General features: G+C 37.7%; 4 protein-coding genes and 1 long non-coding RNA gene across 12 annotated transcripts in view; 2 read left to right on the forward strand and 3 right to left on the reverse strand.

Moving 5' to 3' along the window:
- The window catches only part of DDX24 (DEAD-box helicase 24), a 17555-nt gene extending 17469 nt beyond the window's left edge, over positions 1–86 (reverse strand). For both annotated transcript variants that reach the window (XM_079310273.1, XM_079310272.1), the window contains exon 1: positions 29–86. In XM_079310273.1, coding sequence (XP_079166399.1) covers positions 29–56 — 28 coding nt within the window. In that variant the 5' untranslated portion in view covers positions 57–86. The remainder of the gene's footprint in view (positions 1–28) is intronic.
- A 5532-nt stretch (positions 87–5618) lies between these two features.
- On the forward strand, positions 5619–63489 carry PPP4R4 (protein phosphatase 4 regulatory subunit 4). 4 transcript variants are annotated; one of them, XM_079309193.1, is made up of 25 exons: positions 5679–5929; positions 6439–6512; positions 26407–26509; positions 31773–31920; positions 32646–32719; positions 33445–33551; positions 36020–36127; positions 38086–38207; positions 39731–39853; positions 41905–42074; positions 43089–43208; positions 44987–45064; positions 45874–45957; positions 47069–47251; positions 47973–48078; positions 48831–48978; positions 51837–51981; positions 52817–52858; positions 52951–53025; positions 54930–55005; positions 55547–55627; positions 55971–56064; positions 56491–56561; positions 57350–57482; positions 62278–63489. In XM_079309193.1, exons 1-25 carry the CDS (start codon positions 5819–5821, stop codon positions 62300–62302), a joined length of 2601 nt encoding a protein of 866 aa, XP_079165319.1. In that variant the 5' UTR covers positions 5679–5818; the 3' UTR covers positions 62303–63489. The 4 variants fall into 4 exon arrangements, with proteins under 4 accessions (XP_079165320.1, XP_079165319.1, XP_079165322.1 ...); XM_079309196.1 differs by lacking the exon at positions 52951–53025 and adding an exon at positions 30963–31060 and having other exon boundaries at positions 5711–5929; XM_079309194.1 differs by lacking the exon at positions 52951–53025 and having other exon boundaries at positions 5619–5929.
- Positions 63490–65743: 2254 nt separating this feature from the next.
- SERPINA10 (serpin family A member 10) lies at positions 65744–73922 on the reverse strand. Its single transcript, XM_079309476.1, has 5 exons — positions 73789–73922; positions 70748–71514; positions 69549–69822; positions 68758–68905; positions 65744–66023 (listed from the first exon to the last, which is right to left on the reverse strand). Exons 2-5 carry the CDS (start codon positions 71466–71468, stop codon positions 65832–65834), a joined length of 1335 nt encoding a protein of 444 aa, XP_079165602.1. The 5' UTR covers positions 71469–71514; positions 73789–73922; the 3' UTR covers positions 65744–65831.
- Positions 73923–89966: 16044 nt separating this feature from the next.
- On the reverse strand, positions 89967–99386 carry LOC306803922 (alpha-1-antitrypsin-like). 4 transcript variants are annotated; one of them, XM_079309913.1, is made up of 7 exons: positions 99286–99386; positions 98459–98557; positions 94666–94817; positions 93911–94576; positions 92690–92960; positions 90796–90943; positions 89967–90212 (listed from the first exon to the last, which is right to left on the reverse strand). In XM_079309913.1, the coding sequence occupies exons 4-7, from the start codon at positions 94557–94559 to the stop codon at positions 90018–90020; spliced, it is 1263 nt and encodes a 420-aa protein (XP_079166039.1). In that variant the 5' UTR covers positions 94560–94576; positions 94666–94817; positions 98459–98557; positions 99286–99386; the 3' UTR covers positions 89967–90017. The 4 variants fall into 4 exon arrangements, with proteins under 4 accessions (XP_079166039.1, XP_079166040.1, XP_079166041.1 ...); XM_079309914.1 differs by lacking the exon at positions 94666–94817 and having other exon boundaries at positions 98441–98557; XM_079309915.1 differs by lacking the exon at positions 94666–94817 and having other exon boundaries at positions 98420–98557.
- A 1568-nt stretch (positions 99387–100954) lies between these two features.
- On the forward strand, positions 100955–106360 carry LOC306803793. Its single transcript, XR_013774702.1, has 3 exons — positions 100955–101076; positions 105124–105173; positions 106209–106360. It is a non-coding gene; the product is annotated as an uncharacterized lncRNA (long non-coding RNA).
- The last annotated feature ends 8230 nt before the right edge of the window (positions 106361–114590 follow it).

Consider the following 114590-nt stretch of genomic DNA (forward strand, 5'->3'; position numbering starts at 1 on the left):
CTTCCAACTTCACAAATGCATTTCTTACCTCTGTGAAGCCTTTTGTCAGACATCATGCTCCTCCTTCAACAAATGTGTTCATAAAGCCAGGAGAACAAGATCATCTCTCAGCATGAGATATAAGAGTATGGTATGTTTAGTTACAGTAGCAAAGACTCTTTCAAGTACAGATTTATCAAGGTAAAGATTCTTCTGTGTGGTTGAAGAGTAGCAAAGACAGCTCCATTTAATGTGAGAGAAACATTGGAATGGTTGCAGATGCAGTCAGATGTAGTAGATACTTCAGAATGCATTTTCAAGGGAAGAATGCTGAAGGAAGTTATGAAGATAACAGGAAATTAATTTAAAGGCAAAATTGCTTAACTGAGAGGAAATGGGAAGTCAGGCCATGTTGCTTAAGAGCATAACTGGTTTTCTGGGCAGAAAAATAAAGTGCCTGTAATCTATCTGGACAGCCTCAAAACATTTTTCTTAGGGGAAAAAGGAATAAGACAGAATTTCAAGGGGAAAGAAGTTGGCTAAAGAGGAAGGGAAATGCATATTACTTTTGGGAGAGCACATTGGTGTGTATATTGATAGATCAACCTATCAGCTCTATGAAGTTTACTTGTGTTTCTTAAATTCTTGTGAACTAATCTTATTTAATGAACAGCTGTGATATAATATTAAATTTGCTGATGACACAGTTATTAATGCAGAGGGGAATTATGGTATCAAAGCTGATTGAAAGGACCTTGAGGACCAGAATAATTGGATTAATTGTATTATACAAAGCACAGCACTATTCAGCTAAAGCTCATACTGAGAACGCATACCATTAGATGGGACTTAATTAATTTTAGGTCACTGTGGATCACAGGAGCAATTGACCACAAGATTAACTCTGAGCTGCCAGTGTAGTATATTTGGGAAACTAACTCCTGTACAGATATTCATTCTTTGCCAGAGGCATTATTTCCCCAATATTTTTATTTTCAGTACTGTGTTCTGATCACCTTAATTCAAGAGAGGTGAAGTCAAACTGCAGCAGATGCCAAGGGAACTGCTAGGGTGGCCAGGAGAATGAAGAAGCAGTTTTAGGAGTGAAAACTAAATTCTGAACTTAGCTTGTTTAATCCAGGATTGGAGCAGATATGACTGAAGTGTTTAAATACCAGGAAAGAAGAATAAAGTAAAGGATGCTAGCATAAGAAGAAACTTGGTAAACTTGCCAACATTAATTTTAGGTAGGAAATCTTAAGTGTCTATGGCAACTAATGAGTAAAGAATACTTAAAGACAAAAAGTTGTTAGTTTTAATATAATATTTGACATGAGTATGACAGACAGTGTTCATGGTTGTCATAGCAAGGAACTGGACTCATCAGCTTCCTCTTATCAATATAGCAGAGCCAGTTTTTACAACAGAAAATTATTCATTTAAACTTTGTAAAGTTGTTGGGTATTTGGCCCTACTGCCAGGAAAAAAAAAAAAATACAAATAGCTTGGAGATTTGAAGAAAAACAACCCTTTCTGTTTCCCCTGTTGTTATTCTATCTTTTTGCATGGGCTTTTAACTACTTTTGAACAGAGGGCAGCAGATTAGACACTGCAGGAGAACATTATTAGTTCTTAGAGAAAAACAGGGTGAGCACAATGACTGCAATTTTTCAGATTTTATATGTTACATAAAAATAAATTCAAGGATTTTTTTCTGTGTTCTCATAAAATAATCTATTTCATTTTTTTAGCTCATACTGGAGGGAACTAAGTTACAGGAAAGAATATAGGAGACCAGGCTACAGATGAAAGCACATTGAACACAATCCAGTGCTTTTCTCTTTAAACCCATTTATTTATATAGCTGTTAAAATGAGATGTCCGAAATGGCAAAAGAACAATCAAAATTTTCCTGCAAGTGACAGTAGTGAAATGAAGCAACAGTTTCTTAGCAACAAACTGGAAAATACGCTAAATAATATCCTTTTCCTGCTCAGGTTTGTATGTGCTACATTCCAAGCATTGTTCTGAAGATTCATATTTTTGAGCATGTTTCTTTTATATTAACCTTGTTACAGGTTTGCCTTGACATGGAGATTTTCTGAGCAACCACTGTTCGTGGCTACATTTTTGCTTGGAGCACAAATGGAATAAAAACAACCTTGTTTTGTAAGGCTAAGGCATTAGATTGAACATCAAAATTACGTTTTTTAAGAGTCTGGTGGACTGTAAAAACCAATTCCAACCAGAGGTCACTCATTTGGAAATGCTGAGCGGCAGCTGCTGCAGCTTTGGCAAACAATTCTGAATTGAACTTCTGCACAGTTCAGGTGCTGAATCCTGAGCAGAACTGTAATTACACAGTGCATAACCCACAGAATTTACATTATGAAATGGTATTTATTTTTCTTTGGACTATTAAATTAGAGAGAATAGGAAATGAAGAATGATTTCATTTTTCCCCAACATAATTAAAAATACTTTGCTGAATTTTCCCTTCTTTTTTGGTTTGGCTATCACATGAAAAATTCTGGCTCTTAATCAGGAGCACATACATTTTGTCTGAAAGCATTTCTTGGCATGTCTTTCTATATCCCCCATACCAGTTCCTTCATATTTCAGTGATTCAGGCATTGCAATACATTCTGAGGCATCAGAGTTTTCAATTTCTCCGTGAATAGTTTAATTTACAGGTAGATTCTTCTGGTTTGTGTAACAGGCACAGTAAGAAACATGACTTTTCCCAAGCAGTTTCCAGAAGGCAGACATCTAACTGCTGGGTAGCAGAGGAGAACTGTGCATCTGTCCAACCCACAGATCACTTCAACCCAGAAATCTTAGGTAGAGTCAGAGTACCTGAGGAATCCTTCAGGTACAAAGTCCTTCCATGTGTGTTGTCTTTTTTATCACTTCAGAAGGCATGGATAACACTCTCTCTTTTTCCACTAGGTATGGATGCCACTTTCTCAGGTGCTCTGCAGTTGTCTTCATCAATAAAGGATTATTTGAAATCAGCCTGGTACTGTCTTCCCAAGGTTGCACAGCTCCTGTGTTAAAATGAAGGTTCCAATTCAGTCTGGATTTCACTAAAGCAGCATGAAATAGCTCTTGATTCTAATACAGTAGCTATGACAAGGTTAGGATGAAGCTGAGAGTAGAGCTTTATTTGAGAAGAGAGCAGCAGCAGAAGGGAAGTCATACATGACTTTAATCACAGATGAGAATGAGAGACCACTTGCCTGCAGGTTTACTATTAGAAAGGATTAATTTTATATATGTGGCTTTGGAGCAAAATATGGAAGCTTTATTTTTTCTGTCAAATGTACGGGTCAAAATGAGATGTTTATATTTAGTCTAATTCCTCCTGTGTTCTTTATTGTAGTCCAGTACTGTATTTCTTGAAAAAAATTTTTTTTTAAATTTTTATTTTTTTTAATTCTACTTTTCACTTTTCCAGGATATTTGTGAAGCACTTTGACATAGCTATAGATTTTAAAGTTAATGGGAATAATGTCTCCTCAGTGTTTCCTAGACTGATTTAAAAGGACAGTTTTTTAAAATGCAGTAAGGAAGAGATGTTTTTCTGAATGTTTACACATTTATAAAAAACCCTCTTCTTAGTGGCTTACAAAGTTTATGTAAAATATAATGAGAAATCAGCCTAATTGCATATTTGAACTCCATATTTTTCAGTTTTAAAACTGAATTCTGGAATTCCTTGTTTGAAAACTGCATTGAGTTCCTAATTCAAGGTATGCAAAAGAGAATACTTTTAATCTCAGAAATCTCTAAGATCCATGAGAAGTACTTGCATGGTGAAATAACCACAGATTGGCTGTGAAAGAACTTGCAAAAAGGATTTTCCTAACTGTGTTTGGGATTTCAGTACATTTTCCTAATACTTATCATTGGCAGGAGCCTGCATTCTAGGATTTGAAATTTGAGGAGGGAACATTGTCTAAAACTCTTTTTTTGTTTCCTCTCATAGACCTAGTTCCTTACCTACTCTGAGAGGACTTAGGTTCAGTTACAGATATTTATTGTATTTGCTGTCTAATGATGCTCCCTGGTTAAAAAAGTTTTGCAAAGGAGATGTTCAAAAAAGTGTTTCTCGTTTAAATTCCTCATCATGCCTTGAAAATTCCAATGGTTTTAGTTTTCTATTACATAACACTTTATTTATATGTATATTGGATTAGATTTTTCTCCTAATAATTCTGTTGTACATTGGAAATTAATGGAGATGCATTAAGTTTTTAATGTTTTACTGGTTTATCCAAGCACAAGATTTGGCCTAACTGGTAGACAGCTAGAGAAATAACACAAAGGGGACAATGTTTAGGTTTTGATAGATAAAAGCTGAGGTACTTGCCAGTGATAAAATTAATAAAATTCTGGGCAATATACTACATAGTATCATATAATCATCAGGATTTCTGGAATTACGTTTAATCTTTCATCAACAAAGCTTAACTTGGTCACGTGGGCATTTCACAAGGATAAAAAAACATCATATCCCCTCAAATTAGCCCTTGTGAAGTATTGACAGGTTTTTAAATTCCTGGTCTGACTGTGATTGTTGTGTTCATGTAACCACTGCAAAGGCCACTGAATTACTCATGTCAGTAAATGCTGAGATTAACTGTGTGTGATGGTTCTTGTCCTGCATGCATTTTGCATCACTAACCCACCCAAAAAGAAGCTCTCTTACTAAGTTCTTAAAGATTATCCATGCTTATTTGTATATGAATCAGAGGTAATTATCATACTTCTATTTTGAAGAAAATAGTCTCCCTTCAACCCCCAAGGCAATCCATATTTGTGAGCCAAAATGGTAAAGGCATCCAAGGCCTAACTGCATATATCAGGAAAACTATCCGTATGGAAATGTGTGGTATAACCTGGCTTACACACCACTCATGCTCACGGAAAAAGGTGTGAATGCAAAAGGTGAAGAATAAGAATTTATGAGGAGTGTTAGTGATGTCTTCGTCAGCGTTTCACAAGTTACTGCCAAAGAAGTTTTTTTTTTTTTTGAAAACATTGATATAAAAGTTCATTGGGGGAGGAACCTGCTTTGGACTTTTCATTGAAGACAGCACTTGTTACCAGTTTCTCCGGTGCAGTTCAGCTGTGAGCAGGGTGACCGTGCCGGGGGGTCCCGGCGGCGCAGGGGGAGGAGGCGCGGCGGCCGCGGTGCTGCAGCTCTGCCGGGGCACCCGAGGCTGCTCCGCGGTGCGGCGGCGGCCGGGCGCTGGGGGCCGCGGGAGCGCCGCCTTGCCGCGGAGACCGGAGCTGCCCCGGCCGGGGGCTGTGCCGCTCTCCCGGGGGGGAGCGGAGGGGCCGCGCCGCGGGACGGGGGCGGGGAGCGTCACTGCACCACAGCCCGTCCCTCCTCCCGGGCGGGCGGAGAGGCGGCACCGCGCACCGCGGCGGGGCTGCTCCGCTCCGCGCCTCTCCGCGCCCTGCCCCGCCCTGCTCTCCTGCCCCGCCGGTGAGCAGCGAGCCCGCGGCCGCGGCTCCGCCCTGCCCTTCTGGCGCCCGTGCCCTCGCTGCGGACGGGGGTGGCCGGCGACGAGGGCAAACTTGGCTGGGAGCTCCCGCCCGCCGAGGCAGCAACGGGCTCAGGGGGCTGCGGCCGCCGGCCCCGCCGCCTGCCCGCCCGGCGGAGCGCACAAAGTTTGCCGGCAGGAGGCCGGGCCGGGCTGTGCCGGGCTGGTGGGCGCGGGGCCGGCGGCGCTGCCGCAGTGTGCGCGCCGAGCCGGGCGCCGCTCCTGCCGCCCTCGCTGCGATGTGAGCCGCGGGGACCGCGTCCGCTGCCGAACGCTGTACTTGTTACATGCGCCCGGTAACCTCCAAAATGGATTTTGGTCATAGCACTCTTTTTGGATACATAGAAGACCTGCAGGAACTAACTATTATAGAGCGGCCAGTACGCAGGAGCCTGAAGGTATATACCTCGAAAAAGAACGATGCTTTAAAATCCATTTTAAATTGTGTCTTTTAATTATGCATAAATAAGTGAATAGCCAGGGTTTTTTGTTTTGGTTTTGGTTTTTTTTTTTTTTTTTTTTTTTTTTTTTTTATAGCACCAGAATACGAAACGTTATTGTCATTCATTTTAGAGTAAATAACCTCGAATTCTATATAGCAGAGATTTAATGTTTTCAGTATAAGAATATTAAAATGGGAAAGAAATAAACTAACTTGGGTCTTTAGATTAAATTATATGCCACTTGTTTAATAGTGATAGTATCTGACTTGAAACTGTACTTCAATCCTTCTTTTTCTGGTGAAAGATTTATTTGGTTGAATTTGAAATATTGGGTAGGGTTTTCATGAATTCGAATTACTCATGAAGCTTTCCCTCTATGTGTGAGGAGAAAGGGGTTGTTTTAAGATTAAAACCGAGAAATAGTAAGGCATTGTGTACTCATATGTCTATTTCACACTTGACAGACGCCGGAAGAAATAGAAAGATTGACAGTTGATGAAGAACTCAGTGATATTGAAAGGGCTGTTTATCTACTCAGGTATTTCCTTAAATGTTGTTGTGAAACATTGTTGCCCATCATGTTTGCATACAGCTCTTTTAGTGTTGTGCTCTTAACTCCTTTGATTTTCTGTCTATTATGCTTGAACTATGTTAAGCATATAGGGAAGATAAAAATAGGCACTGTAATTTAAAAAAAAAAAAAAAAAATCACCCTATAATGGGGTATCTGTGTACCTGTATAAGAATTTCTGAGCTTTTGATATGTTCCTCACCAGCACAGAGTTGTACTTAATCATGTTTTCCCCTGCAGTTGATTTTGCAAGATTCCCTGAGTGTTAATGTTATTAACATTAATAATTCAGGGAGTTCATACTCATTCTAAGCAAATATTCACTGATGGGCAGTTAACACAGGCTGGTAACAGAGCTGTTCTAGCATCCTGTGTGTGTTTGGACTTTGAGAAGAGAAAACTTGAGATATTAGTTCTATAGTCCTTAGAAATTACTGTAGAAGATACTATGTTAATACTTCCCTGTCTTCTGGTTTTCTTCATTTTACTTCCTTCTTCTTGTTGAAAGTATTTATTTGCAGCTACTTGAATAACTTAAATTTGGTAGTTTAAAATATGGATCTTTCAACTACTGTGTAAGTTATCTTTGAGAGTACAAATGTTCTGGGAGATTTTGAGTTGAATATGCATTTTTAAACAATACCTAGTAATTGGAGAACCAGCTGCAGCTCCCTCTTAGTTTGCTTATTCTGCTATTTTAAGTGCTTTTCTATTCCATGCCTGTGCTCAGTATTTAGAATAGATATTCTTGGTGATAGGATGCTCTCTTTTCGAGGTGCATGACAGTATTTTGAAGTTATTATTTTTGTCCACTGATACTGCTTTTGATACTTACTTCTGTTTATGGTTTAAGTATTTTTATGCTGAAATTTATTAAATAGAGGATTTTAAAACTTGTTTGCTCTTAGTTGCTGTAATCAAAGCAAGTTGACTGTAGGGAAATTCAGAGGAAACAGTTTGCATGTGGTATATATCACTGAAAGTATCCATTCTGGGTTTTACCTCACAACAACCAGAGTAGGTGATTTTTTTTTTTTCTTTTCCACTGTGGTAGCAAATTTCTTTGCTCTTTTTTTCAGTTAAACATCACGTTTCCAGCATGCATGTTCTGACTAGATCATTGCCTTTTTAAATGGCAGAAGGTTCCACTTTATGTCTTTCATCTTATCAATTGCTTTTCAACCTGGCCTTGACCTTCTCCTGACTGATTTTCTCTACTTGAGCAGCTGTATTTGAGACATAACATTCTTTTTCTTTTAATGAAGCTTTCATTTTTTCCTCTGCATTGTTCTCATTGCTGAAATGTACCTTCAAGTCTGCTTGATAGGCTTTTTGTAAGGTAGTCTCAGTGTGCAGGTATGTTAATACTGTAACCCAGTGGAAGCTTTTGCTCTTGAATAGCATATCTGTGTCTTTCTACTGAGGGGAGTAAAAGCAGAGTGGAAAAACTTCCTGTAACCAAGAAGAACCTTTTATGTAATATACAAGAGTATGTAGTTTTAGCTTGTCAGGAATTTTTAAAATCTATTTTAATACAATATCCCTGCCTGTTGCTGTTTGATAGTAATGTCAGTCCAGTCTTTCCATGACTCATTTTCTCATATGGATGCATTATTCACTGTCCTTTAGGTTGTTCCTTATGTGAGACTCTCTTTGATTTTATCCAAAAAGACACTGCCTTTTCTGAAAATCTGTCTATAGAAATAGCTTTCCTGAGATTGAAACAAATTGTTAATTACACCTCTGTTGTATCCCATTTGGAAAGGATGGTGTTATCTCTATATACATTAAAAATATACAAGAACAATAAAAAAAAAAGCAAATCTCTCACCTTAAACATCTACAGAGAGCATCTAAATACTACCTTTGTCACAATGTCTTTTGTATTTTCGTTTATTTATTGCACCCTAATCTGCAAGTTGAAGATTTTAAATTTACTGAAGTATCTTCAGAGTTGCTTGTACAACTTGTTGCAATGGAGCTGATTAATACTGAGTGAAACCTTTGTATGCTACAGCAAAGCTAATGTTTACTACTGATTTTCTGGGTAAGTTCAGAAAGAGTCTTCACGTTTTAAAGGCTTTCAATCTGAACAAAAAACTCAAACACTTTCTTCTCTTTTCACATTCTTTCCTTCTAAAACCTGTCCCCAACTTCTCCCTATCCTTGAACCTGGATTTGCTTATATGCAGAGTTATTGCATGTCTGCTAGATACTTGTTTTCAGAAGATTTCTGCTCCTGAAGTCTTTTGCTATAATAGTCTGAAAATGGTACATTGAGATCCAAGTTGGAGAGAATAGATTTTCTTTTTCTCCCTAGTGACTGATTCTTGCTTACTGTATATATGAGAAGGTATTAATTTCTCAACTCTGAGTTTCATCAGTTATTTTTCTCTTTTTGCTTCTTGTGTTTTTTGCTTCTCATTTGCCAGTAGTACTGTAGAGTTTCTGGCAAGGTATTTTACTTACCAATGCTATGAAGTTAATTGTTTGCTCATCTGTGTGTATTTGTAACCATCTAATGATTATTTTGTATTTCCTCAGTGTCTTGTCTGTGTCTAGCTATGATGTATAGCCACAGATTTTGTAAATTTCTGTTGCTTGTGTTCTCTTTAGTATTTTGTAATTATATACCTACAGATGTTTTTTTAGCTTGTGGTACATTGATACATTGATCTTGTGTGAGATTTCAGTTACATAGGGACATGATTTCATTGTAACTGTTTTTGGTTGTTCCCTGTCACAATTTTTTTTCACATTTTAAAGTGATAATTGTAAATTTGATAATCCTGAAAAGTTAATCTCTCTCTCATTATTATATCTAGTGAATGTCTTTGCTTTCAGTCTCCCCTTTTCTGCTAATACTATTTTTCAGATAACTGTGTAATGAGGTAGATTGATAAGATCTAGCTAAAGCTGATAATTTCTAGTCACATTAATTTTCAGATAAATCAACTCTTTGATTTGCTACGTCATGTGGATATAGAAACAGTTCTGCAAGCAAAAGGAGAGGATGTAGTAGCTCTCTTGGTGGCTAGGGTTACTTTATTTTGACTTGAGCATAAGTGAACTTCTGCTTTAAATTACTGATGCCCAGAATACATGGTTTTAATTAGGTAACTATCTGCAATTAGACCAATCAAGTTCTAATTTAATAAGAATTTGGTAACAAAGTGGACTGTAATTTGTTTTAATCTCATATAACCTTGATTCTGGTAGGGGAGCTAGGCTTCCTTAGACCAGACTGTCAGGGATGTTTATGAACTCACATTGAAATCAAATGGGTTTAGGGACTTAGGGAGTGAGAGGCATCTGAGTGCCTCAGATCTGTTTTAGAGCTTCAGTTTGTGTGTTTGGTGATTTCTGAAACCTCTAACAGGAATCACTGAAGAGTTATATTCTGTCTGTGCTTTGCATGATGCTGGACCAACAGAAGAACAAGGACAGCCTAACAGCTGTGAGTCTCAACCAAGTCAGTGTCAAGATTGATGGCTTATCATAAAACCATCAGCAGATTAAGAGGAGCTGCCAGAACACACTGAAGCAACTGAATAGTTTGCATTCCACCTCAGGGCATTGTGACCTCTTCCAGGACAGTGGCAATAAGCAGCTCAGGGAAAATAATTTTTGTTCCTGCTGTGAGCTTTTGCCTGTCATCTTAGTTTCCATGTTTTCTGATGCTTGATTCATGTTATTACTGACATTAATTTGTCTCACTGTAGCTCACCCCTTTATGATGTACAGCCCAAAGTAGGTATTCTTTGCCTGGTGAGAATCTGGTTCTGGATACTTACTGCCATGTGCACTGCAGGTTGGTTTGTTTTCTGAGGACTTTTCTGATAGATTTCCCTAGAGCTTTTACATTGTTGTGTGCACTGTATTGTTTTGTATTCAGCTACTTTTATTTTATTTTATTTGTGCCTGCTTAGTACTAAAGCTTCCAGACCTTGACATTTATGTCATACTCAAAATAACAGGGTAATAAGGAATTATCAAGGTGGGAGATGGAATCATTCACCCTTTTGGGAGCAAAACCTTTGTTTTTAGAGAGATCTTATCTATCAGTGTAGAAAACAACACAATCCCTTTCTAAAATATGTAGCACAGTTTTGAAGGACACAATAGATACTCTGTCTAGACTGGAAAAAATTCAATGCCTCTAAGCTCAGGATGGTTTAAAAAGACCACAGCTACAACCAGAAAAGTTGTACTTTATTGTACAGGCTGTCCTTGATTAGCTAGAGCATTCTCAAATTCTGAACATCTTTTCATACATTATATGTTGTTGCTTGTGGGTGTCAAAACCACTACTATTTAAAAGTTCGTGGGGTTTTAAATTTTTTTTGTCTGGTTTTTAATGATGGTGTTGATTTTGGAAAATTTAATTTTTCTGTAGGTGCAGGCAAATCACTTTAAAATAAGTTGATTTTAAATGAAAGCTTTCATTTACATGTAACTTTAGGAGCTGATTTTCTGCATGGTATCATTTTTTTTGTGTGTTACATAATAATGAAAACTTGCTACTCTATTCCAATGATGCAGCTTATGGTCCTGATGCATACATGGTATACTGAACTATCCAGCTGTAATGCTCAGCATATTGGAAAACAGTTCTTCTGTCTCTCCTGCCAAGCTGTAAATATCAACCTAAAAAATATTTACTCATTTTCCCCATCTTTTATTTTTCAAATTGCAACTTATTATAAAAGTTTCCTTCTGATTCACTTAGTTGGACAGATTAATTATTTGTTTGACCTTTAATGTGTTCTGCAAATAAAGTAATGAGTATAAAATTGATTCTTTCATCTTACAGTAAAAGGTGGACCTGTTGACTCCTACTAACGTGTTTCTAAGTCAGATACTTCTATTTAAATTTAGATCTGTGCAAATACTTCTGTTAATCTTATTTGCTGAGTTGAAATCGAAACTGAGGAACCAGCTGTGAATATACAGAGCAGAGTTGATATAATGCATAGAGAAGCATTAAAAACAAAAAAAAAAAAAAAACAAAAAAAAAAAAGAAGGAGAGAGAAGAATCTACATTTCAGTTTTCTTTCTCACGCTACTGTGCAGGAAGATGGCAGTGCAAGTCCTCTCCCTATTCCAGTGTTTGTGCTATGTTTGCCCTTTTGCCTGCATAGCACACTGGGGACTTTACCTGAGGCAAACCCTGAAAATGCTGGTTAATTTTAAAACTGACTGATTGTGTGGTCCTGGGCTCTGTATACTTTAAAAAGACCTATGCCAGCACAAAGGAATTGAATAGCACATGGGAACAATGCTTGGGGGAGTGAAATGTCTGAGACTTTGGCTGGTTTATGGTATTTATGAAGTTATTATGGTTTCCTGCTGTCTGGTTTCACAGTCCAGTTAAGCTGAAAGAAGGTTTCCTGATATCAGAGAGGAGCACTCCTCTCCTTTTATTATGTGACTGCATGGTACTGATAAGTTTTGTGTGCTAGTGCTGATGCTGTTGCAGCCATGCAATCTCAGTCAGATTAGGGAATTCATGCTAATTCTAACAAAATTTTCAGATGCCTGCTTCTAACAAAGTGTGGAACAAAATGCAACTGCTTGTGCTGCTATAAATGGGAGCATAAACAAGAATTCACAGCTGGTAGATGACTCTCCTGTCAATAGCAAACCAGATTTAGTTCTTGTTACTCTAGTTTTGAATGTATACTTTGAATCTGTGAAGTACTGACTGAAATGACCAGAGAATAGAAAGCATCAGCTGTTGTTTGTATAAGGAGGCCTTTGACATAAATAGGCTTAAAGAATCATTAAAGTTGGAAAAGACCTCTAAGGTCATTGAGTCCAACCTTTGAATAAACACCAGCATGTCAAATAAACTATAGCACTAAGTGCCATGCCCAGTCATTTTTTGAACACTTCCAGGGATGGAGAATCCACCGCTACTCTGGGCAGCCTTAACTATCCCTTCAGTGAAGAAATTCTTCCTCATCTTCAACCTGAACCTCCCCTGACACAGCTTGAGGCCATTTCCTCTCATCCTGTCACTTGTTGCCCAAGAGCAGAGGCTGATCCCCACCTGGCTGCAAACCCCTTTCAGGTGGCTGTGGAGAGAAATAAGGTCACCCCTGAGCCTCCTCTTCTCCAGGCTGAACACCCCCACCTCCCTCAGCTGCTCCTCACAAGACTTGTGCTTCAGACCCTTCCCCAATTCTGTTGCCCTCAGTGCTCCAGCACCTCAATGTCTTTTTTGTCATGAGGGGCCCAGAACTGAGCACAGCATTTGAGCTGCGACCTCACCAGTGCTGAGTACAGGGGGACAATCCCTGCCCTGGTGGCCACACTATTGCTGACACAGCCAGGATGCCATTGGGCTTCTTGGCCACCTGGGCACAGCTGGCTCATGTTCAGCTGCTGTCAAATGGCACCCCCAGGTCCTTTTCCAGGCAGCTTTCCAGGCACTCTGCCCCAGCCTGTTGTGCTGTGTGGAGTTGTTGTGAGTGACTCCAGTGCAGAACCTGACACTTGGACTTGGTGAACCTCATACCACTGGCCTCAGCCCATGGATCCAGCCTGTCCAGATCTCCCTGTAGAACCTTCCTACCCTCCAGCACAGTGACATTCCCACTGAACTTGGTGTCACCTGCAAACTGACCAAAGGTGCATTTGATCCCCTCATCCAGATTATTGATAGAGATATCACACAGGGCTGTCTCCAGTACTCTCAGGGACATCACTCATCACAAGTGTCCATTGAGACCCTGAGCCAATGACCACTATCCTCTAAATGTGAACATCCAACCCATTCCTTATTTACTGAACATGTTTCTCTTGCAAATTCCTTCTGCTGTTTTGAGGACTGCTTTGTTGTGGGCATAGGAAGCCTTTCACATATGTGATGCATCAGTGACCCTGCACTCTGACCCCTTATGTTGCTAGCACAAAGAAAGAGCAGTTACTGATACAGCTACTCTTTCCTTAAAAGCAGTTTAGTAGTATGTACCTGTCCCCAAAAAATCTGAGTACTCTGAAACACTTTGGAAGAGTGGCTCTTAGTGCTGATATGCTGATACACCTTGTATTATTCAGGGCTGTCTAAAAGCTTTTCTGAATCCCCACAAAGCAAGGGGGATAGAACTCCATTATCGGTTCATATTGCTAACTGTAAACTTTATGTGAAGGGAAATTGTTTTACTGAGGTGAAATTCTGATTATAATTTTAGGACTTCAGGAGCCAGGACTGCAATCTTGGGCCTGCATCTGTGCCTTAGCAGATATGCTATGACAGAAGAATTTGGAATGAGACAAGAAATAGCTTTGTTCAGATTTAAAATTAATCCTGCTCTCTGGGGTAAACTTGTGTAATAGTTCATTTAGCTATTTTTAGAGTTACCTTTAGTAATATTAATGTTTTTGTCCTTGTTCCACCAGCTGGTACTCTGAATGCCAGAACTGAGTTACCCTCGTTTTTTTTTTTTGTCAAGCCTTGGAGCCCAAAACTTTATGTCACAGGAAGCAAAACCAGGATTATTTCATCACTCAGACAACACTTTTTTCACTGTGGAAACAGAATGGGAATGTAGACAGTCCTTGAGACTAAGCAACTCAAAGAGGTCTACATTATTCATTGAGAAGTTCTCCAATGTTGGCAGGAGCATCTTATTTAATCTTTTTTAGGGGCAGTTTTTTGTATAAAAGAAGTTACTTTTAGTTCTTGAGGACAAACAGAAAAGAAAATTGAAGTGATTTCTATAGTAAGGGCTTCTATTGACATAGTCTAGCAAAACCCATATTACAGCTGAAGAACCAACTGTATTAATTATACACAATTATAGGACTCTGTACCTGAATAAGGTCACTACAGATTCAAAAACTGAGGCCAGAAGTAGCATCTCTAGCCAAAGACAGTTATGTCCTCGGGCAAAGATTTTTTAAAAAAGACAAATAATACAAAAGCACATTGATGGGAATTGTTCATAACCAAGTTGTTCTTGAAATTCACCCTTTGAGAATTAATATGTCATTGACATTCTTATATCTTGATTCTCCTCCCCTTTCCCCCAAAGTATCTTTACCTTCCTAAATCGAGTTGTGGGTGTGTCTTTGAGTCTGAACAGTAACAGTATTCTTTACAGCCTTTGGAAACCAAGGCTCTACTAACTCCTAGGCCTAAGGTCTGTGAAAACCAGTTTTACATGACCATTACTTTCACTGCAGTTTGAAGTTGTTCCTCTCTCCATGAATTGCCTGGCTGTCTCATGGACACTCTTTGACAAGATGGAATCTTTGCCTTTGAATGCTAATTCCCTATGGCCTCTCCACCCTTGTAAATTAAGAGTGATAATTAAACAGAATGAAGAAAGAGACAAAAAACCACCTCTAGATCTCCTGCATACATCTGTCTGAGGCTTTTTTGCTGCTGTCTGATATTTCTACACAAGCAGAAGGTACCAGATATTTCACATCCACATAATTATTTGAATGGACTTTTGATGATGCAGTTATTCTTATGTAAATTATTCTATTTAACTTCTTTTACATTCAGAAAAATGTTTCTTCATGTTCTCTTTGGAAAACATTAGTCTATGAGGGGTTAATGTTAAGAAATAAAAATATCTCGGGCTCTTGGTCGCAGTTGTTCCAGCAGCAGTTCTGTTTATTCCATGTTCATGACTGTGGATTCTGAGAATGTGTGCAACTCTCATGTACAGAGTAGCTGAGTCATTTCTTGTCAGTCATATCAATTCAGAGCAGGACAAGGGTAATTTTTACTGCACTCATTAACTGAAACCTCTTGCCCATCTATCCCTTAATATATACCTTTCCTAACAGACCACACATAGACAGTACTTCTTAGTCATTGCATAATTCCAAAATTGCAGTTGCTTTGTTTACAGAAACACGTTGCAGTGTGAGTTTAGCTTCAGTGTTTCCATGTAATGCCTGCTTTCATGTTCTTCTTGCTGTTCTTGAATTTACTATAAGAAAGTCAGATTTAGGCAGTGTGTAAGCAGGTATAGGTGAACTGGCATGAATGGAATTGCATTATTTTAGGTGTGTGTGAGTCCAAGATGAGTATAGTAACAGAGCTTTGTTGTAGGACTTAAGGTTTTTTGTTGGTTTTTTTTTTTGACTGACAATGTTTGTAAGATTATATAAATGAAGGTGACCCACATTGGTAAGTTAATATAATATATAGTGGTGAAGAAAGGCTACTGTCTCAAAGAGCATAGTCTTACATTTTTTCTAACAGGGAAAAAAGTAATTTATGCATTCTTCTTATCTTTACCCATTTTTCAAGGATCATCCAGTTTAAGAGAATGCTTCTAACTTTGGAAATAGACCAATAAAGCATTTTTTCCTAGGGCATTTTTCTCATAAGTTTTTAGAGTTAAATATCCTATTTGATTGTGGGGAACCAAAAAAAAAAAAAATCTTTTTTCTTTCCCCACTCTATCTTAAATCAGAATGATATAATTAGTTTTTATGTTTTTTAAATGGCAAAGCAGTGTAACTTTAAATAAAATAAGTTTCTATATAAGTTTTTATGTGATTGCCCAAAAGAAAAGGTATAAACAGAAAAATCTTGGAGAACCTGTGGTGCTTTTTGTTTATTGAAGTAGCTTTGGGTGGAAATTGTCTATTATGCTTCTTGTAAAAATTCCACATTTTTTGAAATAAAACCAGTAAATTAATTTGGCTAAGTAACAGGTAGCTTCTCCCTCTCCCCATCCCTGCTGCCTCCCCATGGCTATTGTTGAACAAAGAACAACATTAAGCCCTGGAGCCACCAGTTTATACTATGATTAAAGGTTGCTCAAAGCTGTTTAATTCCAAAGCATTTCTCTTTACCTGGAGTAAACCAGGAAAGTTGGATTCAAGGTGGATCAAAGCATTTGATAACACAATTGATATTAACAGAGTTGCACAGCAGAAGTGATGTAGCACTCAATAATACCATTGCATTTTTCTTGCAGTAGTTTATTTCTACAAAAAAGGATGATTTGCTGTTTGTCTGTGCTGCAGGAGAAGTGCAGCTGACCAGCTTGTGGTCAGATTTTCTGAAGCAGTATATACTGGTTTTTTTCCCCTCCTCCTTAGTGAAATTGCTTGGTAACTTCTGTTACCAAGAGTATATTGAGAAGCCTCAACTAGGGACAGAAAGAAAATGCTTTAAACATGCTAATTGTATTTTGTTTTGAGTAGGGGTTGATTGTATTATTTCTGTCAGAATAAACATGTAAAAGAGAAATGTGAAAGGCATCTGCTTTAATACACTTTTTTATATTATAGTGTTGCTTACATTGTTGGGCAGGCTTGGAGATAAAAATCCTGTCTTTAAAGGGAGAAGCAGAAAAGATGCCATTTTCACTGCTGAAATTGTAACTGAGCTTTTTGAGGGGGAGGATTTATGTCCATATTAAATAGCAAAACATGAGTCATTGCCTGATTGCTGCTTGCACCGAAATTCTGCTGGTATAAACAGCTAATCACTTTTATGTAATTTCATTTAAAATCTCAGGATTAGGACATCTATTTCTCTTCCATTTTGAGAACTAGAAATGAGTTAGAGTATAGTTAGTTAGATTCAGTGCAAGATTTAATTTTATTTTTGTTTTTCCCCACACCTGTAAAACCTATGAGCTGAAAAAGATTCCAACTAGAGTTTAGTACTTGATATGCCATTTGAGATGTTCATGACTCACTTAACCTGCATTTTGGTAAAGGATGTGTTTTTCCTTAAACATTTTTCCTTTGCCTTTCTTACTTTCATTTTCTTTGCTGTCACTGCTGTGACTGAGAGTTTGCCTTAAGCTCATTATTTCTTGGGGGCTGCACATTGAATACCAACTGGAATGGTTTGTGGGACATCTGTAAAGACTGTGTTGGCCCAGTGGAAGTTGTATAGAACTTTGGAGTTCTTTATGCACTAGAATAACAGTGATAATTTAAGCACTTTGTGCTGTGTTTATGGTAAATTCTGCCAGTCCAATCCATTTGCATGGATGCCTTTTCAGATAACTAATAGAAGTATTGTTCATGAAAATAATATATTGTGTTAATATTACACCATGAGCTTAGACTAAAAATTTATTGTCCCAAACCTTTCAGTGATCAGTTAATAGAGTTCTTTTTCAGTAACAAGCCATAGGGAGGAGGGCAAGGGAATGGCATGCAAATAGCTATGGTATCAGTGGTTGCTTTTTAATATATTTTTTCTCGTTCTGTGTTACTTTTTATTCCATAGAATGATATTGATATCAACGTAGTAAATAGATAAGCCAGAAATTCTGGTGGTTAACACTGAATATATGTGAAGGATCTATGCTGCTGAGCATATTTGACATGCATTCAAAGGAAAGAGATATTCATTTCTTCAGAGATGATTCTGGACTAATGTAGTAAATGTGGGTGAAATTACTGGTAAATGCTTTTGTTTATTCTTTCCTTTGCAGAATGTCAAATTCTTTCTCAGATAACTGTACCACTAGATATAAGTTAATATGACTATGTGAGGAAAAAATAGTGTAACAAAAGGCTATTTAAGATTAGTGTAGTGATTTTGAAGATAGAGAATGTTACTAGGACTACAGTTACCTAAATGTAATTGAGTAGTGTTGTAGATAAACCCCAGACAGCTGCCAAGCCCCACGCATCCACTCCGAATCAGAAGGGTAAAGCTGGAAAACCTGTGGGCTGAGATAAAAACAATTTAATAGGAAAAGCAAAAGCCACATACACACATTCAGTGCTTCCCACAGGCAGACAGGTGTCCAGCCATCTCCAGGTGAGCATGGCCCCATTGTGTGTAGTGGTGCCTTGGGAAGTGAAGCATTGTCATTCTAAATGTTCCCCCATCCTCCTTCTTCCCCATATATATACTGAGCATGATTCCATATGGTCTGTAATATCCCTTTGGTCAGTTTGGGTCACCTGTCCTGGCTGTGTCTCCCTCCAATCTCCTATGCACCTCCAGTCTCCTCCCTAGCATGGAGCAGAAAAAGCTTTGGCTCTGTGTAAGCCCTGCTCAGCAATAACAAAAAATTCTCTTTATTATTAACCCTCTCTTCAGCACAAATCCAAAACACAGCCCTATGCCAGGCCCTGGAGAGAAAATTAACTCTACCCCAGTCCAAACCAGCACAGGTGGGTTCTGATGGAGTGCTGATAATGGTTTTATGAAGAATGCAGATATGCATTAATTATCTGTGTATGTAATGCTCATTTTTGTCTACTGTTTGAAATTCTTCTGTCAGGGAGCTGGAAATTTGAAAGATTTGTGTCACCACTTCAGTTTATTTACTATGTTAATTGTATTCCTTGTTTTGATCGTCCACTCCAACATGGAACAAATCTTATGTTTGTATGAGAGACATGACTCTACCTCTTCTATTTAATTAAGGAGCTGAATTTTATCCTACTTCCCAAAGTTCACATAAAACAAGTAAGACACTTTTCTGTTTGACAGAACATGAATCAGGAACAGCTTGAAATTGAAGCAGTTTTTAGTTATTTGTGTATTTACCTTGGAAAGCTGCCTTTGGTCTATGGTTACTTTTGATATATGAGAAAGCAGCACTAGAATCAGCTGTTTGACGTTGTGTTGCTGATGATGGAACTGCATCAGTCTGAAGCAGCTGTCCAATATACCTGAAAATATGAGTATTACTGCTATGTGTACTCCTTGAATAATGAATAGAATGTGAATCAGCAAAGCTTTTCCCTTCTAGCTTTCTAAAACCTGTCTCTTATAAGGAGTAAGTTCACTGTTTTGTGTTCATTTTCTAATTATTTTTTTCTTTTGAGTCATCAGGCCCTTTGAGTACAACAGCAGTAATTTCATAGAAATTTAACAAGAGCTGTTGAAAGTCATTCTGGGTCCACAGTTAGATTTCCTTGGCTGAGAATAAAGCTGCTTCTGCAGCTAAAACTTCAAATTGTTTCTAGGATTTCAGATATATTTTTCAGTGCTCACAATTTTGCTCCTATATTTTTCAATTTAGAGCATAAACTTAGCTTGTATTATTAGATATGACGCCTATCTACTTACAATATCTAGATATCCATATAAAATATGTCTAAGATATCTAGTTATGGTTTTCTGGCATATGGGGAAAATGCTGTGATCAAAAGCTTCAAACCCTGTCATGATCCTTTTTTTAAATTTTCTTGTGGCTTTTCATTCAGTCACTGTACTAATACCCTGTACTTTCATTCTGTACTCAGCATTATTTATAGTGTCTCTATGGGTCTTTTCCATTTGCATTTTCTTTTGATCCAATCTCTGTGATTTTGAAAAGGGCTGGTTAACTCATTTACAAAGTATATTTTGTTTAGCATTTGTCTGTGTTTTACTATTAGTAAGATTTTGTTACAGGGATTATAAGCCTATTCTTAAAGGTTTGAATTTTTTGAAAGATTAGTAAGAAGTTCTACTTGTACTTTAATTCTTAAAAGTCTAGGGTTATTCAGGCTTTTACTGTGATCTTCAACTTGTGCATATGCAGAAAGGTTTTTTTTATGAAGCCAAGCAGTTATAGGCAGAAAGAGCAGTTAACAGTTGGTTTCCTAACCTTTTATGTGCTTTTCTTAATAGCATGCAGAGGAATTTAAAGTGGATTTAGCATAGCATAATTAGTTTTTAAATGATTGAAGAGATTCAGAGCAAGGGTTGTGGTAAAGTGACAGCTCCTGTTAGAGCTGTCAATAAATCTTGAAAAAATAAACAATTTTTTAGACCTATGAGTCAGTTTAGAAAGGAGAGGTTGAAATGTACAGCTACAGCTTTCTTCTTTTTAGAAATTCTCATCAGCTTCTATGACTATTAGATTAGAGTTGCTATGAAAAACAAAAGTAGGAAATTTATACAAGATGGAATATGCTATAGTCAGAAAGGCTGAGAAGGCATGATAGAAATACACACAGTAATAAAGTGGGAGCTTTGGGATCTGTTGTTTATAATGCTCCACACAGGTAAGACCCACAAGCTGAAGAAGACTCTGAGTAGATTTTGTACTTACTAGGTCATTCAAATTTTCCTCTTTGTGTGCATGAAGTACACTGATAGAAGAAAAAGAAAGATAGGAAAATGAAAAGATACCCTGTGTCTAAATTCAACTATAAGAGAAATTTAGGTCAACAGAAGTAATTTACCCTTCTAGAATTTAGTTAGCATCTGTGATTTTTTTTTTTTCACTTTCAGTGTAGAAAAATTACAGGCCTTGTACTTTTTCAGAAGATTTCTTATAGCACATAATGCATGCTGTGAACATGACAAATCTTGTTGAATGTGAAAATTATAAATTCTGGGTCAGTGAATGAAGACTGGCAGAATGAAAGATAATACCAGCTCCTAGCTTATTTTTGCTGTATCACCTAGGAATGGGAAATGGCATTATCTCGATCCTTGACTGGCTTTATTTTCCCCATTCAGACTCAAAATAAAAAATACCAAAATGAATTCTACCCAGAAGCCATGCAAAATGCAGTATGTGTTATAAGCCCTCTAAGGAAGAAGAAACATTTATCTTCTGGGAGATTGTAATGTTGATATTGAGGTAATAGGAGAGGAAAAACATGTTCCTTTGAGGCACTTCTTACATTCTTGAATTTTTTCTTAAAATTCAAGTGAGAAAACCTCAATGTTTACTCATAAAAATTGATGTATAAACTCATAGGAACTGATGATATTAGGAAGAAAGAAATTGTTATGTCATTATAATGTATTTGTTTTGGTTCAGAAACAGAAAGGGGAATCTGTATGAGTTAGACATTCTCCTTTCTCTCTTTGACAGATATTCAGCAAGGAAACAGAAATAAGAGACTTCATTTGACCAAACCTATCCTAGTAAACAAGGTTGCTATGAATACAGAACTACTATGCAGTTAAATCTTGGATTTTGGTTCTTTAATTACAGTAGAAGTTTCACATATAAAAGTACAAGTCCAGTTATGTACTAAAATCAGATTAGTTTCTTCTTATTTAATATATAGACCATGTAGATTTTATTCAGATGTGCTCTAAAATGATCATGGGCATATATATCTTAAGTAGAACATCAAAATGAGAAAGTGATTTTGAAAATTAGATTTTAGTAGGAAAAGACTGCAATGTCAATTGCAAGGAGATATTCAGCCTATGATATTATTAGGACTTCTGATGCCTTGAAATTTGATATTATTATGAAGTTAAATTTTCACATTAATTTTATTCTGTCTTATTTTCAGTAAAGTTATAGAAACCTAAAAATAGAGTTTCTTCTCTTAAAGAAAAATCTTTAAGTCTCTTCTCCTAATTTACTCTGGATTTACTACAGATTTACTCCCTTATAATATATAGATTCAAAACTCTGTTAATAATGATATTGTTCACAATTCTCTGTTCAACTGAAGATCTTAAAGGAATTTACTTCAGCAAAATGGCAGATCTTTCCATGGGACTGAGTCTGTTTATAATATACTTGCTACAAGAAATGTCAAATAGGTGTTCAGACACTCCTGGTACGTAATTTATGTTTAAAGAAGTATAATTGAAATGTAAGCCTACCTCACATGAAATAAAAGGAAAGTTACTGCTTTACACTGGTGTAAAGGAAGGATTGTAGTTTACAGAAAATACTAGATTGTATTTTATCAAAGGAATATTCACTTCACAATCAAATGAAAACTAGTCATGAAATGACACATCAGTATTTGTGATTTCAAGGCATAGTCGTAATTTCCATATTTTTCCCCCTTTTTAATAATAACCTAAAATTATTCAAAGAAAAATTTTAAATGCAAAAAATCCCTCAAAACTCCCAAAATTCTATTAAAAATGTTAATTTTTATTAGCAAAAGCCTTGCCTAGAGAGCAGTATAATAGTTTTAAGTCTATGTTTACCCATCTGCATAGGAAAGATTTCTGTGTAAAGTCTTCACAATAAACTAAAGGTGAGTCTTAAAGGAAGTTTTATGAGCTGCACACTTTCATGATATTGGCAGAAATATTCATCTGGATTTCTAGTTTGCCTTGGCAACAGAAGATTTTACAGGAAAACAGAAATCCTGGAGGGAGAATTGAAATTTAATAATTCTGAAAAGTCTAAATCCTGTCAGATACTGAGCTTTTATACAAATAGGAAATGAAGTCTAGGATTTATGAATCCCAGTCACAGAATAGTTTAGGTGGTTTGGGACCTCTGGAAGTCATTTGATCCAATGCCCTGCTTAAAGCATAGCCAACTTCCAAGTCTGATGCCATTTGATGTCAGAGCACATTGCTCAAGACATTGTCCAGATGAGTTATGAATGTGTCCAAAGATTCTCACAACCATGGAAACCCTTTATGTTTGTGAATTTTATTTTCCTAATACCCAGTTAGTTACTGAATACTTTAATAATTTTTTTAAAATGTGCTATTTTAGTACCTCACTCATTGAACTTGCTAAATTTTTACATTTGTCTTCAACAGTTCAGATTTGAATCAACATAGAACATTATAGAATCTTGCACTGAAAATAATGTCACGTAAATGATGTTGAGTTAACACTGTAATTCCCTGTAGCCATTCGTGAGAACTTCTGTTTACAAAAAGCACAGACTTGAGTGGTTGATTCAACAGTGGCTATTTAAAAATAATTTTTGCTTAACTGCTGCAGTTAGCCATGGTGTGACTAAAAAGAAAGCCTCTGTACAAATAGAGCTTGCTTCAGTTAGAGTTTGGGTAAACATAGTCCCTCAATCTTCTTTGTAATACTGTATTCTGTTCCTGCTGTTGTGTTTTGTAGGCTTGTGTGAATGAAAGAGAGAGAAATGTAAATCTATCTTAGCTTTTTCAAAATCCTTTGTGGCAGTATTGTCTTGCAGTACATTCAGTGACTAATCTTCATTCTTCATGCTGCAGATGGAGTTGTAGTCCTTCCATCCATTTCCAGATAGAAATGTTTCTAATTGAGTACCCAGGGACTTTTAAAATTTTCTTTGTTCTTATCTTGTAGAATCTGTTTTAAAAAATGCTTTAAAAATTAATGTAAGAAATCCTATTGTCTTCCTTGAGCTTCCTTTAAACTTCAGAAAGTTTGCAAAATTGGCAACACATACCCTGAACATAATCATAGTAGAGTTGTGGGAAGGGACCTTTGGAGATCATCTGGTCCACCTCCCTCCTCAAAGTAGTGTCAATGTATTCAGGGTCTTGTCCTGAGCTCAGGATTTTGAATCCTGTGGATGGAGACTGCACCACCTATGTGGGCAATTCATTCCAATATTTGAATACTCTGACACAGAAGAATTTGTAGTTTTTTTAAAGGTTTAAGTGGAATTTCCTGTGTATTGAATTTGCTCCTATTGTTTTGCATCCTATCACTGGGCACTACTGGGAAGAATCTGCCTCTGTCTTCTTTCCTGTCTCACATCAGAGTTTATACATGTCAAGTAAAACCCCCAAGCTTTCTCCTCTCAAGATTAAAAGTCCCTGTTGTCTAAGCTTCTGCACAAATACTGCAATGAACTCGCTGCCCGTCTGTGAGATTCTTGTGTTGAATAAAGAAGAATAATCATGTTCCTTGAGCTGCTGGTGGTGCTGGAGTGCAGCCCAGGATGCCATCAGCTACCTTTCCTGCTGGAATGCATTGTTGGCTCTGGGTCAGTTTTGTGTGCACTGGGACCTCCAGGTCCTTTCCTGCCAAGCTATTTCCCAGTTGACTGGCCCCCAGCCTCTATTGGTGCATGGGAATGTTCTGCCACAGCTACAGAACCAGCATTTCCTGTTGCTGGTCTTCATAAGGTCCCTGTTGGTTTGTTTCCCCAGCTTGTTGAGTCACCAGTGTCTTCTGGTGTGTCAACACCTCATCCTGGTTTTGTGCCATCTGCATGCTGAGGGTTCACTCTATCCCATCACCCACCCCATTAGTGAAAACTTTATTGCCCTCAGTAAGGTAAACCATGAGGTCAGTCACCTGTGACTGGCTTCCTTGTCACTAATCACAACCCTTTAGGCTCAATAGTTCACTCAATTTTCAGTCCACATCACTTTCCATTTGTCCAGCTTGTACTTCATCAGTTTATCTACGGGGATATGATGGGAGACAATGTCAACAGCCTTGCTAAAATAAGTCAAACAACTTCCACCATCTCTGCCAGTCATCATGTTGTCAAGTTGGCTTGTCAGGATTGATTTCCCCTTCACAAATCCAGGCTGACTACTCACAGGCACATTTTTGTCCTTCATATGTTTGTACATGGTTTCTAGGAGGATTTGCTTCAGTCTCAAGACATCACAAATATTATGTAAACTTCATTTAATGATGGTAAAAGAAACAAGTAAAAGCAAATGCAGGGGTTAGAGGGAGAAGGCTTAGTGCTGTGCTTGTGCTTGAGAAGTGTTTGAAAAGTGCTTTGCAGTGGGTCTTGCAGTTAGACCAGGTCTGGTACCTCTGGCCAGCAGCAAGCAGCTGCTGTCACAGAGGAAGGAGGTATTAGGACAGGAGTGTTGGGGCCTGAGAGCCTCCCTCCCTGCATGAGGATTCCCAGCATTGCTGTCACTGGGATCTCCTGTAGGATGAACTCAGAAGATGAGTCCTGAAGTTTGATATTTAAATGGTATGTGGATTTTGTTAGCACAAAAGAGGCTGAGCTAAATTACTTCTAAGTATAGGGCTCTGTTGTGTTCTTCTATAGTTAGCTCTGTTAATAAAGGAATAGTGCCTTCATAACACTGAGCTTACTGTGACTCTGAAGAAAAGATTTAGCATGTATTTTAATTTGTTTATTAGTACAAAAATGTGTACATCTCAGCGTTTAGCAATAATTCACTATAATTCTGAAGTCTTCAATATTTAAAGAAAATATATGGTGCAACTCATTTAGTAGAAATAGAATAAAAATCTGCAGTTGGAAAATTACAGATTGTGTAGGTGTTGAAATGCCTCCTGCTTCACATTCTTAGATGGCAATAAGCCAGATACTAAGAATTTCTGATTTGAAGGGAAATGCTTCCCTTCTTATTTTACATTTTCATATATAATGCATTTTGTTTGCATTTTTTAGCAGTTAGTGTTTCTTCCATCTTGATACAAAATGAATAAAATTTCAAATAAATAGCTTCTCTGGGTTGCCTTGGCTTTTTGCATTACTGCTGGATAACACAAAGATACGCGTGCCTTGCCAAAGGAAAAGGATGTGTTGATGTTTAGTTTTAGTTTTAATTTTAATTTTGGCATCCAGACCCTCTTGCTTAATGGTTCTATTTTAGGAGTTGATCTCCTTGAGTAATTTTTCTTTTCACCTCATACTTTTTTTCATTGCTGCCTACCATTTCCTTCCATCCTGCTTGATTTCTGTTTCCTTTTTCAATTGTGGGATACCATTGAGAGAGACAGAATAAGGAGAAAGGTACAAGATCTGTAATTTATCCAAGTTTGTCATGTTTGTGTGCATATGACTGTACATCTGACTGCTTTCCCTACTAAAAGGAAATAATGGTGATTTCTGTAAAAGTCTTGTACATTGCATGTTGTTTTCATGTACATTTTCGTTTGCCCCCTTCCTATGGTTTATCCCTTGTGGTGCTATAAGGTGAAAGATTCTAGAGTGAAACCCCTGCCTTGATCATCTGCTTTGAAAAGATCTTTCAATACTTTCATATTTTTTATGTGAAACTAAACTAAAAACCTTTAATGTAGGAAATTATATACAGGAACTTGATAGATTGACATTTTTAAGTGTGGTCTTCTACCATGTATTATATATTAAAAAAATCATACTTCTTTGCTTGCTTGAAAAACCTGAGTAGTGTAGGTTTATTCTTCTTGGTTTGGTTTTGTTTTGTTTTGTTTTTTTTTAATGAAAACCAGGAGCTTTTAATCATCTCAATGAGTAATGGCTTGTATGTTTATGTTTTTGTAAGTTCTGGTCAGGATATCCAAGGAACAAGTGTGGTGGCAAATCTTCCAGTCCTTATGCGACAGAATCCTGCAGAAACACTTCGTCGGGTTTTACCAAAAATCAGAGTAAGTTTTGTGTATTGAGGTTTGAATGTTACTTTTTCTGCCAGTTTAAGTACTTTTACAAAGGAAAAAAAAATCCCACTTTTAATGCCAACTCAGACTCTAGATGATGTATGCCCAGTAGGTCTTCTGCATTAATTCACTGAGTTAAGAAAGTATTACAGGTATTATAGTTTTTAAAAAACTGATACAATGGGGAAAAAAAAGAGCAGAATACTACTTCAATGTTCTAAAGATTTACCAGTGTTTTGACAGCTTTTTGAGAATTCTTTTTGAGGACTATCCAGTCATGATGGTTAATTCTGATGTCCTCAATGTCCTTTTATCCAAACACTAAGATCTTCATGGTGCTGTCCAGGAGAGTATAGTTTGCTTTTAGCTGTCAATTTCATGTTCTGCCTTCTGCATTTTTATTAAGTCACTGCTAGTTTGATAAATGCTTGCTGACCATGTAATGTTATACAGTAATTTTATATAGAGATATGTTTTTATAAAGGATATTTAGGTTGTTTAACCTGGAGATGAGAAGGCTCTGGGTAGACCTAATTTTGACTTTTCAGTTCTTAAAAGGAGGCTTATAAAAAGATGAGGCCAAACTTTTTGGCGTGCCTTTTGAGATATGAAAAGGGGCAGGGGGGGTTGAACTAAAGAAGGATAGATTCAGACTAGATATAAGAATGAATTTTTTAAAATGAGTATGGTAAAACACTGCAACAGATTGCCCAGAGAAGTTACGGATGCCCCATCCCTGGAAATGTTGAGGGTCAGATTGGATGGGACTTTGAGCAGCCTGGTCTAGTGGAAGGTGTCCCTGCTTGTTGCTGTGGGGGTGGACTAGCTAACTTTTAAAGGTCCCTTCCAACCCAAACCATTCTATGATTCTGTGATTGTGGAGAAGATACCTGTCTCTGAATTTCCACTGTGTCCCAGATACGAACCTTTCCCCAGAAGAAATGTACAAGTTCATTTTAGGTCTGGTGTAAGGAGCAGCCTTGGCCAAATAAGAGCAAACTAAATCATAAATGTAAATACAAAACTTAATAATGCTAAAGACCCCTAGGACCCTGCAGAAGAAGAGGGTTGGAGAGGTCCTTATCAATATATACAAATACCTGACAGAGCAAAGACACAGACAGGCTCTTTGCACTGGTACCCAGTGACACAAACAGAAACACAGGAGATTTCTTCTGAACATCAGCAATCACTTTTTCACTATGAGGGTGGCTGAGCAGTGGCACAGGTTGCTTACAGATGTTACTGTCTTCTCCTTGGAGGTATTCAAGAGCAGCCTGGCATATCTTAGCTGTAACTGGCCCTACTTGAGCAGGGGGATTGGACAAAACACCTTCCAGGAGACCCTTCCAGCCTCCAGCATTCTGGGAATATCAGACATCACCTCTCAAATATATGTTATCTCCTGAAACATCTATGATCTCAGGAGACTTCTGTTTCTTAAGGGGAACTGTTCCAACTTTTGTCTGATTATGTAGATTCAGCAAATGGTCAAGAAATAGCTCCCCTCAGGACTAAGGGCTGGTATAGACTGGCAGATTGTTTAGAAAACATTAAAGTGCTTCTGGTTGCATTCTGTGCAATAAGATGCAGGTCAATAGGCATTTTGCTTAAATGTGTACAAGTTTAAAAGTGTGTTGAGAAGAATGACTTAAAGTTGCAAATTGGTAACCCTTCAACTTGCACCGAATATCTGCAGTTATAGCCACATTATTCTGACATTTGTAATGCAGTCTTTCTAAACCAACCTACTGGCTTCAAGAAAAGTTGGTTTGTTTTTTTTATGCTTACCATACTGAATCCATTTTTGCCTCTGGTTTTCTACTTTGAGAGCAGAATTCTTCCTAAAATTAAGGAGCAGTAAGAAACACTGGGGATTTTCTACCCCTATTTTTTAGGCTGTAGGGAAGTGCTGGTCTTGGCCTGTTTTCAATAAAAAGTCTAGTATGGGAATAGTTTTTGATTCTAGTTTTAAGGTTTTTTATATAGGGATGAAGAAAATATTTGAAAGTATGATCATTTGCATGAATAGGGCCTAGAGCCTGGAAAGTATTTGTACAGAGGGAGTTGGATCTCAGTGTGATCTTTGATCAGGCTGTACTTAGTTACTTTGTAAAAGTATCTTCCTGTATAATATTAAAGACATTCAACTGAAAACAGTATATGAAAAAAGAAGCATGAGGAATTGAAGATAGAAAGATTTGAAATGAGGCAGACAACTTTAATAATAAATACAATCGATCTTTGAGCAAATTACTGAGAAAAGTAGTGTGGTTTTCATCTTACAGTGTCATTTAAACCCCAACTGGATGCCTTCCTAGATGATAAATTAAATGAAACCTAAGTTAATGGGCTCCAGACAGAGGTAAAAAAGTAAAATATAATGAGGTCAGTCTGAATCCAAGAGTTCCTTTCAAGTTTAAGCTTTATAAACTGAAACTTTGTGAAATGTATATGAATTAAGTTCCTTTCTGTGGCAATGCTGTTATAAATCCAGTTCTTCAATGGTGTTCTGTTATCTAATATTATTTATCTGTAATAGAAGTAAAGTGCATGCATCACTTTACTACAACTTGATGTTGTAGCCATATGCACTGGACTTTTAACTGCAAAACAGTATTTGACATAATTAACTTGATCTATTTTTTTCCTTAACCTTGTTTTTATTTGCGGAATCATCCTGACCATTAAATGGAAACTTTTGTAGTCTGTAAAGGCAGAATTGAACTCAACTGCGATTAGAGTCTTGCAAGTGTGATCTGCCATTGCAGGGAAATAAACTGATTTAAATTACTGCACTTGGTTCTACTTCTTTAGGCTGGGGGTAATGATTTGTGAAATCAAATTGGCACATGAAAAATGAATTGTGTGGTAGTTTCAGAGGGCTGTTTATTTGAAACTATTGTCACCATATAATTGCATAAGGAAACCAGTGTACTCATTTAGCATACTTGCAGACACCCAAAGCAAAATTAATGTTTTTATTACAGCTGAGGGTAAAGCAGATGAAGAAAGAAATAAATGCATGGAATGTTCAGTCTGAATGTATTGCAACTTTGTATTTAATTTGTGAAAAATTGATAAACCTGTTTACTTCTAGAAATATAGAAATGGGTGTATGCAAATTGCTTATAATTCTGTGAAATCTGTTTAAATTAAAATTAAAATTTTATCAGAGACACTATATATTTAACATAAGTGTTTTAGGTCTGGATAAAATGAAAACATCAATAAATGTGACATGCATAAGTAATTATTGAATTAAGTGTCAGTATTTTGGTTATGCTATTTATAAACAAACATACAGTATATAATTTAGATGCTGATGTAGGAATGAGATTAGGAAATTTTTTTTATAAAATATACTGCTAAAATGAAGTTACATCCTTGTAATGTGTTCTTCTGCATAGAGAGCCCCACTCTGGATTTCTGCATGCACCTCCTCATGAACCTTGGAAGTCATTGAAATGCAGATTTAGGGAAAGCTTAGGCATTCTTACAAGCATTTCTCTTTGTGCACAAAATGGCTCTTTTCAAATGATGTTAATAGTATTTTTCCTGCTTTCCATCTTTGGGCTCTGCAACCAAAAGTGATGGAGGGAGATTGCAGGTGTCTATCAGAATGACTAATAAAACATTTTTCCAAATGCTGTGATTGCAGCAAACCATGCTTATTCTTGTTGCTGTGTATACATCAAGCTTTATTCAGTGTTGTCTGATTAGTTCCAAACTGATTTTCACAGTTACTTATTTTCCTAATATATCAGCCTCTTCTTGAAAGCTTTTCTTTTCCTTGGCTGATTTTATAATTTAAAAAAGGTGGGGTGATTTTCATCCTTCCTTATGCCTAATATTAATTTTAAGGTTCATTCTTGTTGTATCCTTGGGCTTCTGTAATCTCCATTATTTCTGTGCCTTTTAGTCTGATATGAAAATTTCTATCATACCAATGCAATTACTAAAATTATTTGATTATGTCTCTGCTTGCAGCATTCTTTCAAGAGAATTCTGTTGTTGCAGGACTGATTGTGCATTTAAACTAGAGGTGAATTTTCTTTTTTCCAACTAATGGAATAAACCAGACTCACTAAATTTTAAGTTTTGATGCCTGAGTTTAACTTAGAATAGTAGACATTGGAATAGTTAAGAACATGCTAATGCCCTAAAATTCCATTAAATATGATTGTCTGAGTAAGATAGACAGGGAGAGCTATTTTAGTCTGGAGTGAAAATTTGTGGAGTATCCAAGTATAGAAAAATACATTACTTTCTAAATAAACAAATTTATACTAAGTAAATGTGAGTTACTCAGTTTGGGTTGTATGAAAATGGAAAGAGGAAGCCCATACATTTCCAAATGCAGAACTGTACAGTTCTGAGTGTAAACATCAGTGCAGACAAGTGTGTAAGCAGTCTAGAAATTTATATTTCAATGTCTCCCGAGGTCCATGAGGAGGCACATCCAGAGAATGTGTTCTCACACATGACTATCCAGAGTTGTGTGGATCAGTGGAGGAGACTATTTGGAAACTTTGTTTGTTGGTAAGTAACCCTGTTTGTATTGCGTACAAAGTAAATATGTACGGAATTCATAGAATCATAGAAATATTTAGGTTGGAAAAGACCTTTAAGTTCATCAAGTCCAACTGTTAAACTGGCACTGCTCCATAATTTTCTGTTCTGCACTGCTGTATTAGCATCTACAGTGTGTAGTTAGTGCTCTTGGTTCTTTTGGTGATGGTTTTTTGAACAAGTGTAAGCCAGATTCCCAGGAAAGTGTGGACAGGTATTCTGATCCCAGAAATATTCAAAATACAAAGTTGGTGGGTGTCCTTATTCTTTCTTGGCTGTGACTGTAAGAACAAGGGCAGAACAAGGACAGAGTCTGGGGTAATAAGAAAGCCATTTCCATGGGTGTTGAATGCAAATATTTTGTTGGAAAGCAGCACAGTGCTGTTTCTTTTCTGATTTGTGGGAGCAAGGACACAGAGAATCCTTTTAGAAAGAAACATGATTATAAACTGAGACAGGTCTTGAAAGATAAGTTATGGTACTCCTTGAAATAAGATAAGCTAATAATTCTACATTTGCATGTACAAATGGTTTGACATTTGTAGAATTAAAACTTTTTTTTTTTGCAGCAAATTTTGTAGGTTGTTGCATATTAATTCTAAAAGTGAATGTAAAAATTTGGATGTTCTTTCAGTACATTTCTGCCTCACACTCTAAACTGTTATAATTTGTAATTATACAGGAGGTTCTGCATGTTGCAGGAGTGGAAATGCAGTTAACAGCTGCTGTTTCTTTTTTGACTGTTCTGCAAGAGGAGTCGGTGTCCATTCATACGTACTCCCACTCCTTCCTCCACATCATTCTCCAGAACCTGGAACACAGAGATGCAGGTCAGGGCTGTACAGCTACTCTGATGGCTGATGACCTCTACTTTTGTTTCCTTAGTGACCCTGTGTCAGTAGTGAGTGCAGTCACTGTGACTTGGTATCTAGACTTGCATGAATGAAAAGATTTTTGCATGATGACCATTTTCATACTGAGATTTAAATTATTGCAGCAAAAGAAAACCTCCTCTCATTTCATCTGAAGAATTAAATCCCAAAATTGTTTCTGAGTCTGAGCTTCTCCTGAAGTACTAGCATTTTATGGCTGTGAAAGTGGAGGGAGGATGGTTGACATTTATTCAGTGCTGATTATTTTTTCTTAATGTCTTTGACACTAATTTTAGAATACAAAAGAAAAAAAGGCCTGTTGTGCAATTAGGAAGTTTCAGTGGGCGTAAGAAAAGAATATGCTTCTAAATGAGGGCAATTAGCTTTATAAAGCAGTAAGAGTAGTTATTAATTTTATATTGGAATTAGAAAGGGTAAAGAAATGAGGGCAGACTTAGCTTCTTACCTATCCTAATTCTTACTATGAAGTCTTGAATGTTGAAGTCTTGAATGTTAATATTTCAGATTACAGATTCAGATACACAGCTGCTTGAAGATGTGTGTGTAAGATGCTAGAGCAAATTTTGTAAAACTGGTGTATGTTTTGGTTTAGTTGTTGTATGTACAATATAAGACTTGATATATACTCATTATACCCAATATAACTAATTTCTTTTAAACAGGTGTCAGCAATGCATGGTTAGAAACTCTTCTTGCTGTAATAGAAGCTTTACCAAAAGAAACTGTCAGACATGAGGTAATACTAATCTCTCATGCTAACAAAAATATTAAGATTGTAAGATTTTTAAGATTGTCTTTCCCTGCAATTTTTATTTACCTCAGTATTGGACTAAAATCCCAATATCTGCTAAATGGGACTGAGTGCTAGAGATCCATTCCTTAGTGTGTTTCAGTAGTTTTTGGTGTACTAAAACTCTAATGCACTACAAACACTTTTAATTTTTGCTGTATAGCTCAACTAAGAAGAAAAAAATCTGCCACGAAGTTATAATGCCAGTCCCCTTTAGTCAGCTAATTTATTCACTCTTAAGTATTCATATTTTGTTAAGTTTAAAAGCTTTGCAACAGACATATTGACTGTGTTCATAATTTAAAACAATATGGAGATTTAAATATATGATTGTTTGTGTAGTATAAATGTTCTCATTAAAATAAGAATAAAATCCAGAACTGTTTAAAACATCAACTTCTGAAGTGTAAAAAATTAGGTTGGAAGAAACACAGAGAAATTATTCTAGTCACCTCCAAAATATAATTGCAATGTAATTTTAAAGATGTCATTTAAAGAAAAATGACTATTAATGTGCATAGATGCCATTATTGTTAGTACTGATTAATTCAGTGAAAACGTTAATGACATTTGGGATATATTTTTCTAGATTTTTTTTAAGAAGAGGGATACTTTATTTAATACTCAGGATTTTTCTGCTCATATTTCTTTTCTTTTTTTTTCCCATCTAGATCCTGAATCCACTTGTTTCTAAAGCACAGCTTTCTCAAACACTTCAGTCCCGCTTAGTTAGTTGTAAAATCATGGGAAAAGTAGCTAACAAATTTGAAGCTCATATGTAAGTAGACTGTCAATATATTTTTCATTCCACAGTGTAAACCAGTATTTCTTTGTTAATGGACAAAAACTACTGCAAGAAAAGTAGACTTTATTGCAAAAATGCTTTTTTTTTCACAGATCCCTTTCATTATTTAACTAACATGTTCAGACTTGCTGATGTTCATAATTTTGTAAATTGATTTTGTGTGTTCTTTCAGAGATTTGAATGAATACCATTTTCATGCCTATCTTCCATATTGTTTTTCCTACTAGAAAATAAGCCACAAAGTGAATTTGTCTGCGGACATACAGGCACAAAACACAACTCCATCTCCTTAGAGTTTCTTGTCATAAAAAGAGGAATTCCATTCCTAACTTTATTATGTAAACAAATGTAGCATACAGATCTGGTTTTTTCTATCCCTAATCAAAATGTGGATATATCTACTGCTGTTCCCTGATATTTTCCAGCCCTTAGATTCAGTGTCTGTGAGTCTGGACAGAAGAGGGTGCAGTGATAAAAGTGAATCTGAGTCACTCATTGCCCAAAGTATTTGGTGTGGTTCATTCCTTGGTCAGTTTACCCAGGCTTATGATGGTAGGACCACTTCACCAAATGTGTTTGCTATCCAGGCAACCCAGCACAGCATGACTTTGAATTGCAACACAAATCCACTGTGGGCCACTAAATCCCCAGAAACTGTCTAGCTGAGGAAGTCCACTCTAATAGTGATTTTCATCTGCCCCAAAATGCAGAGTTCAGTACAACAGAAAAGAACAACAGGGCAATCTGACAAGACATTTAGGAATAAATTTCTTTAGATCATGTTTTTTTCTAGAGTGAGAAAAGAACTAGAAACACCCAAAAGAAAACTGTCTAAATCTACATTTGCTGTTTAGACTATACATGTTGGATATTCAGAAGTTAATGAAAATGGTAGAGCAGGATTTTTTGAGAATATTACCAAATCTTTATATTCCAAATCTCTTGGACTCTGTCAGAATAGTAGTTGCATTTATGTATTTGGTGTTACATTCTCATGGAAATAAGTGACTTTACATGTTCCTTGGAATCTTGTGTGAAAATACAGTAGTGTTAATTAGTAATCATAATAATCACATCTTTTCATGGTGTTTCTTCAACATGATTCCTTGCTGTTCAGAAGTAGGAATCCCCTCATTTCAGTAAACAGGTCTTAGCACCTTTTCTTCACAGCCACTACATTTTAAGGAGATAACTCAGAATTTTCTGGGACATCTTTTTCCTCTGGTAGAGAGCTCTGAGTGCAGTTCAGAGGCCTGAAAAGAGAGCTGGGTCCACAGGTTTAGAATGTGGCAGGCTGAAATTCAGGACACACTCTCATTCCTCTATCAGAAGGGCTCTTGGTACAGGTCCAGAAGACATAATTTGTCCCCATGAGTAGGCAATATATAAGAATATCTTCACTTTCTTCTACAGAATGGCACAGTTTTTCCTCATAAAATTTATACTATAATTAAAAACTTTGTGTTTGATGTTACTCCAAGGTTATTTTATATTCTGTCCTTGTCATGGAACATTAGTTGTTCTACCCTCTGTTCCAGTGTTCCAAGTTAAAATTATTTTTTTTTTAATAATGTAGCCCCTAATTTTCTGTATTCTAAAATGCTGAACTTCCAAGACTGTAACTTTTTGACACTTGAAATTTTTGAAACTTGAGGGTAATTTTTTTGTAAGAAGTAAATTAATTTTCACTGGGATGCATAAAGGCTGCACAAGCTGGCTTGAAAATTTGCTTATCATTGTCTACATATTATTTATCTTGAGTTTTGCAATAACATAAGGATTTTTATAGTATTTTATGAATAGTAATAACAGAACTTTGGGCAGTGAAAGGAAAAACAATGGCTGATTCTGCCAAGGTATGTATGTTTTTATTGAAATAGAAATCAAAATTTTTTTTTTGTATCTGCCATTGATTTACATGAATACTTGGTATATTTGCCTGAAGGCATTGCAATATTCAAGCTTTTAATCTTAAATTCTTTTTCTCCTTTCTTCCTAATTATGTCTTGGGTGATACCTGCATATCAAAGATGAGGTATTACAGACATTTAATTGGGATTTGCATTTCCTTTTAGATTTCCTTTTTATTCTTTCAGTGGCTGTTCAGAAATTGTACTGAAGATGGTTATTAAATGAGAACAGAATTCTTCTACAGTGGCCTACCTACTATTTTTGTAGTTTATAAGAAATAATAGATGAAGTATGAGCAAATGATAATGACAGTAAATATTCCTTTTCCTGTTTTTTTTTGTAGCACATATTTGCATTCAATGTATAATATTCTTTTCTAATTGGTGATTATCAGAAAAAGTAATTTATTGTGTGTGATAAATTAGTAATGTATGGGATAAACAAGTAATATGTGAGTAAAGTTCAGTATTACTCATTAGATTTTACATATTCTTGTTCTATATATTAATAAAAAGTGTTCACATTTTTAGTATCAAAAGAGAGGTTCTTCCATTGGTAAAATCACTGTGCCAGGATGTGGAGTATGAAGTTAGAACTTGCATGTGTCGGCAACTGGAACATGTGGCTCGAGGAATAGGGTGAGTGCAATTTGCCTGATTGATCTTATATCCAAAGTATTTCTCTAAAATTTTAACCTAAAAACTCCTTATAAAATTGCTGAATTCATGCATGCTCATTAATGAATTTGGAAAGTACAGATGTGTTCTTAATAATTGGCTTTTGGCAGTTGTCTCCTTTCCAATTTTAGATTTTTCTTTCTCTTTTATAGTAAAATTGCTGAACCATGAACCCAGCAGTTTTTTGTAAATAATGACTTCATCTGTAGCTTCTTGAAATGATCTCAATTATCCATTGGTGGTATTTGGCTTATTTAAAAATTCTGACAAGTATTAGCAGTTTTCATAATTACTGTGCAGTTTTGAGAAATGGTGCTACATGGCTTTTGTAAGCAAATTTCAGCTCAGTGTAGACTTTTACTCAAAGCTTGAAGGTGTTCAATATTCACACAGGATTGAAAAACTCTGGAACTTTAATAAATGAAGATGTGAATTTACACACAGAATTGGTCTGTGAGTGAACAAGTATTTTAAAATTCAAAGTCTCTCTACCTGTTATTTTGTCAGGGAGGAAAAAAAAGTTGTGACTTCTTTTACAGAATTGAAAATTTATCAAGTAACATTCCTTACCCAGTGCTAGAAGCAGGGATAGATTAGATCCTATACTAATAAGTAGCCATACTAGAAGGGAAATTTTCTTAATTTTGTTTAGTGTCTTTAAAATTAACTGAATGTTGCTTATTCTACCTGGGAGTTGACAGTTTAAAAAAAACATAGCTATTATGCAGTGGCAAATGACAGCTTTACTGATAATTTACCTCACCTTAGAACAGTGGGTTTGATAGGGCTAAATACTTTGTTATCAACTAGTGGTCTGTCCTATATATTTTTCTTTGATTCTTTCCTCACCAAATTTTATTTTTAGCATTAATGTAGTTTTTACTTAATCCCTTTCCAATGCTTCAGATGATTTAATCTCATGAGAAATGGTGAACATTGAGCACTTTCAGTATGGAAGCTATTTCAATGTGTCATGTTGAGGATGAATAGGGAGTAGGTAAATAAAAAAATAACTAAACAGATAGGAGCAAATTTTCAGGTAAATGTAGAAGGTACAATGTGACAGCAGTCCAATGCTTATTTTTACTGGTTGATGTTACTGCCACTATATGATGTATAATTTTCTCCTAATTTTATTTGAATTTTTAATCATTTGCTGTTAACACCTCTTGATTTGCTGGTAGGTATAATAAACTCTGTAGGGTGCAGATCACTTTGATGCTAATTATAAACATTTGAAAGGATTATTATTTATATTGACTTGCTAAAGGTGCAGCTGTTACTGCTTTAGTCTGATTGGAAGGGACATTTTGAGCATTTTTATTTCAGCATCCTGGAGTTATGTATTAGCAGTATGCTAGTAGGTCAGTATGTGCCAAGGCAAAACAGGACATGCAGATCCCTTTCTTTACTACTTTAAATCAAAAGCCAGTGTTTAGTCTAGTTGGGAAATCACATTTTCTCTGAGCAGTAGATATTCTTTGTAAAAAAGGCTCATCTTTGATGTATAAAATTTTCAGACACTTTAATCCAACCTGACTAATTAAATTTTGGCTTTGGACTATCATATTGAACATATTTGATCATAAGAATTTTCTTAGTGATACAGTGAAATAGCTGGAGTTCTTTGATTTTTTTCAGACTATGTTTTCTCTAATTTATTTTGAGCTAATTTGAATGCTTTTTTAATGGTGAAGTTTTGTGTTTAAAATTTGCATGTTTCTTTGGTTGACAAAGAAAAAAGTCCTGAGATTGACTGGAGATTTTTATTTACCTTCAATTTCCTTAGAACTTTGTCAGTTTTTCTTTTTGACTACCCAAAAAATATCTAAATGAATATTTCAAGGACAAATTCTGTTTTGTAGTGGCAGTATTGTTTTACTGTAAGTTTTCTTTTGACTGCCTGCTTCCCCTTGCAGGACAGAGCTCACAAAATCTGTGGTGCTTCCTGAGTTAGTGGAACTGGCGAGAGATGAGGGCAGCAGTGTACGCCTGGCAGCTTTTGAGACCTTAGTCAATCTGCTTGATATGTTTGATGCAGGTAAGAATTTAATTTAGGCTTGCCAGACCAATTCTTAGTGCTCTAGTGCATCTTCTAATTGTGTTTAAATGCTTTTTGCTCCGACTGCATTATTCAGATATTTCTTACTTTATTTTGTTCATTGCTTTGTCCTTTGTATTTCCTTATATTTCGTGTCTTTCGGTGCTTTATATGCAGAAAGTTTTAATGGAGGTGAGCTAGTTGACCATGAAATCAATTATCATATTCCAAGTTTCTAATTCTAAAGGGAATGAGTAAAAAATGAGTATAAATTATGGGAATATTGTGTTGCCAGTATTTAATTAATTAATGTAGAGCTGTCTACACAGAAAAGTGTTAGCTCAACAAAAATGTACTGTACAGCAACTTGGTAATGAATTACTACAATATATGGTTGTATTTAAGCCAAACAGAGGAGTGGATAAGGAAAAAAGTAATATAGTTTTGGAGAGAATGCTGTAAATAGACTTTTAGCAGTTAGTGTTTATATCAGTATGATAGTAGGTTAATTTTCCAATTCTTGAGCCTCTGTATTGATGCTATCAAGTTTGTGCCTCTCTTTGCACCTGTCAGTCTTCACTCCTCCTCCCCACCCCCTGCTGTAACTACAGCTGGGTGAGTTGCTGTAAGAAGCTTAGAGAAAGCAATCAGGGGTTATTTACAGGTTTTTAAGGAATGTTTCTAAAAATTAGGTTTGTGTGGGTTTTGTTTTTGTGGCTGAACTTGAAAATGAACACTTTTGAAGGTAGATCACCCAAAATTACATCCTAGAATTTCTCTCCCACAATGTCAAAATATTTATTCAGGCCAACCTTACTTTGTTCAGCAACAATTATTTGCTGAATTTTGCTGTTGATCTACCATTGAAAAATAATGATCCCTTTAAAACTCAAACATTTTAATACACTGAGCTTACTTAGAATAGGTCCAAAGATATAAAGATATGAATTTCAAAGATTGACTCTTTTATTTTATAAAGACACAGAGTGTTTGGATTTGGTTTTAGTTTCTAATTTATCTAATTTTTTTCCCATGTCCTTAATTATTTTGTTTCTCTGTGAATTTATTGTGTACCAAAAAATTTTGAAACACTTCTCAGTAGGTTTAAAAAATTAACTTGCAGCATATCCTGATTTTTCTATTTACTGTAATAGTCATGCTTAGTCTTGATCTCCCTGTATTCCTACTGTTGTAGGAAATTTTGTTGTAGGAATACTGCAGTATTCTTTCTCTCTCTATATTCTTGGTGAATGGAGAAGGTAGTGACTGTTTATTTATTCTCTGCCTCATCCTTTACTGAGGGATGCCTTTTCACTAACAACAAACAAACAAATGAACATAACAGGAAAGGTATACTTAATTTAGGATCATTACCTCTTGTACCTTCAGTGACTGTTTGCCAGAAGTAATCCTGAGAATGTTAAATGAAATTTTTCTCAATTTATTACACAAGTTCAGTCTCTGTGCTGTTTTAAAAATGTTGACAAATGTCTGATTCTAAAAATTTCTTTTTTTTTTTTCAGATGATCGGAGTCAAACTGTTCTCCCATTAGTGAAATCATTCTGTGAAAAATCATTCAAAGCAGATGAATCTATCCTAGTTTCCTTATCTTTCCATTTAGGGAAACTGTGTAATGGATTATATGGTATGATTAATTTCTTTTTAAAAATCTTAAAAATAAGGGAAAATTGGGGAATTTGAACCCATATGAGTGTATCAAATAAAATGGTACTTAGTGAGATTTTGGAAAATTCCTCTTAGGGTGACCATCTGCCTATAGCTTATTATTGTTTTTGTTTTGTTTAGACAGGGTCAAAGATTGAAACATGTTTTATCTTTATTGGTCTGACTGATTTGTTTGCGTATTCTGGAGCTTGGGATTTGGATAATTGAATTTTTGAAGCTAGAAACCTTTGGAAACATTATGATAACTTTGTTTCTGTACTTCATCTCCTTCTAAGGCACAGTGCAGAGTGTGGCCCATAAGGAACTTCAGGGGAGAAAGGATTCTCCATCTGCTGCTGAGGCCAAATCAATACTCATAATTTTTATACCCATAATTTGTGCTTGAATTTTCCCTTGAGCACAGCACAAACTTTCCTTGATAATTCTGCTCTCCATGTATTACCTATGGAGGAACAGCACAGAATCATGGCTTTACATTATCATTTCCCCCTAGACTCTTAAAACCTCTGATCTTTCCTACAATTCTTTGAAATGAACCTTCATGATTATATTAGAGACTATCAAAGGGACTGTTGCTTCACTGCAGATTACTTGAAATGGCTGTTCCACAGTGTCAAAATGTTATTTTGAAAAACAGAGAGCTAGGAGAATATGACTAATTCCTGATCTTTCTTCACCTCTGAACTCCATCTGACAAGTTCACATTTTTCTTGAACTGTTAGGCCTTAGGACAGTTGAATGAAATTATGGAAGGGTTACTTCACGTGTCTCGCCAGATATATTTCTGTTCACATTTTTCAGTATGAAAAATTGCCTTTTTTAAAAAATCCAGCAGCTAGTCTTTCTCTTTCCTGGCCTTGTGCAGGTGATGCAGATCAGGCTAAGCATGGTACTTTACTGCTGATCTAAAGGAATAATAGTCTAAAGTCTTAAGACCATATGTCCAGTTACTGAAAACCACTTTAAACTCTGTCTTTTGTAGAATAAGCAGTCTCTGTCTTTGGTTGATGCTTTCAGAATACTGAATAAGCAGATTCGTGTCTAGCATGCAGAAAAATCAATGAAAATACTGAATAGTATCATAACTAGGATAGAACTTAGTTTATATCCTTGCCTGTCTTGTCAGTAGTACATGGCTAGTTTTCTCTTAGTTGTTTTTCCAAGCAGTTTTGGAGCACCTTTATAGTTTTTAATCTATTATTCCTGTTTGCTTGTTGGGAAAGTCATGACCTTTACTGCCTCTCTTGTTTCACAGGTTCTGTTATCCCATTTTCAGTTTGACCAGTTTTTCTTTTGTCATGTTGGCTGCTGCTATTTTTTTTTTGGGGTGTATGTGTATGTGTGTGTGTTGGCATTTAGTAGTAGATTTTTTAATTTCTTTTTTTGTTACAATTTTTTTTCAAACATGTGAAAGTAACCCAACTTATCTAATTATATGGCTTTCCCTCTCCAGCTATTAAATATCAGTGCCACTTCAGCCCTTTTCTGTTCTGTTATTTGACTTAAGATTTTAACATCTAATAAAGTATTTTGAATACTGGAATGAAGCACATTTTGAAAACATCTTGTTTAAGATCTACTGACCTGTTGCTTCTCTACTTAAAGCTTGAATCTTTGTCAGAGTTATAAATTGTACTCAGCCTGGTGATACTTGTGGACTTTGAAAAAGAAAATAAAATTGTTAAGCATTTCAGCCTTCTTGATACCAATCACTGATAGCTTTCACCCCTCTCTGGAATAGAAAATTGAGCCTTTTCTTGATTATTCTCTTACTACTAAATGTACTTATGGTTTTTCAGTTCTTCTTGCTAGTTGCTTCAGTTTGTTCTGAGTACTTGTGTGTATTGATTATACTTTTCTAGATTCAAGGGGAGAGGGAGAGAAGGAGGGATAAAATCAAAATATTTGATAGATTTTTAAAGAAGATTTGCTTGGGTACATTATTAATAACATTTGTAATGAGGAAAGTTTGTTGTTTTGTTTGGTTTTTTTTTTTCTTCTTTTTTTGAGGCATTTTTACTCCTGAACAGCACTTGCGGTTTTTGGAATTTTATAAGAAGCTTTCCACACTGGGTTTACAGCAGGAAAATGGGCATAATGATAATCAACTACATCTGCAAACTCTGGAACAGGAAAAGAAGTACATTTCAGTGAGGAAGAATTGTGCTTACAATTTTCCAGTAAGTAATATTAATTTGAGGTTTGATATTGTGTTGTGCGTATAGTTCACTAAATAGCACTATACAGGTGATAGAGGAGTTATTCCCAAATTGTTCATTGTTAGCTAGATTTTAGCTCATCCCTTCAAAGTTTCAGTTAGTGAGGTTGTCCAAAAGAGCAGGAAATACTATTCTTTCAGAGTCTCAGAAAATTATTGTCAAATTTTGACTGAGGAAATGGTGTTCTGAGGGTTTACTGGTCTTATTCTTTCCTACACATTTTCGTCAAATGCTTAGCACAAAGGATTTGGGAAAATGTGTGTGGAACAGAGTCCCCAGAATCAAACCACTTGAATCTACACTTTCACATTCACTGCATGTCACATCATTCTAGGGAGTTGGGGATTGAAACTGAACACTCAGGGTGGTGTTTTAGTCATGTTCCTGCCTGAGTACAGAAAGTCTTTTCAATTTTATGTGAGGTCTTTAAATACACAGTCATATTTCTGTAAATCTACTTTGTATTTTGGCATGCTGCATTTGTATTCAGTGAAAACATGTTTGCACCAAGAGCCAGTATACAGCTATTATTTTTTTTGCCTTTTAAAGGCAAGCACACTGTATTTAGGTAGACATCTGTTGGTTTATTTGAGCAGTACAAAGGTATGTACAAGCACAATCATATTGAAATTCAGATTCTTGCTTTGCTGCTGGCTAAAATGTTCTTTGTTTTTGAAGTATGCATTTTGCTAGAGTATAGAAACATTAACAATATTTATCTATCTGAAGTTTTATATCTCATGGTTTTAGTCCTTATCTTCAGAAAAACAACCTGCAGCCTGTGTGGAAGATAAATAAATTCAGTTTAATTCTCAACTCTGGGTTTTGTCTTGTGCCTGTGTTTTGACAAGGCCAGCAAAACCTCCACACTTCATCCTTAAAATACCAACCTGTTATCTCTCAAGTTCATTTGATGATCTTTGCTAGTGTCATCCTTTAGCAGTGTTGTTAATAAAGGACTTTATCCTTCCACAGGCCATGATTGTTTTTGTGGATCCAAAGAACTTCCATTTAGAACTTTATTCTATATTCTTCTGCCTTTGCCATGACCCTGAAGTTCCTGTCAGGTATACCATGGCCATAAGCTTCTTAGAAGTAAGTCTACAATGGTACTTTGTTAATGCTCACATGGTTTTATTTTATTTTGTTTTTATCTTTAAGCTTGCATTTGTGATTGTTCTACCAAAATAAAAAGACTTGAGAAAATCTATTGAAATTATTTCATTTGTCAAGCGTGTTTAGTTCCTTCCACAGTCTGTATATAGCCCATATACACACATTATTTTATTAAAAGTTTTATAACATGTGGCTACGAGAGATTACTGCTAGGTCAGATTGTAAGGAGCAAAAGCTAGAAGAAACTTTTGATGATCTAGTACCACAAACATAAACAAGTGTAGGAACTATAATATTTGAAGTTTTTCAATTGTATTGGAAAACAGAAAATGTGCCTGAAAACCTTTAGAACTGTGTTTTGCTGGTGTATGTGAGGAATATTTATGTGAAACAGATCTAATTAAATGCTTGATTTAATATGGAACTATTTGGAAATTTTTGCAGATGTGACAGTGTATGTGGTTTTATATTTCCATTCAAGTTATATAAATTCTACTGTTATTTTCATGAAATTTTAAAAATGTACAAATGCATAGGTAATATTATCTATATAGAGTTAGTTCCAGAAATTAAAATACACTCTTCTGAATATAGAAACCAATATAGGGAAATCTTCAATGTCTTCATATTCTTTCACTGAGAATCCTTGTGTTTCAGTCTTTAAGCTCAGTTTTGATCCCATTTTGTTGCCAGGGAAATTGGTAAATTAAGCAGTTTGTTGAAAACATTTAAATGAGTAGTAGAGGAAAAAATGACTTTATTTACACCATTGTAATGAAGATATATGGATTTCCCATTCCCCATTGATGCCTTGTTTTAATGAATGATAGTCAAACACAATTGTTGAAATTGTAAAATTAGCATCTAATTCTACATAATATTTTGTTTCAGCTGTATAGCACTATTCAGGTACTGCCTGAATATAAGGAAAGTATTTTAGTTAATTTAAAAAACCTTTAAAATTATGCCTTGGTCTAAATATAGATTTAGTTCTTGTTGATTTAACAGCTTAACTAGGAAGCCATGTGACAGACAAACTGAGTAATTTATGGCATTCCCTACTAGCTGGGTTACTGTCCAAAAACTGAAAGTCCTTGTAGCTATTTCCTTAATGCTTATCTTGATTGGAAGTAAGCTCATATTTTCACTTCACTTAAAAAAAACATTAAAAAACATCATCTAAATATTTCTTGTGGCAAAAAAATCTCATTCCACAAGTTTGTGTTACGCTTGCTATAAAACCTTTTTAATAGTGTGGAGATGGGCTGCTGGTGTTTTTTAAAATTTACATGAGACTTATGAATCACAGAAATCATAGTCAAAATCCAAAAGAAGTAAGGAGTGAAAAATTCAGGTGGGATGTTGGAGAAACAAAATCCAGCACAGGCTAAGAAAATTTTGTGTTTTATCTTCTGTAAATTATACAGCAGGCTGACTCTTATCTCTCCTAATTTACAACATTTGAATATTCCACAAGGAAATTTCTAGCCTTGCAGCCTAAAACATTTTTGGTAAATGGGAAATGGAGTTAATTCTAAAAGCATGTTTCATAGTTAGGTAATTGACCTGTTTCTTGACTCAATGTTCTTTATATAAGCATATTTTTAATGTGATGACTGGGAAAGTACACAACTTTAGGAAGCTGATATTAAACACTTTTTTCTGTGTTTCTTCATGCTTGCTGTAAAGTAAGTAAGCACTGTTGTACCACAGAACTAAAGAATGTCTCACCTTGCTATCTTCCTGTCATTTTTTAGGTTGCTAAGCTTTTAAATTCTGATGTGTATACAATACACAAAGAACTGGTTACGCTATTACAGGATGAGTCACTGGAGGTAATACACTTTTATTGGAACTTTTTGCTTGTTACATTGAGGCAGATTATCTTCATGTTTAATAACTCTTCACTAACACAGTAGAGTAACAATTTAAAATTATTAACAGCTTTTACTTCTACTGCACAGATTCTGCATAAAGATGCCAGCCTTCTGTGAATAAGAAGGAGGAAAATAGGAAGGTGTTTGAATTTAGTAAATCCACACTAAATTTTTTAGCTTCTAAAATTGCTAATTCTAAATAGTTGTAATTCCTGCATTATTTATTCCCTGACAAACTATAAAAAGTTTTGGGTTTGGTATGATATTAAAATAACAGTTGATATGATTCAAGTTCTTTTGCTATGTTTTATTTTTATTGTCCAATTGAAGGGGAGATAAAGAAGTTGTGTATGGTTCGAAGATCAAGATTTACAGAAAGGGTTTTGATCCAAGATAACTTTCATAGAACATTAATTAGTTATGTTGCAGTTAACATAGTGAGACTTTTTTGGATGGAAAAAAGAGACATATTTATTTTTGAGAAAAAAAGTCACCATTTCCTATGATACCAGGTGCTCCAGTAATAAGTTGGACTGCTCCAGTTAGTGAACTTGTCTGATGACATAAATAAAAACTGAGACCTGTAGTGTTTATATTACTTACTGCATTAAAATATCAGTCATTAATGTAACTAATCTCTTTTTTATTTTTTTTTCAACATGTGAGAGCTGTAACTTGAAAGGTGGCAGCAGGGATATGTTGGTGAGAGTTAAAAATGGAGTTGAGTTCATTTACAGACCTCTTTCATGCAGCCTTTCTTTAAATAGGTGTTAGATGCCCTAGTAGGTCACCTTCCTGAAATCCTTGAACTAATGGCTAATGGAGGAGAAAACAATGGATCAGAAAGCAAGGTGGGTATTCTCATGGGGTTTTTAAAATTTTCTTTCTAAATGAAGGTAGTAAGACATTTCAGACAAATTTTGTAGGAAAAGGCTTTCATGATTAGTTTCTGCTTTGGAGAGATATGAAGTTTCTGTTTGTTTGTTTTTCCTGATTGTTGACTTTATTAGCATTAACATTTAAAAAATTTGGAAAGATTAGAATATGAAAATAAACAGTTTATATATGTTTTTTTTTCCTAATTAACCACAGTTAAGTGTAAACAAAGCTTGGTTTCATGTTAAGGGAATTATAGCTAATACCTAATTTAAATCTTTTTCATATTGATGTCTCAATTGCTCATGGGTACCATTTTCAGGCTTCTGCTAGAAGGAAATCTGTTTCCTGAAGTAAAGAAATTGAATTTAGAGATCTGAACTCAGCTCCCACCTTTTCTTATTTAGTCATATGTGGCTCTGGATGATGGTTTATTCTATGACTCCTCACCTCTAAGATGGAACAGAAAGGATGCTGTTTTTGAGCATACTTCCTAAATGTATGGATAAATTGAGATATTGCAGCAGTATAGGAACTGAAGAAATTTATTTTCCTTTACAGACAGAAGTTGACAGTGTAATTTAAAATTTTGAATTTGTTCAGATGCTTACAGCTGTAACGTAAAGCAAATGCAATGTCAGGTGTGGCAGTCTGTTTCATTTTTATTAATGCTAAAGGGGATTTATCTTGGCTAGTATAAATTCTACTGAAAAAAGATGTATAATTCTTACTAAAATTAATTCATACTAAAATTAATTCCTACTGAAACTAATTAGGGGACTGAGAACAATAACTGCAAAGATTAAGAGGATAAAAGAGAAATGGGATTAATTTGGTTTGAGAAAGAATGCTTAGGAGAGTTGGCGTAATGGTCTTAACATCTGTAAAAGGGTGTTACAAAGAGAACTGTGTTTAGTTTTCCTTTGTCAGGAGAAGGGATTGGAGATGAAAGTGTATTTAGTTAGGTACTGAAATAGCTTTTGGATTAGTCTTCCCTTCTTATACTGTTGTGATTTGCTTTTTAAGCGTAGTGACAAGACACACAGCTTGAAAATGTAAAATCATTGTTTATCTTTCTGGTTCTAGTTACTCTCTATTCCTGACTTGATTCCTGCATTAACGACAGCAGAACAGAGAGCAGCGACTTCTCTAAAGTGGAGAACGCATGAGAAGTTACTACAAAAATATGCATGTCTCCCTCATATCATATCAAGTGATCAGATCTATTACCGTTTTCTTCACAGGATGTTGACAATCATTTTGACAAATGTGAGCCCACCTGATGCTTTCTCATTTGTTTTTATTTGTTAATGGAAATTACACCATGGGATATTTGCTGTATGTAGTACTTCCTGTGTTGTATTAAAGTACTCTCCGTTTCTTATGGTATATCAAGCTGTGGCATTTTTTAAAATGAGAATTTTTGCTGAAAACTTGCCCCCATTTGTGGAGCAAAATTTAGATTGATAGTTTTCCTCCTACCCAAGACTTCTTCCTTTCCTTGTGCTCATCATCAGTTTGTTGCTATTTAAATCAAAGTTTTTTCCTCTGAAATATACCTTCTTTTTCCTGAATCTGTACATTACATTGTGTTTGTTCTTTATGAAAGAGCTTTGCATTTCTAAAATGAACTATCATTTAGAGCTACTAGTCTGAAATGTTACTGAGTTAATTCAAGAATAAGACTGTTGCAAGAGAAGATTTTATAAGTTTTATTTCTAACACCTGCAATGCAGAAGGTGCCTTGCAAACATGGAATATTTTAAGATGCTTATAAAATAGTTGAATGTACAAGTTGGGCAGAAGGAATAAAGAAGCAGGTGTCTCATGAATTGGCCAAAATTCTAATTTTCCCTTACATTATGACGTTTATTTATAAACTTATGAAGTTAGGATGCTTTTTAGCTATACTTTTTTAAATTATATATATATATATATTAGTCATATTCTTTCAGATGTGTCTAACTGTGTTCCTTTTATTTCTTTCAAGAATGTCCTGCCAGTCCAAAAAGCGGCGGCTCGGACTCTGTGCGTTTATTTGCGCTACAATCGCAAACAAGAGCAGAGACATGAGGTTATTCAGAAACTGATCGAACGTAAGATGATCCTTCCTCCTTTACTGAGAAATGAGAGTTGGTTTTCACTGGAGATCTATTTACAGTTACATTTATTCAGTGTAATTTCCTTCTGTCATTGGAGGGACTGTGCTTGGAAGACACTCAGTTGCTCATATTATCACCAGCAAAATGTGCTGTGCATGTGTGAGGAATGTATCTGGAGCTTATCTGAAGGGATTGGGAAAGCATGCACAATGCAGAAACTGGTAATATGCCAAGACCCCTCCAACCCTACTTCTTTTAGCCGAATTAATAAGCTGTGGGTACAACAATATAAAAACCAGAGTCCCTCTATAGCAGTAAAATTCTCTAGAGGCTTCAGCATAAGAAGTGCTGAATAAATCTCAGAAATTAATTTATTAATTAGTCACCTAAAGTTGATGTTTTGCTGTATGCTGTGTTTTAAAGATAGCTTAGAAATTTTAGCAGTTCCCATTGACATTCCTTAATGTAATTTTTATACTCCTGTGACAAGGTTAGAAAGGCATACAGGATTTCATTTAACACAGTAGCTAGTTCACTTGCTCTTTTGCCTTTTCAAGTACTCACTGACAGAATTAATTGAATTTGAAATGTAAGTTTTTAACTAAAAGACAGAATTGAGGTAGGCTGAGAAATGGTCTTTTGATGCCTGTGATTACCATCTTTTAAGTCAAAGGTCAACCTGTGAAATGTTTTCTATCTGACATTGAAAACTTGGCAGATAATATCTGCAAATTTCTATTTTTCAGAACTGGGCCAAGGAAAAAGTTACTGGAACAGACTTCGTTTTTTAGATACTTGTGAATTCATTATGGAACTGTTTTCAAAATCATTCTTCTGTAAATACTTCTTTTTACCTGTGCTTGAACTTACACATGACCCAGTGGCAAATGTCAGGTATGAAGAATATATAACAGTGTACTAGAAAAAAGCTTTAAATAATATATTAAGAAATACTGTTAGAAGTTTTATGTTTTGCTTAAATAATGGAACTTAAGTAAAAACATAGAGTCATCAGAACAACCAGTATTAAAGATGCAGGGGAGTGTGGAAATGCTGCTAGAAAACCCAAGAGGTCAGTTCTGAGTGTGTGAGAGACTGAGCAGAAGCACTGAGGTCTGGGAGTTAAGGGAACATGAGGCAGAGGAGAGCCAGCAATAGATGGGAAGAAAGTAATAATACACTGTTTCATGGGCATTGAGAGAGAACACAACTTCAATCTCCAATAATTCCCATCCATTTTATTGTCACTATATGTAAAGTAAAACACTTCAGCAATTCTTCCAGTGATCTGAATTAAACAACTCAGAACAGGTTTTATGTTATGGAAAAGGGTATCTACTTCATTGTTAAGGAAAATTGAAAAACAATAAAAGAATATTAAGGAATTTGGTCTGTTATACATTTTTATAGAGTTTTTTCCTGTTATTTTTGTAGTAAATGTTTTTTCTTTTTGTTTTTTTTCTAAACAGATAGGGACCAAGCAGTTACTACCATTAGGAAAGCCTTTTTTTTGGTCACATATTTTGTGTGATTTTACACTTTTAATCTTGTTTCTGGTGTGTGTCACTCATGTTGCCATCATTAACATATCTGAACATCTAATGTTAATGATGCACAGAGATTTATGTAAGCATAGTTTACACATACATGTGTGCACTCAGTAAGCTTCACCACATACTGTTTATGACTAAAGGAACTGTTTAAATAGATACTGTGTTTATTATAACTACCATATCTCAACTCAGCAAGATCCTAAAAAATTAAATCATTTTGTACATATAGACTAACATTCATGTCTCATGTCATTAAATTAAGAGGATTATATTAAAACAATAAACTAAATTTGTATATAATCTGAAATAGTTTATTCCTCTTAACAAATATTTTAATTAAAAGCTCTCTTGATACAATGTTAAAATTTAATGGAAACTTGAATGAAGTTGCAATCCCTTAGCTGACATTGGAATTTATTTTGTCTTAATTTTCTAGATTGTTTTTGTATGAAAGAAATGCACTGTCTCCAGTAAAGTTTACAGTTTAGACATTGTTAGCTGATGGTCTTAAAACAGATTTAGGGAGATACTATCCTGGATTTCTGCAGTGTGGTGTAACTCTTGGTAATGGGAATTTGTGGTTAATTTGTGATTAAAATATTTTGAAGGTATAAAAATGGTAAGATGAATTAATATGAGAATTTTTTTTTCATTTTTTATAGTCAGAGTTACTGTGTCTGGCAGAGGATTGTCTCTGATCCAAAGCCAGTTGACTCTGAGGGAATATCAGCATGTATTGTTCTTGGTGTTTCTTTTAATCTATTTCTGTGGATTAAAATTAGTCACTACTGCATGCTATTAGAGTCTGGTAAAATTAAGGAATTTTAATTTCCTCAGTTGCATGAAATATTTTTAATTTAATATGCAGAGTGTTTTGGTATTAATAAAATAAAAAACAATTGACACATTTTTTATATAAGCAGTTTAGAAACAGTAACTCAGAATCAAGGGAATGAACCACAAAATTGCTGAGGTTTGAAAAGACATTTAAGATCATCAAGTCCAACCATTAGCTAGGACTGCTAAGTCAACCACTAAACCACATCCCTGAGCACCACATCTACACATCTATTAAATACTTCCAGGGATGGTGACTCCACCATTGCCTTGGGCTGCCTGTTCCAGTGCTTGACAAACATTTTGGTAAAGAACTTGTTCCTAATATCCAATCTAAGCCCTCCTGGAGGAGCTTGAGACTATTTCCTCTTGTCCTATTGGTTGTTATTTGGAGGAAGAGACCAACCCCAACAATGCATCTTTCAGGTGCTTGTAGAGAGCAATAAGGTCTCCCCCAGGCTTCCCAGCTCCCTCAGCCACTCCTTTTCAGACTTGTGCTCCAGACCCTTCTCCAGCTCCATTGCCCTTCTCTGGACATGCTCCAGCCCCTCAGTGTCTTTCTTGTCATAAATGAACTGGACACAGTATTTGAGGTGTGGCCTCACCAGTGCTGAGTACAGGGGGACAATCCCTGCCCTGGTCCTGCTGGCCACACTATTGCTGACACAGCCAGGATGCCATTGGCCTTCTTGGCCACCTGGGCACAGCTGGCTCATGTTCAGCTGATGTCAAATGGCACCCCCAGGTCCTTTCCAGGCAGCTTTCCAGACACTCTGCCCCAGCCTGTTGTGCTGTGTGGAGTTGTTGTGGTGACCCCAATGCAGAACCTGACACTTGGACTTGGTGACCAGCACAAGGATGGGCAGCCTTCAGACAAACAGGAAGATAAGGAAGGGGAAAGAAGGGCTTTCTTTTCTTCTTTTTAGTCTATCTGATAAATTTTCATCCTTGCAGTTGTATGGAATTGCAGTAATGTGATTTTTGTTGAGACTTGGGTTCCTTTGTGCTGATGGACCAGATATCCAGGATGTTTGGATAACTGATAAAGTTGAGTGTGCAGATCACTTGGATAATCTGGAGGTCTCCCTATTTTTCTAGATTAAAAAAAAAAAAAACCAAAAAAAACCAACCCAGACAAACCAAAGATGTTTATGGACTGTATTCACAATCTGCAGAGACTTTTTGAAAACAGTATGTCTGGAAACAACACACAAGCAACAATCACTTCTGAAAAATAAGACCACCTAACTAATTGTTTTGTGCCAAATACTAGCATGCAATCCATTTAGAATTAATAACATATATTAAACATCTACATCAAAAGGTGAATATTTGGGTTGTTTGTTTGGGCTTTTTTTGTAGAATGAAGCTATGCTGTTTGTTGCCAAAAGTCAAATCTACTCTGAAGATTCCCAGTGATAAACATTTACTTCAGCAGTTGGAATTATGTATAAGGAAGCTTCTGTGTCAAGAGAAAGACAAAGATGTCCTGAGTATTGTGAAAAGAGTAAGCATTTTTCTTTTTAAGCAGCATTTAATCATGGGTTTATCAATAAAAGTTAAGGTTATGCTTTCTGTTGATTTTCTCAATGTAAGAACAGGAGATTAAAAAATTCCGTTGTCTGTTATGAATTTTGAACAATTGAAAGATGATGCAGTATAGCACATTCTGTGAAATTTAGGAGTGATGATGTTTCCTTGGTTACTTATATTGCAGTATTTTGTAGTGATTCAAATTCAGGATTTTGGCTCAATGATCATTTATGAAAAAATAGCAAATGATTAGAGAAGGATTGAATGTTGATTCTAGTTAAACTCTTTAGGCCTGTGAGACAGAGATATATTGTTAGTCTATATATTTTACAATACACAGACAAAGCATTTGCAAGATTTTAAAATGTTGCAAATGTGTTTTTAATGTGAATATTCAAAAAAATACATCTTTAAGGAATACCCATGCATAGTCTCAAATTTAGAAACCATGGAGGGAAATAGCTCAAGTAGGTGGCTTCCTTACAGGGCCAGTCTGCAGGAGAGAGGCTGGGTGAATCCCTGTTTGGAACCTTCTGAGTTACACAGAGTTGCTTTTTTCAGTCCTAGTTCCTAAGCCTGTGCTATAGCAATTCTTGCTCTGGAGCTTCCTTGAGTGTATTTTGATTTGCATGTAGATATTCTGTGAATCTATTAGTTGTGAATCTTACCAGGGCTCTGAGAATACACTCTGACACTTCCAAGCTGCATTCAAGCCACAAAAAATAAAAGCTTCAAATACTTAGGAAGAAAAGACAATTTTTTTTGCTTCAAAGTGTGGCATAAAAAATAAGTTTTAATTTTCTTTATAGACGGTGTTAGAATTGGACAGAATGGAGATCTCTGTAGATGCTGTAAGTACTTACTAACTTTAATACTTATCAACTATTCTTAGTTTCCATTTTCATGTAGTGATTTTCTTGTTTTTATTGATTTTATTTTGAAGTTTCAGAAAAGGTTTTATAAAAATGATTTATTGGATCAAGAAAAAGAGAGACAAGAACATCTCCTTTTGGAAATGGTATATTTTATCAGTATGCTCTCATTATTTTTAAATAGTTTGTAGTTACATGTTAATGAGACAATAATTTTAAGGTAGGGGAAATGCATATTTTACAGAGACCTGATAGGTTCACAATCCGTGTGTGGTTTTTTGCACTTTATAATAAGGTAAAGTTCTTCAAAGTAACATGTAACATTTTTTTCTTCACTACCTAAATTTTTCTATAGCAATTAGAAAGGTAGACTTGAGTTTCTTGATAAATACTATGTGTAACATGATGAACTGATCAATGAAACACCCCAGAATTCACATACAACTTCCCTAGGCAAAGAAATTAATCTCATAACTTCTCTTGTCCCAATGAAGCTGAAGAATGATCTATGTTACAGGGTTTCCTTTTAGCCAGGAAAAAGAGAAAAGCAGAAGGAGCAATAGGCAATTCAGCACACAGCTTATATCTTCACTACATTTCCACAAGGCCTAGATTAGACCACTGCAGTCCTCCCTTCTGCTGCCTCCCTTCCAGCCTGAGCTGAGCAGCTGATAGGATTCAGAAGATCTAAAATTGTTAACATGGTTCCTCTGACTTGTAGTAAATGAACTTCTTTGTAGTGAACCAGAAGACATTCAAGAGTGTCCCAAAAATGTCATTGTTTCCTACATTTGTGGTGCACTTTGCTGTCCATGGTATTGCAGGTCAGTAAGAGAAAATACACCTGTCCACAAACTCCCTGCCACTTCCCATTGTCTGGAGCTCAGCTTTGTTCTCAGACCTGCATCACACACTCAAAATCTTGAGCTTAGCTCTAGCAGTCTTCAGGTAGATACAATTAATGCTTTTCTACTGAAAGTAATTGCCTGGTGCAAAATAGCCTCCAGTGTGCTCTGTGTTCCTGTGTACTGTGTGATGGCATCAATTTTTACCTGTTTCTACAGCTATACTTTAGAAAAGCACCTGAATTTTTATGATATAGGCCACTGATATGTGCAACCCTTCTGAATCCCAACTGCCTCATTTGTCTGTGAGAGGCATGATTTTGGGGAACCTGGGATGGACACAGTGGAGTGTGACATGTTTCTGTCCCAAACCATGAAGAGCCATTCAGCCCACTTAAATGTGTCTGGCTGCTAAAGATTTTAATACTGAATGTGTTAGTAGGTTTTCTTAATTTGAGTAGCAGACTTGGTAGAAACTATTTTCCAGCAACCCTGACCTGAATTAACTACTTCTTTCTTTTCCTGATTGGGTACTAATTAGAATTACATGAAAAAAATAGATTAGAGCAATTATGGTTCACTTAACAACTTTTATTATGAAAATGGTATAGAAAAAGCTAATATTATATGGTTTTTTGAAGCTGGAGTGAGATCTATTCATGAAATGGAAAATACTTTTAGGCTGGGTAATATTACAGAAGGGCAAATAAATTCTATCAACTTTAACAATTTTACATAGTTGATTTTGATTTTCCATAAGGATTTATCAACGGTAGATGTTAAATTTAGGACTCTTAAAAGTTTGAATATATATGCACACCTTGAAATTTAAGAAAAGCATTTTCATTGAATTGTATGAAAGAAAAGTGTTGCCTGTTCTATTTTCAGTGTCTATGTTACAGAAAATTTTTACATTGCCAGCTGCCAACGTCTGTATCTTTTTCAATATTAAAAAAATACAAAAAAGCCATGCATAATTTTAGTTATAAGTTATAGATGTGATCTTCAACTTGGAACTTTCTTCAGACTGTGGTTTTTAAATGAGATATTTACCCTGATTTCTTTCTGTGCTACTTAACTGGTTCTCTGGATATTTATCAGGGATTGTACTACGGGCAGGAGAGAGCAGAGTGAACTGTTATTTGCAAGCACAATTTATTTACTTTTACTTGAGTAATATCTTAGAAAATTATTCATTCTTTCAGGAACAGTTAGAGAAAGAGAAGCAGAAAAATGAAGGAAGATCCACAAATATGAATGAAAAAATGTTTGAAAAGAAGCGTAAGTTTGTTTATTTGTGTACATGTTTATGCATGCTTTACTCTTCTGCAAAGGTAGAGGAGAAAGGAGCAAAGACACTTTGTACAATAAATAGAGATTCAGAAGTTGGAAATAAAAGTTTTTTCCATATATTTCTGAAGTTATTTATAAGAAATGGAAATGTCTTATTTAATATATATTATATAATATATAATATATAATATATAATATATAATATATAATATATAATATATAATATATAATATATAATATATAATATATAATATATAATATATAATATATAACATATAATATATAATATGTAATAATATATGGGTTTTTTTTTCTTGCTTTATTAATAACATGCATTACAGTTTTAGTTCTCTGGGTTTTTTTTCATTTTGGGTTACAGTGTAAGTACTGTGGTATTTCTGAAGTGCTAGTAGCACTGGATTAGATATTATTACTTGTTGCTCTAGGACTGTGTTATGTCCTCTCCTTACTATAAATTTAAGTTTTAAGAGAGAAGGGATAACACTGGACTTTTTTTTTTTTTTTTTAGGTAGAGACAGTAAAACATCATCAGTGTTGGCAAAAAGTATCAATCTCTCTTTTTCTGGAAGCTCTTCTGGTGCATCAGCAGGTAAGAACAGTTCAAAAACTCAGCAGGACTATTTGATCTTACATCATCAAGTTAAAGCCCAGCAAAGCTGCTGTTGACATTTGTGAACTCAAATTTCAGCTACTGCATAGAGGAAAAGATTCTTCTCCTAGAACTAAATGTATATTCTGTGGTTTTTTCATCTTGTTTTTTTGTTTTGTAGTATATAAATAATGGCCTAAGTTTTTTTTTTTTTTTAATTGAAGTATTTAAATCACCTTATTCCTTCATTTACCATAGGATGACAAAAAAATGTATTTAAAAGTGTTCTTAATTACTGAAGAAATGCAATTTTCATATTTAAAAATGTTCTTTATAATTTTAGGCAAAGAAGAAAAAAAATCCAAGCTGGTTCGAAGCCAATCTTTCAGTACTCAAGTGCTGCATCCAAAATACAGCAACATAGACAAGTGTCCTAAGTATCTTTATAATCTTTGCTTACCTCATGGGCAAATGTTGCTGATAAACAGCTCTTATGAAATTAATGCTTGTGGATCTCTGAAAGTAGTGATATACTCACTGAATTGTGACTTATATTTTCAGTTTTCTGTTTAATTGATTAACTGAGGGAAGAAATACCATCTAAGGCATGCTGAAGCCTCTAGGTTATGAATTCCTTTTAAGTTAATATATGCACCTTTTATCATATATTAAAAATACTTTTCAATATGAATTGCTAAATCTAATTTCATACATTTCTTAAAGACATTTCAGCATAAATTTCTCATTTAATTTTTTCATATAAACTCAGAAATAATCTCCAATACTATTAAATGTCAGGATACAATTGAGAGGAACACTCCAAAATAACCAACTTGGTTTTGTTTTGTTTTGTTTTTTTGAAGTAAAAGTTCTGCTACAGGATATACATCCTCAGTATCAGGAATGGGAAAGAGTTGTATGTTATCCTTTTGTGGTAAGTAGATCATTGTAATGTATTTATTTAATTCTTTTTTTTTTTTGTGTAGGTGTTGACTATATGGGCCCAATTAGACAGGCATACTCTAAGATGTTATTCTTCTAAAGAAGGCAGAATAATAGATACCCAATATGTTTGGGCATTTAAGTACTAGTCTAGTAAGTGTATTTTTCAGATTCTTTTTTTTCCCTACACATTTGTTTTAATTTCTCTTTAAAAACAGCAAAAACAAACTGAGTTTGTCATGTCCTGGTTGGAATTTCAGATATCATTAAAAGAATGGGTTTTGCAGTTTTCCCCCACCTATTTTACATGAGGAGAATGAATATCATGTAAAACTTCAACTGAATTAAGAGAGAAAAACTAATATTTGCACTTCTGTCTACTAAATTTTAAAGCATTCAGATGATTAAGGATAAGATTGAGAAGAATGGCTTCTTAGAGAAATCTGTCTTACCATTCACTACCAATAGGCACTAGGCAATTAAATTACATTAAACAGCTAAATTTTAAGCAGCTAAAGATTGGCCCAAAAAATCACTCTTTACACACATTAAATGTATTATTATTTTCTTTGAAAATTTGTATTTCAGTTATTTAGTGACATTTTTTTTTCATAAAAATACTTGAAAAAATGTTAGGTAGAAACCATTCTATTAAAATTCTGGATTATTGCCATTGGAAATATGCCACCATTGCCATAGGAAAAACAGCTCATTCTGTTTACTTTCTGTGTAGTGTTTTCAACCAAAATTCTTTGTCTCAGCTGCACCTCTGTGTTTCAGATGATTCATTCCGGGCTCATTCTGGCAGGAGTGGGAATTCTGCTTTCCCTTCTAGCTCATCTCACAGCCTCTTTAACTCAGCTGAGAAGAAGAACAGTGGGAATAAGGAGAGTCAGTCCCGGAGGATGAGCATGTGAGTTGGTGACAAGATGTTAAATGGAGCTTAGGGGGAACATTTTCAAAAGAGCCATGTAAAATTAGGCCTGTATTTGTTATACTTCTGCACACAGATTTTGAAACACTAAAATAGCAGGGTAGAAATGTGATGTATGCAATTATAAGTGTTTCTAGGATGGCATTACCTTCTAATTAGTCTTTTTGCATTGTTTCTCCTGTGCATATTTGCATTCAGCTGGTACATAATTGAGAGGGTGGAATGGGACAAGTGAAGGTTAGTGCCTTTGATATGTAATAACTACAGTCACAGTGATTTAGCTGCCTGTAGTTGGAGAAATAGAATAAAAGTATTTTTAGACAACTTAGTTTTTAATTTTCTTTCTTTTTGTGGATTTATATATGTTTTGTATCATTATGTAAAAATTCCATGAGACTTACGATGAACAGGTACTGCTATTTGTTATTAATGCTGCCTTCTTTGCCTTACCATAGCTATTTAAAAAACCCAAAAATTCAATTCTAGACATCTCCCTCAGGCTGCTTTCCTTTAAACATCAGCCTATGCTGCTCAGCATTTTACAGGAAAAAATCAAAGATGTATTTTTTGCTCCTGTGCTAAAACTGTAAGTCATAGAAAATCACTGTGACATATACTCACCCAAATCTCTGTAGACTCTAGCTGCAAATTCCCTGCAGGTTCCTTTTACACTGTAACTAAATTACTGTCATTGGACTAGCTGTAATTTTGTGGGCTCAAACTGAGACTTTGCTAGCAAAGATTTGCATTTTTAGCCAAGTCAGAATGGACAAAGGGATGGAGCCAGCTACAGCAATAAGGGGAGTCTGGAAAAGTAGATTTCAGTGTAACAGAAACTACAACTGGAAGCTAAGATAGGAAAGAGGAGACAATAGTGATGGTCTGTTTTGGTGAATTAGATATCTGTATGAACATATTTTTCCACTTCCGTATTTTCATTTTCCTTTAAAAAGCAAATCAAAACATCTCCCCAGCTTTACTTAGGATTTTAAATTAATAAAATTACTAAATTTTAAAATAAAGCACTCAAAAGTTTAACAAACAAAAAAATAAATTTTCAAGACAGTATTAATTTAGCTCCTTTTGTACTTGATTTTTTTTTTTCTGCTGGAATTCTACCATCTTCACTGTACAAGATAAATTGCTTTCTAGAATGAATTCAAGCTTGCATAGTGACCTATAGTTTTAAAGCTGCTTTTATTTTGTAGAGAAGGTTGGAAGGAAAGTTGTTTATGCAGAGGGACTATTTGTGTTGAGTGGTTTCACAGGGATTGTACTTTAAGGTGCCAAATCACTTTGCCCTCTCTCCCTGTCTTTGCCAGTGTCTAATGGTTTCTCTCAATACTACCCAAAGTACTTCAGACTTTTTATAGGTGATCATTAGGGGGTCACTTATTTCAAAGTGCACCATTTCAAAGTCAGCAGTTATATTAGTAGACATGCTGACATTTTCAGCTATCTATAAAGTAAATGGGACATTTATCTTGAGAACATAAAATGTCATGGAGTGCTACGTGGTTTCAAAAATTAGGTGTGCTCAAAACCTCATTTTCTTTCACCCTAATCACTGTATGCCTCTTTTCCTTGCTTTAAAACCAGAAAATTAGTTCAAATGTTGTAAATATTTTAGCAATCTGTAGAAATTCCAATTATTTCCTGTCCCACAGGGATTTGGGGAAAATGAATGGATTAATATTCATGAAGCAGTGAAGTGCAAAGGTTAGTTAGACATATTTTTATGTCACATAAAACGTTTCTAAATTTCAAAGATTTTTCTATCTTTTATTTAAAATAAAACTGATATCTTTTGTTTAAATACAGAGGGACAGGAAAAGGCTCACACAGAGCAGTTTGCACTTTTGTCTTCAGGCAGGAGAGTGGAATGTAAGAAACTCAGTTTCAAGTCTCAATGTACCATTCCCAAAGGAATACCTTAGGAGAAGAGTGTTTGAAAGTAGGCATCTGATCAAACACAGTGATCTGGGTGCTTTGTCTGGTTCAAAAAATCCCTGAACTAGGGCCAGAAGCTAAAGAGGATGTACCAGGGGAAGAAAAACATTTTTGGGGAAAGAAGAGGAAGCTCAGGATGTTCTACATTCAGTTCTGAGTAAGAATTTTAGTGTTCTGCATTCTTATGGGAAAAGACATCTCTCAAGTTGGTCTAATGTCAGCAGTGCTATGGATTCAAGTTCTCTTTTGTAAACTGACTCAATACTTAACTGTTTTCATAAAAAAATGAAGTAGCTTTATAAGGAAATACTCACAGATACAGGAATGTTTGGTGGTAAATGCATTCAATCACAGAAATGTTCAGCTGTACTTTTTATCTTTCTTTTACTCAGGAAGTCAGGTCTGGTGCTAAATATATGCACACTCAAATTTAAAAAAAAACCAAAACAACAAATTTTCTGAGTTGAATAATGGAAAAAATTGATATCCAAATATATAAGTAGCTGACAGAGATCACTCAGAGAATAATTTGACAATTGTAACATGAGAGGTACAATTGAATAGATTCTCATCAATGAGCATCACCTTTGGTGGACTGAACTAAGGCAGAAAACTCACGAAGGTGATAAAATAATAGTTGGGTATTTTTTAGACTGTAAGATTTACATGCAGATTTACATATGTGCTCGCTGAAATTTGCAATTCTGGCAAAAACTAGCTTTTAGTTTGCTGGCTTTGCAACTTAAGTGAGGTAACCTCTGTTTCTTTTTCTAAGTAAATATGTGGGCAGTAACACAATAATTAAAATATAAGCAGCTAAAATTTTTGATTCTTGATTTGAAGGGATATACTGTTTGGAAAAAATATTGTTTAATTGCTTAAGCCTAATATTTTCCATAAAATTGCTCTACAGAATTTTGGGAAATGTTCACTTTGGACAATGCAGTGCAGTTTGCAGGGATGAAGAATTTCTGATATCATATATGATAGTGCTCCAGGAATTATTCAAAACTCAGAGTTACTTGGATGGAGAACTGAAGTCTTTTCTTACCACACTTACTCATTCATACATTCAGTTTGGACTGATTCATAAGTGTGTGCCAATTAAAGTTTTATCTCTTTTTGAAAACAGCATAGATGCAAGAAAAAAATAAAGTTAGTAAATCATGGTCCAGTGCTCATGAGCAGGTGACAGGGCAATATTATTTTAGTGTAGGGGTCAGTTGCTAGGTCTTAGGTAATTCTTAGGCCATAGAAAATGCCAGAATTAAGCTGGCTAAGCAGCTAAAGCTGCACCATGTAACTTCATGAGGAAATCACAAAGTAGATGACTACCTGCTTTAAGGACCTGATGGAATAGGAAAGAATCAGAAAGAGCACTTTGTCCCACAAGAGATCTTACTTAATAAGCAGAGCAGTTTTTGTGACTTCCTTTTGAAGAGTTGCCAGTTAGATCATGAATCATCCTAGTGCAGACATTGATATAAATCATGAACACTGTGTTCTATCAGTCAGTCTGATCTTGTATCATTATGCTATGTAGCTTTATTATATTCTTTTGAATGTTTTCAGTTTTATGAGATTGTTAGATATAAGATGTTTCTGCTTGAGTTTATATTGCTGTAATATGGCTACAAATGTTTATGCAATTGTTTAAAACTGTTTTTGAAACTTTATAGATTCATCAATGAGTATATGCACTTTATAACTAGCATTTAAGTATTTTGCATCTTGCCTATAGACATAGAGATACTGGCTGATTTTATTTCACTTTGAATCAAAACTTTCTTCAAGGATTTGTGGTACAGGTTTTCCATCTTTTAAAAAGAGGGATTAGATTTATTGTTGCATAAAATTAATTAACTAATTTATTATTAAAAATTTCTGATTTATTATTAGAAAAAATAATTTTTATGCAACAATAAATCTAAAGAAATACCAGTATTGTATAAGATGTCCACAACTGACCTATAAGACATCCAGTTTGGTGTATGACCATGATGTGCCAGTTATATGTTTAAGATAAGTATATTAAAGTAATGTCTTTCATCCAGTCATTGCTTAGAAATTTAAGCACAAGATGAAATAGTTCTGCCACTGATCTTCAATTTTGAGTTGGTTACTTACAGCTTTTAATCACGTTTTCAACATGACATTTAAGATGCTGGAAGTTCCAAGTTCCAGTGGGACTGGCATGTTTTTTGTATCCCATTTTTATGATGAAGCTAGTAGGTATCCTGACACTGATATATTATCATATAATATATGCAGTTTTAAAACAGTGAAACAGAAAATATATTGTGTTATTTGTAAATGATGCTGTAAAATATTGATGCAAATTAATATTTCCAAGAGTTCTAAAAGTTACACCCCATTCTTTGAAATATTTCTGACTCACACAAATAGTTATGAAAAATGTGAAACTGAAAAACTGTATCTCTGAAGATTAAAAAACTAAGTTATGAAAAAATCCAGAAATTACTCAAATCACCTTGTGGTAAACAGAACACCTAGAAATCACAGTGTAATGTGCCAGACTTTTGGCACTTTTTGTAGCCTGGACCACCTTAAGCATCTCATTCAAATGGATCTCTACAAGACCTTCTGTAGACAAATTATGGAGACCTTCACCCTTCTTGAGAAGAATGCCTTCAGAATTTGTCCTTTTGGCTTTTTCAGTGGGTGCAATAGAGCAGCTCATAATTTTTAAAGTACAGCAGCTAAGAGTTATGTTAAAGTATTGTGCACAATAGCAGTTTAATATGCTTTGTAATTTAATAATATAGTAACAACCTATTATGTGTGTTTCTTCTTTTGTATGAAGAAAAAACAGAAAATCAAACTCCTAGATCATCTGACAGAAAAAATGAGGGAACCAGAGACTGGAGGAAACAACATTCTGGTGGGATAAAGTGGGAGCAGCAGATGGGACTCTCTAATGCCTGGACCGAATAAAATGCATCCTGCAATGTTAAAAATTTAAAATAAATATTTTAAATGCAATTTCAAGATGTAAAATATGTTCTGATACACAATGTAATGGTTGCAGAATTCTAACATTGTAGTGAAATGATATGAAATATATCTTCAGCTATGTGCTCTTAACTGCTGCAGCTAAGGAGAAGATTTTGTTTTCTTTAGTTATGCCTTTGTAGCTTGAAGTCTTGGATTTAGAATGCATATACCCATTATTTAATTGGCTTATTTACAATCTTAGCAGCTCTTAGTTCCCATATTTTAAGCAAGAAATAGAAGGAATTGTTATGAATATTAAAAAGTAATCCCACATTTTAAAGAATCTGCAAACCTAATTTAATACCAAAGTCCAGAACCATTGATCAGTCTATATAAAAATATAGACTTTTGAAGCATTGTGCTGTGAATTTGGAATTAATGTTTTTACAAGTACTAAGTTAATAAAAATTCTGTGTAAGTTTCAAAGCAATCTAAAAGAAAATGTCTCCAAATGATATAAAAGTTTTATTCTGTAAGCTTTGTTGTATAAATACTTGTTTTAATTTTAGTATTTCAAATTGTATTTTCACTTTAATAATTTATAATAATGAATGTAGTTTTTAATCAGCTGCTATGGCAAGCTGTCATGGTTCAGTGATGTCATCTGCATTTGTTTGTATTAATGCTAATGTTTCTATCAAAATTTATGTGGAAAAACATGCCATCATATTTTGAAAAGTTCTATTTATGCCAATACTTGGAGAGAGATATTATGAAGCTATTGTCAGCTTCTCTTTCAAAATGGGGGCAGCATAAATATATTGATATCAGAAATATATGGTTTTTAAAATTTATTGATGTATGATAAAGATGATCTGGTCTGTGTATGCATACGTGTGTGTGGTTACTTTTTATAATGTTAAAACATGAATGATGATTTACTCAAAATAAAACCTAGGACAATGCTGTACATGCATGTTCTTGAAAAAAAAATCTCAGGGCATCTTTATAATTAAAATAATTAAAAGGACTTACCTATGGAGGGTATTTATTTAAAAGAATAATAATGCTGGATGTATGCTGTCTTGTGTCAAGTACATAAAGTTTCTTTGGATTAAGCACTGTCTGAATTCTTAAGCTTCCTGCACCACAGTTGGATTTAGCTGTATTCTCCATCTTAAGTCACAGGCATTGTTTGGGTTCTGTGGAAATACTTAATTTTTCAGTTTTTTCTGCAGCCTGGCATAGGATCTTGTAAACAATGAATTTCTTTAAAAGCTTCTTTGAGTTTTATGATGTTTAACATTCAGTATTGATATAGGGGTACAGATGACCTGGGCTGGCTCCTCCTGGGTTCTGTTTTTTGTTGATTAATGCAGTCAGATACTCCAGTTCCCCAGGCACAGCTGACTCCAGTGCCAGCTGCTCACCCATGGGCCACAGGACAGGAGGCTGCTCAGTCTGCTCTTAGTCTGAGCTTGGCAGGGACCAAACTCAGATCATCAGTGGACAGCTCTACAACAGGATTCAAAATTGTGTTTGGCCTTTTGATGCCTTTACTAGAGCAATGCAGGACAGCCAGCAAGTTCAGAAATGTGAAGCTCTTTCTCCCCTTAATTATCATGTAATGGGTCCTGTAAACAGTCTGTCTTTTGATCCTTCTTTGCTGTCACTGTCTGTCATGTTAAACTGATTAATTTATTCAATGCTGATCACACGTGCTCTACTCAACAACCCAAAATTCCTTCCATGTAATCTTTGAATGCTCTGTTTAGATATTTAGAATTTTTGGACTGGACATTTAGATACCTCTGGTAACTTGTGCATACTTTCATCAGTCCTTTGCACTACAGACCTCCATCCAAGCAGTCTTTTTAGGGGCCACTTTCTTCTGGGTTAGTTCTGTTAAGCAGCACCAACTGAAGGGGTTCACCATTTGAACCCTTCAGAGAACTGTTTGTACCTGCTGCTCAGCTGTAGCTCTGGAATAACAGCTGTAGGTCAACTGTGAAGTGGAATTTGTTGTTTTCATATACACCAGTGGCAGGAGGGAGTGATTCTGGGTACATTCATAATGCAGTCGAGTGAGGCTAGATGCACCTTCATAGTCTGTTGAGGTAGCAGAGCCTGTGTCCCAAGTCCTTTTGTGAGTGGTTTACATCAGTGTCTGGGCTGTTGTGTGCAGACACCAAATGGTAGCTGAGGTGATTTTTAGAGATTTACTAGCTTTACCCTATAATGAATGTATCTTTTGTGTCTTCTCTAGCAGATGTATCTGTGTGTGTTTACCTGTGAAGTACCTTGCCAAATGATTTTGAAAAGTCTCCTGCTCCTTTTTGGGCAATAACTTTGTGAAGGTTGTATGAGCCAGCAGAATAATGCTGAGATCTGTTAGTTTCATAAACCTGGAAGTAGCTTTTTGCATTGTTTCATACTTCATACATAGGACTCTGCTAATTAAAACCTACTGAATGTTAAGATCTTGTCATTCTGTTGGAAGGACTGCTCTACTTGAATAAAGGATTGTGTTTAGGTAATGGAAATATTTTTCTGAAACATCTTGGCAACACCTTTTGGATTTTAGGATCAACTCTATGAATAGATTTATTCCACTTTAATGGAGGTGTGTTTTTTTCTACCAGAGTCTGCCTTAGTTCAATTATAGAGTCCTGTTTACATAGTTCACCCTGGTGTCTAGATGATATTTTAGGTAGAAATTCTGGGAGAGGGCTAGCTATGTGCTATGAAATAGTACAGGCCAGATTTTCCAAAATCAGAATACTTAAGTTATTTTTCAGAATTATTTTGTTTTTAATTCAAAGAATATTTTTAAGGCACATCATGTACTCTGAAGAAATTATAGTCTGCATAAACACTTTGAAAGAGGTCACACTCACAATGTAGACTTATTGATAGACTTATTTTCTACAGTAATACAATAAAGATCTCTAGACAAAGATTATAAATTCTCTTTTAGGGCTTGATACTGCTTCTGTTTTTATAACTGGCAAAATTCTGCTAACACTGAGGTCACTGGGCTCTTCAGTCTCTCTGCAACAGAAGATAACATGGAGGAATCTGCAGTGTTTGGGAATGAGCTTCCTGAATATTTTGGCATGTGAATGTCTGGGGTTTTTTATTCAGATTTATCACTAAAATACTGATTTTTAAAATTTCACTTCTTTGGTTGGTGGGTTTTCTTTTACCAAAGATAGATTTTACACGTCACATTTTTGTTGCTTTGAGCCTTAATGAAGTTAGCTTGCTATGTAGCATTAATAAAATATTGCAGGAACGACCTAGTGCTAGCTGGAGAGACAAAACAGGTTTTCAAATTTCATATTTCAGTGTCTTTTTATTCTAAAATAAATTAACAAAAATAAAGCCTCTTACATACCAAAGAATAGAAACTATTACCTTTATTCACATTTCAGTTGGATCAACCACCCTGCCAATGAACAGTAATGTTTTAAAAGTTTCTTCAAAAATCATGAACAGGAATGGTCGATTCACTTTGATGACAGGAGGCACTGTAAATGCAGTTATTTGTGACCCACTTGCTGCTGCAGCCTCAGTTCCTTCTTCATCCACTTCAATAACTGCCTTTTGGACAACCTGAAGTGCAAGGCAGAAATAAATATGTGGCAGAAGTAAATACTAACATGAAGAGTATTTTTCCAGGTGAAGGCATTCAGTTGAAGTAGGTTTCTGGTAAGGATTAAAATGAGCAGTTCAGTGCAATCTACCTCTGTGGGCTGGTGAACCCCTGTGCTGTCTGCTTCAGCAGCAGAGTCAGCACAGCCACTCTGCCCACAGTGCTCACTGCACTTTTCCATGTTTCTGAGCACTGGCCTCACTTAGAGATTGGGGGTTTTGCATGAAGTAACCATTGAATTTTATAAAGTGCTGCTCTTTGACACCTAACTGCTAAGGAGTTTCTCAGTTGTAGCAAATCTGTTTTCACCAGTCACAAACAATGGCTGGATATGTCATTCATAGCTGATTTTGTGAGAGCTTTTTCCCCTGTATATTTTTAATTTGTACATGTGGTAGCACAGACTAAATATGTAGAGCAATGAGGTACATTTCTGGATTGGTTTGAAGATTTTCCTTTCTCACGGAAATTGCAGCCTTGCAGAATCTGATTTTTCATTTTTTCATCTTTTCCATTTTGTTCTTTCAGCCTGCTCATACCAGAAGCAGAGTGCTTCTGCTGTGTTAGTGCAGTATGAACTGCCTGGTCATCTGTGGATTTTCAGTTCCTTAACTCCTAATTCTAGGAATTGCTTATGTGAAAATAGTTGTAGAACTTCAACAGTGTTGAGCTTTCTGCTACATAAATAATATATTTGTCTCTCACGATTCACAGTGACAGGGTGCTCATCTGGCACTGTGTAGCTGATGCACATATTGCTTCTAATATCAGTTAGCAGCTCCTGTTTAAAGTGTGATTTTTTTCATAACACAGTAGAGTTAAGTGCTGAGAATCAGCATGAAAATTACGTGATCAAGAGGAAGGGAGAAAAGTGCTGCAGATTGCCATAGTATTTCCCAACAGTGAAATAGTTCATACCAAACTGAAAATCACTGCAATTTTATCCATTAAATGTTTATTCTTAGGATGTAACATCTTCTCAGAAAGGCTGTTTTGTTAAGCCACTGCAATTTTGAAAACCTGTAGGTCAAGCATGAGAGTTTTTGAAACTTGTGTAGAAGTGTTTATTATACCACTGTTAACTGGCTAATCACAAAGGCTTCTGTAAGGATTTCGTGTAGGGAGGCTTGTAAGAGCAGCACCACAAGGATTCTTTCCCACAGGGTACAAATACCCAAAGGGAGGGAGGCTGCAAAGAAGGTGGAGCCAGGCTTGTCAGTGGTGCCCAGAGACAGGACCAGAGGCAGTGGGCACCCACTGAAACACAGAAGGTTCCCTCAACATTGGGAAATGCTTTTTCACGTGAGGGTGACTGAGCACTGGCACATGTTGCCCAGAGATACTGTGGATTCTTCCTCTTTGGAGATACTCAAAAGCTGTCTGGACATGGCCTCCTCAACTTGCTCTAGGTGACCCTGCTTGAGCAGAGGAGTTGGACCAGGTGATCTCCAGAGGTCCCTTCCAACCTTAACCCTCCTGTGATTCTGGGAATCCTCTCCTGGAGTTACAGTCCTGGATTATCAGAGCCATACAACCCTCCACCAACCACAAGCAGTTACATGCTGCAATTTCCTTACCTGAGTTTATTAAAGCTATGTTTCCAAATCCTCTGCCAGATGAATTTCATGTAGATCTTATTTATAAATTCATCTTGTTTCAGAAATTTTTTAACTTTTACTGTAATGTATGAATTTGTATTTAGAATTTACTTGCTTTTCATCTTGTGTTCCACACACTCCATTCTTGTGGGTACAAGTATCCCTCTCTGTTACATCTTTCATCTCCTTTCTTTGACTATGCCTTTTAATATTCTATTATCAGCAAATTGTCTTTTCTATAGACTAGCTGTTTGTTTTTCACATAGGTCACATAGACCTATTCCTTCCTGATATTGATGTGATTGAAAGTCCTTTGTCTTCCATTCTCTTCTGCTTCTTATTCTGCCTCTGTTTTCTATCAGTCTTCTGAAATTCATCTATGCTCTCTCTTAAACAGTGGTACAAAATATCTCTTCCTGCTCCCCTTTTTCTGTGGGGCTGTGTTCCTGTCTTACTGGTCTTTCAATGCCCTTGCCTTTCCCTGCTTAGAGGTTTTTTAAAAGTTTCAGCATACAAAGTGGAACATCTGTGTAGGTTGGAGTACAACTATATTGTGCCTATCTTTTGCTCTGAGATTCTGTTCCATAGTATGCAGAAGGAAAAGGAGGAGTGCTTTGACTTCTCTTCCTCACTGTTACCTTTTTGAGATTTTGTTATTTAAACTTTCTAAGGTTCTTTATTTTTGAGAATAAATTTTTGAGAACCTGTCTCTAGACTGTGTATGAGGAGTCCTTACCTTGAGTTTCCTTCCTTGTCCTGGCTTTCACAATTTGACTGTCATTTGGACATCTTTTGTGTTCACAGTTTTGTGAAATTGTGCTCATCCCCTGCCATCCATATTCCTCTAGGGGCAGAGCTTTTCTCCTTGATGGGTTAGCTTTGGGAGGAGTTGAGCACCTATGAGATGTCACTACTCCTGACCTCTACACACCTCATACTTGAAGTGGGATCCATCCTGATTAAGATGTGTAGATTGCATATACCTGGGAGATGAGGTACTTTGCTATTAGTGTCCCTATAAATTGATATCACTGTCTTGGCTGGGCTATTTATATACTATTATAATCCAAATAGCAAATAATTTTAGTAGGCTTACCTGTGAAACTGCTACATATTCATGATCTGTCAGATGACTAAGATCTGCTGAACGTGTAAAGAGCTTTTTAATTCCAAGACCTTGAAGCAGTTTCTTCATTTTGTATTTTTGCTCTAGTTTAAACTTTGGAAACGAAATATCCACTTTTCTGTTAAAAAAATAAAATTCAATGCATACAGTATGTCACTTGACTGCTGATATACACACTACTCAGGAATTAAGCTTTACACAGAAAAAAATGGGAAAAAAAACCTGAAGAGTCTCTGCTGGCATTTAGGTTGGCAGAAAATAATTTCTAACCTGTTGACTGCCAGTGGTGCTAGAAATAATTTTCTTCTCTGTGAAAAGAGTTCCACCAGCAGTTACTGTGTCCTGATACCAGGGCAATACACTATTGACTGGTGAAAAGAACTGTCACTTCAGGAGCTGCATTTCACAGGAATCATTTGGGTTTACATTTTTATATTCAATTTTATCAGTTCCTCTGGGTTTCCCTTGGTAATAAATGTTTAATAAATGTCTAGATTTATTATGGATTTTGCTCAATAGTACTAAATTTAAGGAGAGAGAAAATCTAAGGAAGAATATGGAAAGACTCATGGCCTCATAGAGAGAGACATTTTTAACTGTGGATAGGCCATTAAAGGACCTCTACTCTGTACATTCCTCTTGCCACAGACATGCTACCATGGGAGAAGGTTTAGGAAGGCCAGCGAATCTTTGCTGGGCTTTGTTGCTTTGCTGCAGTAGATGTCAAAGACATTAGGGCCCCGTGGGTGTCAAAGAAATACCTGGTTTTCATGTTTCCAAGCCAGGATTCCACAAGCTCTGTAGTCAAATGGTCTTCAATTGAAATGTAGTCTCCTTCTTTTTCTGGGATAACAATCAGCATGTGGGCATTCCCTTTGTAAGGTATCTTTAGCACAGTGCATCTTAAGTTGTCATCAAAAGTTGAATTAATTTTATCTGTCTTGAACATCATGGGTACCTGTACACTTCTGTATTTGTTTATGTGGAAAGTCTCCATTTCTGTGAATTTGGAATTAAATGGATAGACCCACTTGCCTGAGGAAAGAAAGAAATAAAATAATTATGTGTGTTTAAATTTGTTCAGAAGAATGTTCTAAAAAGTTAAAAAAAATATTTTCTGTATCTAGATAAAGTGGCTGTCAGTTGTGTCAGGGATAAGTGGATGACAATGTCAGTATATTTTATGTTTATTGTATGCAAATTTTTTTACAGAAAAGTTCCAAAGTAATCATGCTGTGCTTTATTTGCACAGAAAGAAGGGAAATATTTTTTAAGGTTGGTTAGTTGCCACTCAAGTTCATAATTTATGTTCTCTTTGTTTTATAAATGCCTGGTGAGCATCTGACCTTTCCTAACATGTAACCTTCTCTGAAATTCTCTTCCAGCTGTTCAGTATCCTGTATTTAATTTAATTTTCCAGTATTTTGAATGGGGATTCACTGACCTCTCCACTGAATGGTTTCTGCCCAACACTGGTATTTCTTTCCCTCCCCCTGTCAATTAATATATTGGGGTGCTTGGGTTCCTCTGGGGCAGATAATTCTTGATAGAAATAGAGAAATTATTTTTATTTCAATGATTTTGTGTACTGTGTTAAATCAGTCCATGATTTTACGCCCAGTATCCAGCATTTAAGACTATTGTGATCAAGACTTTTAAATTTTAATTTTAAAACATTGTTTCCTGTCATAAAGAGGGATGATTTGGAGATGGACTGAGATAGTCTGATACAGGGCCTTTTGTTCTTTTGAGATTCTATTGTATGGAAGCATAGAAGAATTTTGGTTCCCTATCATGAAAAATAATTTCCTATTGAATAAGCTTAATAGAAAAAATTAAACTTAGAGACATAGAGAAAACAGGACATCTAAATTCATTTAAACTCCCCTTAATGTAGCTTAAGTTAGAGTCTTGATTCTCCTAATAAATAATTATTCTGCAAAATAAAAGCAGCAATTACCTTTGAAGATAATGTAGTCCACAAGCACCAGTTTATTATGACGGTCCAGCTCTTCAAAAAGCCCTGAGATTTTTCCTTTGGTTGTTCTGTTAATGTTTTGATTGATGAAATGTTTTGTCTGTGTTAAGTTTTCAAAGTCCACTTTCAGGAATTCCATATCAAAGTACTGCCTAGATAAATTCAGGAAAGACTCCTTGAGTCTGAAGTCCTTTTGAATAAAAGAAAGCATGCCTTGCTCGAGGAGAAATTCTTCATTCATTGTGATGTTGCTTATCAGCTGTTTAAACAAAGCTGGCAGATGTTGGTGATCCACCCTGTCCTTCACAGCATGGAGGTTTAGACCTTTTACAATTTGTCTGTATGTTTCTCCTTTGGCTGCCATCATATAGACACTCATGAGAGCTGACACAGAGAGGGGAGACATGATTACATTGTTATCATGAGTCATTGCAATTTTTCTGTAGAGGTTAAATCCAAAATTTGCAGTCTTTTCAGTGAAGTTGTGAAGAGTGAAGTCTTCAAGACCTTGGTCTTCAAAACCTTGGTCTTCAAAAGGCTTAGAGACATTTTTGTGATGATACCACTCTTTGGAAGCACTGATGTTATTTCTTTCCAAGAAATTATTCTCTTTTTCCTCCTTTGGAAATTTAAGTTTGATATCAGCCTTGATGAATTCAAAACATATTTCACTTAAGAGAAGTATGTAAATTCCTGTTTTCATGTTGACATCCAATAATGAGCTCTTTGGAGGTTTTTTTTTTTTTTCCCTAAGAAAAAAGAAGAAACAAAATGGCTTTTTAATTTGTTCTTCCATTCACAATGCAGAAAGTCATAGATGTAGTGAAATGGTCTTTCTGCATCTTCAGGGTATATATGCTGAACTTGGCCAAAAAAATGTTCAGAGAAGAATAGGCAGATCTTAACAGGACACCTCTAGCAACTTTAGCATCAGACATTGTGTAAATTTGCAAATGAAATGTACTTTGCAAGCATAAAGTGCAAATATGATTATCATCCATCTTTCCATTAAAGCAATATATGAATTCTCTCCCATACAGTACGATTGAATTGCACCTTATGGAAAAAATTTGGAATGGCCACAATCTTTGGAGATGCATTTTCCCATTGTAAATTAAACAGGATGTTCAAGACCACCAAACCTCACAGGTTCCTTTTGTATAGCATTGGGCAAAGGATAAATGAGATTAAAAGATGGATTATATGGCCTGTCATTAAAGTAGTAAGTGATTCAACAGTCTAGAATCACGTGGCAATCCTTTTAAGTTAAGAATTTGTAACAGCAAATTACGGTCATTGTATAATTTGTGATCTGGCATATGGGAAAGCTGGTTTTATCCCATTTATTCAGAGTTCAGCTGAATTTCACAGTTGGCTGATTCAGGCTGTGGGAGTTAGTCCTGAAAAGGTATGTTGATGTGAGTAGTGAGACATTTGGGTGCCAAGTCACGAGGTGCTTTTGGCAGTCAGGTGGTGTGCTATTTTCTTTTGAGATAATAGGTCACGTTCTGTACTTGCTGCAACACAGATGGGCTGTCATGACTTAATTGGGAGGCAGTGAATTCAGTGAATGCTGTGCCTGCTCTCGAGTGCATGGCAGACAGAGAACAGAGCAAAATATGCAGCAAATACGTTGTGAATATTTTTTTTCTTTATTTTTCTTTCCTGTTAACCCTTGATTTATTTTTAATGACATTCCCAGTGTCTGGATTTTCAGGTCTGGAGTGGGGAAAGGGATGACTTGACTTCAGCTCCTTCCTTGCTGGTCAAGAGGTGCATGTGAATTCTGGGGTGCTGGGATACTCACTGTCCCCTGGCAGGCTGAAGCAGTGCAGCTCAGAGCTCCTGCAGGAGCTGCTGAGCATTCCTTCTGCTTATCTAGTGACCCACTTCTGTGGGAAGTAACAGGCACAGAGCTCCTGTTCCTGCTGCAGTGCTGCACCTGCCCTGGCAGCAAAGAGGGAAGTTCTTTCCTCTGGGAGTCATCCCTACTTTGAAGAAGCATCCTTGCAGAGTCAGCTCAAGTGAAGAGCCAGGGATTGGAAAATTTTGCTTTTGATCATATTCAGTCACAGGGAAAAGATTTTTGCAGCAGCATCATCTCTAAAAGAGCATCAGGCCTAACTGCTCACCAGGCATTGCAGAGTGCAAGCTCTTCCCCATCTTTTCTAGGCAGGGTGAATTCCTGCACAACCTCTGGCAGTGTTGCATTTGGCAGATGTCACCATTGTGTCTCTCTGGGATGCTGGGACAGTGCTTGGCCGGAGTGGCACCAGCTTCCCCAGGAGATGGAAGGGACTGACTGGGCAAAGTGCTGAGCTGCCTTCCAGAGGGCTCTGCCTTCCCAACAGATAGGTTTTGGACAGAAAGGGCAAATGCAGAAGCTCTTGTTCAGAGATTTATCCCAAACTATTCAACAGTCAAGAAAAGATTCCTGAATCCTCAGGCAAACACAAATGCTACTGATTTGGGTGTAATGAATAGAGGAATAAGAACCTTGCAGTTGCACTAAGTAATCACTGCAAATCTGAGACTGCAAACATGTAAAGTTAACATTACAGCAGCTGTATCATTCACTGTCAGGCAGAAATAAAGCATGTCCTCTAGAACTAGGAAAAACCATTCTGGGAACAGTAAAGTAAAATTTATGTACATTATAGACTTATATTTTTAGACCTGAGTGAAGCTTATTGCTAATTTTAGACAACTCACTTTATAGAGCAGACAGTTCATTAATAAATGTATATGAGAGCAAAGTGAACATTATTTCCATTTTAAGAAATATTTATTTCTAGTAATACCAATATCAAAGAAAGAAGTTTCTTGTGCAAATGCCTTTTTCTTCTGAAGGCATTAGAGCAAGAGAGAAATCTATTAGAAGTTGATTAAGGTCTATAACCATTTAAAACATCACATCTAGAGAATCATTGATAATTATACAAAATTGCATTATATATACATATATATATAATATAACAATCTTTCCTTTACAATTTAAGTCCTTCATATAAATCTTATCTTACCTATTTATTAGGTAGCTCTTCTGTTACTTTTCTCAATCAGTTGTGTTTAAAAATGAGATGAAAATGTCTATCCCATTTAGAAGTTTTGGAACAAATATTTGCTCTTCCAAAGACTGATAATCTGGTTTTGTCTGTTATAAATTAACTGCTTTATAAACACTGGATATGTGTTTCCTATAAATGGCATAATAGGGGAGGGTTATATTCCAGTAAATACATTCTGTCTTTCATGAGAAACAAGAAAACAACAAATTCTTTGCATTTAGCCCTTCAGCACCCTATGAGGATGTGGCCCCTCACATCCAATAGCCCAGGAGAATTATTTTTCAGTCAGGCTCTGAGCTACTTAGTGGTAGAAAATGTATTCAATTCTGCTTAAATTATCCCCTTACATACAAGAGTATGTCAATATTCACCAAGGCAGGGGGAGCACGAGGGAGGGAGGGAGAAAAGAACAGGACATTTATAGGGGTGTTACCAGCTCCCTTGCCCTGCAATTTGGCCACACTTTGAGAGGAGAGGCCAGGGCTCCACTCCCTCTTTGAAGAGTGTGCCAGGTATTCAGTGACATCAATCTGCTGATATCAACTGCCTGATAACCACTGAGGGATGTTTCTCCCATAGAATACAAAAGCTGATATTCCTGCAAAAGTTATCAGAGCTATTGGAGGCATTAATCATTTTTTTGAATTTTCAACTGGTCTTGCTTGAACAGATTTGAAGCCTGGCTTTGGGTCTTGAGACTTATTAGTTGGCTCAACTTTAAGACAGTTCATTCAACAATTTCTGCAGCATGGGATGGTCTAAACTCTTAATTATTTTGATCATTGGCCTAATTCCAGATAAAATGTGATCATGGAATTCCCTATCTTCCCCTCATGCTCCTAAATTATATTCAAAAACACTCCCAAATGAAATAGAACACTTAATTTTGATTTGGATTGTAAAAGAAAAATAATTTGGCTTTAAAATATGAGATATGGGTACTAATCTCTTATTTTCTACTGAACTGGAAAAAAAAAATTATATGCAGTCTAAGTGGATGTATTGGACATTTTAGAAAGCCTAAAACGACTTAGGGCTTCCAGGACTCAATTAAAAATAATTGTTAGTTGCTTATGAGTATTGCTTCTATAAGAGTGTTTACTTACAAATTGCAATATTGGATTAGGAAGGGCTTAAGAACTGAATGTAGCATCTCCATTGTCTAACCATTGTCTAAGATTTGTATCCTTGTTGCAAGGACACCATACTGGAGGGCAGTTGTGGGGTTTATGCTCTTAAGAAGTTCTACAGAGGGGTCACAGACTCTAGCTTCTTAAATTCTTGTTGGTTTAAATTAATTTAAAATATTCTTTCTTTTAGAAGCAATCCCAGTCATAATAGACCCCCAGTGTAGGCACTGTATTAAAGAATATGGGAAAATAAGACTGGGATACAAACTGAAGGCCTGCTCTAACATCAGGCAGTCTAGTCCCTAAACATGAAAAGCTCCACTGTGGATGCCCCAATGACTTCAGAACTTCTGTTCTCTTTCCATGTGACTGAACTTCTTTTTTTCTTCTACTTCCTAGTCTATTTGTGTGTTTGTGGTTAATTCAGTTGGATTTGAAATTCAAATGTCTTCTCATCACATGGAAGAAATGTGCATCTGATAGGGTTGAACAAAGCTGCTCTACTGTGGTCTGCCTCTGAATCTGTGTGGCTTCTGGAGACTGTGGTACTGTGGTTGTGGCCCAAAAGAAAGTGCAAGGAAACCCTGATGGACACAGAGCCCAGCTTTTGTGCTCAGCAAAATCAGCAGTTATTTGCAATGACAGTAGCAAACAAGCCTCTTCCTCCTCATACCAGGACACTGACACATGAGATCATTGCTGGAAGCTGAGCTAAGACACTCAATATTGATGTTTAATATTAAAAAGATTAATATTGTTTATAGATGGTATGAAAAGAGGGGTTTGAAGAAAAAGTCTTTGAATCTCTAGGCTAAACCTTTGCTGGACCACAAAGTCCTTATCAATCCTGTTTTACCCAGAGGAAAAAGGCTGTTATGAGACGAATTGGCTGTGTACAGAGATCTGGGAGAATTGTCTCCCTCTCTAGTTACTCACAAAGCCCGTGGTAGTTTTTCATGGCAGGTAACACCTTGCTGAGCGTACCCACCATACACTACCAGAGTAACGTGTTCCTCCCACCAGCTCCTATTTATATTGTCAGCTGCCCTTTGGATTGCACAGAGCTTTCTGAGCAGTTCAACTCCACACAACATATGGGTAACACTCTGTCAAACTGTACGTGTTCACAGAGTGATTGCTGGCAGAGGAGTGACAGTGTGTGACTCTGGCAGAATTGCACTTTTCCATGGTCTAGGACAAAAGCACCTCTGAAACCAGAACAAGCAAGGCCAATACAAGTGCACTGCTGCCCAGTGGTGTCTCTGCTGGGAGCCTGTGCCAGGGCCAAGGCTGGGCAGCAGTTGAGCCACAGACCATCTGTTCTCTAATAGGCAACTGTTTCTGGATGCATATGCAGCTCTGAAAAACTTGGCAGTGATGATGCAGTCCAGGTTCTCATCAATCTGTTTGACAAAACTCTGTGACTCTTGAGTACCTGGGGTAGATACTGCAGAGGCAGATTCAGCTGCTTATTCCAAATAGTCAGAGCGTTTCTGTTGTCAGACAGAATTATTCCTTTTGCAGTTCTTGTGGGGCTGGCAGCACCTCTATTTCAGTGGCTGCTTTTCCTATTACTTAATTTCCTCAGTCAGTTTTAGGAAACCTATGACCATGAGGAAGCCAGTCATCCTATATTCGGGGTTTGGGGGCTTAGGTTCCCTGTGCTGAGTATGGCTGCTCCCAGTTGTGATCTCCTGGGAACAGCAATAGTGCTTGGCTAAGTAAAGCCTCTGTTCCACGTGCCATGACCCATTTTAGCAGTTTGTAACTCAACCACAGCTGAGATGCAAAGTGAGCTATGAGATATGGTGGGCATGATTGCACTACCGAGAGCAGGTTCCAGGAAGGACACCTGTGGTTTAATTAATTGTATCTGTACCAGCTTCCCAGTGAGAGATTTTTTTAGAACTGAGTTTTTTGCCTTGCTAAAACAAGGTAGTAACTAAAGAGATGCATTTCACTCCAGGCCCTAAAAATTTCTGTCCCCAGCTAGTGACTATCCATTTGGTTTCTCGAAGGCAGACACAGGGTATTTACAGATATATTACAGATCTAGGTGAAATCAGATAGAAAAAATATCATACTGGACAGTGATGAGAAAAATCAATATTCGTGTCGATTCAGGAAAATATTCAGGGTGAATGTGATCTGACCTCTTCCATGTTTCTTAGACTAAACAAAATATCAGGATTACTGCAGGGGATGATTTGCAGGGATCTGTAGTTCTTCTCACTGTGAAATTACTCATAACACACAAACTAGCATGCTCCAACAGTTATCAAACAGCTCTTTGAACAGTCTCCTGAACACAGTTTGTCAACGAGCTGATTCATCAAGGTGACTGCTGCTTCTCCCACTCCAATATAATTGAAATCATCAGGATAAAACTGCAGCTCCAGGCTTACACTGTTTGTAAGCTTGTCCCCTTTTGCACAGCCATGGCACTGTTCATGTGACAGGATTCCTGCAGTGAAAGCCTCTTTGGAAGGTACCCATTCCTGCATGTCATCTGGGTTGGGATGGGTGCACTGCTGTACAAGGGGGACAAAGCAGTAAAGCTGCAGCAGCTCATCAAAACAGGGCTGAAATATCTCCATTGTGCTTTCAACTCCACAGTCAAGTGCTAGCTGTCCTTGAACACACAAATGAAAGTGTAATTGCCTGTTAATAACACATCTTACTGTGGAATCTTTTATGGGAAATGTAAAAATGATGAAACACTGTACCACTGTGTGCAGAGAAGTACTATCAATTTTCCGTAAGAGGTAAAACAAACATCCATCATGTATGATGGAAGTAGCAAAAACCCTGTTTTTTTTCTAGGGGATGGAATAAATGACCTTTTAAAGTTGAAGCCTTTTCCCTGTGATTTTCTGACTTGCAGCAATAATAATTTTAATTTGCTATCATTCATTTATCCTCCATTTGTACCTGCAAGTACTGAAGAGCTCTAGAAGGGGCTGGCTGGTGTTTGCTGAGTCCCCATGGAGCCAGCAGGTGTCATCACAACCTTTAGTTCTCAGATGGGAAGAAGGATAATTTTGTGTGTTTGGACAGCTGCCCTTCTCTGTGCTTTACTAAGTTTGTATCATGAGACAGGACTTGAGCAGACAGAAGACATAAATTTTAAAAAATGACACTGGTAGATATTTCTGTTCTCCAGGGAGGGCATCTCAAAGTTTCTCCAGTATATGTGAAATGCAAATGCATTTCTATTTTAAATTCCTGGAAAAAGTTCAACTCAAAAGGCAAGAATTACAAAGTGTGTAAGAGATTGGTTTGTACAAGGGGAAAAAACCTTTTTGTTGCTCCTTCAGAATGGCAGAAAATTTTACAATCAATAACTTCTGATGACCTGAACTTGAAATATGACCTATTTGTCCACTACTTCTTAGACAAATTCCATATTTACATGCACTGCACATGCATCTCCTTACTGCTGTGATAATCAGTCTAAGTTCCTGGGACTTGCAGTGTTTGACTGTCTGGCCTGAAGCAATTACCTAATGTAATGAAGAAATCTCTGCACTTTGGCCTCTGTAGCAGACATGCAAAAGGTGCCCTCTGGCACTTGTGAAATGTGCTGAGGGTTGCTAAGTACCAAATGAGTGCAGGTTAGTGCTACCTACATTGTCCAGAGTGGCTGGCTAAGAGCTCTGCATTGTGGGGTTGGGTACTTGTGTTTCTTAGGGGTTTTTTGCTTTGGAACAGGAATATCCGTGCAGTAACCTGCTGCAGGCACTGAGCCTGCTCCTCCCGTTGGAGGATGCATGGATTGGATATTCAAAAGCAATATTTCTTCCTCAAGAAAGTTTGCATCTAGCTGGCTGTGCCCTCATGGAGTACTTGAGCAGGAATTAGTTTTCATACAGGACTTGGTGTCTTTGTTTAAGCTGCTCCAGCCCTTTGCACTACCTGTTTTTCCATGAGATATGTCCGTGTCTGTCTGGTTCTACACATTTCTCCATGCTGGTCTGTCACCAGACCCTTTCTGAGATTTTTAAAGACAGTATCTGTGTTGTGATCTATGTATCTATGTTTTGAAGACAGTATCTACAATACCTACATTTTAATTTGTTTCTTTCTCATAAGGAAAATTATTTAGACAGTGAAATAATTCAGAGGACAGCAACCTCTGTCTATGAGCTGTATAGGTCCTCAAATTTCTTTATGTTTCATAAGAATATTGCATTTAATATGTGGGCAGTGCCAGATGTGAGATGTTAATTTTTCACTTCCTTGATTTAGGTGCTAATGTCACTTAGCAACCTTACTCATCTTTGAAGTGGAGCTTCTTAAGGATGCACATACATTGCTAGTGAGAGCATAATTTGTATTGGAAAAAAAACTCAGCAAATGAAGCAAATGCATGAATTGCTTTCAGTCCTTGGAAATCAGGTGCCAAGTTTAAAGCTCTTTCGAGAGATTTCTTTTAGGCCACTACAAAGCTGCTGTTCCCAGTTCCTGATATTTTCTGGTTAAAATGCCATCCAACTCTCAACTTTGAGTCAGTAAATTTTCAGCTTGGGTTTTCTGAGATTTAGATTATATTTCCCTTTTCTCATTCTCTCTCTCCTTCTTTCAATTGCACTTTATATATTTTGAAAGTATTCTTTTTTTGCATCCACTGTGACAAAATGATAAAGGTCTGAAACACACCAAATTCATGATGACCTGATCTAGGGCAGACATTTTTACAGCCTGTACTGTGGGAGGAAGTGGTGAGCTCATCTTTGCCAGACATCAGATTATCCACACCAGAGAAGTTATGGAAACCAGGTTTCACTGAATCTGCAGCCCAGATAACTCTTTGTATGTACCCAAAAAGTGCAAATATGTTTGCTTTCTGATACTTATTTTTATGCTGGCAAAGAAATCCTATCAATGTGTCAGAGGTAGATAAAATCTGAATACTCATTCCCAGGATTACAAAGAGTAGTGAGATATGTTCATTATTAACAGTTTTTATATGAGTATCCACTCCTATAGGATGATAGGACAGCTGGAAGGAGAGAGAAGAAAAGGATGATGGTCAGAGTTGCAGAAAGCTGAGACTTTATCAAAGTGAATTCAGAAAAAGTAACCTTGTAGGCACTCAAAGCCTGGCCCAAGATTCCATCAATCCATGAAACATAGCTGGGCATTCGAGGTCTGTTCCTTGGCTAGAAGCAGCACGTTCCCACGTGCTTGGCATGGACAATGCAGTCTCTCAGTGAACTCTCTGGGTCACTTGGAGTAGGAAGCTGTGTTCCCACAGGATGTGGACCACGGGTCAGCTCAAAGCACCTTCCCTGTCACACCCTGGGGCGATTCAGCTGCAGGCCAGTCTTGCTTTTCTGTGCTAGTCATAGCTACAGTATCAGCACTGTTCTCTGTGCCTTCTCTTGGAAAGATTCCTAGCCTCCTACAGCTGGGATTTTGTGCCAAACTGAAGCATCTAAAAGCCTATAATACACTGTATATTATATATTCCTTTAAAGAGAGGGGTATCTCTAGTGTGGGAGCAGCCTTACTTCAGACACTTCCTGGGGCTGTGGCCAGATCAGAATAAATGACTGAATACATCCAAGACATCCTTCTTACCTCCCAGAAGGCCTCATCTAACATCTTCACTTGTTCCTTCTTAGGCATTTTTGATTGAAAGCACCTATTTTGCTCCCTATATAATGAAACAATTTTTGGATCCCACTGAAGTCGCTCTATAGTCAGCATGTGATTATAGAATGAATGCAAGATTTCTGCATCATATAATTTGCTTTTGATGGAGGTATTCATTTTTCTTTTTGGCATTGTAATGAGCATGGAAGCATTTGCATCGACAGGAGGTTTAAATTACAAGCCACCACCCATTCTTCTTCAGTGAGCAGTGGTGTCTTCAAGTTCCAGTCACTGTGTTTCTAAAGGACAGCCAGTCCTGTGGTCAGACTTCTTGTCAGCCAACATTTCTGCTCAGAAGATAAGCGTAGGGTGAATATGATATTTCAGCTGCATTTTATTGAGCAAGTGGCTATATTTAACAAGACTTTGCTCTCTCTGACCAAAAAGCAAACAAGTGCTCTTGTGAACACACAGTGCAGTAATAGCAAAGAATTGAGGACTCTATCAAGAGACTGTAAGAGAAAAGACTTTTTAACATCATGGTTCATGCACTTGCCACCCAAACCTGTGTCTTCCCCTCAGCTGTAGCTGTCTTACAGCTTAGGCACAACATAGTCATAATAGGCTTGAAAGATCTAAGCTTGGACACAAAGATGTTCCCATTCTAAAGGAAGAGCACAGTCATTGCACCTACTCTGATGCTTGTGGGAGGTCAGACCCAATGACAATTCAGCCTGCCTGTACTCCTGTAGGTTGGTCTGGCAAACATCTTTACTTTTAACCCACTGCAGACATCCTGTCTCAACTCCTCCTTGGGCTTGTGTACGAGTAACATGGATCAGGTGTGGGAATCTGCTCAGATGCTCAGCCTCCTGCTAGTGTGTACCACAACAAATTGCTCCTCCCAGGTCATGTAACATGATGGGTTGCAGCAGATCAGGAGCACGAAACAAAAGATCAAAAATAGAGAACTGATGTTCTTCATATGAAAAGGAAACATATAAGATACAGACTGTTCCAATAGTAAGCAGAGAAAAACTATCAGTGATTTCTGTGTGGATGTTTTGTTGTTATATCAGTAAATTTTAACTGAGATAGGGTTGTTTACCTGAGCAAATAGTGTACTGGAACTCTGATGGGAAAGTGTTACTGTCCTAAATCCTTGTGTGAACTTTTGTTCTAGCAAGAGTGACTTCTTGGGTGAGCTTAAATTCTTAAACTCTTCAGTGGATGACAAATAAAAGATCTCTCATAGAAATCTTACAGAACAAAAGTTTCTGTACAGAAAATTTTTGATCTAGAACTATATTATTTTAAACCAATCCTTTAGATCATAACAGAACCTTGGTTTTGTATGCATCTAGTGTAATGGAAGATGGAATGATTTAGCACATCACTGAAAACAGTTTTGGGAAACTGATTTAACTCTTTCTGCCTTTTTGACCAAAATTCAACATTTGAAGCCTTGCAAAACCCACATCTTGCACTGCTAGCCAGCACCACAGGATTAGTCAGTTGTCCCTCCATGGATGTGTGACTCTCATGCTCAGCTGGTTTACACAGCAGCTCTTACTCAGCCCAGACCTGCCATGGTGTTTTGAGATCTCACTGAGAGCTGGGCCAGGGGCAGACTCCCTGTGTTACACCCATACAGCTGTGCCTGCAGCAGTGCAGCTCCTGCTGCTCAGGGGAAGGGGCATAAACAGTCCCTGTATGAGAGAGGGGTATAATGATTCCATCATTCCACTGAGCAGGCTGTGGGTTTAACTGCCCTTGCTCAGGCAAGGACCATTTCAGTAATTAATTGTGGATGTGCTGCAGTTTTGTTGGTAACAGCATGTCTAGCTCAAGTAGATGGGATAGATTCAGCTGCTGAGGCCAGTCCACAGCATGAGCCTGAAAGCTGAAAGCTAACAAGCTCTAACAGATGAGACTGCAAAAGCAAAAGTTGAAGCCAGGCTAGAAATTTTGTCCTAAGCACATATGAAATGCAAATGCATCATCTTTTTTCAGTTCTGCTGAAAAGAAAAATGAGCTGTGCAATGGAGTCTTTGCCCAGAGTTTTATCTCTTGATTTAAAATCAAGCAATAGGGAGTTTGGATGGAAGAACAATGCAAAGTCAGCATGCTCACTGCAAAGCAAACATGAGCGTTATCTTAAATTTGCCCTGAGAGAGCAGAAAACAAAGGTATAAGCTAGCAAAGCATTTTCTCATAGAACCCCCTCTGTGGCTGAGAGTGCCTTAGCCACCATCTCCTTTAGAGTAATTTGCTTTAATTATGCTAACAGTGGTTAACACTTTGATGTCCCCAAACCATAAAGATCAATGTGTGCCAGTGTATCTGTGTATGGGTACATATGTCAGAAAAAAGCAGGACACTGAGCCCCAGTGCCAAGACTTAAGCAAACAAATGCAGAGCTGGGAGGGCTTGGGCTGTGTCTCTTTGTCCATTAGCCAGGGTTTGCTTAGGAATGGTGGCAAACTGAGAGCAGATCTTGGGAAGGAATCTGAGAAGGCAGCATGCCTTGCTGGAGCACAGCCCACCCTGCTGGCATGTCAAGCAGCCCCAGCACTGCTCAATGGTGTGGGGAAACAGCCAGGAGGGAGCAGAGCCCTAAACCCCACTGTTGCTTTTGTCATCTCAACAGTAATGTGCTTGAGCTGGGGAGAAATATGTATTCTAAAGAGCTTTCATCACAGCCTCCCAGTAATCTCAAAAATATCCAGATTTTGTGCCATCTTGATGTGTGGTTTTGTTCACTTCCCCAGCTGCATAAGGTGTGAGACTCTTCTTGATGCACTCTGGTCACATTCTTGTGGCCAGGGGCAGAGCAGAGTGAGATTACCTCCTGTGCTAACCAGAGGCTGAGCTTTTCTGCAGCTATCAGCTCAAACACACCCTTGAACTTCGCATTTATATTTTACTAAAGTCTGGAATCATTAGGAAGTTTTTATTCTGTGACCAAAGGACACAAACTTGAAGAAACATGGACACAAAACCTGCCTGTTTGGGAAGGCTTCTGAGTCAGGCAGGTTTTCTTGGCTGATGCTGCTGGGCTCTGTGGGATGGCATCACCCTCACTGGCCAGCATGACAGGCTGAGCTCATTTCCACTGCAGAGTCAATCCAGCAGTGTGTCTTTCCCCATGACTGTATACAGAACTCAGGATATATTTTGAGAATACTGAAAATTAAATTCCCCAAGAATAAAATAAAATAAAATAAAATAAAATAAAATAAAATAAAATAAAATAAAATAAAATAAAATAAAATAAAATAAAATAAAATAAAATAAAATAAAATAATAAATATCCCAAAGCTTTTGTTAAAATTTTAAATGTTATATAATTATTAAGTCCTACTAGACTTTTACCTGAAGCCAAACATGTTAAATTGATTAAACGGTTATTTCTCGTGCTTTGAAGCCAGCTATTTCAACACAGCATGTAGTCTGATAATCTCTCAGCTGCACCACTTACCAGGCAAATTCTCTGTGTAAATTAACATAGCCAACCCAGGGATATAAAATAATGAATAGAACTAGATCAAGCTGTAATACATGTGCTTCAAATTATACCCAGATAGCCTAGGGAGTGATGACAAAGAAAACCAGATTCTCATGCTTGTTTCCTACCTGCACAACCACATTCACAGGTGGTTTGCAACAAGGTGTCCTTAAAAATGCTGGCTGTTTTCAGTGCCCCAACACCAACAACACTGGGTGTTCCAGCATCAGTTCTGCTCAGAGGCTGGGAACTCTGGCATGTGAATGAGCACACAGGGGTTTTGCCACAGCAGCTTCTGTGTTGCTGTCACAGGACTGACAGTCATTTGCAGCTGGGAAGATTTGTTTTAAAATAGCTTTTCTACGTAACCATCAAGAAAGCAACCTACTGGAATTTTTAGCTGTGATTTAATTTCTTCTCAGTGAGGTGCTCTCCTTCATCAGTGAGTAGAGGCACGCTGATGCCTTCCACTAATCTGCAGCTGACTGGCTCAGCTCCTGGAGATAAAACAGAATAAAAAATGATGACATCTTATTTCTTGTAGCTATCCAGGGGGAAAAAAAACACCAAAAAAAGGGTGCTTTTGGTCAAGTTGCCAAATATCTAGTGACTGAATAACAGAGTATCACTATAACAGATAAGAAAAAGAGGCACAGAAAAAGGAGTGCTACTGAAGCCTGTTGTACTGCTTTCTTTGGTTTCTGGATTAATAGAGAAAGCAGTGTGAAATTCTGTGTGTGGGACAGGTCTCCTCAACAGAGCTGTGTGCCTGTTAGCCCCAGAGCATCACCCAGGAGCTCCTTGGCTGCAGATCACAGCTCCTGCCCAGGGTGTCCCCTTGCCCCTGTGTGATGTGCCAGCCTTCCTCATGGTCCTGCTGCCCAGCTGTGAGGAAGAGCTCAATGTCCTGTGGCCCAGCACAGCAGCAGGTTTGGTGGGAAGGTCTCTGGGGGAGGATCAGGACTGCCACACAGGGCTGGCTCCTTGCCTCTGATCCCTCTTCCCCCTGTTGCACCAACTTTTGCCTTTTGTCCAACATTGATCCACAAGGTTTGAAGCACTTGGCAGAGCTCACTGACTGACTACAAAGGGGTGTTTAAGGGGGGATGTTTTCTTTCCAAGTCAGTTCTTCATCTACCATCAACCTAAGGAAAGGGATGATGCCACATCCTTGCCAGGAGGAGTACAAGGGGCAGCTCTTGTACTCTGTGCTCTGGGGTCTGCTTGGGATCACTGTTACACATTTGCTCATGTGTTCTTCCCCTTGATTTTTTTCAGTGTTTCACAGGTTCACAGTACACTTGGACACAGCCCCTGTGCTCTCTTACACATGCAGTGTGTACTCAATCTCTGTTCTCATTACAAGTTATGCCCCAAACTGTTTTTGCCCAGCTCCCAAGTGTATAAAGCTTTAGTGAACAGTGACTGAGCACTGGTGAGGTGATTTTAGCTCTGAGGTGTCCAGTACCATCCTCTGCTTGCACTCTCCAGTTCCCTGCCATCATCCCACCGTGTCTAGGGCCACAGACATTCCATTCTATGCAGAACTCCTTTATTCTTAATATCTCCGGATTACATGAGTATCTGTACACAATCATACAGAACTAAGGAAAAATTCAAACAAATTTGGTTTCAGAACCCAATTGCTGGATAGTTACTGTTACAAATGAAGTAGTTAAACAAAACCCCAGGCAGACCTGGGCAGGTCCAAGCAGAGCCTGGCAGGGCAGAGAACCAAGGCCTGTGCTGTTTGTTTAACAAAAACAGGCCACTGCTTTACAAGCAACAACAACAATGCTGTGTTTGCAAAATTAGAGGTTTTACTGACCCGTGTCTTTCCTCCTGCTGAACAAGAGCTATCAGATCACACCTGCCTGAAGAGTAAATAGGGAGTTTTCCCCTTGATTTCTCTCTGTAGGGAGGCTGAAGGGTGTGGGGTGGGTATAGCCAGGTACAGCCTTAGTGATGGTGAGAAAAGAGCAAAGCCCTGAACACCTCTTCAACACAGTGTGTGAGCCCAGGAGGCTGCTGCAGCTTGGGATGGGTATTTGGAGCCCTTGGGGCTGGTGCTGAGGTGCAGACAGTAAAACAGGAGACAAGAGACAAGCACCCAAACCTGGGATCACTGCAAGCACAACTGTGATTCCATCCTCACATCCACAGCTGTCTCAGCTGTTTCAGTGGCTAATCAGCCGGGTCATTAATTGTCCCTGAGATGTGTCTCTGGCTCATGTAAATTCCCGCATTGCCCATCCCAGCATTGACCTGAAGCCCTGCCTTTGTGCCAGCCCTCCTCACCGTGCTGTAAGCGGCCCTGAGATGTATTTTGGAAGGCAGGGAGCCCTGTTGATGCCTGCCCTCCGTTTTAGGGAAGGAGAGGAGCCAGCAGCATTCCCCTCCTGCAGGAGCGAGCGGAGCCAGCGAGCGGGAGGGACAGAATGCTGTGAGCAGGAGAGACAGGGAGAGATGTGAAAAGAGCTGGTCCAGAGAGGAAATATGAGTGAGTGAAGCCAGGAAAACCTGCTCTGTTGCTTGCAGCGACGAGGGCAGGATTCAGAGAGTAAAGGATTGGTGGATGTGGGGAGAGATGAGAAGGGCACGAACCAAGAGCGCAGCCAGCATGGGTGTGGGCAGGGAGCAGGCTGCCTGCTGCTCCTTTGTGCTCCTGTGGTGCCTGCCTCTTCCTAGCACCGTCTCTGGCAAATTCTGCCGTGGAAAATCACAACGTGGTGTTGATACGGCAGGAGCTATTGCCTGGTGAAGCAAGGCTAGCAAAATGTTAGTCAGTGAGTTGCAAGATTCTCTGAATTTTTCAGGGAGGAATCAGAGTGCAGGGATTGAATTAAAGCTTTTGAATGGATTGAAGTATATTAAGCCACTCACACATAAAGTAGAAGTTTAAGTTTCAGTATAAGTTTAACTTTTAAGATTAGTAAGTCAGTAAGTTTTAGTGTAAGCTCTAATGCTTTTAGTAAGTAAAAGATTTAGATGCTAAAGTAGAAGTGTGAGTTTTAGTAAAAGTCGAAAAATATGCTGATGTTTTCAGTAGAAACTCCAGGACCATGGTCATAAACAGTACTTAGACATAATAGACCTATAGTAAGAACAGTGCTTATATTTTCCAGATAGAACGAGATAGGTTGTGTGTGCAGTCTATGCATAACCTAGCATGACAAGAAACTAGAATTTTAATAGGTGGTCTGAGTTTGTGTCAACTTGTTGGGAAAATTCTATATAAGAGTATGCATTAGAAAAAGTTGCTGCTTTTTGCCATTGATTTTTGCTTTTTGCCATAGCTTTTCTGCTTGCCTTTTGAGACTGATGTGCTTCTGCAATAAATAACTTTTTAGCAACTATTAGCTGCTTTGGTCATTTAAAATAACCTGACGAAGTCAGTGCCTAGAGCACTGGGGGTTGTAACCTCACATTTGGTGCCCCATGACTGGTACTTTGCTCCTAACCTCACAGCAAAAGGCTCCTGGACACCAGTGTGGAGTGGCAGAATTCCCTGGGAAGGGCAGACAGCATCACTCTGTGCTGCCATGGCTGCACCCTCGGTGTCCCTGCACCTCCCCAGTGTGGCACAGACACGGACAGAGGGTCACACATGCACTGAGGGCTGTGCTCTCAAAGGGTGTGAGTTCCCAGCAGAGCTGCTCCATGTTGTTGGATACTGCTGGGAAAAGCAGCCTTGTAGCCTTGGGTTTCTCAGACTGCTCAAGGACAAGAAATATAACAATGATTAAACACCTATGAGAGATGTGATGTTTTGCAGAAAGCATGTTTTCAAAGAGGTGTTGCCTTTTTGGACCAATAAGTCTTTTCTATTCTGTTTTGCATGAGTTACCCTATATATACCTGTAGTGTCTCTTTAAATAAAGGTCTCTTTTGCTTCTCCATTACACAAGGAGCTATGTTTCATTATCCTTTCTGCCACTCCTATAGCCAAAATGCAACACTCCCGTGCCTCCCTCCACTGCCTGTGCACTCTTCTCCCTTGAATGTGTGAGGAAAACATCATCCTTGAGAACGGGGCACATCTGTGAGGGCACCAAGGCACTAAGGGTAGGAAAGGAAGGAATCTCCTTCCAAGAACAAGGATTAACAGCCTGCAAAACTGATTTAGCTTATGTAAGAAATTATCTTAATTTTCAAATTTCTTCCAGAACTGCATGGGGACAACTTTCCCCCTACTATGCTGTATTTCTGTTTGTCTTCATCCACTGCAAAGTGGCTTACAAGGGAGCAAACAATATTTAATTAATCTCTGGCCTCTGTTTCTTCCTCAGTTCTTGATGTAAACTGAGAATCACTCTACTAAGATAAATGATTTTCATTTTTCAACTGCAACTCTAGGGAATTCAATATACAACTAAGGATCTGGCCTCTCTGAGCTCTCTATCCCATAAAAGTTTTACTGTTGTTTCTCTGGATGCCCACTGCTTAATAGCAGTTTATAGCTGAGACTGACCCCACTGGGACTGCACTCTGCAAGTGTATTTAAGGGAGATGAAAGACCTGCAATCAGGTAGGGGCCTTGTTAATTATTCCTGTGTGGGTCTAGGGCCACAAAGCCACCCAAACAGATGGAGGAGTATGCAGGAATGCACCAGAAAAGTACATGCATTTCTGTCACTGTGAGTCCTGCCTTGGTGCTATGAGTTGTTGATATATTCATCTATACTGAGACTGTATTTAGTCAAAAAACACCATCAAACATCATGTTAACAGAGGGTATTTACTAAGAACACAGAGAAGCAAGGGAGCTTTCCTTTAGACTGCAATAGGTGAGACAATGCTTTACACTACACTGATATAATCACACTAGCTCTTAATTTCACAGAAGACACACAAGACCTTGCTGAGGTTGTTTTTGTTTCCCAAGCCATTTGACTGCTCCCAGCATCATTGCCAATGACATGACACCATTTCATCTCTTCCCAAGCCCCACAGCTTTAGGGAAAACAGGGCCAGTTGTACTCCTTCTGATATCAGCTGCCAAGGCAAGTCCATTGCAGGTGGTTCCCAGCCAGCCTTCAAGCTGCCCTGTGTTCTACCTGGGTACCTGTCACCCCTACCTGGATCAGATCATTCACTTACTGCATGCTCCTTACCTACATTTTTGGCTGTAATAGGAGAAAAGCATTTGAAAGATCTCTGATTTTCCAGAGTCTCCTTATAGATTTTCCACAAATCTCAGGTGGCAGTATCCTTGTGTAATTACCATCCAAATACCTCACCTTCCCATTCAGCTACATCCTCCTTCTCACCACTGATGGATACACGTGTGAGAAGTCAGTAACTCCATCTAAATCTGTCAAATTGGTGGTGAACACGCGGTGAACATCTTCAGATTCAAGGCAGATTTGATCCTCCTGCTCTCTTTTAAGCTGCAAGAAACTCAGGAAGATTTGCTGCTCGATTGATACAAAGAATGATGAAAGGTTTCTGGTACAGAAAGCTGTTGAAGGCTGCTTTTCCCATTCCCATTGCTGTCTCCATTAGAAGCTTCAGGCTTCTGTGACCCTGCAATGCTGATCCAACTGTTCCCATCTCAGATTAATTTAGGGTAAATTACAACTATTTCTGCTTTGTTTGCAAAAATGTTCATAATTTTAAAAAAAAATCCGTAATTTTTTGCTGACTACCTCATATTAAGCAAGGGTCTTCCATTATAATATAAACATTTCTTTCCAAATCCTTGGCAAAGCTTAAGTCTTTCCTTGTCCTTCAGTCAGGTAAAAAAGGCATCATTTTCTAACTAAATTTAAAACAATTTCTTCCTTCCTCTTCAGCAAGTGTTATGGTCAATACCAATAGTTTTTGATGATGACATAAAAACAGTTACTAACAAAGAACCACATATGAGCTGGTACAAATGGAAGTAATGAATGTAATGCATTTCCACATCTTTAATTAGTAGTAGCAAACAAAATTCATATGTCACTTCAGCTAGTGATAGTTGGGTTAACAATTTTTCCTATGAAGAGTGTACTGTTTGTATCTCTATCAAAAATCAGCATGAGGAAGGGATGGCTGAATTCAATGGTTGGAGGAAGAGACATTGGCATTATTTCAACAGCAGTTGCTGCTGCTGCCTCTGTACCTTTCTCATCAACATCCAGACAAGCCTTGTGGACAACCTAGGAAAAAAGAAAATAGAGTCACTCTGGGCAGTCTTTGAGAAATGAATCTGAGTTCTTTTAAAGCAGCTGTGCTTTGAGGGATCCACTGAGAAGTGAGTAAAGGCAGAAGAGCTCTACTGCTGTAATCATGGCTGCTTAAATGAGGGTTAGGATGGAGCTATGAAAATCTCCTAAAAAGAGTCCAAATTATTGGATGAAGGATAGAGGCTCCACCTGTAATTGTTTGTCTGCACCTCCAAGACTGAGTCTCCAGGGTGAGGAGGACAGGTTGTGCTGTGCCTGGGAGCATTAGTGGTTTTCCTTGAGGACTCAGGGGTTGATGATTCTCTCATGTTTCAGATACTGCAGAAGAAATCTTGGCCAATACTAGTCTTGGAGAAAACAGACATGCAGCAATCTAATCTGATCTCCAGTGTCACCCAGGGCCAGCTTGATTTTGTAAGCTTGCAGGCTGAGCCCTGGCTGACCCAGCTGCAGGGAAGCTGGGATTCTATTTTCCTGGTGTTTCTGGATGCTACCACTGATGGGTTTTCCTGCATGTTTGTGAAAGAAAGAAAAGGAATAACAGCCACAGACTTACTTTGGAAACCTTCAGCTCTGGGGTGCCAGTGATGCCAGAGAGATCTGCCTGGTTGGTGAACACATCCACAATTCCCATCTTTCTAAGGGTGTTACTTATTTCATAGCTCCCAGAAATAGAAAATCTGGGGAAGTAGAGGTCCATAGAGCTGTTAGGTAGAAGAGAAACAAGAGGGTGGTGAGAAGGATTTTTTGACTGATATAAATGATGGTGAGAAATTTGTTTAACTCTCATGAGTGTCAAATCCAAGAGGTTTGGACCATAAATGTACAATGAGCACTAATTCAATTGCTGGTGCTTCTCATGGTGATACAAATATCATTCCTAGTCATAATAATAGCAATCATACTAGTATTTATCTGGTGTTTTGTTTCAGGAAATCTGAGAGCACTCTGCTAAGAACAGTAACCAGAGCCCCTCTTTACAGGCAGAGATGAGGGATAACCCATATTGCTCAGGAAGGTGGAGAGCTGAAGAGAAGTCCTGACAAAGTCTGCTTGAGGAGAAGTGTGGCAAATCCCAGCATTTCAAATCAAAGATTTTTTGGCATAACTGGGGCATTGGCATGGCCCCAGGAAAGGTCTGTTCCCTGCTGCCTGCACATTCCATGTCCTCTAATTGTCTTCTTCCTCTGGGCTGGCCATGTTCAAGTTTGCCTTTGGCTGTGATCTGCCTGTAGGCAGCTCCTGCTCAGTGTGCTTACTGTAGGATTTCTTTTCATGGCCTGTCCAGGGATCCTCAGGGATCCTGTCCAAGTCACCCACAGCAGTCATTACCCTTTAGGTAGCTCAAGTCTTTTGCTGCCTTGCCCAGAGACAGCTTGGGTGGAATATTGAACAGCAAAACAGATGGCACCCAAACTGCAGTGCTGTAGCCCTCATTTGGTACTGCCCAATCACCAGAAGAGGATGGGACCAAGTCTGTCAGCACTGGCAGCAGCTAAACAGTAGAACAGAAATTGACATTTTGTTCTCACAGTTTCTCAGAGCTTATTCCTATATTGATCCTCAATGACCTTGCAGCACAAATTCATTTAGGTTTTCCTGATACTGCAGCTGAGAATGATGCATTTTAATTTTGATGTTTGAGGTATCACATTATTAGCTCATATTCAGTTTGCTATTCATTATGTTTTTACTAACTGTGCTGGTATTTCTGTGATGATGCACTGAGATATATGGGTGTGAACTGCACAGTCTTATTAGTTGTGAATTAGGGCAGGGCTTGGTAAATTAAGCATGTATTAACTTGATATTACTCATCTACTGTTGCTAAGATCTCCTCACTCCCAGACAAACAAGGTTGTAAAATGCTGATGTTGGTGTCAATGGTTGAAGCTAACAGGAACTCATTAGATATTTATAGTTTCAAAACAAAATGCCAGAAAATCAGGACATCCACAATTAATCACTTGCCTGTTCTAATAACAACTGAATGCTGCAAGATAATTGTGTAGGACATATAATGTCTGTAAGCACTGCTACAAACTATAAGTTATGATTTATTTAAGGTTCAGAGTTATGCCTGAGTCACAGTGTATCAGTGACATAAGAGAGGAAAAACACAGCTGAAATCTCAGTATAGAAGATTTGGCTTAAAATTACAACCATTCCTCTCAGTCCATGGAACATTTTAGAAACACAAATCTAGGCTTGCTGTTCTTACAGAGGAAGAGGATGGCCTCTGCTCTGGTTGGGAGAGCAGCATGTCACTCAGCCATCAACAAAACAGTCGTTAAAAACCAACCAGCTGCAAGATTTTTGCAACTAGGGCACACAAGCCAAAAATACCCTGCTCAGTTCCCAGAATCGCCACGTTCACAGTGTTCGCATTCCCCAAAAAGAAAAAAATACTATAAATTAGGTGCTGCTGCAGCTGACTGGCAGAAGATTACCTCTGGAAGAGATGGTCTGACCATTTCTGGATGGTTTCCTTGTCCAGAGTTTGCTCTAAATGCTTCATTTTCCCTTTTGCTGGCAGAACCAGAAATGCAGTAGCACTGCCATTATAATGCAGCCGTACCACAGTGCATGACAGATCCTCATCAAAATAGAAGTCAAATCTGCCCATCTGGTGCATCATAGGGACTTTCACACTTGTTTCAGCATCCACAAAGAACTCCCTTTCTTCAGTATGCTCTGGTTTGAAAGGCTTTTCCCAGCTGCCTGATACAGAGAAGGAGAATTTAACTGAATATCCCATATTCCATCCCATCATAGACTATATTTTTATAGCTAGTAATAATATTCACCTATTTCTCCTTGTGTTAAATACAGAATTTTCCAACATAGCACTTTAGAATGTGTATCACAGAAATACAGGTTTCTTTTACCTGTTCAAGAGAGTGCATTGTATTCTACCTTCAATTTATGCTTCAGATGCCAGTAATGGAATAATCAGGTGGTTTTTTGTACCTACCATTGCTTTTCCATTCAGATCTCAGTGACTTTTCTGTAACCATCATCTGTATACTAATATACTGCATGCAATTAATTTCTATTGACTTTAATCATAAGCCTCAGTTTGTAGATAAAATAATGTAAGATCTCATATCTGAGGTATGTTATGTCAGGCTTATCACAGAAATGCACATCAGAAATGCACAGTGTTTCTGCTTTGCTCCTTAAAATGTTCTCCCCTGTTTGTCACTAGCTTTCCCCATAGATAAATGCTTGTGTGCATTTATAGAGGACTCTGATAGGGGAAAAAAGCAGTATGTAGTAAATCAGGCTATTGAATCATGCATAATTTAAAAAGAGGCATTAGGTCTTATCTAAGTCTCAGTGCCTTCACTGAAAGTCAGAAGAATATGGGACAGTTGGAGTTATGGTTCCACCCAGGAGCACCAGCTCTGGCTGTGTGGAAGGCTGTGCCTTGGAACAAAGCTCTTGGAGCTGTCACAGAGGAAAACAAGACTGTGTGGCCCCCAGCTGCCTCCCTATGCCAACAGGGGTCCTGTTAGCTCCCCACCACCTCCACTGTGCCATTAGGGGATCTTTTGGCCCAGCAAAGAGCGTTTGAAATTTTCCCCAGACCAGTTTTTAGCTGAGGTAGGCAACATTAGATTTGTTCATAAGAATGAATAGTGAGAATGTGAACTCTAGAGGAGGCTTACCTTTAAAGAAGACAAAGCTAGCCAGAAGCATTACAGTTTGTGGGTCCATGTCCTTGACCAAATTAGTAATTTTCCCATGTGTTTTCCTCTCTATATAATCATTGATCTGCTTTTCAGCTTCTGTGGGTTTGTTAAAGTCAGTTGTAAAGGCCTCCACCTGATACAGAGCTTTGGCATCATCCGAAAACTTTTTCAGGAGTTTCAGCTTCTCTGTTACAAAGATGGCATTCCCCATGTTGAGCTGGACTCCACCCTCAGGGTGGTTCAGCATATGGATTAGGTTCTGGAAGCCTTCATGTATCTCTTTCTCCTGAATCTCTGTAATGTTGAAGGCGAGTCCTTCCAGGATCTGAGACTGTGTGGCTGATCTGGCCCCAAGTGCCAGCATGGCAAAGGCAGAGGAGATGCTCACAGGAGAGAAGAAAATGTTCTTATTAGGTGCCTCCTGTGTAACCTCCCTAAAAAGCTGGAATGCAAAGTCAGCATTGTTGGGCACAAGTTTGAGGCAAGCAGTGGCTTCACCCCCATGGTGTACGTGGTGTTTAGGGTCATTTGGATCATGTCCACTGTGGTCACTGGATGGGAGCTGACTGTGGGCAACAGTGTGAAACCCAGCCAGCAGCAAACTTAGGTAGAATGTGCTCTTCATGTTCTTGTATTAAAATCCTATAGAGAAAAAAAAAAAAAAAAAAAAAGGAGATTTTATTACTGAGGTGAGTAAATTAATTAAGTAGAAAGAGCTATTCTGTCATTACCACTGAATTTTTAAGTCTTATCTCTTTCTTTTGTCCTCAGTTTCCATGTTCTCCAATTCTTGCCAGAATTTTTTTTTTTTTTTTTTTTTTTATTTTCCCAGGCCTCCTGGCAAGTCTCCGCCAACTCCTTCTGCCACCCCCACCCAAAATACCTGCAAAGACAAAATTCAGTATGGATTAGTTGAATACACAGCACCCTCAGCAGGCTGGAGAATGGAGCATATCCCATCAGAAAGCACCTTCTGGCTAATTGCTGAAAGGCTGTGGTACCACTCTGCTTCTGATGCTAATGGTCTGAATAATTCCTTAAAAGTTCATCATAGAAGGAGTCTGGGTGTGTTATGAGTTAGGGGATAAGGAGAAAATTCTTACAAGTGAGCAGCAATCAATATTTACATAAAAACAGGATTTGAGTAAACAGGCAGGCAGGAGATCTTTAAATAAACTTTTGGTCAGATTGATAAGATGTCCTCTTTAAATAAAGGACAGATAATTGGGGCTGTTCTTCAGTAGCAAGCCAGATATAAACACCTATCTAAGGAATAGGTGGGGTTTTCTTCTGAATAGAAATAAGGTAATGTTTTAAAAAATAATCTGAAACAACGTGCTGTCTTTTCAACAGCACCATTGGAGTGGGTTCATTTTCAGCACAGCAGAAGCAGTGAATTCCATTAACAAAGAGCAAGGCCTTATTTTTATCAGCTGCTCCACTGGTCAAAGGGTGAAGCATTTATCAATGTGTTACATTTGGCTGACATTCTGCACTGTATAAACACTTGAAAAGGGACCTTGGAAATGGGGTATGAATGTTCCAATGGGCCTCATTGCTGAGGAGGAATCTGGGGCACAGAAATGGTGCAAGAGTTGCACAGGGTTTGAGGAGATAATGAGCCAGACTTGCTAAAACTGTGCACAGAGAGATATATTACACCAATAGCACCTTTAATCTCTGGCATGCCTCAACTTGAAAGACTCGTTAGAAAGTGCTCTGCTTATGGTCCTGCTTTCTTTATATCATCAGAGGGAGCAATTTGTATTAGCAGTTGAATATCCACTTCCAGCTAGACTCATGAGAACAACAAAACCTTTTCAAGCTATAATCAAATATTCCAACATTTACGTTTGTTATAAGTAATTTTAAAAAGAAGGCTTATTTGCAATAACAGTATTATTAACAAGTGTAAGAAATATAAGGATTGATTTCTTGGTAGCTACATTTTCAATTACTGTACACAGTAGTTTTAAATGATAGTTTGGTCTCTTCTGATTTTGACATCAAAATAATTACCAATGTGTCTAGATACTTGTAACTTAACACAAGAGCTCCAGTTCTGAGTTTTCAGAACTGCTATGAGTGAGCCAATGTATTAGTCAGATTTTGAAAAGAAATCAACTCCCAAACAAAAGCATCAGAACTAAGCCTAATGTATTTTCACATATCCAGCAGGCTGATTCAGAAGCTGACTGTAGATATATTATTTACTATGAACTATTTACTCAGCTGCAGTCATAATTTATTAAGAACAACATGAATATCAAAAAAGAGAAACATTTTATTTTAAACATAAGTTGCCACCTGTTCTCTATCTCATCACATTTAATATTTATTACAAAATATAGCAGCTGATAGATAGGCTTTTCTATGTACTCCTCAAACTGCCAATTCTATTTATTTGGAATGCAAAGCAGAAAGTGATTTTAACTGACTTGACCCCAAAATTTTGGTCAAAGGATATAGAATGGTTTTGCTGTCAGGGTTCTGTAAAATATTAGTTACAGTGTTCTGAAGGCAATTTTCCCTATCCTGATATTTTTTCTCTATGTAGTTACAACATGTTCACATTTTGTGGTTAATTTATGTACTTTCATGGAATTAATTTCATTTTATTACAGCTCTGAATCCACAGATAATTAAATACAATCTGAATCATCCATCTGTTACTCAGTACTGGCCAATCACAAACAGTCAAGATTCATGAGTCAGACCTCACAAAAATCTTGATAATGGTTAGTTTTAAAGGCATAAGATTATAAAATACTTAGCAGCTGTGATTTGTAGAGGTTTTTTTGTTGTTGTTTAAGCCTTCAAGATACAAGTGGACCTTTTCAATAGTCCCTGTTTTGAAACCTAGTGGAACTTTCATAATAAGATTTGCACTCTCTGAACCTTCAGAATATTATTGGGGATTATTATTTCATATTTGATACTTACTATTTCATTTAATGTTATAGTGGCTTCTAGGTTGGCAAGTGATCAACCACTGACAAATTGACAACAAACACCCTTTCAGCAGGAAACAGAAGAGGCAGATTCTCATATGGTCTTAAAGACTGATGGATTTTCCTATGGAGTATAGTTGCTAATGATTTATTAAAAAGCAAAGGGCTGAGAACCTGTGCTGTAAAGCCTTTTGGAAATTCCCAGACTGAAGGAGTTAAATTTTCAGAAATCTTTTTAAGATCTTTACTTTTATAATTTCCAGAAAAAAAAAAACCAACAGTTTATCCATTAACATGGCAGTAGAAATGAAAAACACTTCAATTCTAGTTCCAAATCTAGTCTGGCTAGTTGAATAGCCTGGAAGGAAACACATTAACCTCTGCCTCTTTTCTTTGTGTGTGTTACACAATGACAGTTTATTTGTGGTGTTCAAGAATAGGTTTCTTTAAAGAAGAGCTTTCAATGAAACCAGACAATGATACAAGAGCATGCCAGCACTTGGAGGACAGTGTTTTCAGCAATTTAGCATTTGCTGAATGTATTACCTCTTCCCTAGCACATAATATTCCCTACCATGCAACCAGAAATAAAATGGAGAACACTGGGATTAACTGAAGTTACCTTAGAATAATTTCACCAGAATACCTGGGAGTGGGCTGGACTGAGTTTTCTGACTGACAGAACTTTCTTCTTTGGGGATATAGCTGTTTTGTCCATTTTAGGGCTGATTTCTGTCTCTATGATTTGAAGAGATTCTTTCTGCCTTTAGAGTCCCATGTAATATTCCAGGAGATGAATATTTATCCCATACTGCTCCCATCAGCGGTCCTCACTGGTAATCTCATTTCAGACAACATAAAAATTTGCACTACTCAAAAACATTTGAAGGCCTAAATAGAAAACCTGTTTGCTCACCAGATGGTGCTGCTCCCCTCCTGATTGTTTCTGAAGAAGGAAAGCTGAGAAATCTTTTTCCTGAAAGCGGCAACTGTGGGGGCACTGGGCACATCAACCTACAGCACCACAACCACCAGTGGTGTCTGCTGAACTAAAATCTGCTACTCAGATGAAAAGAATCACCCAAGCACACAAAAAGTCACAAAAGAAGGACTAGCCATACCTCTGTGTGAGAACATAATCTCAGAAGCCAGTCCAGAACCACCTATTCAAAGGAGCAGCACAAGCTAACATGTGCTTTCCTGGCTGGTCAGAAAGCTCTGCATATTTAATCATATGCACCTGAACAAGCTCAGGGCCTGTTCCAGAATGATCATCTAGACATTCATGTCTCTTATCATTCAAAGTTTTGATACCTCTATGCCTGAGCCCCTGAGGAGATTGCAAACACAAACCAAGGGCATTGAACTGTTCAGAGAATCCACTGTGAATATTTCATTAAAAGGAATTCCTTTTGCAGTAGAAATGTGGAAGCCTAGTTTACATTATCCTTTAGAAATGTATGTGACTGTTCACAGGGCTGTTTTGTGGTTTTTTTTAATCTTCTGTGAGCCAGCTTAGCATTGGAGAACTCACCCAGAAAGTAGCATCACCCACCTCTAAGCCTCCTTTTACCTGGAAACAGGTGAACATGAGCTCTCACTCTTCTACCAGGCCACCATGAGTATTTGCTGTTGAACTGAGTTACTGCACACACTCAGGGATGAAGCATCACTGGGGCCAAGGGAATAAAAAATAAACAAAAAATAATTAGTGTAGTGGTTAGGATAGAGGGGATTTTCTTGAACAAACCAGACCAGGTTCTCAGTTTCTCTATTTCAATGTACACCTGACCACAACCCAGTTTCTGGGTTAAAAGTGTTGTCCTCACTGTGCTCTTCTGAGCACGTGAAAATCAACAATTTCTTCACTTCCCTCTCAATGGGCCTGTAATCTGATGATTACCTCAAAAATGTCTTATCTAAAAGGGAAGTAGCCATGAGATACACCATTCCCTAAGCAATAGTATTTCTTGTAGACCTTCAGTGTAAAAATCACCAGAGTTACTTAAAAAGAAGAACCAACACATTAAAAAAAATTCTAAGCACCCATCCTCAGGCTTTTAATGAATCAGGATCTATTTCTAGCAAGAGATATATCAGGAAAAGTCCCCCTTCTAGGATTTCTTGGCTCCAGAGACCACCTTGTTTTCTGGCAAGACACCCTGCTCTGCTTTTTTTTTTTTCTTACTCCGTCTTCCAGTGACCTGACAATGTGTAGGGAACTCATTGCCTCAATTATGATGCCTATGTCCTTTATATCCAGGTGACATGATAAAAACCGCATTATATAGGACAGTTTCAGTATAAGATACAACCCTAGAAAAGATTTAAAACTGGTTGCCTTCAGCAAGAGGAGGCACTTTAAAAGTTTTTATAAGAAGCAAAAAAATCACTACTTACAGCAGCTTCCAAGGATCCTGCTGTCTTCACCAGGACTATGCTGCAGCTCCCTCTGTTATTTATACAGCATTATGAAAGCAAAATGTCCTCTAGAAAACATTAACCAGGACAGACAAGTTATTACTTTAGGAATGGTGCCGAGTAAACAGTGAAGACAATTTTTCTGGGCAGGCACCTGATTTTTGCTGTATATGCATGGCCAGACTCAGCCTTTTCTTACAACAGTCCTAAGAGTCCCCTTCAATTCTACACATCCTCCTGATGGGACTCTGACTACTCACTCTGGGAGGTAATTCACATGCATCATTAACTTCTGCAAACTGCATGAGTTTATACAGTAGAAGTAACTGAAGTGAGTAAAATGAAACATACACATAATACTAGATATGAGCCTAAGGAAAAGGCAGCTGTGGATGCATGTACAGCCAGATCTCAATTTAGTATTTTCCTATGAGGTATTTTTCTTCCTCTATACCAGACTTTTAATAGTTTTTATTTGGCATATTTGTTTTTACTTATATGCTATTTCTTAATTACCTGCATTGCCATTAGTAAGGTCCAATTTCTAGGGACATCTCTTTTTAAACTGAAGCTGCAGTACAGATGTTTGCAGTGGCTGGGGTGCTGTGGGGATGGCAGAGATGTGCATCCAGACCCCATGGCACTCAGCACACCTCAGCCAGAGTGGAGGCACCCAGTGCCTCATGCAGCAATGGATGGAGGGACAAACTGCTGCTCTGTGCTCCCAGTGTGGGCTGGCACAAGGTTCAGCACTTCCAAAAGGCAGACAGGGAAGGGCAGGCCAGGAGAGCAGAGCCTGCTTTCACACAGAGCTGGAGCCACGAGGTCAGCTGTGTTTCACAGGGTCCCCTGTCAGGGTGTGCTCCTGCAGCACCCATGGAGGGACAGCCACAGTGTGCCAGTGTGGGTATGACTGAGGGATTGGAAAAGTCACAGGTCAGTGCCCCAGTGAACACCTTCCATCCAGGAGGAGGGATTCAATGAGAAAATGTGCTGTACATCATATACACCATAGGTTGGTAAATAAATCCAAGCTCATCAAGTCCAACCATTAACCCAGCACTGAGAATTCCATCACTAAACCTTGTGGTTAAGGGCCAGATCTGCACATCTGTTAAATATCTCCAAGGATGGTAATGCCACCACTTCCCTGGGCAACCTGTTCCAGTGATCATAATCCTTTTGGAGAAGAATTTTTTCCTAATATCCAATGTGAATGCCTTCTGACACAACCTGAAGCCATTGCCTCTTTTTCTATCACATGTTACTTGGGAGAAGAGACCAACCCCACCTGGATGCAACTTCCTTTCAGTAGCTGTGGAGAGTGATCAGCTGTTCCCTGAGCCACCTTTTCCCCAGCATAAACAACCCCAGCTCCTCCAGCTGCTCCTCATAAAACTTGTGCTCCAGACTCTTCACCAGCTCTGTTGCCCTTCTCTGGACATTCTGAAGTGCCTCAAAGTCCTTCTTGTAAAAAATGGCTTTTCTATTAGTGCATGTTAAAGGAGTCTTTCAGAAAAAAAAAAAAAAGCTTTACAATAACAGAATAAAGGTTTTGGAAGGATTTTCCTCTGGACCATTCCTCAGGGGTTAGCAATGAATGGAAGAATTTCTTCTCCTCTCTTTTCCAGCCTGCATGCCTGCACATGGTACAGCATGGAAAGTTCTGTGCATTTAGGGCTGATGGAGCTTCTGCAAATCCTCTCCTTCCTGGCTTCTACCTCTTTCTCTTCTGTGGAGCCTTTTACCTGTGCAAAGATAAGCAGAATGGTTCAGAAGTTTTGATCCAGACTGCTAGTAAATGTGTTTGAATTGTTTAGAGGCTGAAAAAAGCAGCTGGGCCCGTGCAGCCTGTTTGTTCTGTAAACCAACAAATGAAAATAGCTTCTGAGGTTACAAAAGTTAGCTAAAGCATATTCAGATTGCAGATGAATAACACATGCACTGGGAGAAAAATGAGAGCACAAAAGTTCACCTTTGAGCAAAGTTACTGAAAAAAGTGAAGAAAAAACCAATCAATGTAATATGACTTTATTTAAGAGCAATTTATTATTGCAATTTGAATTGTAATTAGAAGTGCCTTTCACCTGCTGACATTTGTATGGGAGTGCAAGAGGGAAAAGAAGTAAATAAAATCTAATCTATATCAATCTCCAATATTATATCCAATGTGATACCTATTTTCTTTTTTCTCATCTAAATAATGGTTTCATCCAATCATGTAAACCATCCTGAAATTTGCTCAGACTCTGTTTCAATATTTGATGTCAGAATATGTTGCATAGAAACTTGTAGCTCTCTTTTAATGCAGTCAGTAAGCTTACCAGAGCACTGCTCTGGTATTCTGAAAGAGCAATCCTTCCATTTGGTCCTGTGATCTGCAATATTAGGTGTATTATTACTTTGAACTCCAAATTAGTCTGTAGTTTTTGAATTATTATTATTATTATTACTATTATTATTATTGCTAATAACACTGTTTCATTTTTCAGTAAATTGACAACATTAATAAGAGTTGTCCATTATGAATTCCCTTGAAATCAGACTGGCTGTAATGCAAAAAGAATTAATTATTTACACTAGAAGAACTGTATGCTTGCTTCTCTAGTAGAGAAACACTTTCATCTTTTTAAAATATTTAGCTAATTTCCCTAAAAGCCATTTTAAAACACAGTGGGTTGTTGCTGTTCTGATGATGCCCTCTGGAGTACAGAGAGCAGAGTCCCTCTGATAGCACTGAGAGTGAATGTCAGCATGGAGCTGGTGAAAGCTGCATCCCACTCTCTCCTGCCAGGCTGCATTTAATTTGTGGAGCTCTGTGTTTCTAGAGCAAAGGCACTTGTGGCTACATGGACCACTTCAGTAGTGACCTGCTGGAACAAGTGCCAATGCAGACCAAGCAATTGTGTCCAATGTTTCCAATGAGAACACAGCAGACCTTCACCTTCAAGTTCCTTCTTCTTTTCTTTCATGCTGTGCATTGGTCTTGCCCCCTGCCAGCCCCACAAAGTAGGTCTGGGCTCACTCCATGGGGGAATGTCGTGCTCAGACACAAATTCCAGCTCCAGTGAGGGAATGCACAGACAGTACTGTCCCCTGAGCCCCTGCAGTGGGTCCCTTCCCTTAGTGCCAGTCTGGCAGCAGTTTCTTTCTGCAATGCAGTCAAGACCTTCTGGATCCTGAGGAGAGTTATGTTCTATCACTTTCAAAATCTGCTTCCTTCTCTCAGGCTGTGGTTGCTTTAACCTGATCAAGGTACAGAATGCTGCTGCAGGGTTGTCTCATCCCCCTGCATCTGTGCCATCTCTCTAGGATGGCTCATGGTCTCTGGGGGCTGGAGCCCAGGGCAAGTGGGAAGAGTCTGGGGGAACAGGTCTTTTTCAGCCTGGAGAAGGCCAAGGAGAGGCTGAGCTTGCTGTCCTCTCACACATAATGGGACAAGTTAGAGATCAGATGGAGCCAGAGGTGCTCCGTGGTGGTGAGCAAGGCAGGGATGCAAGCTGCAGCAAGGGAAATGCCAATGAGATCTATGGAGAGGAGTGTTCACAGGGAGGTGAAATACAAGGGCACATCTCTGTGTGAGGCTGTGAAACTGCAGTCCTTGAAATATCCAAAACCTGGCTGGACATGGCCCTGAGCAACCTGTGCTAGATTCCAGGCTGGTGCTGCTGTGAGCAGGTGGTGGGATTGGATGACATTCCAACATTGAAAGTGCCTTCCAGCACAAATTATTCTACTTTTCTAACAAAAGAGGCTATGAGAACATGCTCCCAGCAGTCCCTGTCTCCACGTGCACTGCAGGTTCACATTTCATCCAGCTGGGAAACTCCCCTCTGCTTCTCTCCCCATGAGTCCAGAGGCTTTTCCCTGAAACACTGCTCCTGGGAAGGTGTCATCCTGCTGGTCCTCAGGCATGCCCCAGCACAGCCAGCACAAGGCAAGCAGGCAGGCTGCCTCCTGACTGCCCAGACACAGAGCACAGCACACAAAATGCACAATGGGGGCAAACAAATCTGGTGGGCCGTGTGGTGGGGAGATGGAATCTGGTGAATCTTGGAATTGGTGAACCTGAACGGACTATTTAAAAAGTTGTTATGAAAGAAATATTTGATATACCCATTTTCTTTCACATATGTCTGTTAAGATGGTGAGTTTTCAGATGTGTCCCTAGTGGGGGGCTCAAGAAGTTGGAATTTAATTCCATTTACTTTCTAAGTGTGCAAAAAGCATGACTGTGTCTCAACAGGTCTGAATGTTTGCTGTCTTCTCCCAGGACAAGCTAAAACATCTCCCCAGATGAAGTTGTGTGATTGCAAAGGGGAGAGCTGTCTCTGATTAGTGATAACATCCTTTAGCACAGGAGAACACATTTTGGAAAATGTTCAAGTACACACTCGTTTGTCTTGCACATACACATTTTTTATTGAGTAGATTTATGTTCTTCTTTCCTGACCCATGAATACACAATATATGTGAGCCAGTCTGAGAAAAAATGTTGACAAATCTTTACTTTTATGTGGATAAATCTTCCTCTCTGTGTCCCTTTACAATTGCTCTCTACGGAGAGCCACAGGAAAGAGGAGGATCCAGTGAACCTGTTGCTTCTATGCTCTAAAACTATGTGGTTTGAATATACTCAGTGATAGGTCTTTATTTTGGTAATGGTTGCTTCTTTCACTAAAGAAAGGTCTTGGGTTTCTCCAGGTTTAAATTGTCTGCACACCTCTTGCCTGAGCTGAGACATGGTCCATAGGTCATGAACTCTGGAAGCTGCTCAGGGGCCAACTTCAGTACATGACTTGTAGAAACTCTTTCTGCTTTCAAATCTCTCCTTAAAAAGCACATCACCTCTGTTCATATACCTTAAAATTTCTCTGAAATGGCTAGGAAATTGGGGACACACAAATATTCAGCAGAATGAAAACTAGCTGATTATTTAGCTGGATTTTAAACCCATAAGTCTATCATCTGTGTGTTGGAATAATTTCTCCAGCACTTGCTCTGTCTTCTCTTGCCCTAGAATCCTATTTTTTGGTCTCACCCACCATATGTACTGATTATTATGCACTTAGACACCTCAGAAATGGGAGACTGCAGGTGATAAATCTGGAACTCCTGGAAGAGCTGTCACATTCCAGGTGCCTCAGTGGGACACAGCAACTGCAAACTCCTGCAGTTAGGAAATGCCAGGATGAAGGTGCTGTGCTGTGCTTTTTGAGGAAAGGTGGGACTGGTGGAGTCCTGCTCCACTGACACTGATTTGACATTACATTTCTTCAGAGAAGAGACCTCAGTCTTACTTCCAAGCACATATATTCATATACTTGGAAGAAGCAATATCCAGCATTTTTTTCAACAAGGTGCCTTTTTCAAGGTGCCTTTCCTGAAGGAAAATATAAAGATATCTGCACAGAAGGTCTTGAGACTTATTTGTCAGTGCCACATGAATTTCCTAATATTTAAACAGACAGTTGTGCAAATTCAGCATTGATTTAGCTCAGTTTTTAGTTGACATTGAGTATACTTTGCAATTATTTACATGATGGTGATCATAGACAGGTAGTAAACAGATCCAGCTAGTCTTGACCATCACCACAAGTAACCTGACACCCAACACAATCTGTGCACTGATATTAGCAGACAGGAGTTACTCTATGTCTTTGGTGAAGAGAAATAGCTTGAAATCTCTCTTACACAGTAAAAATGCATTTTCATGCCCAATTTCATTGATAGTCTTGTTCTGCTTATAATGAGAAGACTTGTGTGGTTTTATTTTTACTTTCTGCCTCTTTTATTACTCCTCAGAAACTCATCCAGCTTTTGGGAGATGGTGGCCATGGAGGTGACTGGAGATGGAAAGCTAAAAGGTAAAACCAGATTTTTGGGGCTCTGAAGGTTTCAGTTTGTGAAAGATCTGATGATCAGTAGCTGTTTCTAAATATATCCATTTTTTGAAGATATTTATTCCTGCTCTAGTCAATTATCTCCAGTGCACAGAGTCTGTCCTGTTCTTCATATTCTTTCAGCTGTTGAACAATGTTATAAACCCAGACTCTGTCATAAACATTAACCAGATCAGGGACAGATAATCATTCCTGAGGAACAGCAAATAATGTAGATATGTTTTTCTTTTTTTCCCAAAAGCCTGGAGACTTTCTAGTTAGGGGAAGGTCAGCTGTGTGGTGAAGAGGGAAGAGCCTCTGACTGGGTGAAGTACTCCTGTCAAAACTCAACTTCATCCAGACATGTTGTGTCAGGTAGTCCAGAGAAACTTCTGAAGCTTTTGCTGAATCTGCTGAATAGTTTCTTCTCAAATACTTTTCAGATGAAAATTTAAAGAATTTAATTTTGATGGTTTCTCAACTGGAACTGTATTTTAGAAGCTTCTTTAAAATGTCTGACTCTTACAATACCTCTCTCAGCTCAGTAATTTGCTGCTTTTCAGCTGGGGTCAGACAAAACCTGCTGATCTCTTGGAGAAACTTTCAGCTCATTTACTCAGAAAATGGAAAGCTTTCTGACAATGTTTTTCATCCAAAGGGAAAATTTGAAACTAGCTGTTAGAACTGCTCTGGCATGGTGTTTCATTCCCTCAGGAGCAGATCTGGGGATGCCAGCAGTGGGAATTAGGGAAGGGTGTGGAGAACTGTGTACAGGGACTAATCTGCCTCCAAGGGGAAAGGCTCCCATCCCACACACACTTCAGCAGAGCTGAGTCCTGCTTCTGGTGACTGAAACTCCTGAATGCCATGAAAGTACAAGGAGTAGCTGGCACAATTGATGCCTGCAATATTGTAGCAATCAATTGCTATGAAATATTTTTAATAGTGTTCTTACAAAACCTGTTTTTTTTTTTTTTTTTTTTTTTTTTTTTTTTTTTTTTTTTTTTCTATTATCTTCAGGTGTGTTTAAGGAGAACAATATTGATGGGTGTGAGAGAGCAGCTGGTTCCAGCTATGAGATGGAAATCAATCACCTCAATCAGTCAGAGGAGACCTTGTGTCTTTTGGACTCAGGCAGTATAAGCAGAGGCAGGTGATCTAGTAATGTGAAATGTGCAGTTGTTTGCTCAATAAATTAAATTCACATTTGGAAAAAAAAAAAAACAGTGCAGGAAGAAGGCTGTGTTTCTGGTTAGGATCAAGAAGTGAAATTTCCAGTAAAACTGAAATGGAAGAAAACCAACAAGAAACCAGAGAGAGCCTGCAGTGTGGAATCTGTAGGTGCCTAAAGCATGTAATTTATACCCTTTCTTGCCCTTAGACATGAAACATAACATTTTTTTACATTCCCATCTCATCCCTGCCAATAACCAACTGATGGTTCTCCTGCACTTGGTGAGCTGTGAGCAAAGAGAAAGGAAAGGACCAGTAGAACTTTAATTCATGCAGTACAACATCCTAGTATTATTTACAAGCATTGAGGTTACCACAAAGTCAACCTTTTCACCTTGAACTCCATCAGGAATTTCCATGTGTTTGTTCCAGCATGTTGTGACGCCAGTGAGGGGTCCCTCTGTTCTTTCCTATTTTCTCTCTGTTCTTTAATATTTGCAGAGCAGCTATCCAGATACTCCATGTTTTGACCACTCAGCACACTACTGCACAGATATTGGGAATAGGAGCTTCTTTAGGCAAAGGTGGTAGTGAGGACTCTGGGTCCAAATGCAGAGAATTATTCCTGCAAGTAGAAGTGTTACATGGAGTGCACAAAATGGGAAGATACCTACAGATGATCAGATACCACAACTAAGGAAGCACCAGTTGTGTCCCCATGCAACAAGCAGAGAATCTGTCAAGGCTTTTTGTCTTGGCAGTGCCCTGTATGTATCACAAGTTTATATACAGCCAGGAATGCCATATGTTCTCAATTCTTCTCAGCTTGTAATCTGAAATTCAGGTGATACATGATGAAAGAATTTGAGAGTGTAAAGTGGATATTTATGTGCATCATTCTTCCAGAAAAATGCAGTTATTGCTATGCACCTTTTCTTTTTCATCCTGAAGAGGATGGGCCTTTAGGATGGATACTTCTGAGCTAGGCATAAGGAAACTGGAAGATGTGGTCAGAAGGAAGATTGATTGAGCTGGTTGTTCTGAACCCAACAAGGAGGGATTAAGAAGAGCAGCGTGTGCATCTGTGTGTGACTTTAGGCAGATAGGCAGTGGGTGAAAGCTGCACTGTGGCAGGAGTCTTTAGCTGCAGCAGAAACCTTAGGGAGGTGTCCCAGGGAAACTCTCTTCTCCCTTACCTGAGCTGCCCTGCAGTGTCAGATGGTCTTTCTGGGAAGGGTTAAGTGGTCTCAGAGGTGGCAAAGCATCTTTATCCCTTAAACATTTCCATCTTCCCCCCACCTCTTCTTTCCCTCCCCACCTCTCAGTCACCTTCACAGAAAAGGCCCTGATCATAATTTTCCACATTGGCACAAATTCTTTCATGCCCCTCAGACCCCTGTACTCTTACCCCAAAACAGCCAGAGGTAGGATGTCCAAGCATGGGAAGCTGCAGATTTGCTTTTGAGTTTCTGGATTCTCTCTTCAGGTTTTCTGCTATGAGACTTCCTGAATCTCTTTCATGCTACATGAATACCTCTGCTCTGACCAGCTGAAGTCTTTGGAAGCCATCTAGGTAGTAAAGACATAGATATCCTAGTTATCTACTTATGATGGGAATTAGACCTTCCCAAAAACTTTCTTTAAAAGTTTAATTTAAAAATCATCTTCATTGTAGTGAAAATTTCATCTGCCTTCTTAGCTGGCTAAAGAAAAGCTTTGTACAGGGTAAACTGTCATTGCCCTAATAAGCTTCATGAGCTGAGCATGAATTAAATAATTGAGTGAATTAATCTATGACAGATAGCTAATGTGAGTTTAATGTCCTTAGCTACTAAAACCTGATGGTATGCATGGCACTTTCAGAAGGACCCCATCACATTCATCTGACCTGTATTGCTTTTTGTACTGTATATTGTTTGAACAGGCTTACACAGTGAGCACACTGTTATACATTAAACAGCAAATAAAGTTTATACAGTAGCTGTAGAACAAGCAGTGACAACATTGCTCTTCTGGGCACAGCTGCATGCCAGCACAAGAGAGCAAAAATAACAGAGCCCAATGGCTCTGCTGTCTCTTGCTTCTCCTAATGTTTGTGCCAGATATGAAAGGGATTTTCACAGAACTTCTCTAGCAAAAGGCTGGTAGGATGCAGTAAATATTCTCCTTCCCCTACTTTTCTGATTCAAAGCCCTTCAGAGGAAAGTCAACAGCAGCATGGCTCCAAATTCAGACATATCAAATAAAGTTGTTTTCTTCATAAATCCTGAAAAGTTATAGTGCTAGTTATATGTGACTGATGCAACATTTCTTCTTGAGACTTTTTTCTAAACTGCATTACATGCTTGAAAAATCAACCTCTTCTTTGAAGCTCTGTCACTTTCATTCTCTTCCCCATGTCTGATTACTAGAAAAAGAGTATTTCAGTCAAATATTTCCAAATACAGATAAATATTAGGATTGATTAAAATAATAATTACAAAGTTGAAGCCATACTTTATGTGGTACTCTGAATTAACTTAGTGACAGACACTCAGCTGATCACAAATAGCAAATCACAAACAGATATTTTATTTTCTATCCAAGTGTTGAACACCTTCCAGGTTTGTGGTTTTAAGATTAATTAAGCCTTTAGACTAAAGGTGTCATGATGAGATGCTCTTCAGCTAAGGCTAAATAGGAAGCCTCTAAGTAGTATATTGATAAATGAGGATGTTTAGTACACTGAATATTGCTAGAGTTACTTAGTCTGACTATGCCCACTCTAAAACATCCCTAAGAATTTTGCTTCCTATATCCCACAGGGCTCAGCATGACTAAGACTTCAAGGAAACAGCCCAGAGTTTACAGAGAGCAAAACTTTGTGCAAGGTCTGGTAAAATCTCTTGGAGAGCAGCTGATGAAGACCAGCCCAGAGGAGCAGGCAGAGTAACTGGTTAAGAGCACAGTGCAATGTAAAGAGCTTTACTGCTAGGAGAACACAGAGTGGTTAATTAGAGTGATCCACTATGTGACTGGGAAACCTGGCTGTCCATGTGCAGGAATAACTGTGAGTTCAGCTGTCTTAACAATGTGATCTGCCACACAGAGCTGTGGATTTTCAGTTCTGACCACCAGGTTGCAGTGCTTGCTGCTTTGGTGCCCCTTGTGTGCCTGTGCCAGCCCCTAAGGCTGGCATTGCTCTGGGAGCCAGGCTGCTGTGAAAATGAGTGAATCAGCACAGTGTGAGGGGCACACGCTTTTCTGCCTCGGCTTCAGAAATACAATTTTACCCCTTTGGGCCCAAGGGGGCTTTTTTACCTTTCGAAGATTTCACTGGCTTTTCTTTATGATCACTTCTGTGATTGCCTCTTTTTGTTTCCAAACTCTTTGCTTTTTTTTATTGTCTCCTATTTGGTATGAAGAAGTCAACTCCCACTTTTTCTTCACCTGTTATGATAATTTCAGTTTGTACTGACGGACAATTACATTATTTTTCACCATTTGTTTACTGATTTACAAAGTTATTTTAAGATAATCTAATTATTCCTTCAAAATCTCTCTTGAAAACAGCTTCAACCCAAACACTACTATTTCACAATTAAACTACTCTTTATAGTGCTGAAGGAGTGAAGTAGGGGGATTTATAGTTTTGCATAGTGGAGTAGGAATTATCAGGCTCTGTTCTGGTAAGAAGAGAGGGAAATTGTCTTATTTCAGTTGAGATAAACGCTCCTTAAATGTGACCACTCTGGGGAAAATGCTGAAAGAATGATTCACCCTGCTCCTTCCCACCAATTATGCAAGATGCTGAAGTTATTACCTTTGAGGGGATTATAAACCTTGATGTCACAGCACAAGTGGAGAAACACCCCCGGAAGGAAAAGCTTCCATTCTGTATATGCCATTCAGTAATTATATGCCATTTACTTGGATTAAAACTAGGTAAGAAGAACTTCTGCCTTTCAGAGTAGACCTTTAGAGCCAAAGGGCTTTTTCCAAGAAGAGTGAGTAATGTGTTGTCCTTGTAGTATTGTATGAAAAACAAGAGACCAGACTACATTTGTATTTGTATTTGTTAAGGCATTTGTTCCTCTTCTGGCCTCTAGTGTATGTCAACATAGCAACCAATAAAAATTTGTATTCCAATGAATTTTTTCTGTGTTTTTATAGCATGTAATTCCAAAGGGCCTTCTATTCCTCCTACATTTTCATTTCTGTAAGATAAACAAGAGATTTACTATGTCTATGGGATTTCACCACCCAGGCAGGCAGCCACTCAGTGCTTATGAGGCTAACTATAATATTTACTTAGTTTGGTCTTCATTTGGGCTTTAACTGATATTTTGCCATGATCCTGGGTAATTTTATAATGAAATTCTTTGTTCATGAGACCTTTGAGAAACAGTGGAAAATGAAACTAAACGATTAAAAAGAGGAATCATTAGGAAATATTCAATGAACCTCTGTTTAGCCAGGTTTGTTTTAGGGTTTTCTTGACCACAGAAATCTTATTTCTGCAATGGCATATTTATCCTGTAACCAGATGGCTGGATTCACTAAGCAGTACTCATAATTACTGGTGCTCTGAAAGTTTTACTAGCTAATAATATTTCTGGTGAAAGGCATGGAAAATTATTTTCTTTAAGTCTGCAGTTTTAGGAAAGTGAGTTTTCTAAATTGTTTTTCTAGTTGTTTCTGTAATTTTGCTGAGGCCCTTGCATGAGTTTCTGATCAGTTCCAGATCAAACTATCTAATTTTTGGAAACCTGTAGGAACTAATAAACCCTCTGTTTTCTTGGTACAACTGAGAATTCTTCCCTTAAATCCATACAACATGTGATTCAATGGCTGAGTCAGAGAGCTGGCTCATGTTTAGCTTATATCTAATTTATTTTCCTTTTGTAATAGCACAGGGAGTGCAAGAGATAGGGACTTAGATGGGAAAGTGACAGGCACTCAGAATTTTACTTAAGATGGTTGGGATTTTTTCAGTTTGGAACTGCTGATATCATCCAACTAATTTAAAAGTTAGGAGAGGACTTTCACACAACCTACTCTCTATCTATAACCCTTACAGGCTCCAAAAAACTCTCACACCAAACAGCCTGCAGGATGGGGAATTGAATTGTTTGAAATTGATGCTCTCAGAGATAAGGAATCCTGATACTGCTTTCTCATTTTCACATCCATATGCACATGTGGGCCTCAGCAAGGAAATCTGCATCTCAATCTTGACCTAAAGCTATCTGCTCCTTTGAGGACCTGGTTCTTCCATGTGAGCTGCTCTATTAGGGTCTGCTTGGCCTCTTTCTGGACTACCATAACCCTTTAAGAGCACTTCAGATATTGGTTTTTTTAGGTCTTAAGGTGGATGTCCAGGGTTACAGAATGTTCCTTACAAAACAGAATAGATAGTGCTCAGTTTTGGGCACTTCATTCTTGAATAAGAGTTGAACAAAGAGCAGTGTAGATGTACAATATGTGAGTGAGTGTCACAGACCCTGCAGAGATTTGGAATTTAAACCTAAATGAGACAGAAGTTGTGGTTTTCTGTTTCCTTTTTGAGTGCCATATTTAAATGCTAAAATCAATCCTACCTTCAGTACACACAATCAGTACAGCTGGCTACAGCTCCCATTAACATCCACACAGGATGGAGGCATGAAAAATTTTGATGTAAATGTGACATACTCGCCTAATGACTCACAGATTTACCAATGAGGACTAACAATTTTCATGGAAAACATTTACAGAGCTAGCAAGAGTTAACAGTCTTAAAAGACTAAAACCTGATTGCCCCTTTAATACTGCCTGTACTGGCACATCTTCAAAGAAACAAAGCTGGCAAGAATATTCATATGGTTGTGCATGTAATAGGTATTGGCTAAACCAGCAGTTGGCCCAAGGGCTCATGAGAAATTCTTTGCTTGAATTTCCAGTCATCAAGGAGCTCCAGATTTACTAGAAATAATGCATTCCAAGTGGGGTAGCAGTACCTGGTTCTCTGACCAAGGAAATCAAGGGCATTGGCCTTCTCCACAGTCTTGTGGAATACCTTTAATGCATAGACCTGAGATTCCCAGATGCATCTCCTTCCTTGAAAGGCAGTTGCAAAAGTGATACTTTAGTAAACTGGAAGACACTTCAACCCTACAAAAAGAGGGGAATGAAGAGACCTAGAGCAGGAAAAGAATCCAACATAATAAGCTGTTGTAGTACATTTTTAATATATGATCTTATGTTAGCCAAGGGCAAATAATGGAGGTCAAACATTGCAAGGTTATTGCAGTTTCGTGTTATCTCTCATTGTGCATCCTGTATGCCCAATACTCCAGTATGGTAGGGGTAGATGATATTTTCTTGGTTAACAAGGGAAGTCATGAAGGATCAAATGCATATCTTTGAGATTTTAATCAGTTGTCTGTAGGGGCTGTGCTGCTGGAGGATGAGGTGAGGCTGGTTATCCTGATAACACTGGGCCACAGCACATGGGCAGCCCACTCATGTGCTGGCTCCAGGTTTTCTCTCCCTTGGGTGAGTATGTCTGAAAGATGGGGCATTAGTTGAAGTGTGGCCAATGGTTCCTTGTGCTCTTCAGAGAGATTTTACTCTCCCTCTTCTCTTCTTTCCATGCTGCTCCTGAAAATACGAAGTTTCTCAATCTGTTGGTGTTATCTTGGCTCAGGGTGATATGTTTTCCTCTTGGTAGAATTTCAGTTTCAGCCAGAGCTGATTCAGGGTATGTACAGCTGGATCAGTGCTGCCTTTGGTTTTAAGGCAGACTTTGTGAACATTTTTAAAGCTTTCACTTTTTCTGTTAAATCATCATGTTCTTGCTGTACTCCCTCTAGCTCCAGCATGGAGCTAAAATAACTGAGCAAATCAGCTCAACACTCCTGTTCTCTTCCAGCTCTTTGAGCTTCTTTCCAAAATCTAGGTTTCCAATAAGGTCTTTGAACTTAACTGCTAATTTGAGAGATCACTGGTCTGCCGTTTTAAAACTTTTTTTCTTTTATTGAATTGTTCTTATTTGCGTTGCAGGGAAGTTACCAAAGCATGACTGGGAACTATCCTCTCAGCTGAAATAATTTTTCCACCCTCAAAAAACTGCATTAAACCCATTAGACACCAAGTGAACTTGCATTGTTTTCCATAACAAAACCTCACTATTGTGATAAGAGGATAATGAAGAATTTTTACAGAGGTTTCTATTTCTAATATTTACTAGTGAACAATAAAACTGGGGTTTTTCCTGGGCTTTATTTTGCACAATTGGGCAGAGGGGAAGGGAAGAAGTGAGGCAATATGAACACTTTCCTATTTACATTCATTCTTGCCTTCCCTTTAAGGTGTCTCAAGCAGTAGACAGTTAACTGCTCCCCTAAACCTCACCACTCCCAAAGCAGGGGAGCAATGACTGAGCAAGCTGTGTTAGTAGCTGTGGATGAAGAGACTTGTAGCTTGGCAGCCCTGTGCAAAGCTAAAATCCTTGGCTTGTCTCCAGCAACAGACGTTTGCCCCTTCAAGCAATGCTGAAACAATTTTATTTTCCTGAGAGAGAAAAGGAATTAGACAAGTATAGCTGACTCAGATTTTCCATGGAGCACTGATAGTTTTCTTTCTATAAAATCTGGAGATGGGGGATAAAAAGGAATGATTATAGAGAAAATATTTTGCATTAAGCAAGTCTAGGTCTGTGTGAATAGGTTGGCTGGAGGCTGGGGTTTTTCTCCTGTAGGACTGTGGGAAGGTCTGTGCTTGCTCACAGGAAAGGCTTTATTGTCTCCCACTGCAAAAAAGCACACTATGGTTTTCTGTCCACCACATGACCTGCCAGGGCTCTCCCAAACCAAACCACATTGCAGAAGCATTTGGCAGCTCTGACCCAGCCCAGCCAGAAGCTAAAGCCCTCCAGGAGTGTCAGGGATCCCCAGGCACCCTCAGTGGACTCTGATTCCAGCTCCTCCTGAGGAGGAGGGCAGAGCTGAGGCTGGAAACCCAGGGAAGAAGCAGTGGCCTGAGCTGTGCTGTGCTGTGCTGAGCTGTCCTGAGCTGTGCTGAGCTGTGCTGAGCTGAGCTGTGCTGAGCTGAGCTGTGCTGTGCTGAGCTGAGCTGAGCTGTGCTGAGCTGTGTGAGCTGAGCTGAGCTGAGCTGAGCTGAGCTGAGCTGTGCTGAGCTGAGCTGAGCTGTGTTGAGCTGAGCTGTGCTGAGCTGAGCTGAGCTGTGCTGAGGCTCAGCTCAGACTGT

Source organism: Erithacus rubecula (genome assembly GCF_903797595.1).
Source record: "Erithacus rubecula genome assembly, chromosome: 6".
Lineage (NCBI taxonomy): Eukaryota > Metazoa > Chordata > Aves > Passeriformes > Muscicapidae > Erithacus > Erithacus rubecula.

Bases quoted from the DNA above. Each gene is read 5' to 3' on its own strand.
- PPP4R4 (XM_079309193.1), top strand. From the start codon at position 5,819: ATGCGCCCGGTAACCTCCAAAATGGATTTTGGTCATAGCACTCTTTTT. The intron at 48,079-48,830 runs GTAAGATGATCC...TCTATTTTTCAG, and splicing joins TATTCAGAAACTGATCGAAC to AACTGGGCCAAGGAAAAAGT. The intron at 56,065-56,490 runs GTATCTTTATAA...GTTTTTTTGAAG, and splicing joins AACATAGACAAGTGTCCTAA to TAAAAGTTCTGCTACAGGAT.
- SERPINA10 (XM_079309476.1), bottom strand. From the start codon at position 71,468: ATGAAAACAGGAATTTACATACTTCTCTTAAGTGAAATATGTTTTGAA. The intron at 69,823-70,747 runs GTAATTGCTGCT...TTCTTTCCTCAG, and splicing joins GGACTACATTATCTTCAAAG to GCAAGTGGGTCTATCCATTT. The intron at 66,024-68,757 runs GTAAGCCTACTA...CTTGCACTTCAG, and splicing joins AATATGTAGCAGTTTCACAG to GTTGTCCAAAAGGCAGTTAT.
- LOC306803922 (XM_079309913.1), bottom strand. From the start codon at position 94,559: ATGAAGAGCACATTCTACCTAAGTTTGCTGCTGGCTGGGTTTCACACT. The intron at 92,961-93,910 runs GTAAGCCTCCTC...TCTCTGTATCAG, and splicing joins TAGCTTTGTCTTCTTTAAAG to GCAGCTGGGAAAAGCCTTTC. The intron at 90,213-90,795 runs GTAAGTCTGTGG...CTTTTTTCCTAG, and splicing joins CAGAGCTGAAGGTTTCCAAA to GTTGTCCACAAGGCTTGTCT.